A 142,836-nucleotide genomic window follows, 5' to 3' on the forward strand; every position below is an offset into this window, starting at 1 on the left:
GCAGGGTGGATGAAAAAATAAGATCCGTTCATAGGCCGAAGTCTGTTCTTTAGTTGCTAATAAGCACTAAAACTGAGCCTTGCCTCTTCCCTCAGTTTTCCTTATCCTTCGCCACTCATAGGCAGTCACACCCCTAAAAGGGCGAGCCATTAAGGGAAAATGGAAGGGAGCAGCGTCCTAGGTATCCTCACACCAGTTGGTCAGTCTGAAAGAGTTGATATTGACTTCTTGGTCCCCAGATCCCCTTTCCTGGTATTGCCTTCCAGATCACGTGCCCCTGCAGCTGATTTTCTCCAGGTTAGTAAAATATACTCTATCCCCCCTCCTGGCATTAAAGACAAATGAGTCTAAATGTAAAAAAGAATGTTTTAGGGTTAGAAATCTGAAGGCCAAGGTTAATGTTTAGTTCTGTCACAACTTGCGAAATTATAATGGCCAGCATGTATTAGGTGCTTGCTAAGTGTCATGCACCATTCTATGTGCTTACCTACTTAATCACACAGACTAATGAAACTAATAATGTTATCATTATCTTCCTTTTTTAGAGATGAGAAACTAAACAGCTAGTAAATGGCAGAGCTGGAATTTGAATCCAGACAATCGGACTTCAGTGACCATGCTCTTAAACAATCCCAGACAGATCTGGCCTGCCCCTCAGTAAAAGTATGTGACCAACAGCCAAGTGATTGGGCAACACTTCTCCCCACCCTTATTCCCAGGGGTGAAGGGCTGTACATGAGGGCTACCTAGAGGCGCAGAGAGAACCCCACAAGGAGAGAGCAGCAGCAGCAGCATTCATTCCTTGGGCCAGGTGCTGCCAAGAGTGCACATCTCTGTGATGAGCCAGACACAGGGCCCCTACATGCCAGCATGTCAACCAACCAATCAGAAAAGCCTGAGAGATGCCTTAACATTGCATTGTTGTTAATGGGAGAGAATGCAAAGACAGCAAATGCCCTCAAATGTGGATAAGATTGAGGTGTTGATGCTGGACATCAATATGCATAATGAGATTAGTGCCCTTATAAGAAGAGACATGAGAGAACGTGTTTCCCCTTTCTCTGTTTTCTCCACGTGAAGCTACAGGTAGATGGCCATCTGCAAACCAAGGAGCGGGCCATCACAGGACACTGATCTGCTTGGGCCTTGATTTCAGACTTCCCAGCCTCCTGAACTGTGAGAAATATCTCTCTCTCCAGTGACCTACCAAAGATATGTAGGTAGGATTCAGTTTGTGGTCTAACACAACCAAACGATCTATTAGAAGTTGTCAGGCTGCTATAACAAATACTATAAGACTGCATGTCTTAAATAATAAATATTTATCTCTCACAGTTTAGGGGGCTGCGAAGTCCAAGATCAAGGTACCAGCAGGTTGGTGTCTGGTGAGAGTAGAGAGAGAGGAAGCAAGTTCTCTCATGTCTCTTCTCCCATCATGACAGCTCCGCCCTCATGGACTAATTACCTTCCAAAAGCCCTATCTCCAAACCATCACATTGGGGATTAGGGCTCAACAGATTAATCTGGGGGGGACACAGACATTCAGTTTATAGCAGGTGCCATTCTATAAGGCTTCATCAGCACCAAAAAAAAAAAAAAAATACAGAGAGAGAGAGAGAGAGAGAGAGAGAGAGAGAGAGAGAGAGAGAGAGAAAGGAGAGAGAGAGAGATAGAAAGAAGGGAGGGGGGAGAAGGGGAGAGAGAGAGAGAGAGAGAGAGAGGAACTGTGAAGGCCTGGACTCAGCTCACAAAGCATTTAATTCCCACACTATTCCCAAAAGGCTTATTTCATGTCACTGTGTCACTAGGACAGACAGCTTATCTGTTTTGTTCACCACTGTACGCCCAATGTTTCATTGCCTGGGCCACAGAAGTACTTAGCTAGAAGTGTTGAATTCAATTACTCAGACTATCCCATTCCTCCAACTAGTCAAGGTCTGTCTTCATCTTCTTTCTGAAACTCCCAGTGCATTCAAACCTCACACAAAGTCTCAAGATTCTGACTAGACTAAGCTACTTCTGTTGACTCACAGCAGAAATGCTATAATTTATAAGTTATTACCAATATTTTTATAATTGAAAGGAAGTCAACGTTCCAATGTAAGGATAATATTGGGTGGGTCAAGCTTAACTTAAAGATTTTCTAAACTATCAGAGAGAAAACCAAAAATACTATATCTCTACTTTTGTTTAACTCAGGCACAACCTCTACAATTGAAATACAGATTTATTTTCTTTTTGGTCCAATGAAAGAATCTCTTTAGATATTAAAACAGCTGTTTTCATCAATCCCTCTACTCTCAAATCTCTATCTTAAATCTGTGAACTAAAGTCCATAGGCCCTTTTCTCCTAGGAATGATGAAGCTATGGAATCAAAATTATAACTCCAGTCAAGCCCCAAGACCAGGCTCCAAGTTGAAGTGTTAAGGTCTAATGTTGATATTTTGCTTTTTAGATTAATCAAGTCATAATTTGAAACAGCTGTTCATTGGCAAATCCGTTTTCTTACGTTTCCCTGATCTTCAGATAACAGTCTCAACAGTTAAAAGATTAAGATATAGGTCAGTGAACTAAGCCATGTTTTTAGGTCTCAATATTTGTTATTGAGTTAGCCAACAAAATCTTCGTACCAAAATTTCAGTGTGTGTTGGACAGAAGAGAAATTTGGGGAGAAAAAAGACAAATGAACCATTGCCCCACAAGGACTGTTCCTTCTTTGGGCTCACCCATCTGTGCTGTAAATATCTGAGTAAGGTAAGACACACGGCACTCTCTCTAACCCCACAGACAAGTTCCAGCCAATGGTGCAGCGTGTGCTTTGGCTTCTCAATCTATTTCCAGTAGGAAGCTCCCTCCCACACCCAAGAAAAGGCATCTGAGTGTGTTGTTTTTCTACCAAGTTTAGCTCATGAAGTTAAGTAACCTAGTCCTGCAATTTTCTAGTTTAAGGGCTTTAAGATTTGACCCTGGCTCCGGAGGGCAATTTAGGACTTATTCTTTCTGCAGTGGACAAACTGCTCCCAGAATTCCAAGAAGGGGCTCTGAAAGCAACTTTTTGATAGTTGGGTACTTAATGTTATTCAAATGGCGGGAAAGCAGCAATGGCTGCTACCCAGGAGTGCTCTGCCAGCAAGTTCAATCCAAAATACTTTATAGATGACAACAATGACACAACACATAAAAGAGTGAGAGATTTCCAAAATACACTTCAGAGAGAATAGCGCTTTCTGGTAATGTGCATGCTATTAAAAAGTAAAAGAAAGGTGAAAAAAATGAAGAGAACTGAAGGCACATTAAATATCTTACTTGATGAAGAAATGAAGAGAGATAAGGCACTGGCACTGAGAAAGGTTTGGAGTTTGCTTTTTTTTTTTTTTTTTTTTTAATGTAAGGGGAATACACACTGTGTCAGTGATCCTTAAACTAGATGATTCTGATTATATATATATTTGCATACTGAGTTAGAACCTCTGAGTATGTGTACTGCAGAAAAGGCACCCAGATGGTTCTCATGTATACCCCTGGTTAAGAAAATTTGTACTGTATACATATTTCTTATTCTTTACTTTTTCCTAATACCATAATTTTTCCCAATGCCTTTAGTTTTGTAATGTTCTGACTATAAAAACAATTCTTTGAAAATATGGAAAAGCTACACATTAAAGGATTAAAATCACCTCTAATCTCATTAGTGTTTTTATTATTTTAGTTTTTATATGTCCATGCATACTTTTTAAATTGAATTTATCGGGGTTATATTGGTTAAGAAAGCCATACAGGTTTCAAGTGTACATTTCTATAACACATCATCTGCATACTGCACCATGCACTCACCACCCGAAGTCAAGTCTCTTTCTGTTGGCAGTGAAAATGTCACCAGTTGTTGCTGGCATTGGAGCTGGGTTCATCAACCTCAGTACTTGAGTTCTGACTAAGAAAGAATTCAAAGTCAAGAGGAGGGTCTCTTGTTAGAGAGCATATATATGGTCATGTTTTTGTATCCATTCAGCTACCCTCTGTCTTTATATTGGAGCATTTAAGCCATTTACATTTAAAGCCATTATTGATAGGTACTTATGTATCGCCAGTTCACTTTTTATACCTATGTTCCTCTCTTTCTCTATTTTTCCTTTTCTTTCTTCTTCTTAAAGTAGACTCTTTAACATTTTTTGCAATACTGGCTTGGTAGTCATTAACTCCTTTGGCATTTTGCTGGTTTATTTTTTCCTGGGAAGCTCTTTATTTCTCCTTTAATTTTAAATACTAGCCTTGCTAGGAAGAGTAGTCTTGATTGTAGGTCTCTACTTTTCATCACTTTGAATATTTCATGGCAATCCCTTCTGGTCTTAAGTGTTTCTGTTGAGAAATAAGCTTACAGCCTAATGTGAGCTCCCTTGTGGGTAACCATTTTAATTTTGATGTGTCTTGGTTTGTGCAAAAAGGTAGAAATGCCTTAAGAAATGAAGAACTTTTGAATAGAGAAACATATTGGGCTCCTTGTCTTTAGACAATGGACATTTTAAATAGTATCTAAAAGAGAAATTCAGGTCTATGACAGATTTGAACAAGCTGACTTTTATGTGAACCTAAAATACAAACCATACAATATGTTAGCTAAATCTCTTGGACAGAATTGAAAGCGGAGCAAATGTAATCAATTTATGGTATTATTAAAACCTAAGGGGAAATGAAATGTCCGTTTTGCTAACGCTGGGTGTGTCTGTGTTTCTCACACCTCAGTGTTATTGTGGACACTCCAGCATCTGGCTGCAAAATCCTGATGGTCTGCTAAACCTGGCTTTATCCAGGCTTGTGTGGCACACTCATTGGAGGCACTTGGGTTTAAGAGATCTCTCTCCCTCGCATGACAGAGAGTTTTAAAGGCTGTTCTCCCCTCACCAACCACGCTCCCTGTCTAAATTCTTTAAGCCTTTGGACTCTGTCCTGTAAAAATTCAAAAGCACAAGTGCGCAAGGAGTCCCACGGCAGCTCCATTTGTTACAGCATTCCGCTGGAAGCAAGCCGAGTGTCAGTCAGCAGGAGAGTGGTTGAATAAATTATGGGGCATCCATAACCTGGAGGGTTACGCTTCCTTAAAAAGAACGAGTTTTATACATTCCACTCACTGCTCTGCTTAAAACCCTACAGGGTTTCCAGTTGTATTCATGTAAAACCCAAACTCCTTCCCCTGGTCTAAAATGCCCTCCACCAGCTGGCTATGCCTGCCATTCTGACCCCAGGGTTTGCACTCCCCCTCCTCTGTTCAGATTCAACACGATGGCCTTCTCCATCAGCTTCTCCTTGGCTGCTCCCAGCTCATTACCACCGCACGTCCTTTGCACTTGCTGTTCTCTCTGCCGTGAATAATCTTTCCAGGACCAGTCTTCTTCAGCCTTAGTTATACATCAAATCCATCTGCACCCCAGGCTGCATCCCAAATCAACCAATTCCGAATCTCCAGCGGTTTCTAAGCATCAGGCTGTTTTTGTCTGGGTTGCCGGCTTGTTTTTAAGCTTCTTAGGTGATTTTCTGTGCAGCCCAGCTTGAGAACCAGGATGGTTTCCCATGGTGGCTCCTCTCCAACATTTACGTTATAATTAAATGTCACCTCCTCAGAAAAAGTATGATTACATGATTTTAAAAACTAAATATTTTGTTTAGTTGAACGAGATAAAAAAAGAAAAATATCTATATATATAAAAGCCTAATATGCAAAGTGTCCCCTCGGGAGTTCGACCAACTTGGAGATCGATAGCTCGCTATGACATGTGCTGACCACCAAGGGGCAGCGCAGAACGAGGGAAGGTCCGGCCAGCAGCCGCTAGGGACCCTCCCCATGCACAAATTTCATGCACTGGGCCTCTAGTAAGTAAAGATGAGCACAGAATGAAATTGTAAATGTAAAGATGGTTAGTATGTGACAGCATACATTGAAAAGACAGCATAGCAATGTCAAGGGGGACAAAATTTAAATTTCAGTTTGCTCACCTGCTAACTGTGATGTTGTTCCAGTTACCTAATATCTCTGAGCCTCTATGAAAAGTGGATAGTCGTACTTGCCTTAGAGAGATTTTTAAGGAATAATGAGACCACCAATGGCACGAAATGAACACTAGGTAAATAGTATTAGTTATTCTTAATTAACAAATGGCTGGTTAAAGCAGTAAGTGCTTTGTAAATTCAAAGAAAATAGAAATGTCAAGTGTCTGGGGATCAGAGAGAGTTTCTCCAGCAAGTAGAGAGAATAATGAGGGTTGCGTGTGGCATCCCAGGATATAGGAACAGGAAGGACAAGTGTTCGAGGTGACCTTTTTCAGAGTGTGTTTGGGGAAGAGGGAGTTAAACAGGAAAAAAGAGCTTGTCCAGACAGACAGTGCAGCAGTGGTATGTCAGGATGGGTGAGCCTTCTGTTTTCTGTCATACAGCATCTTTTTGGCACTGCATTTCCCTGAATTAAATTGCATAGAAGAATAAGTCTCTGATTGGAAGCAGATTCATCAGGCAAAGAGGTGAGGGGGGACGGGGTGGGGGGGAGGCCTAGGAGATGGGCCTTGGAAAGCCATTCTCCTCAACAGGAACGTGTGTGGTCTCTTGGAGGCTGACTCTGAGCCATGAGTTGGCCAACCTCAAAGAAGAAAGCTTGTAAGGTTTCCTGGGGACAGACCACAAACCAGTTCCTAGTGGCAGTACTTGGGGCTCCCACTGGGAAAACCTTGTGGAGAGGCCAGCTCTCTCTGTGTGACTCAAGGTCCTGGGAAGACCCAATTCGGCAACTGAGAAACTTCCAGTGAAGGGACTACTAATAAAGGACTGGCTGTGGAACCAACAGGGATGAGCGTGGGGAGGGAGAGAGCTGTAGGAATCCTGAGAGCAGCTGATTGACAGAGAGTGGCCTTCTGCAGAGGAACACAGCCAACAGCCAACCTCTGACCCAGTAGGGTGTGGGCTGGGGAATAAATTCCACCATTTTTCTCTTCGTGTCTGCCGTCTCCTGCAGGTGACTTCCCATTGGCCAAGTCCAAGCCAGAAGCCAGATGGCAAGGGTGTTATTTATATGCAGTTCATACAGGTCAGCATCTGGGGGTGCAGAGCAGAGTGAAGAAGTGTAGAGTGCATCTGGAATATCCAGCACAGCAAACAATCTTACACCGAAGGGGCTGATTACCAGCCTGCATCCCCCTTAAGAGATCCCCCTTTGTGGGTTCCCTCCATGCCTCCCTCTCTGCCCCCCAACTCCACCCTTGCACATGTCATTGGACCTTCTGATATCTCTAAAAAAATTGAAAATTGGACCTTCTAGTGTCTCTAAAAAAAGAGTCCAGCCCTAGGCTCAGTTGATTGGAGTTTTGTCCAGTACACCAAAATGTTGCAGAGTCAATTTCCAGTCAGGGCACATACCTACGTGGTGGATTCGATCCCTGGTTGGGGCATATAGGAAGGCAACCAATTGGTGTTTCTCTCTCACATTTATGTTTCTCTCTCTCTCTAAAATCAATAAAGACATATCCTCGAGCAAGGATTAAAATTATATATGTACACACACACACACACACACTGCTCACACCATATACTTAAATTCCATTGGGATTAAAGATTATGATTTAACTTCTTATAACTAAAAGTACTAAATGAAAACCTCACTGGATATTTATATAACCTTGGAGTAAAGGGAGGACTTCTCAAAGTATGACCTTAAATGCAAAACCACAGGAAGAGGACTGATTGCACTACATGAAAAATGGAAACTTCCATTTGACAAGAACCACCATGAACAAATTTGAAAAGTTGCCAAAAAAATAACCAAAACAAATTTAAAACAAGAAAACAAGAAAATATATTGTTAGCAAATTTAAGTAAAAGAAGTACTGTCTAAATATATAAAGTTCTCATACAAATAGATAAGAATTGACCCAAATTTGGAGTGGGGGATATTAGGAAGAAAACTAAAGAAATAAGGAAAAAGCTATGAAAGTAAAAATAGATGCGTAGGCAAAGGACATGAACAGGATTGATTAACGAGGAAAAACAACTTGATAATAGCATATGGAAAAATGTTTACTCAATCTTAGAAACGCAAATTTAAACAAAAAACTCTCCAACTAAACTCACAAAGATTATCCTTTAAAAAAATAGTTTACTGATTTTTAGAGATTGGGGAAAAGAGAAACATTGATGTGAGAGGGCAACATCAAAGGGCTACCTCTTCCATGCCCCCTACTGGGGATCAGGGATCCAGCCCTCAACCCAGCATGTGCCCTTGACCAGGAATCAAACCAGCAATCTCCTCCTCATGCACGGGACGATGCCCAACCGAGTTACACTGGCCGGGGCCACAGAGATTAATTTTAACTAGAGGCCCGATGTACGAATTCATGCACTAGTAGGGTCTCTAGTCTTGGCCAGTGATCAGGGCTGGTTGGGGCCTGCCGGATGGAGGGAGAAACAGGGTGTCGGGGGGAGAGGAGGAACCGCAGGAGGTTGGCTGGCCTGGGGGACGGGGCACGGGAGGTTGGCCACTGGCCCCCAAGGAGGAAGCTGGCCCTCAGCCCGCATGGGAAAGGGGCTGCATCCATTGCCACCCCCCACCCCCAGTTCCCCATCACTCCAGGGCTTGAAGGCCCCAGTGGGGTTGGGAGAGGAGGGAAAGGGGCTGTGTCCACCGCCACCCACCCCCAGTTCCCCATCCCAGTCTGGGGCCTGAAGGCTCCAGTGGGGTTGGGAGAGGAGGCAACAGTTACCAGGCCGGGCGCGGAAGAAACGGATGCTGGATGCCAACACTGTGTCGGCACCCTGCCACCCACCGTTCCCCCCCTTCCCCCCTCCTCCTTCACTCTCACAGTGACTGGTCGACTGGTTGTTCTGGTCGTTCGGTCGTAACAGTCGCTTAGGCTTTTATACATATAGACTAGAGGCCCGGTGCATGACATTTGTGCACTGGAGGGGGGGGTCCCCTCAGCCTGGCCTGCGTCCTCTCGCAGTCGGTCCTTAGTGCTGCCGCAGAGGCAGAAGAGGCTCCTGCAACCGCCGCTGCGCTCACCAGCCATGAGCCCGCTGGCGAGCCCGGCTTCTGGCTGAGTGGTGCTCCCCCTATGGGGGCATCTCCTGTGTTGAGTGTCTGCCCCTTGGTGGTCAGTGTGCCTCATGGCAACCGGTCGTTTCGCTGTTCGGTTGATTTGCATATTAGCTTTTTATTATATAAGATGAGAGCATTCAATGCAGACAGGGGTGTAGAGAAAAAGGCCCTCAAGAATTCTTTAGAAGAGCATAAATTTTTACAAAACTTTGAAAAGCAAATTGGCAGTTTGGTATTGAGAAACTAAAATTAATCCACTTTAACCAATTATGAAAATTCTGGGAACTTTCACTTCCCAGAATCTATCCAAACACTTTCCTGCTAACTGCATCCAAACATCTTACCATATTGCATATACTTTTCCAAGTTTAATCTCCCAGATATTTGCCACTCGATCAATGCAATGCCTGTTCTTCCATATGCCTGTACTTCCATGCTTCTGAGCATGTCCTGTTTATTTTCTTCTTCTTGCAAAGCACTTCACCACCTTCTTGGTTTGACTGGCTTTGCTTACTCTACAAACTCAGCCAGGTTGTCAAAAGGTCTTCTTTGATCACCCTCCAGGCTGAGGGCTGAGTTAGTTCACCTGCATATTTTTTAGTTAATTTACACATTTATTTACATATAGATGTGTCCACCATCTTGATTTCTCTCTTGGTGGTTTTCAACTGGGGGCAATTCTGTCTCCAAGGGACGTTTGGCAATGTGTGGAGACATTTTTGGTTGTCACACCATGGGGGAAACTAGAGATGCTGCTAAGCATCCTATAATTTATAGGTAAGCCCCCATAATAAAGAATTATTCAGCCCCAAATGTCAATAGTGCCAATGTTGAGAAACCTTGCCCCACACCTAGCTTCTGCCTAGCTTGGCACATAAAAAGCATGCCCCCCCCCCCAAAAAAAAACATGAATAAGGGTAAAAATGTTATTTTTAAGCCCAATTTCTTCTTCTATAGGTGTAATAGCTATGCCAGAAGTTTGCAGGGAAGATATGAACAGAGTCTGATACTCCCATCAATATTAGCTCATACTAACAATAAAGTACATAAGTAAAATTACAGACGCAGAATGTCTTGGCGTGGAAATGAATCTTAAAGATTTTGTAGTCAAAACCTTTCATTTTATAGCTAAGGAGCACCAATCTGTAAAGGCTAATGATTTGCCTAGAATCTTTGGTATCACATTTTAGTGTCCAGTTTAGTGGCAAACCACATTTTAAGTGCATGCATAAGAAAGGAATTAGAAACTGACTCTTTTGTAACAAAAATAATTATTTTGGGGGGTTTGGCTTATAAATACAATTTTCATGTGTATTTATAAAATGTTCTTTAAAATAGAATACTAACAGAGCAATGATTCAGTTGAATAATGTTACCAGAAGTTTCTTAGGGATTTATTTTTAAATTACTTTTTGGCATTTATGCAGAAATGGGCAAATGTATTAAAATACAAAGTTAAACAAATACATTTTTCAATTGTAGGAGAGATATAGTCAGAATCCAAAATAACTTAAATAGTTTGTCTTAATACAAAATAAATACCTAAGTCCCTCAAATACTAACAGGCTTCTGGAATCTATGCTGAAAATTACCCTGTAATGAATTATTCAGTTCGTCTTCTCTGCTCAATTGCTAATACATACAATAAAATTTCTTAACAAAATGTAATTCAGAGGCACCATCCAACCTGACATCTCAAATTCTAATATGTTATGGCTTTTAATATGAACACCGGTATAACCAGAATTTAAACAAATTATGGCAAATAAATTAAAACATTTAGATTTTAACATCTATAGACTTTATTAGGTGTTCCTTATACAGTCATCTGGTATGTTTAAAGAGTGAGCAATCATATAAGAGGAAATATGGTCATAACTGATTGAAGTAATAAAATCCTGAAACTAAATAACATCTCATAATTCATTGCACAGCATATATTAGATTTCATTACATCAGTATATAGCTTAGTAGTAAATTCTCCTGATGGCCATAAACCTCTAAGGTGTTGTCATCCTGAAAAATGAAGGGGAGGGAGTTGGTGAGGGTACAGAAAGGATAAATCTTCAACAGTGTGGTGTGGTGTACTTTTAAGTTGTCAAGTTGTAGTGCATCACCACCTAGTGGCAGAATTTAGTACCTTATTCTAATAAAGAGACCTTTCCCCTATATTCTCTAGTTATGTCCCATTCACCCTTTAAGTATATTCATATCTGATACTTTAGTTCCTAAAACTTATGTCACCCAAAAGGGTAAAACCATTTGCACTTCACCCACCAGACTTTCAAGTACTTAGTTAGTATAGTTTTATGTTCACCTAGCTTTTATTATTTTTCAAATGTTTTTATTTATTTTAGAGAAGGGAGAGGGAGAAACATCGATTGGCTGCCTCCTACACCCCCACCCCCCACCCCAAGGGGGATTGAGCACAAAACTCAGGCATGTGCCCTGACCAGGAATCAAACTGGTAACCCTTGCGTTCATGGGACGGTGCTCAACCAACTAAGCCACTCTAGCTGAACTTCACCTGGCTTTTAAATTCTAAATTCTTTGGTTATTTTCAAAGCCATACATAGGTCTATGTTAGCATCATCCTGTTTATGAACATAGGATTATTATGGCTATACTAGTGGCCCAGTGCACGAAATTCGTGCACATTAAAAGTGGATTAATTAGAAGAAATAATTTAATATTGCTATTTGCCCTTTCTTTATAATAGAAGTATCAGAGATGAAAGAAAATTAGTAAAATGTATATGAAAACCTTCCTCCTGTTAGAGTCTGGGGTGCACCACAGGACCCAGAGTCAAGTCCTTGCCCACCCACATGCGCCTCAAAATCGCGTGAGACCCAGACCCGGCCGGCCCCTGCCCCCATTGGGCTAGATCCAGATCTGGCCAGTCCCACCCTTGTCAAGCCCCGCTGGGCAGGGGATGTAGCCTCAGGTCACCTGGCCCAGCACAAGGACAGGGGGCGTGGCCTGAGGCCCCCCAGCCCAGACCAAGGCGGGGGGTGTGCCTTGAGGTCCCCCGTCAAGCCCTGCCAGGTGGGGGACATAGCCTGAGGTCCCCTGTCAAGCCCTGCTGGGTGGCGGGCATGGCCTGAGGTCCCCCATCAAGCCCCAGCAGGCAGGGGGGCGCAGGCTCAGGTCCCCCAGCCTGGCACTGGGAAGGGGGCACAGCCTCAGGCCCCCTGTCAAGCCCCATTGGCAAGGGTGTGCAGCCTCAGGTCCCCCGTCAAGCCCTGCTGGGCAGGGGGTGCGGCCTGAGTTCCCCCGACCCAGCACTGGGGGTGCACCTTGAGGTCCCCCGTCAAGCCCCGCTGGGTGGGGAGCACGGCCTGAGGTCCCCAGTCAAGCCCCGCCAGGCAGGGGGGCGCAGCCTCAGGTCCCCTGGCCCAGTGCTGGGGCGGGGGTGTGGTCTGAGGTCCCCAGGCCAGGTTCTAGGGTGGGGGGCGCAGCCTGAAGTCCCGTCAAGCCCCACCTGGTGGGGGGCACGGCCTGAGGTCCCCCAGCCTGGTGCTGGGGTGGGGGAGCAGCCTGAGGTCCCCTAGCCCAGCACCAGGATGGGAAGCACACCTTGAGGTCCCCCATCAGGCCCTGCTGGGTGGGGGGCATGGCCTGAGGTCCCCCGGCCTGGTGCCAAGGTGGGAGGCATGACCTGAGGTCCCCTGTCAATCCCAGCCAGGCAGAGGGGTGCAGCCTCAGGTTCCCTGGCCCGATGCTGGGGTGGGGGGCGCAGCCTGAGGTCCCCCGTCAAGACCCACTGAGCAGGGGGTGCGGTCTGAGGTCCCCCGGCCTGGTGCCGGGGTGGGGGGCATGGCCTGAAGTCCCCTGTCAAGCCTCACCTGGCAGGGGGGGATGGGCCTGAAGTCCCCTAGCCCAGCACCAGGATGGGAAGTGCACTTTGAGGTCCCCTGGCAAGCCCCACCAGGCGGGGGGCATGGCCTCATGTCCCCTGGCCTGGCTCGAGGGTGGGAGGTGTGGCCTGAGGTCCCCCAGCCTGACACCAGGGCGGGGGGAGAGGCGTGAGGTCCCGTCAAGCCCTGCTGGGTGGGGGATGCTGCCTGAGGTCCCCTGTCAAGCTCTATGGGGGCGGGAGTGGGCATAGCCTCAGGTTCCTGCTGATTGCTCCTTAAGGCTCCTTATGGGAACTTGGCTTCAGCTGTGGGTGCAGCCATCTTTGTGACAGAGTGATGGCAATTAGCATATTCCCTCTTTATTAGACATGATGATTAACTTTAGGCTTCAGCCCTGTTTTCATTCTTATTACTGAATCCTTTAGCAAGTCAGAATAGTGCTTACCATGTGCCAGGAACTGTCCTGAGGACCTGATATATAACGAAATTGGTTGATTTCAAAACAACCCTCTAAAGTAGGTTCTATCATTAGCCCCATTTCAGAGCTGAGGAAACTGAGGCACAGAGAAGTCAAACCCAATAAGTCAATGGATTCAGATCTGGGTAGTCGTACCTAGAACTGGCTATGAGTCACTCTATTATTCCGTCTACAGGATGATGAGCCAAATAGGTTATATGACTATAACACTAATCAAACATGTATGAGATTCAGGTTCACTTGAAAAGGTCTGAGAGAGGAAAGAAACTGGAGCACTAAAATACTGGGCGGTGCTTGGTTGTCTGAGCACTTATCTCAGTTACCTACTTGTAGGTCTGATAGGGAAGCATCCAGACACAAAAGTATTTATTCTTCAACTGACCCTTATGCAAATAGTCCCTAAGATGTCCCTTAACATTGTCATCGACCACTATCTTTATCAGTTTCTATGTGGTTTACAATACTGTTCCAAACATGAAATTCAAGTCACAAATCTCACAAAATATTAAGCATATTCAAGAACTGCTGCCCCAAGCCGATTTGCTCAGTAGTTACAGCATTGGCCGCAGACCAAAGTCTTAGATTTGATTCCAGTCAAGGGCACCTACCTTGGTTGCAGGTTTGATCCCTGACCCGATCTGGGTGCGTGTGGCAAGTGTGGCAATCGATGTGTCTGTCTCCCTCCCTTCTACTTTCTAAAAATCAATGGAAAAAATATCCTCAGGTGAGGATTAACAAAACAAAGAACTGTATTCACCATAACCAAAACCTTTCTATCAAAGGAAGATTTAGGCAACCCAGACCAAACAAAAAAACCTGACATGATACAGAATAGGTGTTTCAGAAAATAATCTGAGTATCACAGAGAAGGGAGGCTCTTAGGACATTTAATCTAATATTTCAGCAAATTTTTAAGACATTATGTTCATGCTGCAGAAGTCAAACATCAATAAATGTCAACATACCTAATTTTGTGGAAAACAAACATAAAATATGTACACACATGCTTTTTTAGTTTTAGGAATTGTACCTGAAACAAAACTTCTGTTTTGCTCTTTGAGGGAAGATCCTACCATACACAGCAGGGGCTTGGAGAGCCCTGTGCAGGCTGCAGGTTCCAGGGTGGGTCCCTTTCCCACTGGCTGGGCTTCTAGGCACGCTTCCACCACAGACACCATTTTAGAATTTAGGGGTGGCAATGACATCATTGAATGGTTTTAATATATATTTCTTAAAGTTACCATAACCTTAAAACTTCAAACTATTATTACTATCTACTTTCTAACAATCGTTAAGTCTCTGGGATATGGGGAGAAAATATAATGTCTTTATATTTTTGTCTGATTTTTGTTTTCTAATACACAGGAACACATATACCTTATACAGACCCATCCTATTTTAAAAGATAGGATGCGAACTCAATTATATTTGGAGAGCAGTGGTTGCAGAGGGCACAACAGTGGTTTCAATTCTGGCACACCAGGGGGTGGATCCTCTCTCCTGCATTCAGTAACTTTTGAAATCTGAGAGCCAGTCTGCTCAAGTGCAATTTGCTTCAGATAAAATGATGGCACTTGTTTCCTGCTCCATTCCATTCCTGCAAGTTAGGCCCTAGAGAGGCTACTAGGTATCTTGCTAATCTACAAATGCAATATCAAGGTGACTATTCTATTTGGAAGAATATTATATCTCTCAGCAAATCAAGAAGTTATTCAACCAGTGAAGGAAATCGATTAAAATGGCTTCGTAGCCCTGGCCACATGGCTCAGTTGGCTGGAGCGTTGCCCCATGTACCAAATAGGCTGTGGGTTCGATTCCTGGTCAGGGCATGTACATAGGTTGCAACTTCAATCCCCAGTTGGGGTGCATGCGGAGGGCAACCAATTGATGTTTCTCACATCGATGTTTCTCTCTCGCTCATATCAATAAACATACCCTCAGTTGAGGAATAAAAATGTAATTTTTAAAAAGTGGTTTCTCTTAGCCTCAGGAGGCCATTAAGCACTAATTGAATAATACCTTGTAAGTTTGAAAAGAATTTAACAGATAAGTAAATTCAGTAGTTATTAAGAATAAAGTTTAGAATTCAAAAACTCCAACAAAAGTTATAATAGACATTTATTTATATACTTGAAACCCAGATGGTTTTAAATTGTGCATTTTAAGTTTAACCAACATAATTAAAATACTGAGGACAGATGCATCCACAGATTGATTCCATGATTATTTCTTTGCCCATTCTTCTCTTTCTTTTCTTTCCCGAATAACCTCTTTCAGATACGGTTCAAGGTAGAATTTATCCTAAAGAACGAATAAGAGAAAAATATCATATGCCACCATCACCATCGCATACTGGTATACTTCAAACACTCAATAGGTCTTAAACAACAAAAGAAAGTCATTGAAAATTTCATTTCCAACTTAAAAAAATATTTTCTAGCAGACAAAGAACTGTCTGCTTTTCTAAAATTTAAAACCCATGAAGATATTGTAATCAATTGCTTTGATAGGTTATGAGAGGAAAGTCTGGCAGAAAAGCAAAAGAAATGAGAGTTTGTAAGCTTTTGCCTAGTTTCAGTGCACTTAGGGGCAAGGGTTTGCTTCAGAGTCCTTCCTGGGAGCTAGAGAGCCACTCAATGGGCTGATCACATGAACAGCATTTTTTCATCTGAGCAGGGAGCAGAATGTAGAGGGAGAACCACAGCCTGGGAAATAAAAGACCTGGATGTTACATATTAGAAACTCGCTTAGTGACTTTGGAACAGTCACTTCACGTTTACGTCTCAATGTTTGTCTCTAAAATGAACTTAACATTTGCTCTATCACCTCACCATACTGTCATAAGGACATTTATTTGTGACAACATTAAGAACCCTAAAGCGTGCCAAAACCGGTTTGGCTCAGTGGATAGAGCGTCGGCCTGCGGACTGAAGGGTCCCGGGTTCGATTCCGGTCAAGGGCATGTACATTGGTTACGGGCACATCCCCAGTGGGAGGTGTGCAGGAGGCAGCTGGTCGATGTTTCTCTCTCATCGATGTTTCTAGCTCTCTATCCCTCTCCCTTCCTCTCTGTAAAATATCAATAAAATATATTTAAAAAAAAAAAAAAAAAAAAAGAACCCTAAAGCACTATGCAAATGAATGTTTCTCTGTCTGTAATACTCAATCCTTAGTGGCCAATATTGCCAGATACACAGAAGCTGTTCTACCTCCTCATATTTCGTCCACTGCTCTTTAGGCAAGATCTGCTGCCTCATGGACAGGTCCAGTGCTCTCTTAATGCGAAACACCCTGTCGTTATACAGGTTCTCAGGGAGCCTTCTGATGGCTTCTTCTACATCTTCATTCACATGTATTGTATCGTCTCGCATTAACCCTATGATAGGAAAATAAGAGAGATTGAATATGTGTCTCAAAAATCAGGAATTTTTAAAAAATGAGTAAAATATCTTTATGACTTATAAACTTAAGACTTGGGTGAAATATCAAGAGTTAGGTATGATCAAGCTCAATGTATTTCATACATAATAATTGGTTATATAGTGGATTATTTCTAAAATGGTACTGCGGAAACAATATACGAGCCTTTTAAAATCTATTGCCACAGAATTCACATTTTATCTAAAACAAATTTTAAAATGTCTACCTTGTTTTTAAACACAAATCAAATTGGAAAAATCTCTACTTTCAAAGTAAACAGAACTTAAATTTTAAATGCTAAGTGGAGGAGTTGGGAGAGGGAGCGTATACTACGGAAAAAGTCCAGCTACTATATTTCAAGAACATAAATTATTTCCACCTCAAACATTTAAGACAAGTCTATCCCTCTCTTCTCAAAATAATAAAAAATGGATGTGATTTAACATAACAATAAAATGTGACCTAATTTTAACATCTTCTAATGTATACAAGCATAATTAGCTACTTTTTTGGACCCATAATGACTTTTGCAAAAATACTCCTCTCAGAAAAAAGAAAAAGAAAAAACAGAAGAAGGAAGTGCAGATACTCACCCAGTTTATTGAATCCTGCCGCATTGTAATACCATTTTCGAATACCCTCCAGCCACCGGCTTGATGCTGCAACTGATATTGTCACACTGTTAGTTGCTACAATTCACTTATTGTACTATACGAAAATGCTGATAGGTAAGCAACCTCTTTCTGATAGTTAACCGGTTAGAGAGTGCAAGCATAGGCAGGTATTTCCTTTTAACAGTGTATACTCTATATACTGTAGATAAAAATTCCTTATTTTATCTATGAGCAAAAGAAACTGCAGGTAAAAAATAGTTGGGCAAGTCATGGAAAAAAAGGTAAACTCAAACACCTAATATACAAAAGATTTACGAGTACAATTATTGCCACTCAAAGGCAAGCGTGCCATTCCTTTATGTCCCCCTGCAACTATCAGAAATAAAGGGGTGGGGTATGGGAAAGAAACTCAGAACTTCTCAATTATTTGTAGTTTCAGAAACAGATTACAGGTAAAAAATTTAAACTTCCCTTTTAAAGGGAGTTGGTGTTGTAAGAAAAGAAGGTGAAATTTCAGGATAGGGTGGCGGTCTCAATGACCCTCATCCTCCAAAATTTGTATTCTACATTACCTTTTTATTACTTGGCTACCCCCTTTAGAACTGTATGTATTTTCTGGAAGGATTCTGCTACCATTACTTAGTCATTTAACATTAAAAAGGACTAGCAAAAGCAGCCCATTTTCCACCCCCCAAGCTTTCCACCAAAGGAATGGATATTTGAAAACGGATGAGAAGAAACAGGTAATGTTAAAACTCCTTGAGGAATAACATGATAGTGCCTGATGTTTACAGGAGAAATGTGGTACAGAAGGGGAGGTAGGGAAAGCTTAAAGTCGCCTTTAAATTTCTGTCTAGGGTTAGCCCCTTGCCCAGCAAACTCCTTTTCCTCCAGCCCCTCCTTGCCCCTCCTCTAGTACATCAGAGTATAAGCCTTTGGAACGAACTCTCCTTGGAAACTAAGCACCATGGATAACGTGGCTTCGAGCCAAACAAGTACCAAAGAGCCAACAATCTACAAACATACTTGTAGAAAATCGGTTACTTGTAAATGCATTAACCAGTGATGGTGAGAATGATTAATATGCATGGACCATTTATTGGGTGCCAAGCACAGACCCACTTGCTTTACTCAGATTCGCACGCCTGTCCCTGAAAAGCACGAACAAGTCTCACAGAAGTCACCCAAGCCGAGACGGAAGCCAGCCAGGTCTCTCTGGCTCCAAACACTGCGGAGGGGCAGAGCGCCTTCAATATTCCTGAAGTTAAATTAAATCATGGATTCTCAAGGGTCTCCCCCACCCCCCAAAAAAGCTCAATGTCGCTTAGGTTGGTGAAGAGCTTCACGATGGCTGAGGGCAGAGAAGGGGACCAATATTTTTTTTAACAGCTACGTCAATTCATACCGTCAGAGGGCAGAGATTGGCAACAAGAACAACAACAAAAAGGTAAAGTTCTATTTGATGTTCCCGTTCTGTTTTAAATATTCCAGTAATTTCAGCTTTCTATTCAATAACAAATGTTTGTCTCGGTGCCTACCATAAATACAGATTTCTTCAAATCCACAGACCACGCTGACGTCCCCCGATAAGGTAAACTCGAAGCTTCCCTGTCACCTTTGCTCAGCTCCCTCTAATTCCCAGTTTGGGACGCGCGAGGGGTGGAATGCTGCCGCCAATCCCATTTTCTCCGGCCGCTTTGCCTCGGTTATCAGGGTAAAGGGCAAACTAACACCCGCTCGGGAGCATGCATCGCGCTCATGCACCTGACGGCACTTGGCTCACAGCAGGCACTCAGTTCCTTTTGGCTGAAAGTCACCCAGTTATGTCCTTGTGCCCTTGAACTCTTCTAAGGCCAAGCGGCAGGAATACCCAGCGCAGGCAGATGGGACGCCAGGGGTGCCGGAGCCACCGCGGGCACCTTCACCAACAGCCGGTCCGCACCCCAAGCCCCTAGGCAAGCCTGGCTGGGGTCGCCAGGGGGCAGGAGGAAGGCGGCCTTCACGCTGGACCGGGGCCGCCCCTTCCCTTCTGCCGCGGAACCGGCCACGGAGAGAGAGCAGAGGAAGAGCAGCAAGCTGCTGCGAGAATAAAAGGTTCCGCGCAGCGATGCCCAGCAGTTAGGACACCAATTACCTACCGGTAGGCCGGCTCGCCATTTTGACCCGAGACTGAAGCGTTGCCTACTGGGTAAGTCCAAGAGGCGCGCGGGGTCCAGTGCGCAGGCGCCTCAACTCGGGTCGCGAGGCTCGGGAGGACGCCCGCGCAGGCGCAGTTCCGGCGGCGACGTACGGTAGCTGTCGTGCGGAGGAGTCCTTAGCAACGGAGTAAGCCGGCTGTATTACGCGCCAGGTTCCAAGAAGCGTTCCGCGTGACGTGATGGGGAAAACCCCAGGGAAGGAATGAGGGCACCAAGGCCGTATCTTGGGTTCTGTTAGTGACGAGCTGTGAGACTTTGGGCGATATTAATCGCGCCCTTGTGGCCAGCAACGCGCTAAGCATGGTCTGGACATATTCCCGTTCAATTCTCTCATTTAATTCTAATTCTTAAGTACTGGGATTATCCCTGTTGGAGAGAGGAGAAAGCATGCTCAGAAGGGTTGGATAAATTGTCCAAGGACGCACAGCTGGGAAGACTCCAGATACAACTTCGGGACGCTTTCATTCCGGGGCCGTATGCCACACTTGTAACCCAGAAGACACTAACCCTCTCTGGCCTTCAGGTTCTCCAGCTGAAGATCTGCACCAAACCATTTTAGTACAAGCTTAAAGGTTGGTTCAGGGGAGGGGCGTGAATTTAATTTCAAATCTAAGCTGTATGGTAGAATTTGCATGCAACTAAGGTAAAAGCAAGTACACTCTTAAGGCTCAGCTCCAACATATTCAGTCTAGGGCATAAACATCTAGGGACAGAAGAAAATCATGTGAGTTAGTATGACAGATGCTTATTCAGTGATGGTGAACTACCATTACTACTTTTTTTTTTGTTTTTTTAAAGCAAGCTCTGGCCAATGTTATTAAAGAAAGGTTTCCCATGATTTCCTTTGCACCAGTCTGTTCTGGCATGCTTCCAATGATATCAGAATCACCTGGGTCAATGATAGCCGGTGTGCATGCCCTGCAGCATTTCCCACACGCTGCGCCCAATTCAGTATTATTGCCTCTGTAGGGATGGACCCCCGTCTTGGCCCACATGGCATAGTACTCTGTGTCAGAGTTCCTCAAGGCTGGGCCGTTGTTGGCTAGGATGACCAGCTTCGCTTTGCCTTGTCTGATCATCTTCAGTGTCTCCTTGTACCCCAGCACGTACTTTCCACTTTCCATAACGAGTTGGAGCCTAGAGTTGATCGACTCAGACTTTTTCATCTGCTTTGCAGCCACCATCTTCTTGCCTCAAGTGTGGGACGTCCCCCCACCAAATGCAGCTGCCGAGATGGCTGGGGAGTGAGAAAGCTCTTTTTAAAAAAAAAAAATTTTTTTTTGCCGAAACCGGTTTGGCTCAGTGGATAGAATATCAGCCTGTGGACTGAAAGGTCCCAGGTTCGATTCCGGTCAAGGGCATGTACCTTGGTTGCAGGCACATCCCCAGTAGGGGGTGTGCAGGAGGCAGCTGATCGATGTTTCTCTCTCATTGATGTTTCTAACTATCTCTCTCCCTTCCTCTCTGTAAAAAATCAATTAAAAAAAATAAATAAAAACACTTAAAAAATTTTTTTTATTGATTTCAGAGAGGAAGGGAGAGGGAGAGACAGGCAGAAACATCAATAATGAGAGAGAATCATTGACTGGCTGCCTCCCGCACGCCCCCCCTGGGGATCGAGCCCACAACCCCGGCATGTGCCCCTGACTGGAATTGAACCCAGGACCCTTCAGTCCACAGGCCCATCCTCTATCCACTGAGCCATACAGGCCAGGACCCATTACTAATTCTCAGCTAAGGCTGCCATAAAATATTACAGACTGAGTAATTAAAAACATTTTTCTCACAGTTCTGGAAGATGGAGACCTGTCAAGGTGTCAGTATGTCAGTTTCAGGTGAGAGCTCTTTCCTGTGGCTTGTAGTGGGCTGTCTTCTCACTGAGGCCTCACAGGGCAGGGAGAGAGCCACCTCTGGTGTTTCTTCTTTGTAAGGGGGCACTAATCCCCTCATGACCTCCAAATGCCATCACATTGGGGGTTAGAGTTTCAACGTGTGAATTGTGAGGGGGACACAATTCAGTTCACAGCAACTACCCACCAACACCTACTTTTGTTTTCTTTGGTCTTGAGAGCTAGGACAGTAGAATCCATCTCTTACGTTCAAAAGGTTAGATCGAACCATCTTAGGCCATTCCAGTTCTAAAATTCTGTTGCCTTCTCTCTTTTTCCTTGTGCCACTACAGTTTCTCATGTCCCTTCTATGCATAACTAAACACATTTACCTATCAGTAAATGGTCAGAAAGATGTAAAGACATGCAGTACATTTGTACAAGTACTCAGCAAACTCCTGTTCCTTCCTCCTTACCCCGTAAGCTTCAGTGGTAAGAGAAGGAAGATCTTGTGAGGGGATCAGATACCCAGGACTGTCACAAAATCCAGCTCCTGCGGGCATGGAATCTCGAGTGCCTGGATGTTTGCTGGTATTCATTAGTTTTTTTTTGTTGTTGTTGTTAATCCTCACCCGAGGACATCATTCCATTGATTTTTAGAGAGTGGAAGGGAGGGGGTAAAGATAGAGAAACATCAATGTGTGAGAGTCGAGAGAGTCACTCAATTGGTTGCTGGGGCCAGAGATTGAGCCTGCAACCAAGGTATGTGCCCTTGACCAGAATCAAACCCAGGACGCTGCAGTCCAAGGGCAGAAGCTGGTGGTTTTAAATCACTTGAAGTTTTGGGACTATTCAGGACATCACCAGTAACAGGAAGGCCGCTATATTGGCCCTGACCAATTACAAATTAAATTTCTCCGGAGGTCTCAGGACATCTAACACACCACAAAATACTGGTGTCCAACAAATACTGGTGTAAAACACTATTATTTCTCCCAATTCTGAACTGAGCCAGTAGTTTTGCTCCATGTATCAGCGGAGGCTGGAATATTCAGATAGCTTCTGCACTCACATGTCTGGCATGCAGTTGGCATCGCTGGAACGGCTGAGAGTTGGCCAGGAATCACTTTACACCAAGAGGATAAGACCCAATCTGCAAGTGCTTATCAATCCTCTTCAGAAGCTTGATAATGTCCGGGGGACCAAATCGCATTGGCTCATTTCCATCCTGGAGGAAACTATGTGAGTGCAAATGCCAGGTGTGATTCCCTAGGGGTCCCCAGGGTGAACATTCTATTCAGTCTTGAGAGCGTAAGGCAGATAACTGAAGTCATGATGCCTCGTTTTCCAAAGACTCAGACTCACAGGTTAAATCATTTGCCCAGGATTACACATCTCAATGATAAATGTAAAAAAAGTCTCAATTTGTTATAAATCTTTCTATACAGGCAGTAAGTCAAAAGTTTGTCCTGACCTTTTACTGTCTCATTGACATCTACTTTCCTTCAAACTGCTTTCCTCCCAGTTCTTCTTCCTTTCCTGATTATCAGCCACCTGTGGGCAATACTGAGTATCTGCTTGGGAAGACAACACTGTAAATCAGGGGTCCTCAAACTTTTTAAATAGGGGGCCAGTTCCCTGTCCCTCAGACCGTTGGAGGGCCGGACTATAATTTAAAAAAAAATAATATGAACAAATTCCTATGCGCACTGCGGGCCCGGGACGAGTCAGCTGCTAAGCATGACAGGCAGCGGCACCCGGCAGGCCGGATAAATGTCCTCGGCGGGCCACACGTGGCCCGCGGGCCGTAGTTTGAGGACGCCTGCAAATAGTCCAAAATTGCATGTGTTTTGTAGCATTAGGTGAGTAGTAGATAGTAAATAAATACAGTATGTTCCAGAAACTCATTTAACATTTCAAGGAAAATATAGATGTCTTGTGATAAAACCACTTTAAAATCCCTGTGACTGCCCAGCCAGCGTGGCTCAGTGGCTGAGCGTCGACCTATGAACCAGGAGTTCACGGTTTGATTCCAGGTCAGGGCACATGCCTGAGTTGGGGGTTCATTCCCCAGTAGGGAGTGTGCAGGAGGCAGGTGATCAATGATTCTCTCTCATCATTGATGTTTCTCTCTCTCCCTCTCCTCTCTAAAATAAAAAAGATTAAAAAAATAAAAGCCCTGTGACTTTAAGAGGAAAATCCTCCGCTTCTCATCTTCACCAAAAAATGACAACGCCAGCCTATATACAGTAAAACCGGCTGTTTCTCTAAGCTTGCTCTATTGTGAGTTTTCTCCTTCCCCAGAAGGAAGGAAATGGTTGAGTCAAAGAATTAAGTCACTAGGAACTTTTAAGAAAGATCAGAAGTGTACCCAAATTTACAACATCAAGAAATTGTTTCCAATATCACCTGAGGTTCAAGGCATTTATTTTGAAGTATATTAATTTATTAATACATATTCGTACTTCACATGATTACATTTTAACATTCATCAAAAACTAAAGAGTTTTTAAGAACTTTTCAAAGTCCTGTACTGAGGCTTTGGCAATCTCTTCACAAAATATTTCATCAGGCACTGATACCAATTTGTCCAAAGAGATGTAGTTAGCTTTTGCTGGATCATACTGTGCTCTTCCTAAATAGGCCAGAAATAAATGTCTTTCTTTGACTTTAAACAACCTTGCATTAAATACCTACAAAAGAAAAGAGTTTTAAAAAATTATGCACTGAAAGATGAACTATTAAAATGTTTATATGGCTAAAAATTTTAATAGGCTAACAAATGTCAAGTATTGACCACATGCTCAGTAAATCTGATAAATGTCCAAGGTTTATAGCTTCCACTAAGAAATTATGATTAAAAAGGGACTCAAAACTTACCAACAGAACAATTATAAAAAAATTAAGGGCTACATTGTGGTCAAAGAACACTGACTAATCAATCCAGAGACAAGAAAATTTCATTCTGTTAATGATTCATTAACACGTAAAGCGTCCAGACTGTCTTCCGGATGGATAGTGTCAGTCACTGGTGACTTAACACGTTAAATTATCTGAGAACTACTGATTCCCTCCTCCCTGATGTGGACTCCAGCTCTGCCTCAGAGAAGCGCAGAGGGAGTGGGGAGACAGAGTTTTATGGAATCCTGAATATAACATCTTTCCTTAACGAGAGATTTCCTCATGTCATTATCCTTTACCGTCCACCATTCTGCTCTGAAATGACAAATTAACCATACCTATTAAGTTATAATTGTTTTCCATGTTAATTAATCATAAAATTGCTGTGCCAACAGTAACTGTTATTTGCTTGAGACAATTAGTTTCACCAGAATTTTAAACGCACCTGTCAGAAACTTAGTCTGTATCAGTTTCCTCACAGCCTATTGTCAATGTATTGTTCCATTGATAAGTTTTGTTTTGTTTTCCCAGCGCTACCACCCAGACCACTAGGAGTCTAAGAGTCCCAATACAGTAGCAACAGTTCTACAACTGGGGTTTCAAGAATCTGAGTTTGGGGTGATTCAAATCTATGTGTGTATGTTGTTGTTTTTTAAAAATATATTTTTATTGATTTCAGAGAGGAAGTGAGAGGGAGAGAGAAAAACAAACATCAATGATGAGAGAGAATCACTGACTGGCTGCCTCCTGCATGCCCCACACTGGGGATGGAGCCCGAAACCTGGGTATGTGCCCTTGACCGGAATTGAACCCAGGGCCCTTCAGTCCCCAGGCTTATGCTCTATCCACTGAGCCAAATCAGCTAGGGCTCAAAGTGCTTTTGGAGCCTTTGCTCCAAAGTGTTTCTTGATAAAAAGATGGGCAAAAGAAATAGGACTTTCACACAACTCTCAGAACCAGACCGCATCTGGTCCAGCTCCTTCGCAAACAGCAAGGCATTTCCACGAGCGAGCAGCCTTATGCTGGAGAGCGGCGGCAGAGGGAGGGCAGGGACGGCTCTCAGAGCTGAGCGCCTTACCTGTGGGAACCTGACAAGGATGTGGTGGGGGATGCTCATCACGTTGTGCACAAAATCAAAGGTCTCTGTAAGTTTCCTTTTGTTCACAGTTAACATCTTCGGGATTCTGGTGACCATATGTTGAATTTCGTTATGTTTAAAACCTAGTTCAAGACGATAAACCTAAAAGAAAGTAGAGTTGCTATAAATCATGAATAGAAGGTTATCTTGGTACTATGCCAGAGGACACATTGATTCTTTTAATATTTAAAATAAGGACTGTAAAGTCTGGAGACAGCTATGCCACTGCCCTCACGGGATCGGGATCGTAGCAGTAACCTGAATTCCAAGCCCCTCTCCTGAGAATGAGCTGCTCACAGCATGGGAGGTCCAGAAGGAGCTCTCAGAATGATGGTGGCTTGGGAGACCCGGCCAGGTTGTCGTTTTGGGCCCTACCATACAGCAGTAAGATTTTCAAAGTGCTTTTTGAGCCTCTGCTCCCAAGTGTTATCTGAAACACTACATGTCCAAATTCCAGAGATGAAAAAACTACACACCCAAACGTGGGTTCGGTCTTCTGTGTGCAGCCTGAGCGCCCCCACCAGTCCCCGGCTTGTATCACTCCCCACGCTCTCCCCACTAGACTGGAAGCTCCATGAGAGCAGGCCTCCCTCCAGCACAGTGTGGGGGCAGGTGCCCAACAACTTTTACAACTGAAGAGAAAACACTGTGAGCACCTCAGAAAACACTGTGAGGCCTGAGGTAGCAATTTCAAATATTACTACAGCTCTGTACACTAACTAGTCAGCTGCCCTTGGCTCTATGCTATTCGCTGGGAGAAAAACGGTGAAGACTGTCTGGTATGTTCTGTGATAGAACCAGAGCCGGCAATTGGCACAGGTGTAAGGAGAGCATTGTGCTGGCCACTGCTCTTCACAGAAGCTTTCTGGATCCAGTCTCCAAAACTCATCTCCCACCTGCGCGACACAGACAAAGGCTCTGTACTGGCAACAGAAGCAGTTTCCAGGGACCACCCACATACCTAGGATTACAGGCATCCGTGTCTGCAAGGTGACTTACTCATGTAACACCGGGTGAACATGTGAACATATTATCACCTAAAACAAATAGCTTGCTAGATATTTATCATTTTCTATTTTCATCTTTTTAGGAGGAACTTCATTTATAATATAGTTTTCTTTAAGATGACAACAGCAAAATCTATCCTCTTCAGAGGACTTAAACACTTCGAGAAAGAAGCTGATTTCTCAAAAGCTTAAAGTCATCCTACCTTCATGTTCTCTTTCACGGGCTCCAGACTTCCAGTTAGTAGCCTTGGGAGACGAACTACCAGATCTCTAGTCTGCGGTTATAAAACAGTCTATCATTACTATATGTGCAACTAGTTCCCATTACTATATGGGAAACCAAAGCATTTCAAGAAAACACAAAACTAAAAATTCTAAAATGACCCTCAGAAAAGGGCTAGGAACCCCATAAATACATAAATGTAAAACTGTTTGAGGAAAAAAACATACTAAAAACAAAAGGAAACAATTGGATGGAATATTATAAAATAATACAGCTACATGTTTAAGCTAGCAGGCTTCTTCATTCATAGCTGTTAGAAACATGAGATTTAACAATTACTAAATGTAGCTGACTTGGAAATACAAAATTTCTCCCCATTTCTTTACCTTCTTCACACTAAGTTCAAGTTCTTTCTGAAAAAATCCCAGTCTGTTATCCAGTCTTTCCACTGAAAAATTCAGCAAAAATGGCGCCTTCCAGACCATCTGTGTGATGTCTGACTTACTGAAACTTTTTGACTGTAGATAAGCCACTCTAAAGAAACACAAATACACATACGTGATAAACATTTACTAGTGCATGCTACTTTCCAAAATAACTACTGTTTTTAAAAAGACCTCCATACCCCCAAAATAAAATAATAAAAAATCCCATCTATAACAATAAACGCATAATATGCTAATTAGACTGGACAGCCAAACGACCTTTAGGACAAAAGCCGGGGCTGTGAGGGCCAAGGCAAGCCGCTGCAGCTGTGAGGGCCAAGCTTCTTGCATAAATTTTGTGCATCGGGCCTCTAGTTCTATAGTAATGGCCCAAATATGGTTAAATCAAGCATCCATCCAACTATAGAATGGTCCCCATTTACAGTTAAAAGCAGAAAATAATAACCTTTTCAGTTAATCTGACTTAGGTACTTGATAGAAAAAAAAGAAAAAAAGAAATGGATTCTGTTTAAGAATTTTTTTTTGGTCTAAGAAAAGAAAATACACAAATTAAGAAAATAGATTCAGAATTCTTTTTACAAAGAAAGACTCTTAAGTATGAGAGGGATTTTATTTTAGTATCTCAGAGAAACAAAGGAATTTTAGTGCATTTACTAAGTATGTATTTTCATAACTAATTTTTACTGTAGTCTTTCAATATGTATTTTGTTAATAATGAAGACATGGCCTGCTAAATTTCTGGAAACCAAAATAAGGTAGTGAAATATAGAAAGTCTGACTATAAAATAACAGTATTGATTTTTAAAAATCTATAAACAGAGTAAAAGTCAGTTTTATTACTAGTAAATGTCTAAAATATATCAGGACATTATCTTGTTTAATTCTTACCAAGAAAACAAAAACAAAAACCTCACACAAACCTTGTGAACCAGATAAAATTTCCATATTACATTTGAAAACACATAGATCCAGAGAAATTATGTAACTTATAAAACTACCAGCTACTTAATGGCAAATTGAGATTTCAACTAAGTTCTATGCCTCCCTTTAACGCTTATGATATTTCTATACCATGTGTCAGACATTATATTTTACTAGAGGCCCGATGCATGAAATTTGTGCAAGGGTAGGCCTTCCTTCCCCTGGCTGCTGGCTTTGCAGCCCCGGCTTAGCGGCACAGCTTCACGGCCCCGCCCCCGCCCACACCTGCCTTGGCCTGGCACTGCCCGTGTCCGCTGCCACACACCCCCTGTTCCCCAGTTCCGCGGAGCCCGCCAATTGATCGCCCCGCAGGGGGTGGCCTGGGCCTCCCTCTTTGGGGTGACTGCGGAGCCCCCCCCCCGCCCCCCCGATTGATCACCCCGCTGGCCAGTGGCCTGGGCCTCCATCTGTGGGGCGATCGTGGGGTGATGGTGGGGCCCCTGGAACAATTGCATCACACCTGCCTTGGCTGGCCTGGTGCCAGTGTGTGTCATAGCGTGGTCATCTGGACGGTTCTGCTATTCGGCCGTTTGGTCAATTTGCATATTATGCTTTTATTATTATAGATATTCAAATGACTGTTACTTCGGAAAACATTTACATGTTAAAAATAGACATATGAAAAATGCTCCAAACATTTGATGTTCAAAACATCATTTCAAAAACAACAAGACATTATTTTTATCTATAAAATGAACTGAAATCATGAAGTTTGGTAACACCATTTTAGTGAGGATAATAGGGCAACTGGCACTCTGTACAATGTTGGTGGGGAGTATAAATTGGACAACTACCACCTATATGAGGGACAATTTGTCAATGCCTATTAAAACGACAAACCCACACATCCTTTGACCTATAATCACCCCCACCCATTTCTAGAGATCTTTCCTACAGATACACACCAATATGTGTGGAATGATGTCTATACAAGGAGAGTCACTGCAGCCTCATTGAAACAGTAGATCACGAACAACCACCATATTTACAAATAAGGGACTACAAAGACTCAAAGTATGAACTACACGAGGGATAAAAAAAGAATAGGAAGCACCAATATCAAACTATCTACAACATATAGCTAACGTAAGAAAGTGGGGTGCAGAATCTATAAATAATAAAAGCATACTATGCAAATCAGCCGAACGCTGAACCGTCAGACCCAGATGACCTTCTGGACAAAGTGGGGCTGCGAGGGCTGAGGCAGCCGGGGCTGGCTGGGAGGGCTGAGGCAGCCGGGTCTGGCTGGGAGGGCTGAGGCAGCCGGGGCTGCAAAGGCCTACGCTTGCACGAATTTCATGCATCAGGCCTCTAGTAGTATGTATAAATGTTACCAGTTGTATGTATGTGTGCTCATGTGTATGTGTGTACAAAGAAATGCATATATGCTTGTGTACAGTAGAACATTCTTAGCAGGTTGAACAAAAAACTTGATAACAGTAGCTGTCTCCATGGATAGCTTTTAGAAGGAGGATGAGGGACAGTAGTAAGTAGGCAGAAAGGAGGATTACTTTTTTTTTTTACCGTTCAAGGTTTATTTGAGCTTTAGTTGGTATGACACTTGGATAGTTGGCTGCATTATTCATATGTAGACTTTTCTTTATACATTATATGGCAATGTATACTAATCCGATAGATATAGTACACAAAATAAGATCCTTTAGAATAGTTATGCACAAGACATTTAATATTCGATTTATACACTGGATCCCAGGATGTGGTTGATCAGGGAAAAAGATGTTAGATGAGGCATGTTAGGTAAAGGAACCACAGTTATATAACACAGTGAACACACATCTAGTTTGAAAGGCAATTGTAGTGTGTGCACCACTGGAAGTGGTGCTTTGAGGAAGTGGGACTGTTTCACACTAACCAGTTTAGGACTACAAAAGACAAGTACCACCCGCATCAGGATACAGATGTTGGGTTTTATGAGCCATTCCTATTTCTATATTTAGAAACCAATGTTTTTAGTCAGAGATCAGATAAAAAGGACAATAGGTACAATCTCCAACTAAAATCCTGCTGGGTAAGGTGGTATGACATTAAAAGACTTTAAGACTTTCTTCATTAAAAAGAAAACAATATGAAATCAGTGCTGTTATAGAAATTCTAGAAAGTAAGAATGCTGTACATAAACCAAAGCTAGAAGCTAACCTCAGTTAAATAAAGCTTCTTTTTCATTGTACATCCTTTCGAGTACATGTGGATAAATTACCTATTAAAATACTCAAATTAATTTTAAAAATGCTCCACAGTTTAATTTGTCAGCCAGGTTTAGGAACCATTCGACTACCATCTGTATGAGAATACTCCTTAGTTGTTAGGAGCATGTGTAACAAACTCCTTTTACACTTAAGTTTCCCTCATCGAATTAAAAGTAAAGAGACAGTACAGCCAGGTGTAGTAGCCAGGGCTCTGGAATTAGACTAACTGGGTTTGAATCCCAGGCCTGCCACTAGCTACGTAATCTTGAGCACATTATTTAACCTCTCTGTGCCTCCCCTATAAAATGGGGCCTTTATAATAGTACTACAGTAGGAAGTACTGTAATGGCTCCCAATGACCCCCACCTCCTGGTACGCTCAAGATTCCTCGGAATTAATCTTGAGCAAGAAGGGCAAGTAGGTTTTTGAATGGGAAGACAATAGTGTTCCAGACGCCGGGAGGAGATGTGGACATGTCAGACTGAGTTTCCCAGAGTCATTCTTCCCCTCCCCTGTACTGCAATGAAGTCCATGAAGGGAGAGAGCGTGACCGTCTTACATGACTGAAGTCTAGCCCAGTGCTTTGCTTTATAATAAGGGCTCAAATTGTTCAATGTAAGGAAATGTGCTGTTCTGTTTTTTTCCTGGTGCAGAAAAAAGGCCATCAAACTATGAAGATTAAGGAACTCCAAAGCTCTCTGAAATGTGGTGAGGCCCAACATCAGAGTGAGAAGAGTCTGGGGGCGAAGACTGGAGGCAGACCAGCTAGGAGATGGCTGCAGTAATCGTGGTGCAAAATGATGAAGACTTGAGGTAAAGCATTCGAAGTGAAGATTAAGAGAAACGCAGTGGCTGACTTGAGAGATATAAAAAGGTAAAATCGACAGAGCAAGGTGACTTACTGGATGTGGATGCTAAAAGAGGGGCCCAAGTTAACACCAGCATTTCTGAGTGGGGCCACAGGTAACAGCGCTCCATTCAGCAAACCTGGGAGTACAGGGAGTGACTGAGGTGAGAGGTGGGGGTGCTGATGAATTCAAAGTGTGAATCACGACCGGGGCTGTTTTGTTATCTATGGTGTTCCCAATGCCTAACAGAATCCTTATCTCATAGATCAATACTATCTCACTGTATTCACATCACAGATTCAATAAATTCTTTGAATGTTGAATGAAGCACAAAGGTGTTTATAGAAGTTGTATTGAAAGACACACAAAAAAAGGTACTAAAATAGCTAACTTATGAGAACGATTAAGCAAATTATACAATAATTTGCAGAGAGAATGTCAAATGTTTACCTTCAAAAACTAGCTAGTAAAGAACACAAACGTTCAGACTTTCTTAACTTTAAATGCACTCTCAGATAATCCTGACATTTGTTAATGGATTTAAAAGAAAACTTAACCCAGTTTCCAAAGAGAAACAGTTAAGTGCTGACTCAGCAAAAAGTTTTTATGTTTGATGTTTTTGTTTTCATATAAAAATAAGAATGGGCTGTTGAATTAAAAAAAACAACACCTGTTTTAGATTCTTAATTTTGATAAAGTCCAAACAAAACAATAATATTCATGTTCATTCTCTCGGTTGCTTCTTGTGCAGCTAAGACTTAAAAAAACAATACATATATTTCCTTCAGAATTACTTCATGGGTTATGTGGGAATCATTCTAAAAATCCTACCTGGTTTTAAGATTTTCAAGGTCTTCCGAGAAAATAGCATAATTTTTCGTCAGGAACGCTCCCAGTTGGCTATCCTCTATACCCAGATCTTTAAGGAACAGGAGTACTTGGTTAATGTCTTTTTCGAAATCCAGTCTCAGAAGGAGATTGGCTGCTTCTGGGTGTTTCTCTATCTTGGACAAGTCCACTCCTGTAATAAATACAAACATTGTTTGAAGAGAACTGCTTAACTCAGTCATTAAACTTCAGAACAGACGTTTAAGAAATTAGTGATGGAGATCAACAACCTATCCAAAGGAGAACTGAGAAAGGCCAATGGAAACTTCAAAGTATTTTCAACTAAACTGGTTGCAGAAATAAAAATAAATAAAAATGAAAACAATATTTATTTCAAAGTCATATATAGAGGAAAACAGTGTATAAGGGGCTAAATTACCACTCAAAACAAAGTCATTAAGTCAGATTAGTATCATCACCATTCTCTATGGTCTCCTGAGTATAGTTTGAAGGATGCTTATGAGCCCCTAATGAGCTCCACAGTAATCACCTAACTGGAACTTCTGTAGGGCAACAAACCATATGAATAAAATTAAGTTTCTTTGAAGTTTTATAAAAAATCATTTTCTTAGTAACAAGCATTATTTTAAAATATGCTTATGATCCCCTCCATAGGAGAATACAAAGGACCCTATGTCTTACTCATCATTGTAACTCCCAGGTCTTTAGCACAGAGACAAGCATCTTGAAGGAGCTCAAGAAACGTCTGTCCGAGAGCAGGTGAACACCACAGCCTTCAAGTACCCGACAGAGCAGAAAGGATACAACCTCTAACCCTCACCTACTCCTCGGTGATCTAAGTAAACCACACAAGGAGAAAAGAGTAAAAAGGGGAAATATCAAGTTGTTATTTCAAATCATTCTTTGGGTATGGATATAATTAGGTGTCAGCATTAATCAGGCAGAGAATCAAAGTAACCTGTAATTCAAAATTCTCATTAAAATCGAGCACTTTAGTCTCTCATTTTTTTCCTTTTACGTGATTTAAAAAAATAAACAAATAGGAAAGGCCTATTCCTTACTTTAGAATAAACATTTAAGGATAATGTAAGACCCTAATTTTAGATTCAAATGTCATATTCATTAACATATTTCATCAGGTTAAAAATAACTCAAACTGATTTATAGATGCAACTTTGCAGTCTAAAATATAAAAGCAATGAAATAAAAACATTCTCTAATGGTGTCTACAAGTAGAAAAAATATAATTTGGTATTTTTAGATCCATATATAATTCTAAACTCAAATTTCTGGGTAAACAGGTATTGACATAAGATGCTTGAAAGCAGAAAAAGTCTAGAGACACACACAGAATGAAGACCAGAAACAGATCCAGGATGAACTAAAAATCTGGCCTACAGTAACAGTGGCATTCAAATCAAAAGGGGAAAACTATTCAGTAGAATACAATGGGACCACTTGGAAAAAATTAAGAATTCCTTCTATATCTGATTCAAAAATTAATTTCATATAGATATAAGCCTAAAGTATACCAACTTTAAAACTACTAGAAGAAAACAGAATTTAAAAAATAATATTAAATTTGACTACGTAAAAGTACAAAACCTATGTATAACTTTCTGTATGGTAATATTTGCATAGAAAAAGGTATGGCAAGTCACTCCATAAATTGATAATGAGGGTTACCTTTGGAAAAGTGGAACTGACAATGTAGAGAGGGTAAGAGTTCTTTCTTTTGTAATATTTGCACTTTTAACAACTCGATATAATTTTTTTGCAATTTAAAATATTAAGTTAAAAAATGAAATTTTTGAATGGACAGATAAATAAATTAGAAACCAGTTTCAAAAATCTGGGCAAAATGGGGGAAGGGATGCTTTAAAAATAACATAAAGGGTTCAGACTTCAAATTTAACTAAATATTACAGCTTACATGTGCTAAAGTGCCTTGCTCAGCATGAGCTGTCACATCCTGACTGTGCTGAAACAAAAATCCTGAAAAGCTGCTTTTTCACAGCAAAAGGAGAGCTGAATCTCATCAGGAGGGCACACTGCTGTCAGCACAAATCATGGGCTTACAATTTCATTAACTTGAAAAAATAGTCATGAATGCCTACTATGGACCAGGCCCTTCTGGTAGGTTCTGGGGATATATAAAATGAATAATAATGATTCTAACTTCTAGGTGACCACAGTCTAAGTTGGCTTTATCCCATCATTTCAGTCACTACAAACATTACTGTTGTGTTCGGTTAGTGTAACACATATTTACTGTATCAATCAGGGTCTGGCAGGCAAAGGAAATTGCCCTAGAAAGTTAAAATGAAAACAACTTTAATGGAGGGACTCTATACAGTGGTGTGAGCAGAATTAAGAGAACAAATGAGGGCACGCCTAGAGCTAAAGACACAGGAAGAAAAAGTATGACCCACACTTAGAGGGAGCTGGAAGCAATTAAGAAAGGGTTTCTCAGTAGGAGCTGTTGTCATGGAGGAGACAGTTACATGACCCAGAGCAGGGAGGGAACAGGAAAAAAATACTCCTACCTGCCTCCCTCTCCTCCTGCAGGTGCCTCTCACTGGGCTCAAGCAGCCCAGAAGCAGGCTGGCAAAGGAACCCTCGTGCACAGATGTTAGCCTCCTGGGATGGAGAACAGGCAGAGAAAGGCAGAAAACAGATCTGGGAAGCAAACAGAGAAGTAGATCACCAGGTCCTCAGAAATACTGCCTGACAGTGCAATCATGGTTCCTCTACAGTCCTGTCATTTAGGTTATCTCTTAGATGTGCACCTGAGTATCAGCATACAGATGAAGGAATGCCTGACACACAGTCCACAGCCCTAGGTGTACTGTAAGTTATCTGAAGGTAGGGACCCTGTTATTTTACCCAGAGCACCGATCACAAGCTGGGAAAGCTGTTCTAAGAGGAAGGACACTGGCTCCCCTGCTTGCAGCAGAAGTCATCTTTCTCTCCCCTTTGAACCCACACGTCGCTTTATTTGTGTCCCTTATATGGGACTTATCACTTTCCTCCTTGCCTTCTAGCTATTCGTATGTGTGTATTTAGGTGCTTGTGAATTCGTGAAGCTTCTTGAGAACATGACCATTCCCTATACATTTAGGCACTTGCACAAGGACCCGAGTAAACAATCACTATGTTATTAGTGCTAGGATTGAAGCAAGGAGGGGGTGAGCCCAGAGAAGGGCCACTCTGTTTGGAAGGTCAGAGAAGATATTTCAGAAGTTACTTGAACTTGAATTAAGTTCTCCAGTTGCCCAAGATGACCAACCAAAGGAAGGGTGGCAAGCAGGGAAGCTAAAAAGGTCAGTGGGGGACCAGGAAGAACTTTGAAGCCATGGGAAAGCTTTGAAAGATTTCAAGTAGGTTACTGACAGTTGAATTTATTTGCATTTTAGACAGAGCACTAACCTTAGAGAGATTATCAGGGCAATATTGCTGATGAGAAGACTACCACGTTAGGAAGCTCCCAACTTTTCAGTGAAAAGTGAGGACCTAAACTAGATGAATCTGAGATAATTCCTTACTTACCTGTCCTCTCAATCCTCCAGGAGAAAGAAGGGTCATCATCTGGGAAAATCAAGTAAGAGAAGTGCCAGACCCATAGATGAAGGAAAAAGCAGAAGGCTGCAGTAAGGTGCTAGATTGAAAACAAGAGGACTAAGTAAGAGCTCGCAGATCCCTTGGGTGCCTTCAACTATCCAAAACAAGCACATTCTGTGTCAACAAGCTCAGATACTTCTGGAGCAGTCCTAGAGAGAACCCATCAAATCCAGGGGGACAGTCGGCTCCAGGAGGAAGGTTGGGGTAGTGGGGAAATGGAACAAATACATCATCTGTAGGGTTGACTGTAGGAAAAACTGTCCTGAGAGGCCAGTGGAAGGTGTGGGAAAATGTGGCCTGAGGAACAAAGAAAACTAATAAAAAAACAAGACAATTATTAATCATGAAAAAATGAAAAGTTTTACAGGAAGGAAAATAATCATAATACACTTCCTGGAGAGCAGTAAGGAATATTTATGGTCATTATGTAAGCACTGACTAAAGACTTATCTAAAACTTATTAATATAACTATACTAGAGGCCCAGTGCAAGAATTCGTGCATGGGTGGGATCTGGCTGGCTCGCCCCGATGGGGATCCATCAGGCCAGGCCGGCCAGCCGGTGGGACGGGCCACGGGTAATTGGCCATCTGGCCCAGGCCTGGATCGGGGTGTTGGGGACCAATCTGGGGCCGGGCTGGCCAGGGGTGGGGCTGATTGGGCCCGGATCAGGCTGGCTGGCTGCCGCAGTGCGCGTCATAGCCACTGGTTGTTCTGGTTGTTCTGGTCATTCCACCATTCTGGTCCCTGGGCTTTTATATATATAGATTGGGAGAACTGACGAGAACAGGGGGAACGTGTGTATATATAAGAGATCAACTGATGTCTGAAACGAATGAGCCAAGCAGCAGCACTGTAAATAACTACAAAAACATTTAGGGTTAAATACATACAGAAAGAGCTAAAGAAGTGGACCCTCTGGGAAGGGGATGCCATGTCAGGAAGGATGAAGCGGAAGTACCGTTTTCACTAGAAGCCATTCACAGTTTTGACTTCTGCTCATGTGTATGTACTACTGTGATAGATTATAAATGCTTAATTTAAACCAAGTAAAAAGAAATGAAGAGTATACTCAAGACTTACCTAGAAGCACTAACTTCTGCAGAGTCTCAGAATGATCCACATAGTCTCGAAGTGTGAATGAATCTGGGGGCAAAGGAGGGTCTGCAATAATCCGAACAGCCTCCTGCTCAGAAATTGGCTGCAAAGGAGACAATGGAGGCTCATCGTCCAGATCTGTGAAGCCAGCCATATGGAAAGAGAGAAGCAAGTCAGCTCTCCAATCTGTATACTTCAAACTGTTTCTACAACAACAACTTGCATTCTAGCTATTCTTATGTGTGTATTTAAAAGCTTGGCTTCCCTAGTTGGCTTATTTATAAATCTTGGGATCATTTCAAGATTAAACATCTAAGAAGTACAAATATTTTCTACCGTCTAATAAGAAAGGTTAAGACCATTTAGAGATCAACTACTCTTCCTCCAAGATAAGAAATTTCTTGGTAAATTTCTATTCCGTAAAGATGAGTCCTTCCCCTTTCCTTCACTTTTAATCAACAGTTAAGTGACTCTTTCTAGTACACCCTTGATTCTGAGGTTTTAGTCTTAAACAATTATGGAAGATACCGGAAACTATAACCTACCTAAGAAATAAGAACTGATTTTTTTTCTTTTTTGCCTCTAATCACCACATTTTCTAATTTCTTATAGCCAGTCTCTCCTCCTGGCCTCCCAAATCTCCTCCCGGCATTGTCTTCATATTCTACTTAACCTAATATCTCATTTGCAGTGAAATATTCTTACATAGAAATATTCCTAGAATAGGAGTAGCAGGAGGGAGAAAACTGACTAAAGAGTAACACAAGGGAGCTTTTGGGGGTGATAAAACTGTTGTATTGGTTGAGTGTGGTAGTCATTACATAACTAAATGCATATGTTAAAATTCATAGAACTATATACCCCAAAAGGATACATTTTTATTGATATAAATCATACCCTAATAAACCTAATTATCTGAAAAAAAATTTTGGATCTAAATAAAGTATACGGAAAGCAAATGTTGTATACAGAGCTATAAAGTAATTTTATACATATTACCCTACAAACATTTTATCTTAGTAAAATAGAGGCAAAGTAGAAGTAAACAGAACTGACAATGTTATTTTTCTTGCCTGGTACGAAATGTAACTTGCAATAGGCTAAGACCAAAAACAGGTAGCTTATTCAATCTACTAGTGGGGCAAAGGGACTTTTCTGAAAGTTCAGAATTACCTTCTAAAGACAGCTCAGAATCAAAGTTGGGTATCTTTTGTGACTGCTCATTCACGGAAGGAAGCATAGTGCTTTGGGCAGAATTAATCTCTTGCCCACTTGATTGGGTAAACTGGGAACTATTATTCCATTTGGAGGAAGTCCTGTAAGTCTTCAATCCCCACTGAAGAAAGCAATTGTCAGAAGACACCTGAGGCTGAGCAGAAAGTCTATGCAACAATGTTTGTCCTGGTCTCTGAAAATGATTTCTGAGTTGTGCAGCAGTAATTAAGCTGTTCAGTTTAATTGAGTTGAACCATCTGGGTATCTGTTGGGCCGACAGGGCCATTTTTCTTAAAGTAGCCTGCAAGGATATATGAATAACCATTAAAAAAATAGAAACGTACTTTACTTAAATGTTTAAAACGATATTCAGACAATCAAAAGATAAACTGGAAACTATTTTTTTCAAATTAAAGGGTATTTAATAAATTTAGATGACTAAAATAGTCAGATGTTTCTTAAACACAAGAAAAGTAAAAAACAAGGTAGTCTCATTTCCAAACCAAAAGACAGGAAATTCTAACCTGGAAAAATAAAGATATGCTTTACAATTTAAAAACAACAAAATCACTGGTTAAGAAAACAAAAATCTGTAAACGTTCAAATTATAGCTGAATGTAATAATCTCTGTTCATTTAATAATCTAAAGGAAGTAAGGCGATGCAATTAAGTGTTATTGAAATTTGGCTTATAGGACATTTAAGAAACAGATTGCTGATCAAAACAACACTGAATTATTCAAATGTATTTTATGTATATACAGCTGACCCTTGAACACCATGGGAGTTAAGGGTACCATGCCCCTCCACCTGTAGTCGAAAATCCAGGTATAACTTTGACTTCTCCAAAACGTAACTACTAATAGCCGACTATTGAACAGAAGAAGCCTTACCAATAACATAATGAGTTGATAAACAAACATTTAGTATGCTATATGTATTACATACTGTATTCTTACAATAAAGTAAACTAGACAAATGAAAACATTAAGATATCGTAAGGAAGAAAAAATACACTTACAGTACTGTATTTATCAATACTGTAAGTTTACATGATAAACTGTCAGTACCTACATATCAACACTGTCTCATATGATACAAAACACTGAAGATGTTATATGTATTACTAACACCAGACATGAAAAATAAAAAAATAATGTGAAAAGGAAATCTGCATTTATTAAGAGGTATAACGATTCATGCATTAATAACAAAGAAGCACCAATATAATTGCTTCCTGGTTATCAATATGCCTAGTGTAATTGATATGACTGTTTTGATATAACCTATACACTAATGAAAAATGGTTATAAAATTTTCATGGCATACAATATTAGTCATATTCTTAATGTTGGAAACATTGTTACATTCTTGAAAAAACAACTTACCTATGATAATATGCAGTTTCTACAAGTACTGGAGAGAGAGGGAGGGAGGGAGAGAGAGAGAGACTTTATGGTAAATCTTTGAAAGCAATATTATAAAACAGTAAGAAAACTAACACATTATTGATTTATATTAAATATCACCTATCTTATGGCTATGTAAGGATAAGCTATCCACTTCCCTACAAGTCTCACAAATGATGTTCTACATGATGAATACTTTGTCTTAAATAAATCATTACTATACAGGGGTCCTCAAACTTTTTAAACAGGGGGCCAGTTCACTGTCCCTCAGACCGTTGGAGGGCCGGACTATAGTTTTAAAAAAACCCCATGAACAAATTCCTATGCGCACTGCGGGCTTGGGACGAGTCGGCTGCTAAGTAGGACAGGCAGCGGCACCCAGCGGGCCGGATAAATGTCCTCGGCGGGCTGCATGTGGCCCGCGGGCCGTAGTTTGAGGACGCCTGATCTAGAAGGTTGCTTCTTGCTTCATCCTCAGGGATAAACACTGATGATTACTTCAGATACAGCTGTTACTCAAAAGGGAATTGAACAAAATCAGTTTTGTCAAATTATGTTTGTAGGAAAAAAAAAAGAAAAGCCTTAAAAAAGTCAAAACTCCCAACCATTGTGGCTCGGTGGTTGAGCGTCGACCTATGAACCAGGAGGTCACCGTTCCACTTCCGGTCAGGGCATATGCCCAGGTTGCAGGCTCAATCCCCAGTGTGGGGCATGCAGGAGGCAGCGAATCAATGATTCTCCTTCATCACTGATGTTTCTCTCTCTCCCTTCTTCTCTGAAATCAATAAAAAATATTTTTTTTAAAAGTCAAAACTAGAGAGCAAAATTAAACGTGAGAGATATATAAGCAATAAGCAATGAATACATGTATATTTATGATGGAAAAAGTCACTTTCAAGAAGATTTTAAAAGTGACTTTTAAAAATCTTTTAAGAAAAGGTTGATAAAAGGTTGGAAGGAATATGAAGGAATTTATATTTAGCCAGTTTAATTGAAAAGGTAAATTTGATGCATATATAATTTTACTTTAAATAATTTAGTACATAGAAAACATAGCCCAGAGTCCAGCATATGGAAAATGCTCCACTAATGTTACTAGCCATTATTATTGATCACACAACCAAATATAAATGAATTGAGTACAGTTTTTTGCTTTGGTTTCCCATATACTGGAATGCAGCTTGCTTTATGCTCTGAGTTAGACCAAATACTTCAGAGTCTAAACTTCTACCAAAATTTTACAGTTGACCATTGAACAATTTGGGTGTTAGGTTCACTACCAGGCAGTGGAAAATCTGGGTATAACTTGAGTCCGCCCCCCACATATGCAGCCTCCCAATCGCAAATCGAAAATGCTTAATTTGAAGTCTCCTGAAAGGGGTTTAATAATAGACAAAGCCATACAGTCATTCTGAAATGATTTTTAAAAAGAAATAAGCATTCACTATAGCCTGTGAAATAGATGATTTTTGTTAAAATTTTGTTAGGAAATGAGCCTCCAAACCTGTCACGTTTTCCCTCAAACCTAGACATTCATTCTCTACACAGCAAAGTCCTAAGGCACTAAATTGGAAGCCAGAAGACCTCCCGTAGGCTACCTTGGCAAGACTACGTTTCCAGCACATTGTCTGGCCCAGGACGGGGTTCAATAACCATTCTTTCAATAATAGATTTTTAAAAGGTTACAGGTATAATAAGATGATCCCAAAGTCCCTATTAACTGTAAAATGTTTTGACTTCTAAGTTTATCTAAGAATTTCCTTATATTTCAAAGCAAACTCCTGAAGTCCCACTCACTCTGAAGCTTTTCCTGGATCAAATTAATACCCCCTCCCACAAAAGGCAGATTAGCTTTTGAATTCCACCCATAGTCATTAAGATACCTGTATGTACACAACTCATGTTAACCCTTCTCTTTTTATTTACATCATGTCACTGCTGTGTGTATTTCTTAATAATTGATTAGCTGTTCTTTCAGGAGAGCAGGGTCTCATCTTTGGGTTCACCCTCCTAATGATTATCCCCCCCGTAGCCGCCTGCACTGCTCCAATGTTTGTTGGGTTGAAATAAATCAATTACAAGTATGGTTAACTTATCTGCCTACACAGCGGGTAAGACGTTTGCATCTATAACAATAAAAGTGTAATATGCTAATTAGACCCGGCAGCCAAATGACCTTCTGGACGTCATGAAGCCCCGGTGGCTGGCGGAGGCAGAGGAGGTTAGGGGCTATCAGGCAGAGGGGTTAGGGGTGATCAGGCAGGCAGGCAGAGGGGTTAGGGGTGAACAGGTAGGCAGAGGGGTTAGGGGAGATCAGGCAGGCAGGCAGAGTGGTTAGGGGAGATCAGGTAGACAGGCAGAGGGGTTAGGGGTGAACAGGTAGGCAGGCAGAGTGGTTAGGGGAGATCAGGTAGGCAGGCAGAGTGGTTAGGGGAGATCAGGTAGGCAGAGTGGTTAGGGGAGATCAGGTAGGCAGGCAGAGTGGTTAGGGGCGATCAGGCAGGCAGGCAGAGTGGTTAGGGGCAATCAGGCAGGCAAGCAGAGTGGTTAGGGGTGATCAGGCAGGCAGGCAGAGTGGTTAGGGGCGATGAAGCAGGCAGGCAGAGTGGTTAGGGGCGATCAGGCAGGCAGGCAGAGTGGTTAGGGGAGATGAGGCAGGCAGGCAGAGTGGTTAGAGGTGAACAGGTAGGCAGGCAGAGTGGTTAGGGGCGATCAGGCAGGCTAGCAGCAGTCCCCTATTGTGAGAGCGATGCTCGACTGCTAGTTTAGGCCCGATTCAAACCTGCAGTCAGACATCCCCCAGGGGTCCCAGATTGCAAGAGGGGGTGCAGGTCTGGGCTGAGGGACACCCCCCCCACACACACACACACACTAATTTCTGCACCTGGCCTCAAGTATGTGTATAAAAGCCCTACTTCGTGACAACAGTCTTTGAATAGGACTCTCTCATCAGGAATAGTAAAGAAAAAACGCCTTAAAGAATTCTTTAGTCCATTAAAATATGACATACTTCTGAACTGCGGGCCTTAGTACTTCCCTCGGAATAGGAATTGGCACGGAAATGCTGTTTTTTTTGAGGGTTCAAGGTCTCTACCTCTGTAAGGCTGATAAATGACAGATGAAACGGGGCTGGGAAGCCGGCTTCGTGAGTAAACTGCTCGACGCCCTCCCCAGGCTACTTGAGTGTCCATTTGTTATCCACACGGAGCTTCCGCAGACAGACAGACAGACAGACAGACACACTCAACTTCCCGCCCTCCGCGAAGCGGGCTAATAAGCATGGTTTTGGTCTCACCAGCCACGGGTAAAAACAAAACCATCCTCGATTGGGCCACGAAGACCCCAAAAGGCCCCGAGGTCAGGACCAGGCCGAGTCCGGACCCAAACCCTGGCCGGGGCAGCGCCCTCGCGCCCCACCAGCTTCGCTTTACCTGCGGCGAGGCCTGGCCAGTCCTGCGGTTCGTTTCGCAGAGGCGGTCACGGTGGCCCGGCAAGCGTTCCGGGTCCCAACACCCCAACTCGAGCTCGCCCGGCGCAGGGCGGGCACCCGGCGCTGCCGCGCCCACGTGGGCTGCGAGGGAGTGGGCGAGACCATCCGAGAGGGAGCGCGGGGGAGAGCGGGCGGCTCGCGGGGCAAAGAGCGGGCCGGGGCCCACAGTGTCCCTTCTCCCGCTCGCCACTCCCCTCGGCCTCGTCCCCCGGGAAGGTGAGGACACCGAGCGTGCACGGAGATGCCGGTCCCGCGGCGCTAGCCGGGGCACGGCCGGCGGCGTCCCCCGCCCGCGACCGCGTTGGCGGCGCCAACCCCTCCCTCCGGCGCCCGTCCTTCCTTCGGCTCTCGGCGGGCCCTCGGCGCCAGACCCGGCCGCGCCGTCCGGCCTCCCTCGCGCTGCGGCTCGTCACCTCTGGGGTCCCAGCCTCCCAGGGCCGGGGCCGCCGCCGCCGCGGCAGGACGGGGAGGCGGGCCATGGCGTCCTGCGTGGGGAGCAGGACCCTGAGCAAGGATGATGTGAACTACAAGATGCATTTCCGGATGATCAACGAGCAGCAAGTGGAGGACATCACCATCGACTTCTTCTACCGGCCGCACACCATCACTCTGCTCAGCTTCACCATCGTCAGCCTCATGTACTTCGCCTTCACCAGGTGAGGCGGGCCCGGCCGCGCGGGGGGCGCGCCCTTGGGCGGAGGGAAGGGGCGGGAGGCGGCGGCGGGGCGCGCGGCCCGGTGTGCCGCCGGGAGGGAAAGCGGGCTGGCTGCTCCTCGCGCACTCGCAGACCGCCGCCCACGCAGCTCCGCCACCGGCCGGCTGTCGGGCAGCACACCCCTCCCTTTGCAGCCCCTGCACCGGCGCGCTCCGCGACCCCAGCCCCCACCCCACCCCTGTCTCCCACCTCCCCGGACGGCGCCTCGGGCTACCTCGGAACCCTCGCGGGGTTAGCACGATGCCCGTCTCCTGCCGCACTCAGCATCGCTCCCCACTCACATCACGACACCGGCCCCCTCCTCTCCGGTCCGCGTCTCCACCAGCGCACCGCATGAATCATCTCGATGCACCACTTTCAGGACATAGCACTACACCCCGAAAACACCGCGGCCCACGGCGTCTCCACGCACCAGGACCAGGCCACAGCCGGACCCCTTCCCGCGGAACTGCTCCGGGTTGGGTACTCCCCGCCATGAAAAAAATGCACATGCGAGGTGCACTACACCTCCCGCATGCACTGTACACACACACACAAGCCTTCTCCAGCCCCAAACACGACCATCTATCGATACAACACAGTCTGTCGACACAGATCACTGTGGACCTTCCTCCTCCTAGCACAGCCAGTACCCATCACCGCTTAGTGTCCGTTGCTACACAGACACAATGCACCGTTAATCACCCAACATACTTGCTCAGTTAGATGTTGTCAAGCAGTTGTAACGACCCCGGTGCACAGTCAGTGCTATGGAAGTGTTAAAAGACATAAACCTCACACAGTATAGCACAACTCATCTCCCTGAAAACACACACACACACACGCATACACACTCACTCAGTACTTCCAATAGACACACCTATGCATAGTTGCTACTCAGCCCAATTCTTGACACTTTGGAACATGTGGCTCCTCAGCCCCAGCCCAGGGAACTGATTCATCCCTAGTTCATAAGGACACACAACCCATGGGTCCAACTTACAAAAATTTATATCTTCTGAACGAACCTCTTTAAAAAAAAAGGGGAGGCATACCTACCACACACCATTATGGCTTACAAGACCAACCCAAAGAAATGCGGTTTTGGAGCGAGATGGTTTCAAAACTGTGGGTTCTTTTTTTTAAAAAAAGTATATTTTTATTTGTTTTAGAGAGGAAGGGAGAGGGAGAGAGAGAGCGAACCATCAGTGACGAGAGAGAATCTTTGATCAGCTGCCTCCTGCACGCCCTACACTGGGGTTGTGCCCTGACTGGGAATGGAACCATGACCTCCTGGTTCTTAGGTCCTTACTCAACCACTGAGCCACACTGGCCGGGCAAAAAAAACACGATGTGTTCTTAAGTTACTTAACATTTCTCTAAGCCCCAGGATTCACACCTGTAAAATGGGGATAAAATTCACACCTCATATGGGGTTATCAAGGTTGAATGAATATGTGTGAATGTGCTTAGCAGAGTATCTGGTGTAGGATGCACAGTTAATGTCAGTTACTTCTCTTCCAACATTTTAATCCAACAATCAATGGTCAGCAGAAAATGTGCAGTGATCACAAGCTTTGGGAGAACTGGTATTTTGTGGGCGGGGTAAGAATGCTAACTGTGCCCTGGCTGGTGTGGCTCAGTTGATTGGAGCATTCTCCTGGGCACTGAAAGGTGGTGGGTTTGATTTCTGGTCAGGGCACACACCCAGGTTTCGGGTTCCATATCCGGTTGGGGCATGTACAGAAGGCAACTGATTTCTCTCTCATAGCCACATTTCTCTCTGTCTTCCTCTCTCTGTCTCTCTCTTTCTCTCTCCTCCTCCTCCCTTCCTCTAAGTTCAATTAAAAAAAAAAGGAGAATGCTAACTGTACTACACCATGGGACAGCATTGAACAACAAAGAATTAATTGCCCTCTACATACACCCATGTGTGTATGTGTGTCTGTGTATACGCAACACAGGTGCCAATGGTACCTCCCTTGGGAATCATTGCAGATTTTCAGATTTTCATAAAACTAATATTCTCTTCCCACATTATACTTGTTCCTTACCTCCATAATTCTTTTGACTCTTGGTTTTTATTTTGTTAAGTGTTTATTTGCATGAATCTACCTAAAGCTGTAAAGCATATGTGAGAGTCACTCTTAATGACTGAAGATGCAGCTACTATTACTGTAATATCTTCTGCTAATGCTGTGCTGTGGGTAAGACCAGACCTTCCCACAGTGTCCAATCTCTCTCTCCCTCTCTCTGCCTCTCTAAAGTCATTAAGTGTCCAGGAGCACATGTATAGCTTTGGAGAGAAATCAGTCTTATCCTAATTTTGGTTACCCTTAAATATTTCGTCTTGTTAACTGGTTTTACAACTTAATAGCTTTGTGGCCACTTAATTTTGCTAAGCTTCAGTTTCCTTACCTGTGTGTAAAAAAAAAAAAAAATACCTAATATACTTCAGGATTGTCTGTCATGACAGTTCAATTATTTTTTATTTTATTTTTAAGTAATCTGTGTTTAGCACAGTGCAGATAGTAAGTGCCCAATATTACCTATTGTTATCATTAAATCATTTTATTGTATACTAATACCTTCTAAATTTTTTTTTCGGTTGAGGATATAGTATGCTCTCTAGTTGAGAAAAAAAATTTTTTTTGATTGAGGATATAGTATGCTCCCCAGTTGAGAAAAAGGATAAAGGCATTGAAAATCTGGACATTGCTTTGCTTAGATAATACACCTGCCTGTTTCATATTAACTTCAGTTTAACTTCATCTCATATGTGGGTTGGCAATTATATATTTTTTAAAATAATGAGAAATAAGAATGAGTAGTTTGCTTCAACCTTTTATTGTTAATATTATTCTAGACCCCTTCAGAATAGATCTCCCTTCCTCTTTTCTGATACAGGAAGTCACATTCTTCTGGAATTTCCCTTTTACAGCACATTCTGCCAAAACAGTTGATAAATTGCAACAGTGAACATATAAGAAATAAATATGAATTTTAACAGCTTGTCAAAAGTAAAGAAAAGGCATAATTTGAATCTCAAACTATGGCCTTTTCTAAAAATAATTTTATCTCTTTCACTAATTTCATAAAGAGACAGAAATCACACACTGAAGAACTAACTAATAATAAATTTCTCCTTATGTAAAATCATAAGCACCATTAATACCATTAGTAATGACTATATCTTATTCATGTCTTGTAATGATTCGTAGGCCTTTAAAGTGGGACACTACAGTGATAGCTCTGTCTTCCTCCATAAAAATGGAAAGCACTCGTTTGGAGGTGTCTGAGCTCGCTGAGTGGACACCACGAGCAAAGCTCACCCTCCCCAGTTAATAAATTTATGGACAAGAAGTTACCCTTGACATTAAATGGTGGCAGAAATATCAAGGAATATTGCGGAGATTTGATCCCTTTATGAAACTTGTGAAAGATCGGTGTGTAGAGATGGCAACTAATGGGCAACAGAGGACTGGAATGGTGGTAATACGAGAAAGTAGTATCAGCATGTTAGAAAGCTTGGAACGAGGATGAAGAATGGCTGTGTTCACCAGAGAAATCAGCAGCTTCCCGTCCCCTCTCCACAGCACCTGTTTTACTGCAGTATAAAAATTGAGTCGTGTACATTTTCACATTACGCTTTTGTTAAGTAAACTTTTGTATTGTTCAAAAAAAAAAAGATTGAGCCTTAGCCAGTTTGGCTCAGTGAATAGAGCATCAGCCTGTGGAATGAAGGGTCCCAGGTTCAATTCCGGTCAAGGGCACATGCCCAGGTTGCTGGCTTCATCCCCAGTCGGGGGTGTGCAGGAGGCAGCCAATCAATGATTCTCTCTCATCATTGATGTTTCTGTCTCTCTCTCCCTCTCCCTTCCTCTCTGAAATCAATAAAAATATATTTTTAAAAAAGATGGAAAGTTGTGACTTATTAAGTAAAAATTATTTATTCTGTTCTCTTTTGTGATGATTATCTCTGATACCAGATTCTATTTATACCAGATTTTAGTTGGATGACTGTTCAGTGCAATTCTGTAAAACTTTAAAAATATGTCTTCAAGTTTATTTTTCAAAGACTAGTATTGTAAGAGAATAGGAGATAGAACACGTTTGGGCTGTCATATTGTCAGAGAATACTTTTGGTGTGTCATATTACCAGTGTGTGAACCACAATACCTGGGTCATGTCACATGCTCCAGAGGCACAGCAAGAATTTGGGATTGGGATGGATTAGACACCTCGTGCAGAAGTCTGAGACAAGTTTAGATTTGTCAGGTACTTTTGTTAAATAGCAACTAGGCCAACCCACTGTTAAATCATAGCATTTAAATGTCCTGTCCCTATCGCTGTCATTAAAAATAAAGCCAGATGCTATTGAGTCATTCTCCCCAAGGTTTACGAAAGCTCATTCTGCTACCTTTTAGAGTAAGTATTTCTATAACTTAAATGCTTGGGCATGTGTCTTAAAAGTTTGTTCTGCCCAAGTGGGGCAAGGAGAACCTTTGTCTCAAGCTCAGAGTATAGTGATTACTCTGCTTACAGAGGTTGGTAAACTTGAAAATGTTGAATAGCCTTAGTTTCAAAAACTCCAACTTCAGATTTGAAAACAGAATCTACTAACTCCCTTTCACAGCAGCCCACCTCTCCTCAAGAGGCACCGGCGATAGAACGGTGGAGTCAGCCTCTCCAGCGGCCCCTGTCCATCAGGCGCTGTCACTCACCCGGGAGAGGTTGCCTCCCTGCAGCTTGCTGTGCCCAAGGGACTTCAACTTGTCCAAGCTACGTTTCTCCTTGCCATGGGACTAAGGAGATGGACAAGGGTTAAAGCTGGCTAAGATAATAATTTAGTTTTATGTCTCATTGTCCCTTTTGTTTGTGATTCTCTCAAGAATAAGGACAGTGTCTGTTCGTGTTTGTCTTCTTAGCCCCAGACTAATATCTATCCCACAGCTAGGCATTAGCTACATGAGGGAGTAAGCAGACATAAAGGAAGAGCATTCAGACATTGTGACCGAATAGCTGGCACTTCCTCTCTGCTGGGCTCTAAGTACCGTGCATGTGTTAAGTTATTTTATCCTTACAACAACCCTGTGAGGTGGGACTGTTATTATCCTTGATATACGGGGAGGACACCAGGGCACAGAGAGGTTGGGTAATCTGCCCAAGGTCACACAGGCTGATGAGTGTTGAAGCCAGAATTCTGGCCCAGGCATTCTGGCCGAAAGCCTCCTACAGGGGAGAAAACTTTGAACTTTGGAGCCAGGTCCCATCCGTAAAATGCAGATTGTGATTATCCCCCTTTTAGGCTGATAGGAAGATTAAGAGAGCTATCATGCACAGCCAGCATTCTGAGTGCAGCGGAGACAATGGCGGATGTTCAGAGCTCACTAGTTCTTATCCCCTAATTGGGTTTTCCGGAGTCACCGATGTGGTCTTATGGTCTTTGCAGCTAAGTTGTTTTTCATGCTTAACTATAGAAAAATTTGGTTAATACCCCATTTTGCAAATGAGTCTGACAATTGGAGATAATGTTTATAAACCGCTATTCAGTGTCTGGCACACAGTAGATGCTTGATAAAGAAGAGCTATTATTATTGTCTTCATCATTACCAGTATCAGTAGTGCGATGCTGGTCTGAAGGAGGACGCTGTGTCCCCCCACTCCCTGTGTGTAGCCATTCTTCAGTAAAAGCTGATGTACCTGGAAATTGGATTTGGCTTCCCTCCTAAGCCGGAGGGCCTCACAAGTAACCTAGTCCTCTTCTGGCTGGCATTCTCATCAGGCGGGCATTCTTAGGCTTGCGTTCGTAACTTCTGGACAGATGTTAAGTCCTTAGAGTGCCCATTAGTATAGGACTGCATTTCTCTGCAGGAGGAAGTCTGTCTGACTCGGTAGTTTGGTTTTGTAATCAGATCTATATGAACCTAACAGTCAAGTGTTGTTTGTCCAGCATCGGTGTTAGTGCTGTTTGGCCATATGAAGATCTAAGAGACAGTATTACCTGTGTGATCTCTTTATTTTAGTGCCTTATGTTCAATCCTGTTGTAAGTCTGGAAATTATTAAATAGAGTGCAGAAACTTACTATAAACAGAAGTTGATATCTGCATTAACTTCTGTTTATAAAACAACATCTCAGGACCTGTCTTTAATTAGGTAATTGGGTAATATTGTTTCATTCCATACCTCTTCATGTATTCTGATGTTCTAATTTTTTTTATGCTAACTTGGTTTTCTTCTAAGATATTTTTGACATTTTTTTCTTTTAGTGATATTCAATCTTAATTTAATGTTTGTCTTTTGAAAGTTTTTCACTGCAGTCCTTCCCCATATAAACTCAACTTTTTGTGAACTCAACTTTTTATAATCATTTTTGAATTTATTGCTATATCTCATTATCTCTAAAATATCTCCTTCCACTCTTTTTCTCTCATTTTCTGTCTACTCATCCTGTATATTTTTATTTTTTAAAAAATATATTTTATTGATTTTTTACAGAGAGGAAGGGAGAGGGATAGAGAGTTAGAAACATCGATGAGAGAGAAACATCTATCAGCTGCCTCCTGCACACCTCCCACTGGGGATGTGCCCGCAACCAAGGTACATGCCCTTGACCAGAATCGAACCTGGGACCCTTCAGTCCACAGGCCGACGCTCTATCCACTGAGCCAAACCGGTTAGGGTCATCCTGTATATTTTTAAACTGAATTGCTGAACTTACCTTTCCCAAGCTTCTCAGTAATTACCAATAATTCAGAAAACCTTACTATCTTATATTTCTCTTTTCTCTCTCCTCTTTTGTTTGCTTCTCTTGAGCACCAAATACCAGTATATTACTAATTACTAGACTCCTCTCTCTCTCTCTCTATATATATATATATGTGTGTGTGTGTGTGTGTGTGTGTGTGTGTGTGTGTATATGAGAGAAAGAATCATTGACTGGCTGTCTCCTGCACGCCCCCTACTGGGGATTGAGCCTGGAACCCGGGCATATGCCCTGACCAGCACCAAACCATTCCCTCCTGCTTCATAGGTTGACGCTCAGTCACTGAGCCATGCCAGCCAATTGGGCTTTTCTTTTAATGTAAACTGTCAAAACCTAATTCTTTTTCTCCATCAATATTAAGAAAATTTTCATTTGAGAATGTTTACTTTGTTTTACACAATAAATTTTCTCCCTATCAATACTTAATCCATTAATATCTGCTTGAGGACCTACTATGTGCCAGACTCCGAGGCTACAACAAAGGAATAATTCCCTACCTTTAGGAGGTTACTTTATACAGGGAAGGCAGACAACATATAAACCAACAAATGGAGTCATTTCAGCTACTGGAGTCATAGAGGTGATGAATACAATAATAAACTAGAAATGACCAGGCATGGCACGAAGGAAGCTCGTCTGTTTTCATTATAATTTTTTGTCTTCTGGTGTGATTTTAAAATCTGGTGTTTTATTTTCTCTTTTAACATTTTTTTAGTGGTGCCTTTTTTTTTACTCTACATTCCCCCCTTTTTCATTCATCCCTTAGATAGTTAATTGCTCACTTACAAGGATTGAGTATATAATTCATTGCATTATGCCTTCCTCCTTATAATCTTTTGCTTTCTTTCTGATTCCTGGGAAGTTTCTTTGCCACAGTCTATATCATGAAGGTCATCTTTAGTTATTCTTGAAACCAAAAGGCATTTCTCTAGAATAAACCTTACCTTTTGACATCCTAAGTATTTTTTTTTTTTAAAGAAGAGTGATTCTTAACGGTTTGTCTGAGCAGAATGTGTGTTGGTGTGTAAGGTTGCCAGGTGCCTTTCTTATAAGAACTGGACTTTATTGTGAGACTAGAAGCCCAATGCATGAAGATTCGTGCTAGAATGGGCTTTCCTTTTCCTGGCGGCTGGCACCGCCTTTCCACTCTGGCCCAGCCCCTTTCTGCTCAGGCCCCAGAGCCGCCTCTTTCCGCTCCAGCCCCGCCTTCCCAGGCTGCCCAGAGGCCCTGAGAGACTGGGGGTGGGGTAGAACACCTGCATCATCGCCATGGGGACGATGCAAGCTCCTGCCCGCCCCCTCACTCAGTGCCTGTGTATGCAAATTAACTGACATCTTTGTTGGGTTAATTTGCATATCACTCCTGATTGGCTGGTGCCGTGGCAGAGGTACGGTCAATTTACATGTTTGTCTCTTATTAGGTAAGATTGAATTATTTTAGGAAATGATAATGAGTAGTATGTAGTGTGCATAATGACTTTGCTCAGTAAAAGAAATTTTAGCAATCCCCTGGTTGTTAGAACATGGAACTCTGACTCCTAGGTTTAGATCTGAAAATGAATACTCAGTGTTCTTTTTCTGTTTTCAGGGATGACTCTGTCCCAGAAGACAACATCTGGCGGGGTATCCTCTCTGTTATTTTCTTCTTTCTTATCATCAGTGTATTAGCTTTCCCCAACGGTAAGTGATGTACTACTTATCACGTTTTTCCTATGCATTGTGCCCTTTTGGTATTTTTTAGTTGAAAGCCATCTAGAAGATGAAACTAAAAGGTGGAATAAAAAAATAATCTGGGTTTTGTGTGATGGTTGAGGCACAGGCCCTGGAGGCAGACTGCCCATTCTGCCACTTCCGTAGCTCTGTAGCCACGTTAAGGACTCAGGAAACAGATTACTCACTAAATGAACCTATCAGTTTATTACTCTACAAAATGGAGGTAACAGGTAGGTACTGTTGTAAGTTAATTAATGCATGTTAAGTTCTCTGAAGAGAGAATGACAAATTGCAAGCTCTCAGTGAATGTCAGCTGCTGTTCTTGTTGCTGTTTTTGTTATCAGCCCAGTCGTAAATGCTCAATCATTCAGTTACTCCTTTTTGCTAAGGACAGGTTCAGTGCTATAATGAGTTACTTAATAATTTGTTGTCATAGTGATCTTTTATCACAGTAAACTTTGCTGATTATATGTTTGGATATGAATTTTCATCAGCAGGTAAAAAAGACATTATTACCATGAATTTTACTCCCTATCATGATTATAGAGTGAGGCAAAAACTATGTTTAAAAAACTAGTTTGAGATTCATTCTTTCCTCTGAACTATCCCTTACAAATCACTTTCATTTTTCTTATTCCCCTTCAGCACCTTCTTCCTAGGATATTTTTCTCTGTAACCATTTTTAACCGCTCACTTCCTATTTCTTCTTTTACAGTTATGGTATTTTGAAATTCAGTCTTTCTTATGAGTTATGCTCCATAAGCCCCATTCGTGTTTTAAATGTCTACGTTGTGTTTTGTCTCTATTCTGTTTATCCAATAGAAGGTAACGTGTGATATGAGAAGCCTGTTATGAATGGTTCTGATTGCTGCGTGGAAATGCACCATGGTAATAGGAGTCTAGTACCCATCCCAGTGTGTATGTGCTGGGTGGTGGTGTGCCTCCGCCAACAAGCAGTGCTCCGACACCAGCTGGATGTCCTACAATTCACCTCCATTCTGATACTGTCTACTCAGCGAGTGTCAGGTCCCACAGGGTAAGGGCTCAGACCCCACTTCGGAGGCCAGTTGCAAGTCTAGGTTGTTACCTGTACTCCTTCCTAGAATGGCTGTAAATCAGAGGTTCCCAGAACCTCCTCCTTGGGTTCCACTGATTGCTTGAGAGGCTCACAGGACTCAGGAAGCCAGTTTACTCACTAAATGAACCTGTCAGTTTATTACAAAGGCTCTTCATGAGCAGCCAGGTGAAGATGCATGAAGCATGTGGTCAGAGTACGAGGGGAGGGCCAGGAGCTTCCATGCCTTCTCTAGGAGCACCGCTTTCCTGGCCTCTACACAGAGTCACAGCCCAGAAGCTCTCCAGCCCCATCCTCGCGGGGTTTTCTGGAGGCTCTATCACATAGGCGCGATTGATCAAATCATTGACATTGGTGATCGGAGTCAATCTCCAGCTTCTCTCCCCTGGACTAGGTCTGGGAGTGGGACTGAAAGTTCCAAGCCTCTAATCACCTGGTTGGCTCCACTGGCAACCAGCCCCACCCTCTGGTGCTTTCGGAAAGTCACCTCATTAATAGAACAAGAGACACTTTACTGCCCTCATCACTTTGGAAATTGCAAGGTTTTGAGGAGCTCTGTGTCAAAAACGGGACACAGATCCTGTTCCAAATGTATATTTATTACCAATCACAATATCACCCATGGCAAAGCCTTCAGGCTTTCCAGGAGGGTGGCAGTGGAATTTTGTTCTGTATTTTTGCTTATTTTGTGCAGCACTCTAGGTTTTTTGCTGGCAGCATGATAATCCAGCCATTAAGCCATGACTGAATCCTTTAGGGAATGCACTGTTGTAGATAGCCAAGTCATTGTGGAGGTGAACTCGCCAACCACTCAAGCTTTTAGATTAAATATATTTTTCGTGAGATTCTGCTGTCCTTCCAAGTGCAGACTGCGCTAACAGAATACTATAGGCTAGGGGGCTTCACACAGGATTTATCCTGAAGCACAATTTCTCTCCGGCTGTGAACCTGAAACCGGACACATTATGTGCTTCTGGGACAAGGAGACATAGGTGTTGTTGTTTTTTTAAATATATTTTATTGATATTTTTACAGAGAGGAAAGGAGAGGGATAGAGAGTTAGAAACATCGATGAGAGAGAAACATCGATCAGCTGCCTCCTGCACACCCCCTACTGGGTATGTGCCCGCAACCAAGGTACATGCCCTTGACTGGAATCGAACCCGGGACCCTTGAGTCCGCAGGCCAACGCCCTATCCACTGAGCCAAACCGGTTAGGGCGAGACATAGGTTTTTGTCTTCTTGAAGGAAATATTTCAATCAAGAGACAAAGTATAGAAAAGCAAGAAAGAATTTATTGACAGCAGCAAAAACACACTTAGGGCAGTGAAACAGGAAGGGCATAGAGGAAACCACAAGAGAGCCCAGGCTGGGCTGCTCTGGCTCACTGGGAAGTCAGAGAAAAGGGGGCCTTGGAGGCAGGTTCAGGGGGTTAGCCCTGGACGAGCTGTCTGCTGCCCATTGCTCCCCTGGTTGCAAGTCTCATGGGGTCCCTTAGATGTTAGGGGATAGGTGCCTGTGGGGAAAGAAAAGGGGGAAGGAAATGGCATGGGCATGTTCCTTGAAGGGAGAGTGAGTGCCCTGGGACCGTCGTTTCCAGGGATTTTAAAGGCTGGGCATTTAGGGGAGGTCTTAGGGTAGATCAATAGAATATTCATCAGCTTTATGCTGACAGACCAAAATGAGATTTATTCTCTTAATTTGTCTGTCCTTGGGTGTGGTTGGCAAATGGCACTAGTTGGATTTTTGTATCTGTCTCCCTGAGTAGGAGATTTAAGCTGTTTACCCTCTGGGGAGGAAAAGTGCAAACCATTTACTCTTAAGTATCCTTGGTTTAGGGAAGATAGGATTTACTAGATGGCTGCAAACTGCTGTTGAACTGTCTGTCTCAGTTGCCCTATTCCTTTGTCCTGGAATTTCCCTAGCTTCTTGCTCTTCTATAACACTATAGTGGGACAGGCAGAGGATAGACATTCCTGTTCCAAAGGAGAATAAGAAAGAAGGGAGGGGTGATGGGTGCGAAGCTAGTCCAGCACCTAGGAAGGCCAGTTCTATGAGATCTTAGATCAAGAAGTCTTAAGGTTTAAGAATAATTCTCTTTGCCTCAGTGCTTGCCCTTTGAAACCAAGGTGAAGGCTGCCCCCCTCTCCCTTCCTCTCCATGACCTTGGTTCTCTGAGCCTATGATGGAAATGACGGCCCAGCCTGGATAACCTCTGAATCGCCTTTGGGGTCCTTCTTGCCTTAAAGAATAGCCAGCGTTCCCATCAGGTAACTCTGGTTCAGTCTCTAGGAAGTCCAACAGTCTCCGGAGTTAGGATTTCAACATCAGAATTTGGAGGGACACACACATTAACACCTGCATGTCTTGTGCACATGTTGTAAACATAGTTGGGCCTTTCTATGACAACCAGGGGTTCTGATATGCATAATTATTGGGGCATGATGACCAGACATCCATGATATGGAATGAATTAACCTTGCTGTAGGATTCACTTTCTAGGAAAAGACCCTATGTCCATCAGCTTCTTGGCTATTTGCCAGCTTCTTTTCCATCTCAATTCCAACACACAAAGTCTCAGAATTTTAGGGTTAGATCGTTTGGACATTGTGCAGCCTGGCCTCTTTCAAGGGTGCCATGTTGTAGTGCCAGCTAAGTGGCCCCCCGCAATATAAATCATTTCACACACACTGGAACCACCAGGCTGTGGGTGGTCCCCTGAGCCCGGGAACCTGGCCTTTTCATACAAAGGTAGCTTAAGAATACAGCCCAGTGCAAGAAGATTATAAGGCTCATCTCAGGTGGAATACCAGCACAAAGCCAGCTGCCACCAAAGCCCCAAGGGAAGGTGTGTAGGTGACAATTCAGGTGGTGGTGGTGACTGCCACCCCCCTCAGCCACTCTTACCTTCTGTGTCCTGTGAAGGCCTGCTGCTTACTTGTCATCAGCTGATGCCAGGACCCTCATTGGCCTGTGTCCTCTGTTCCTATTTCTTATCTCGCCTGTCCCCAGTCCTACTTTTTTAAGTCAATCAGCAGAGTACATGCTCAGGAAACCGATCAGTCCAAAAGTGTCAGGTCTGTTCTTCAAGTCTTCCACTTTCTTTGGCTGTGTGTTAATTTGTTGCGTAGTTCATAAGGTTTACTTCTTCACACTTTGAAGGTTTCTTTTTTTTTTTGAATTGCTATTTCTTAAGACTTTTTTTTTTTTTAATATATTTTATTGATATTTTACAGAGAGGAAGGGAGAGGGATAGAGAGCTAGAAACATCGATGAGAGAGAAACATCGATCAGCTGCCTCCTGCACACCTCCCACTGGAGATGTGCCCGCAACCAAGGTACATGCCCTTGACCGGAATCGAACCCGGGACCCTTCAGTCCGCAGGCCGATGCTCTTTCCACTGAGCCAAACCGGTTTTGGCTTCTTAAGACTTTTTGATCTGAGATCTCAGAGCTATTTTGGAAGTCTGCCGACTCAATAGCCATGATGTTACAGCCACCCATCCATGAAGCTTTAGTGGGAGCTGGGTTTGGGGCTTCACTAGCAGATGTTTTTCTTAAGATACCAAAGGCCCTGTAGGTTGGGGGCTAAAATCTATTGGAGGTAACATTTTTTGATTCCTGCTGGTTTTTCCTCTTATTTGCTAATGAAGTCTTCTGATATTCAGAGCCCACTCAACCTGCCCAGTCTCCCATGTGGAGCTGTGCTTTTGTTTTCTTTCTGGAAAGATAAAAGTTAAGTTTGTTTTATGCTTTTCTTATCCTGGATGTGTGGACTTTGTGGTACATATACATACAAAGAGGGGAGATCCCATAGGGCTCACCTAGTTCAGCCTGCTCGGTTCACAGCTGAGAAGGCTGAACCCATAATCGTCATTCACCCAAAGAGGTCAAGAGGTCACGGCTACTTGATGTCAGCCTGGTGATCCGGCCTGGCTCACGTGTTTTCCTGTACTCAGCATTGCTCTGGTCGTTTCTCCTATCAGGTTCTCTGTGAGGTGTTTTCTCTCTGTCTTCTATGTTCCTGTCTCCCTCTGCTTCTCTTCCTCTCCATCCGTCTCTGGCTTTCTTTCCCCAGGAGTGTGGTCTTAGGCAGTGTGCCCTGGGTCCTGCAGAAGGCGGATGTGGCCATACTCCTGTGTTGCCAGCGTCCTCCAAGACCAGCAGAGGCCAGCAGATCGATCCAAACCTGCATACTTTCTCCCTTTCCTACTCTCTTCCTGCCTTTCCTTTCCCCGCCACCTCTGGGCGCATGCTCACACACACCACTCACCTGGAGGTAGAACATCCCCAAACAAGGTCTCAGATAGACCTGGAAAAGCACAATGGCAGTTCGGTAATCTTCATATGCAGGATGGGGTGTTGGGGACATGGGAGAGGAATGGGTACTCAACTAAGGGATGTAATTGACTCTGTTTAAGTCAGGGGTGGCTCTGGGAGGTGCCTTGGAGTTGATGGGGGAGCCAGGCCACTGGGAAGGGTGCTCCTGAGCTGCGTGGCTGTCCTCTCCCAGAGCCAGCCGACTTCAGGCCGCCCAGGAGCCACGTGCCAGAAGGCTGCTTCTCTGAGTGGAATATTTGTGCCTCTTCTTGCTCCAGTCTTGTCATCTTATTTTCCATTCTCCCCACCCTTGGCACATATTCTCAAATTAAGTAATGAAATGAATCGGAGAGACAAAGCCCAACATTTGTCTTCTCCTTGAAAGACACTTTGGGCAGTGCCTGAGTGGATGGCATTCACAGAATGGTTCTGTTTTGGCAACTTCAAATGCATTTATCCTTGACCCAGTAAAGGCTGCCCTGCATGCTTGAGTAGCGGCCTCAATATGATTGCGTCCATATGGCTCATGTGTGTGAGTTATACATGCTATCTGTGTGGTAGAATCGGTCAACTCCTATGGGAAGGGAGCCCTGTGATTTTTGTTGTTGTTGTTGTTCAGAGTCTGAATAACAAAGAAAGCCTTTGACTTTCCCCATAGGGTTTTATAACAGAGTGCTTTGGGCCACAGGTAATAGGAAACCCATTTCAAAATGGCTTAAAGAATAAGAAAAAGGTTTCCTTTCGTACATCGCCAGCAGTTCCCCGATAGAGTGGTTCCAGGGCTGGCTGTTTCCGAGGCTCGGGGACCTCTTCCTGTTCCCACCATCTCCAGCATGTTGGTCCCAGCCTGGGCTTCCTGCCCTGGTGATCTGGAGGGAGCTGCTCGGTGCCAGACACAGGTCCTGACAGTGTCCAGCCGAGAAAACGTCCTCTCTTCCTGTGTCTTTTAAGAGTGAAGAGACCTTTTCTAGAAAGCCTCCAGCACACTCGCCCTCAGTTCTCCTTGCCCAGCGTGGGCGACGTGCCTCTTTCCAAGGAGACCTGAGGACAGGAACTTACAGTGCCCAGAGGAGTAGCTCACAGTCGATCTCATTGACCGAAAGAATAAAAGAAAGGATTACCTCCTTCGGCTTGGGGTTTAGAGGAAGGAACATGGGAGAGGAATGGATACTCAACAAATCCTTTGTCTGTCAACAGGATGAGTGACAGGCGAGGCTCTCCAGTTCCTTCCTTCAGTCCTGTCCACAGACCCGGAGGGACGGACCCGGGGTTGACGGGAAGGAAGGCCTGGTCTCCTGCCGTTTTCTCTCCCGTTCTCTTTTGGTTCCCTTAAATCTGGTTCGTTTGTTTGTTTTAAATGCTACTTCCATCATCTCATTACAGCAACTGACGCTCAAATATAAGCGTAATTTTATAATTGGAGTGTAATCATCTCACTATTTCAGGGGAGTGATTGAGAAGCCTGTTTCAGTCTCCAGTTGGCTTTGAGATTTCTTTCAACAGATAACTGACTGGTGTACTTTCCTGGCTTCTGAGGACTCCCTTGAACTGTTCCTCTTCCACCCCTTCCCACAGCATCCAAGCCTGCTCTGGACCCCAGTGCCTGGCCCACAGTGGCCTCTCAAAGGATAGATGTTGAATTAAGTAATGAATCTGCCAGCAAAACAATTCACAGCATTAGCCCTCTTTTCCCCTTGACTTATGGGCAAGAGAAAGCACTCAGCGCTTCTGTAAGGTATTCTCGTAGACTGAAGCAGTATTTCCTGATTTTCCTGATTTTATCATTCTGTTTGTCCTTCAGGCTCATTTGGCTTCTCTGAGCTCAGCGTGGTGCCACTTACATCCCTGAGATTTCAAGGTGATCCAGAAGGTTCACGGCTTCTAATTTTTCCCCCAAGTTCTTATCTCCTCATTCTCTGCCCACTGCTCACTACTTTTTCTCATTAAAGTGTTCCCCCTCAGGTTTAAAATATGCATAGGAATGCTTTTACTTACTTTTCTTGTTTCTTAGAGACATTTCAACTTGAATAGTAAGCAAATATCTTCCAGTTTTATCAATTATACCTCAATAAAGCTGAAAAAAAATAAGGGAAGAAGCAGACTAAGAGGGCTTGAGGACAAAAGTGTAACTTCTAGCTTTTGTTTAAAGAATTATACCTCCTGAGGGTTTGGTCCCTTAAACTTAGTAGTCGGGATAACTGTTGCTGGCAAGACAAGCAGTGGCCTTCTTTCTCATTTCTAAGGTCGTTTTTTGAAAGGCTCCTCATGATGAAGACATTTTGCTTCTATGTCTTTTGAAATTCATCGTGCTCTGAATATCTGATTACAAGTATGTTCTCGGGACGTAGGGCCTGCTGAAGAAGAGAAAACATGTAGTTTTAAATGAGCCTGGTGAGAAACCAGAATCCAGAGCAAAACAGGCCTCTTTCTTCCCACACTCAGTGCCTTCCCTGTTTCCGCCGCCGCCTGGGCACGGAAAAGAGACCGGAGGGGGCTCCCGGCTCCTCCAGGCACACTTGTGCATAGCTTGTTGGGAGAGGAGGTCTGTGCAGAAGGCCTTGAGGAAGGCTGAGGTGGTACTAATCCTCCTAGACAGACCATGCCGTGGAAAGCATGGCTTTAAGAAGGCGGCTTGCATGGAGTAGCCAAGTGTGGGTGACCTAGTGAGCATAAATGCCAAGGCTTATGGTATAGAAAAATGCCAGCCTCGTTTTTGGTTTTTTAAAAAGTATAATGATATTTGAGTAATAGTACTGTCTGATGATGAAGATGGTTCTCTCAGTGAATAATGTTACCAAAATGCACTTCTAAGAAGGGGGCAGGTATGAAGTTGACTGCTGAGACTCACCTTACATGCGCCAGGGCTTTATCTCACCTGTTGTCAGTAAATGACACAGTTGGTTCCCACCAGCCTGGTTCGGGACAGAGCACCTTGGTACTCTGTCTCTTCTGAAACCCACCTTCCTAAGCCTTTTTCAGATCCAGTGCATTTCAGTTTGCAAAGCTGAAAGGTCATTTTTAAAAGTTGTCTTTTTTGAGAAACATTGTGATGTGATATTATGATGTGTAAGTGGGAGATGTAGAAAAAAGAGGAAACAGATCAAGTAGGGATAAGTCAAGGCTTCAAAACAAACAGCAATAAAATGAAAATTCTCTTTCCAGGTCCTGGAACAGCGTGGGCCTGTCACAGGGAATCACAGAGTAACCGAGGGAAGTACCCTGGGGCTGAAGCAGTTGTGTGTAGGTTAAGGCGAGCTGGAAGGCCCCTTGGCTCCCAGGTTCTCAAGCACCTGTCTGTCCTCTCACTTTGGAACAACTGCTGAGGGTCAGATAAGCTGGGGCTATATCTGTTTTCCAGAGGCTTCTCTTACAGTAATGGCAGGTGGAGGAGGACTTTGGGGCCTTTCTGCTAGTTGATGTGAGGGAGCTCCCATCAGCTGCCTGGCATTTCCCTGTCCTTGCAGCTTTTCTTGACCTTGCTCATCAGTTCCAATTGCAGGACCCACCGGCTTGCTTCTCCCACCTGCTCTCCTGACCCTGGGACAGTCCTGGCTCCGGCCCCCACTCCTCCTCAGTCTCACCTCCTGAGCTGGCCCAGGCCTGACAGAGTTGATGGAGAAGTACTTGTGTGCTCTCAGACCAGAGAGGAGTCCTGTGAGCTGTGTGACCCTGGACAAGTTCTTTGGGGCTCACTGTTCTTATGTAAAATGGGGCTGATGGTACCCACCTGTTAGGAGAACTAAGACAAACGTGGGGGTGTCTCAGCCTTCAGCCTGGTACCCAGTGAGTGCCCAGAAAGTACCGCTGGCTATTATAAATTAACATTATGATTGCTCTTGAGAACAACATGTGGTTTTGAGTCTTGATTGGGCATGGAGTTCTGTTGCATGCCAAGTAGATTAGAGTTGGACCTTGTAAGAGGAAACCATAGAGAAAGCTGGGGTCCCCTGTTATGAGAGGTTAATTCGGTGGCATGGATGAAGTAATATTTCAAGCCAGATAGCCATCGTAATACGGAGGTCATTCATTCATCGTGACAAGTCAAGAGACATCAGCTCAAAATCAGTGAAGAGAAAATTACTTAAAAGATGGCAGTATTAGCTGTCAGTTTTCCAATGGCATGTGAAGAAAGTTAACCACATTATGATGTTATCTAAAAGGGAATTCAGGCTTCTCTGCTTCATTGTGCTTTTCTGAGAGAGGAGCAGATGATTAAAAAGACTGTAGGTATCTCTCATCTCTGAGCTCTCACTACTTGCCATCCAAAACTCGGGCACCAGATTAATTTGGATAAAGCGAAGTCTCGCACAAAGCTAATGTACTTTCTGAATTCTCACCATCTGTACTCAGGAATTGAGAATTGCATAGTAGGGATACTTGTAACAAATTTTCCTAATGTGAACTGATTCATCAAAAGAAAGCAGTTCATATATATTTTAATTGAGCCTGTGTAAGAAGAGAGGGATTTTAGAATGAGTTCCAGAATAAAAATCACAATGTAAATATTTGCCTCGGACAGGATTCCCGGTTGCAAGCAACAGAAGCTGACCGTGCTGGTTTAAAAGCCTGTTAACGCATATTGGCTGGCCTGGGGAGGAATGGTAGAAGGCTGGGAAACGAGTTCCCAGGAAAGCTAGACACTGGCATGGCACGCAGAACTGGTCTAGTGAGGAAACCCCAGCGAGCTTCGGCTGTAGTCTGTCCCACTGTCACTTGTGCAGTGAACTGTAATGGGACCTCATGCCACAGTCAGCAGGGTGAGGAGTGCCACCTCCCTCGCCTCTTCCTGCTCGCTAGCACCAGAGGGAGGAGAGGAGGGCTGTGCATATTCTCCTCTACTACCGCCCGCTCTGAGGCCAAGTCTGGCATGGGTGCGACTGAAGAACCAGCCCTAGTTCTAAAGAATCCTGGGCAGCAAGTTCTGGCATCTCCCCGGGAGACGGGACGCATAACGCTGGAAAGTCTCCCAGTGTAGGAAGGCTGTTCCAAAGGCGCGGGCAGCTCCGGGCAGGTCGGGGGCCCATTAGAACAGTGTTCAACGTTAGCGGGTTGTAACCTTCAGTTGATCATAAATCACTCTAGTGAACCCAGCTTGCTTGCCTTCTTCTGCCTTTTTTTTTTTAAATGAAATAAAATAGAAGAGAAGGTGTTGTGTATCACTTATAGTAAGTTTCATCTTGTGAAACTTTTCATTGAACATGATCTGCATCATGTATGGAAACTGAGTTGCCAGGTAAAAGCTATTGTTACCACAGTTCATGATGTTAAAAGCCTGCACGCTCCAGTGCTCAGAGTTTATTTTCAGTTTCACTACCCATCTCACTTATTTGCAAAGCATAGTATTTGTCTTTTCTCTTTCATTTTCAGAATAAGTCATGCCCCTCCACCCTGACACACACACACACACACACACACACACACACACACACACACACACGCACGCACACACGGTCCAGACCTCTTTCCCCTGGAGCTTCTGCAGAGCAGGGAGCTTTCACTTGTTAAGGTACAATCTGTATGACTTACACTTACAGGTAACCTACTTGCTGTTATCACATTGTTTCCCTGGGAAATGATGACCTGAGTTCTAAAGAAAAAAACAAAACACACACAACTTGAGGAGACTTGGTGCCTGTTATGTGTATGGCAATAGTTCTTACAATGTGGACAAAACATTTCAACCTAGACTTGGACCTCAAAGTACCTATAAAACAAAATTTAAGTGAAGGGCCTTTTACTGTCTTTAGTCTTGTCTCTGAAATGAGTTTGTTCTAACCCTGTTACGTTACCTCCGCAGGTCCGTTTACTCGGCCTCATCCAGCCTTATGGAGAATGGTTTTTGGTGAGTTACCCATTAGATTTTAAAATATATGCTACTTAAAAAGTTTTTTTTTTTTTTTTTTTTTTTTGCATATTATAGCAGTTTTGCTTACTACGCTATAGGAAAAAAAACTGTATAGCTTTTTACGTCTTGGTGTTCCTAATGTAAATTTTTTATTAAAATCTTTGCCACAAAATAAAGTACTGGTGACAATCGACATCCTCGTACATGTGAACCGTTTTAGCTCCACTTGCCCCTTTCTTATGCAGTTGTCTCTACAGTACACAGGACTCGACATAGGGATTGTGGCTTGTTTTTCTTTAACCAGTTAACTACCACACGTCCAAAACGAAAACCATCCCCACCCGCCACAATATTTTGAATTTAATTTAAAAAATCAATTTGCAGTGAATATTATAAAAATAAATATATTACTCACAATTCAGGTGTTCTTGAATATTTTCAGCTGAAAATTCTCACAAAAAATGATTTTAAAGTTGGTCAGGGCTGCCACTTAGGGAAAACATTTTTGTTTTATAGGCGCAGGTGGCGTGTGGGGAAGGTCCGCCGCTTGCATCTACAGACGCTTATGGTGGACAGTGGGTTAAGCATCTTCCTGTTTCTCTTCGCTAGTACAAGCTCAAGTGTATCCTATGAGCACAGTGGTCTCATCGGCATTGAGGGGGACTGAAAAATCCAACAATCTCAGTGTTATGAATGGGAAAGAACTTGGGAAAGGGACAAATCTTTAGACAGAGAGCCCTGATTTGAACTACAGTTTAGTGATAAGCATTTAATATAAATATTGGATGTCTTATTTTTATTTGATTTCTAGTCCAAATAGTCAAATCACCTGAATGGATTTAATACAGATCTTTAGAACTATAGACATTGGCTTTATCTTGCCTAAATAAGACACCAAATAAATTACTTTAACTTCGGAAAATGTAATCTTCTGCATAAGGACCGTAAAGATAGACCTTTCGCTCAAGGTTGCCTGTTTTTCTTTCAATGTTCAGGGATCAGAGGTAAATCCCTTTGAATTTAGTGGTCAGTCCGGACCTTCGTCCAGTGCCCTGTGGGCAGGCGCTGCTCTGCAGCGAGGCTGTGATGGGCAGACAGCCCAGGAGCCGCTCTGCCAGTCGGGAGGGCCCTGCAGAGGGAGGACAACTGCAGCAAACACTCTGTTAGACCAATCATCAGAAAAGTCAGATGTGGCTTAAGTGTTAGGACGTGTAGTAAAACCATGTGAGGCGATAGTGACTGGGTGGCTGCTTTTGCTTGTGCGTGAGGGAGGCTGAAGGCAGGGTGCTTAACCCCAAACCTGCATGCAGAGGAGGATCTGAGCGTGCCAGGGCGGGGGTGGGAGCCAGGCAGAGAATGAGACTCAGTGGTCCGCAGCGAGGAAACGTTCGGCGTGTCCCAGGCCAGGGTGGCTGGAGCTTAGCAGGCCTGGGGAAGTAGTGAGTGGGCAGAGTTAGGCACAGCCAGAAACCTGCAGGATTGTGGGTGTGAAGGGCAGTCGGAGATCATGGGAGGATTTTTTGCAGAGAAGTGAGATGGTTCATTTACATTTTTAAAAAGACAGTCCTGGTTGCATCATACTTTCACCTCATGGACTTAATATTTCTGCTTGAAGTTAAAAGTTATTTTCAGCTAGTTGGCTACACCTGAGCTTTTCCTATTTCAAATGGTCCACTATAGGGAATGAGCAGTTTTATTCCTTACCTGAGATCTTTTTGGGATCTGGGAGCCCTTTGCTAATCCGATGAGAACTATAGATCCTTTCCTCCCTTAACAGACACACAAACACACATGCACTCATGCATGCTTGCTCCACACACACAGTTCTGCATGTTCTTCATGGACCTTGAAGCCCAGCCATGAACTGCAATGTTTTCTTTCTATATTGAAGTAATTATTTTGAGAGAATTATAATAAACAGGTACGGGGTTGGGGGGGGGCGGGCATTTGAGTTGAAAATTTGTGTAAAAATAGCTGGTGCATAAGTGCAAACCCGAGGAGGTCCTCACACCTATGTGCCTAGGCCCTGGGATCACGACCTGGTGGGAATGCTCCTCTACGGCCCCTCACCCCCTTCCCCCCCCCCCACCACAATCCCTGGTGGAAGGCCTGGCGCTGTAGCCGGCCCATTGCATTCCAGCCACGATGCCCTCTCCTGGAGTGGCTCCCTGCAGATTAGCGCTGAGCCAGTTTTGGACGGGGTGCTGTGGTCCAAGGTCATTTGTATCACAGTGTCTTGATGGCCTATATCAACACATAAATTCTAGCAGGTTCAACAGAAACAGAAGTGACAAAGCCCCGGTGGTTGGTTTTCAGAGCTTTCTAAAGTGTATTTGCAGGCTTTTGCCTTCTTGGAGTAGATTAACTTTATTTTTCAATGACGTGGGAAGATTATGAGGAAACCAGTTATGATAGGATGTGACAGTAAGGCAATGCCTGCAAGGGCTAATGTGGGCCACCTCCCGCACTCCAGACCTGTCACTGCTGAACTGGCCCCCCAACTATCTACGCTGGCCTCGTCCACCTGCAACCCCTCTCCACACAGTGGCCAGAGTCAGCTTTGTAAAATGTTACCTAGATCATCTTATTTCCCAACTGAAACCCCGTCAAGTGCTTCTTGTTTCACATACGATAAAATCTGAAACCTTTGCCATGGCCCCCAGCCTGACTGTCACTTCAGGGCCACCACACTCCTTCCCCTTGCTGCTGGCACCCAGCCACGTGCTGGCTTCCAGACACCTCTCTCTCCAGAGACCTACCTGCACCCTTTCTCGGCCTGAAAACTGCGCTCACCCTCCACTCCCACCCCACCCCTCTGTCTGCCAGTCCTTCAAGTCTCGGCTTCAGCATACTTTTCTCAACAAGTGTTGCTGACCCTCTCGGCCTGAACTAGGACTGTGCATGAGGCTCTCACCAAGGAAGCACCAGATTGTGCTGGGGGGTCTCGACACGCTGTGTCTCAGTGTCGGTGTCAGCTTGGCCGTAAGTGACTCGGGAGTAATGTGTGTTGTGCATCCGACACCCGGGTCTGTCCTCAGTGTGACTGTTTCTTTCCCTCAGGACTCAGTGTGCTCTACTTCCTCTTCCTGGTTTTCCTCCTCTTCCTGAACTTTGAGCAGGTGAAATCCATCATGTACTGGCTAGATCCAAATCTCCGCTACGCCACGAGGGAAGCGGACATCATGGTATGTACTGGTCAGTGGTCCGGGTATTGCTGGGCTCCTGGGTGTTGGAGGGAGTTCCATGCACATTCCAATGGCTCCTGTTCCGTGTGTCCTGAGCAGAGAGCTAAACGCAGGTCTCGGGGCGGGTTGGGGAGGGGCGTGGCTCCCCTGAGGGATAGTCAGGGAAGCGAAGTCCTCTCGTAGCCAAGGGGGCGGCAGGGAGCGTGTGAACGTGTTCAGGAGGCCTTGGTGTGTGTCTGCCTCCGTCCCTCGTTAGCTGTGGGACTTGGGGTGGCACACTATTTGGGGAGTTGACCGCGAACTAAAGAAGCGACGTTATCCACGAGGCCTGGCCCGGCGCCTTGCACACACAGGTCCTCAGTGGTGGAGCTGCACCTGCTCTGCTACCTCCAGCCTCCGCCGCGGTCCTTCCCACCTGCTTCCATGAGGGGCCACTTGTCATGATTTAGGCCATCGCGTTCATCAGCTTTACTAAATCACAAAACGTAATTTTATTCTTGGCTGAAGCTGCTCTGTGCTTTGGTGTCAGAGGCTGTTTTATACTGTAATGCATTCGCTCCACACCCCCTCCCTCAGGGCCTAACACTTGGTACAGTTTGAAGAAAGAGCTGGTGATGCTCAGAAAGGGAGGTCAGGCCTTTGGGCCAGAGACAGACCCTGTTTAACGAGCAAGAAACAGTAGGAAGGGACTTAATAAAAGGTCCGAGAAGTCATCCTTCTACTGCAGTTGAGATTGGTCAGACCCTTCGGAATGGTGTTTCCTGACTGTATCTTTTTTTTTTTTTTTTTAATATATTTTATTGATTTTTTACAGAGAGGAAGGGAGAGAGATAGAGAGTTAGAAACATCGATGAGAGAGAAACATCGATGAGAGAGAAACATCGATCAGCTGCCTCTTGCACACCTCCCACTGGGGATGTGCCCGCAACCCAGGCACATGCCCTTGACCGGAATCGAACCTGGGACCCTTGAGTCCGCAGGCCGACGCTCTATCCACTGAGCCAAACCGGTTTTGGCTTGACTGTATCTTTAACGTTTATAAAGGACATGCTAAAGGCAGGAATAAGAATGCCAGAAATGACTTCGGAGTCTCGGGAAGACAGTCTGTGGGGTTCAGACTCTAAGGAAGAGGATGGTGCAGGGTGACTTACAGCTTCTAATGATAATGATTGTGACGGTTGGGGTGAGGGTGATAGCAGGGGCTGATTGAGGTTGTCTACTCTGCCAGGCACTGGGCTGGGCACTTTATATGGAATCTATTCAAGCCTCACGCATGTATGGCAGACAGTCATAGCCCCATCTTTCTGAGGAGAAAATAGAAGCTTAAAATAGATAAGTATTTTGCTCAGAGCACAAATTGGTAAGATCCCTTTGGCTCTAAAACCTGTACTTTCCTTTTGGACTAGTCTTCAGTTATACAGTTATAATAATAATAATAATAATAATAGTAATAATAATAACAAGTGCTTTCATGCTCACTGAAGTCTGTGAAATCTTAGAGATTAGGAGAAAGATGTCTCAGATATATTTCCCCCACAATTTTCTTGGACTTTTAAAAAATATTTTTATTGATTTCAGAGAGGAATGGAGAGGGAGAAAGAGATAGAAGCATCAATGATGAGAGAGAATCATTAATCGGCTGCCTCCTGCACACCTTCTACTGGGGATCGAGCCTGCAACCCAGGCATGTGCCCTTGACTGGAATTGAACCCAGGACCCTTCAGTCTGCAGGCTGATGCTCTATTCACTGAACCAAACTGGTTAGGGCTTTATTTATGTTTTGTTACTGACCTTAACACAGTTGTCCTCTGGTCAGGTGACATAGCATATGTGATACCCCTTCTTTGAGATGTGTAAGCCTTTATAAAATTATTTTGCTTCTCATTTTAACCCAACTTTTGCAGTTCAGAACCAAGCAGTTTAATTCATAAACTAATTAATGCTTATCCATATTTCTTTAAGAATCTAAAAATTAAAACATTTTTGTTGGGCAGTACATATATTAGTTATTAAGGTCACATCAGTTCCTATTTAACATCAGAATCCTGGAAGCCAGTTGATTTCTAGAGTATCATTAATTATTCCCCTTTTTACTTTAAACAGGAGTATGCTGTGAACTGCCATGTTATCACCTGGGAGAGGATTATCAGCCATTTCGATATATTTGCATTTGGACATTTCTGGGGTTGGGCCATGAAGGCCTTACTGATCCGCAGTTATGGTCTCTGCTGGACCATCAGCATCACCTGGGAGCTAACCGAGGTAAGAAGGGGGCAGGCCGTCATCTGGACCCTGCACTGTGGAGATTTTATATGGAGGAAGTAGCTGGTCTGTCAGTTCACAGTCAAGTATCCATTCTCTAGTGTCGGGAACAAAACTACATTGAAAACACCCCCTTAGGAATATTTTACAGCTTTGTGAGAAAAAAATAGCTTCTTGCTAACTTAAACTGTGCCTCTATGTCACAAATCTTAAAGAGAAACAAATGAGCCCTGGCCAGGTAGCTCAGTTGCTTAGAACATCATCCGCATTCGCCAAGGTTGCAGGTTCGATCACTGATCAGGGCACATACAAGAAGCAACCAATGAATGCTTCATAATAAGTGGATAAATAAGTGGAACAAGTCAATGTTTCTCTCTCTCCCTTCCTTTCTCTCTAAAATCTATCAATAAATAAAAAATTTAAAAAACACACAGATGAAATAAAGCTCAAGAATGAAATTGAAATCCCAAGTGAGACAAATAAAAGTTAATGAGATCTGCTTATTAGTAAATAGATAGTTTACCCAGTAATGAGGTTCCAGCTTGAAATAAATAGGATTGTGGTGTTTGGGAATTACTAGGGCCATGGTCGGCAAACTGCGGCTCGCGAGCCACATGCGGCTCTTTGGCCCCTTGAGTGTGGCTCTTCCACAAAATACCACGGCCTGGGCAAGTCTATTTTGAAGAAGTGGCGTTAGAAGAAGTTTAAGTTTAAAAAATTTGGCTCTCAAAAGAAGTTTTAATCGTTGTACTGTTGATATTTGGCTCTGTTGACTAATGAGTTTGCCGACCACTGTACTAGGGCATTGTGATGTTTTGTAGCTGAAGAATGAATTACTGGTACAGCGTTACATCTCAGTAATCAAACATATTGTCTCAGTTAATGAATGAAAAGAGATATATTCTTGAAAAACCATTAGCAAAATGAAATTTGGGGAACTAACTCATTTATTGTTTAGTTATTATATTACTCCTACTCATTCACGAGAAACACATTGTGGCCATTTGCACAGCATGTTTCTCCAAGGCAGTCATTATCCTGATCCCAACCTAGAGGATCAGGGTTCTCCAGGGAAGCTCCCCAGGCAGCGGTGTCCTCCACGCCATCCCCCCGCCGCTTCGTTTCAGCAACTGTGTCATCACCGTCTGCCTAGGAAGAGCTGATGCTCCACCTCGTGGCTGGGAGCCTGGGAATGTGCCTCAGGGTGGTGACCCCCTGGGTCAGAGCGCAGGCCCCCACCGTCACCTGCCGGAGCTGCTTTGTACCTCTTGGCAGCAGACACGTTAAGAAGGCAGGCGCCTCACACACGTGCATTTGTAATGTTTTAGTCTATGGAATGCTTTCATGAGTAGTTTTATTTTGTAGTATTTATTATATTACTCCGGAGTAATTCTCTTCTCTTCTATTACTTTGTAATTATATTACTTTGTAATTATGGGGTTGCCTCCTTTGAGAACCCCAGGCAGTTTCTCTGTAATTTCAGACTTTAAAACGGGCATTCACACGGCAGGGCGTTCTGTCCCGGACTCGGCTGTTCTGCCCTTGTTTTGAACAACATTGTGCAGCAGACTTCTGTTCCACCCTGGACATGACTGTTCCCCTTTCTGAAATGTCTCATCTCCATCTCTGTCTCCTGAGGCCAGTCGTTTCTGGCCGTAATGATCCCACTTCAGTATTCCTTCCTTGCAGAAGCCTGTGCAATTGCCATCTCTCAGGATGGCTCTCTCTTGTCCCCATTGTGCTCCTTTTATGTCACCATGGTAACACTTGCCACAGCCTACCTTATTTTGTGGTTCGATGAACATCTGACTCCTGCCCTTGAGATCAAGCACCTTGATTTCATTTTGTCTTACCACCTGCTTATCATCAGTGTTTCATAAAAGATGGTCATTTTGGGGAATCAGTTGGTGTGAGATTTCCCATTAAGCTATCAGTTCCGTATATCACGTCATCAAGGTCTAGCTTTTTTACTTTATGTTTACAGCTTCCTCCCTGTTTTACCCAAATAAACAGGGAGTGGAGTATTTCTGAAATGCACAGCTTCAGTTACCGAGCTGCTGATCTGAATATTACGCCAGTGCTTCGTTGGCAGGTCTGAGAACTTCCCTCCTTTACCCTCCCGAGTCCTTGTCGTGTTGCCCTTAGCCGGCGCAGTTCGTCAGTAGCATTTTGGAAAGAGGGGCCATCATTTCTTTAAAGGCCTCTCTCAAAAGAGGAGCTGTCTGCATCAGTACTGTTTGCAAACCGTTCGCAATATAAAAAAGAAGAGCCAGAGTACAAACCGTACTTTTTTTTTTTTAATACATCAGGAAAAACTGACATAGCAACAACTTTTCCTAAAACATGTATTATTAAAGGGAAATTTGCCCGGCTGGTGTGGCTCAGTGGTTGAGCATTGACTTATGAACTTAGGAGGTCACAGTTGGATTCCTGGTCAGGGCACATGCCTGGGTTGCGGGCCCGATAATTCATGATTCTCTGTCATCGATATTTCTCTCTCTCCCTCTCCCTTCCTCTCTGAAATCAATTAAAAAAATTTAAAGGAAATTTATCTTTATGTGTGTACTCCATTTTTTTTTTTTAAATTTTACCACCATCGTCTGTTGTGTTCTCAGCTTTTCTTCATGCATCTCCTGCCCAATTTCGCTGAGTGCTGGTGGGACCAGGTGGTCCTGGACATCCTGCTGTGCAACGGCGGCGGCATCTGGCTGGGCATGGTCGTCTGCCGGTTCTTAGAGATGAGGACCTACCACTGGGCAAGCTTCAGGTGAGCCGCGCCCCTCTGGACAGTGTCACAGCTTTCGCAGCGAACCGGAACTGCTGTCGTAGGAGCAGCCTGTGGTACGGTCTTTGACGACAAGAAGTAAATTACACATTAGTAATTGAAACTCACAAATGATTAGAAACCTAATTTCAGGCATTCATTCAGAAAGTACTAAGTCACTTACGATTTTCTCAAAACTGTCTCCTTTTTACCTGTGTACCTCAGCCTGCATTCAGACTGCCATCGCTGGATTAATTAGTCCCCTCTCTCCCAGGTAACCCCTCAAAGCCTCCTCACACCATTGCTGGACTGATTTTTTAAAGAATGTCCCATTCACCGTGTCATTCCCCTGTGACAGCTTCTCGTGATCTTTAGTGGACTTCCATGGACTTAGCAGGGTACCTTTCTCCACACCCTCCAGGGTACCAAGCGCCCTGAGCCCATGTATGTACTCCTGCCTGCCTGGGTGTGCCGTGTATATATAGCCTCCCGCCTGCCTGGGTCTGACCTGTGTTCCCAGGGGCCTTCACTTTCCTGACCTGGCTCACTCGTTACGTCTTCAGGTAGTTGTCTCTGACTGTCGAGTTTCAGTGGCGCGTTCCTCCTCTGCCTCCGTGGGGGACAGAGCACACCCCGTCATTCTTTATCCTGCTTCTCTGAACTCGCTCCTCAGTGTGACTGGCAGGAGCCATGCCATTGATACGGAGGGAAGCACGCGGTAGTGATCATGAAAACAGTCGTTTTCAGTGTGTTTGAAACTTTATTTATTTATATAACAAAACAGGAGCATTTTCCAACATTTAAATTTTTAAAAAATATAATTTCATAAGGGAGTCTTCATATCCCAACATATGGGTAAACCATAAAGTATTTAAACAATTTCCTTTTATGAGCATTTAGTTATTTCAAACTTTTCACTTTTATAAAAAAGTGGACATTTTTGAATATGTCTTTGTGCGCATGTCTGATTTTTTTAATATAAATTCTTACAAGTAGAATATACCAATTTATGTTCTCACCTGTATACACCAATGAATATGTGTTCATTTCACTATTGCTTTGAATTTTATTTTTAAGCTTTGTCAATTTTATTATACATAAAATTGTGTGATATTAAATTTCTAGTGTACTCTATTGGATTTTTCTCTTTTATTAGCGATTTTTCTGGATTAAGGATTTTAACGTTTTTCATAAATGTGACTTTATTTTCCATTTTTGTCAAACTCTTTTAATTTTTTTTGTGGTAATTTTGTCATTTAAACTTTAAAAGCTTTAAATCTTTTTGTTTAGGTTAATATTAACCCGTATTTTCTTCTAATTCTTCAATGGTTTAGTCTTTTTATTGTAAGAAATTTTAGAATTCCTTCTTTAGCCAATGACTAGAAAGGATGCTTGTTAATATATTTAAGGCAGTACATATATAATGTAACAGACCTTTGCTGTGCTGGATAACTGCTCCAAGCAAGCTCTATAAGCAGTTGAGGTTTCTGTCAATCCGAGGGGTAGACACTACATTCTTCTCATTTTAGGGATGATGATACAGAGACTCAGGTTTAGCAGTTCGCTGAAGGACATATAACCAGCGAACTGTGGAGTCTGAATTTGTGTCACTGTCTGGCTCCTTAAACCCTGACATAATGCTTCCCTACTTTCATATATTTATGCTTCAAATTCGACTTGACAATCGTTTTGTCGGGTCAACAAACTAATCAACAGAAAATCCCATTGGTGCTTTTTTAAAAGTTCTATGAAATGTAGAAATGACTATAGATTCACTTAAGTTGAATTAACAACTTCTTTACTATATGAAGTATTCCAAATCCTAATTATGCCGAATTTCTCTATTTATTCCCAACTATCCCTACATCTTTTGAAGAAGTTTCGCCATTTTTAAAAAACACAGGTTCTTCATAGTTCTTGTTTACTTTGGATAGTTTCTATCTTGCTGTTTCTTTTTGCCGCGAATGTGCTTGCTGCAAGGTTTTCTCACTACGTGCTTGTTGGTGGGTAGGTGAGTGAATGAGGAGCAAACCTGGTTTCCCTCCACTTCCCCCGCCCCCTCCCAAGGAATAAAGGCCTGACTTGTTTGCACTTGTGCCTTCAGCACTTAGCACGGTCTGAGACGTAAAGATCCTGATGGAAGTTAGCACTGCTCACTGCTGCGTGCCCGGGGTTTCGGCTCTCCTGCGCTAGCGAGGCAGGGCTGGTGTGCACACCCGCTCCCAGGCTTGCAGAGTGAGCCTGCGTCCTCCAGCCGCTCTCTCTGAGCCTGCATGTTCTCATCTGTAATATGTGACTGATTCTGTCATGGGCATATGACATTTATAATCAAGTCAATTCTGGGATCAAAAATAAGGTTGCCCTCGCTGGTTTGGCTCAGTGGATAGAGTGTTGGCCTGCAGACTGAAAGGTCCCAGGTTCGATTCCGGTCAAGGGCATGTACCTTGGTTATGGGCACATCCCCATTAGGAGGTATGCAGGAGGCAGCTGATCGATGTTTCTCTCTCATCGATGTTTCTAACTCTCTATCCCTCTTCCTTCCTCTCTGTAAAAAAGCAATAAAATATATATATATTTTTAAAAAATACGGTTAAAAATCACGGCTCACTTACCTGAGGGAGAAACAGGGCGAAGTGAAGATGTGGGAGACCGCGAGAATATGGAGCATGTTCTCTTACTAAAACTCCCTGACCTGGGAGGCAAACCGTGGTGAGAATCGGATTCTTGCTGGCACCCTCCTCCTCCCCGCCTGGGTCCAGAAGGAGGTCTCCAGTGCCTCTCAGCTTCTTTCGTCAGCCACTCACCAAGCACGGCCTCTCCTGGCTCCGCGGGGCCTGGGCTCTGCGCTGTGCCCAGCATCCCTGGACTCCCCGGGCGTCACCTGTGCGGAGAGGCCCTTGTTGCAGAGCCGGTTCACAGAGAAAGGACCCTTCTGTGTGGGGCGTTGGTTGTAAACAGTCAACGCAGAGGGCTTTTTGGTTTGTTTTTTTCTTGTTTTGGGGTTTTTGTTCTTCCCCTTTCTTATCTCTTCGGATTCTCACTGGAGCTGTTCTCTTCTTACAGGGACATCCACACCACCACTGGGAAAATCAAAAGAGCCGTGCTGCAGTTCACTCCTGCCAGCTGGACCTACGTTCGATGGTTCGACCCCAAGTCTTCATTTCAGAGAGTGGCTGGGATATACCTTTTCATGATCATCTGGCAGGTATTCTTCTTTTTAGGTGCCCAGAACTAGGGAAAAAATAAAACTACCCAAGAATTGAGAGGTGATGCTAATTGACATTGCTTACCAGCTAGATGTTTCATCATGAAGGCATTTTAAAATATGAGTCTTTGAATGACAAATAAGGAACAAATTAAAATTTCCCTAAAGGAGCTCATAGTAAGTATCCATCACCCAATGAGTTAGGCATTAGATTGCTTTTTAGAAAGATCATTTTCAGGACCAACGGAACAAATGCAAGTTGTTGTTTTTTTATGTTTCAAATTCAATGTGTGATTTTTAAAATTGTGTCAAGGCTGTTGCCACTTTGGGTAATTTATTTTATTTTATTTGTTTAAATACGGTTTCATTGATTTTAGGGAGAGAGAGATATATAGAAACATCAATGATGAGAGAGAATCATTGATCGGCTGCCTCTTTGTATGCCCCCTACTGGGGATCAAACCCGAAACTGAGGCATGTGACCTGACCAGGAATTGAACCGTGACCATCCCAGCAGATCACACACATGACCCAAGTGACAGCTGTGTGAACCAGGAAGCACGACAAGTAGCTGGTGCCCCCATGTGCTTCTCCTAGCACCCCAGTACCTCCCTCTTGCCCCCCGCTGGCTGATGCCCATGTTGTACTGGCTATTACAAGTCTCCGTAGCGACCCTTGGAAGACCCCATGTGTTCTCTGAAAATACTTGGAACATACCAGTTATTTTTAGTTGTGGAATTCCCATAAGGGAATATAGGATTATGACTTAGAATGAAGTATCAGGTTGACTGGTGCCTCCTTCTTTTTCAGCTGACTGAGTTGAACACCTTCTTCTTGAAACATATCTTTGTGTTCCAAGCCGGTCACCCACTGAGTTGGTGTAGGATTCTCTTTATTGGTGGCATCACGGCGCCCACAGTGAGGTAATGCTGTATAAGTCTCACTGTCACTTGAGCATGTTAACCTGCTTTGTATTCTCCTGTTTAGCATAAGGGAAGTCACATAAACTAGCAGATTTTCCATGAAACTATCATTGTAAAGAATTATATGTTCATAATATGAAGAAAATGTTTTGCTCAGACCTCAGTAACAGAAGTGAATAATCAAAACCACAACATTATTTTCAAACCCCTTATAATCTCCAGGGCTTATTAAAAAAAAAAATGAGTAGCAGTGATGTTGAGGTTTCCTTTTTAATGAGATTATTAAAAAATACAACGTTTTTATGGTATAGATGATGTTATTTTTTTATTTACAGTTTTATTTATAATTCAATATTATATATTTTTTAATGTATTTTTATTGATTTCAGAGAGGAAGGGAGAGGGAGAGAGAGACAGAAACATCAATGATGAGAGAGAATCATTGATCAGCTGCCTCCTGCACGCCCTACACTGGGGATTGAGCTCACAACCTGGGCATGTGCCCTGTCCGGGACTCGAACCATGACCTCCTGGCTCATAGGTCGACACTCAACCACTGAGATGCATTAGCTGGGCAAAGACCTGAATTCTTTATCACTAGAATTCTTCAGCGGGGTCTTTGGGGTGAAGAGATGATAGTTCGTGGATGAGCTTTAGGTATAAGTGAATCCCCTGAAGTTTAATGCAAAATTATGTGTTTTATATGCCTTTATAGATGGCTTTCATAAAATCCTCAAAGTTTGTTATCTCAAAAACGATGATGAACTCCTGGTTCAGGTGCAGCTTCTGAAGGGATGTGTTGAGCACTAGATTATAGCTAGTCCACATCGAAATGTGCTATAATGTAAAATACCCCGGAGTCTGGAAACTTAGTACAAAAACAATATAGAGCACTTCTTTATAATGTTTTCAATATATTGGGTTAAATAACATAGATTATGAAAGTGAATTTCTTCTTTCATTTTTGCATTTCTTATGTGGCTATTGGAAAATTTTAAATTACATTTGTGGCTTGTATTGTATTTATGTTGAGTAGGTGCTGCTCTAAGTCTTTCAACTCTATATCATTGCCCACCCACTTTTCTTTTTTAATCTTGTCAGTAACATTCAAAATCCTTGGCATTTAGTGACTTCGAGGTGCCATTCTGGTTTCTGAGAGCCAGAAAATACCTATGGTTTTTGCCTGGTTACCAGCAGCCAGAGGAGTGAGCCAGAGGAGACAGTTCATGGCAGCGCAGGTGACTCTCAGAATCGCCTCCATAGAGGGGGGCTGAGGCACCCACAGGGGCTGCTTTGGCTCCAGGCTGTGGGAGCCTGTCCCTGGACAAGACCATCTTTGCCAATAATCTGGCTGTTTAAACCAGGCTCCCTCCTTGCAACCCAGCCCGAGCTCCTAACTCGGGCAAACTTTTTGACTCGAGGGCCACAATGGGTTCTTAAACTGGACCGGAGGGCTGGAACAAAAGCATGGATGGAGTGTTTGTGTGAACTAATATAAATTCAAAGTAAAGGAGCGGAGGGGAGAGCAAGAGAACAGGATAGAACAGCCGGATCCGGCCCGCGGGCCGTAGTTTGCCCACGGCTGAGGCCTAACCTCTCACAGGAACCTTTCAGAAGTCACCAGCTTCCTAGTTCCTTGAGTGGAACTAGACCAGGCAGCTGGAGTGTATGGAAGAGGGCAGGACATCTGTATACTCATCTGTCAGAGTAACTTAATTCCATGTTGCCTGGCTGGGCTTACAGAAGCACAGTGAATTCCCCCTTTGTCCTTTCAGACAGTACTACGCTTACCTCACCGACACACAGTGCAAGCGCGTGGGGACTCAGTGCTGGGTGTTTGGGTAAGTACCTGCCACTATGGAGGTTTAAAAAACACGTACGCCTCTAAATCGCTTTTGCTATTTCTTGACCCTGTGTTGAATGCCTCTCAATGCAATTTTCCTAGGAAGGCTTGCTGATGTTTTTAGATGGCTTTCATTTGTGGAGGTTTTTTTTAACCTTAGTTCTTTTTATTCTCAGAAGATAAAGTATAAAATACAGTGAATTAGATAATTACTTTATAATCCCTTTAAATTAAGGTAGATTAAAAGCTTCAAATTTGACTTTTCCAAATGTTTAGTAGATATTTTTGCTTGTTTGGTTTTATTTTTTTACATTTATTTTTCAATTATAGTTGACATTCAGTATTATTTTATATCAGTTTCAGCTGTATAGCATAGTGGTTAGACATTTATATACTTTACGAAGTGATCCCCCTTGATAAGTCTAGTCCCCACCTAGCACCATAGTTATCACAGTATTATTAACTATATTCCCTAGGCTGTACTTGATATCCTCGTGACTGTTTTGTAGCTGTCAATCTGTGCTTCTCAATCCCTTCACCTTTTTCACCCAGTCCCCACCCTTCCCCTCTGGGAACCATCAGTTTGTTCTTTGTGCCTGTGAGTCTGTTTTGTTTATTTATTTTGTTCTTTAGCTTCCACGTATAAGTGAAATTGTATGGTATTTGTCTTTCGCTGTCTGACTTATTTCACTTAGCAAAATTAATACCTTCTAGGTCCATCCATATTGTTACAAATGTTAAGATTTCATTCTTTTTTATGGCCAAGTGACATTTCTTTTTTTTTTTTTTAATTTAATAAATCTTTATTGTTCAGATTATTACAATTGTTCCTCTTTTTTCCCCCATAGCTCCCCTCCACCCGGTTCCCACCCCACCCTCTGCCCTTAAGGCCCCCCCACCACTGTCCTCATCCATAGGTGTATGATTTTTGTCCAGTCTCTTCCCGCACACCCCACACCCCTTTCCCCCTGAGAATTGTCAGTCCATTCCCTTTCTATGTCCCTGATTCTATTATATTCACCAGTTTATTCTGTTCATCAGATTTTTTTATTCACTTGATTTTTAGATTCACTTGTTGATAGATATGTATTTGTTGTTCATAATTTTCATCTTTACCTTTTTCTTCTTCTTCCTCTTCTTAAAGAATACCTTTCAGCATTTCATATAATACTGGTTTGGTGGTGATGAACTCCTTTAGCTTTTTCTTATCTGTGAAGTTCTTTATCTGCCCTTCAATTCTGAATGATAGCTTTGCTGGGTAGAGTAATCTTGGTTGTAGGTTCTTGGTATTCATCACTTTGAATATTTCTTGCCACTCCCGTCTGGCCTACATAGTTTCTGTTGAGAAATCAGCTGACAGTCATATGGGTGCTCCCTTGTAGGTAACTAACTGTTTTTCTCTTGCTGCTTTTAATATTCTCTCTTTGTCTTTTGCTCTTGGCATTTTAATTATGATATGTCTTGGTGTGGTCCTCTTTGGATTCCTTTTGTTTGGGGTTCTCTGTGCTTCCTGGACTTGTAAGTCTATTTCTTTCACCAGGTGGGGGAAGTTTTGTGTCATTATTTCTTCCAATAGGTTTTCAGTATCTTGCTCTCTCTCTTCTTCTGGCACCCCCATAATTCGGATGTTGGTACTCTTGAAGTTGTCCCAGAGGCTCCTTACACTGTCTTCATATTTTTGGATTCTTTTTTCTTTTTGCTTTTCCAGTTGAGTGTTTTTTGCTTCTTTGTATTTCAAATCTTTGACTTCATTCTTGCGATCCTCTAGTCTGCTGTTAGATCTCTGTATAATATTTTTTATTTCAGTCAGTGTATGCTTAATTTCTAGTTGGTCCTTTTTCATATCCTCAAGGGTCTCGCTAAATTTATCGGCCTTTTCTAGAAAACTCTTGAAGAACCTTATAAGTGGTTTTGAACTCTATATCCAGTCATTTGCTTTTCTCCATTTCTTTCATTTGTGATCTGTTTCTTTGTCTCTGCATTTTGGTTGCTTCCCTGAGTTGATAGAGTGGCTTTGTGTGCTAGGTGTCCTATAGGGCCTAGTGGCTCAGCCTCCCCCGTTACCTGAGGTGGACACTCTTGGTGCACCCCTTTGTGGGCTGTGTGCACAGCCTTGTTGTAGTTAAGTCTTGATTGTTGTTGTTATCACTGGGAGGAATTGACCTCCAGGCCAATTGGCTGTGATGATCAGCTGTGTCTACGCCGGGAGAACTTCTGTGCTGGAGACACCCTTATGGGAGAAGACTTGCAAAAGCCGCTGTGCTCAGCTTGAATGGGGTGGAGTCTCAGGGCGGAGCAGACAGCATTGGTTTCCCGTCACCCTGCCCTAATAGGCCCCTGTGTCTCAGTGACCTGTGGTAATTGCTGCAAGCACCTCTGAGAGAAAGCCGCCCTTGAGTTTCGCCCGCTGTCAGACAGTCCAGTTTCTCCCCGAATGAGTCTGGGTCCCCAGAGTCTCGCCCAGAACTGGAGTTCAGTGCAGTAGGGAGCTTTTGTCTCCCTCCCGCTTGAGAAAGCTAGCTGCGCACTCAGTTGCCAGTCCTCTCCACGCACGCGTCTCTGTACCTCTGCCTCCTGCAGCTCCTCTGAGTCTCAGTGTGCTTTTCTCTTTCCTTCTAGTTGTAGAATTTCAACTCAGACAGCCTTCCTGTGGTTCTGGATGATGTCCGTTCTGTCTTTTAGTTGTAGTTTTGAAATTGTTGTGTGAGGCAGCAGTTTAGGTGTTTACCTATGCCGCCATCTTGTTTTCTCTCGGCCAAGTGATATTTCATTGTGTGCATGTATCACATCATCTTTATCTACTTGTCTGTTGATAGATACTTGGGTTGCTTCCATACCTTGGCTATTGTAAATAATGCTGCAATGAACGTAGAGGTGCACATATGTTTTCAAATTAGTGTTCTGGGTTTCTTCTGATATATAACCAGAAATAGAATTACTGGGTCATGTGGCAGTTCCATTTTTAATTTTTTGAGGAACCTCCATACTCCTTTCCATGGCGGATGCACCAATTTGCAATCCAGCAAACAGTGCATGAGGGTTCCCTTTTCTCCGCATCCTCGCCAGCACTTGTTGTTTGTTGATTTATTGGCGATAGCATATGGTTTCCTTTATTAACATTACCTTTTCTGATTTAAGATTAGAATAGTTAACTGGCAAGTTATAGAAAGAGGGTATAGAAACTGCTTTTAAAGAAATATTAGGAAATCAAAGGTATCTCCCACCTAGAACTCAGATACCTTACTTGATTAAGTAAACTAGATACAAAATGGATGTTTTCAATATCATCTAAATCTGATCATAAGTTTGGGACATCATTTTGTGATGGCCTTACGTATACTTTTTGTTACTTCACATCAAAAAGACCCTACAAAGCCCTAGCTGGTTTGGCTCAGTGGATAGAGCGTCAGCCTGCAGACTTGGGGGTGGGGGGTTTTCCAGGTTCGATTCCCATCAAGGGCACATACCCAGGTTGCAGGCTTGATCCCCAGTAGGGGGGCATGCAGGAGGCAGCCAATCAATGATTCTCTCTCATCATTGATGTTTATATATCTCTCTCTCCCTTTTCCTTCCTCTCTGAAATCAATAAAAAAAAATATATATATATATTTTAAAAAAGACCCTGCAAAACAGCTGCTTGATATATGCCAAGGTATAAGTTCATTATCCCCTAGAGAACTAACACTTAGCCACATGGTCACAATTTATTGTCTTGTTAAGGATACAAATGCTGCATCTGAATTTACTATTATTTTAGCGATGAAAGAAACCACAGGTTATCTAATTTATAGTACCCTTCCCCATGTGAAATGTGAGACCATCTTCAATATGCCAGGTCAGTGGTTCTTAAACATTATGAACAATTCAAGTACCATTTAGCATTTGAAGTTCTAGAGACATCCAGCAAATCTGTACATGATATTCAGTCCCTTAGGTCACTGAAATTCAAAATGCTAACTTCTTAATTGAGTGTGAAAGCATATATTTGATGAAAACCTATAGTAGGGAAAAATTACTACTTTCCACAGATCCTGGTGACTGAGTTTCACAGCCTCCTCCCACCCTCCCTTCGCCTTCCCTCCAGTCCACTCTGTTTCAGGCCCTCGGTGCTCACACTCTTAGGGCAGCTTCCCTCTCCCAGCACCCTCCCTCATCCCATCCTGCTGGGATGGTGCCCCTTCATCCTGCCTCCCTGCCCCCTTACTCAGAGGCACCTCCACAACAGCCCCACACTCCTGGCAGTAGTGGGTTATTTTTTAGTTATTTTTTTTTAGCAGCTGAATCCCTTTCCTCAAATGACATCCTACCCCAACCCCTAATGTACATCAAAACAAGTAGCGGAACTATGCTGGGTATCCCCACTTGGCCCTCTTCTCACCCCCCTCCCTGCCCGGTTCTTGGGAGGTCAGAGTTCCAGGAGTACAGTGCAAGTGTTCTTTGTGGTAAGGCCCCACCCACCCGGCTACCACTTCCTCCAAAAAGGCGCTTGTGCTCACCCTAATCAGAACGGACTCACTGTGAACGCTTCCTGGCTTTGTGTGATGGTGTAAAAGCTGGGTCACCTTATCCATGCCTCACTTCCACTGTGGGAGGGGAGAGTCACCTCCTGGCTGGCCGAGAGGCTCACCCCTGCCTGGAACCCCGATAGAGCCTCCTGGGCCGCTGTGGGCAGTGCTGTGCGGTGCAGGAGGCGGAGGCAGCCTCAGGGTCACCCCCGCCCCCGCCCCGAGCTTACACACTCTGAGCCCCGGCCTTCCAGTCTCTGCAGTCACCTGCTTGCTTTCTTGTTCTGTGCACCGAGGAGCTCTTTACCCGGCTCTGCACCACCGGCCTCGTCCCCATCCCATCTCTGAAGAGCAGGCTCCAAAGACGGGGCTGAGTGTGAGCGCTGACCAGCCTCAGCCCCGAGTTTATGTGCTTCCCTCCTTGTCAATTCGAGATAGAAATGGCACCGAAGGGAGCCCTGGTGTAATTCCATCAAACCTCAAACCACAGTAGGTCAGTTTGGTAAAGGTCAGAGAGCTTTCATTTTTCATTGAGTTCAGAGAGGCCTCCCCCAAACACAGGTGAGCCAGAGGGTGCGCTGTCCCAGCTGACAGGCCCAGTACAGGCTCCACCCGGCCCAGGCCCCAAAGTAGCAGCCACTTGAGTCTTGTACAAAAGTAACGTTAACCTTCCAAAAGGATGTTCTTTATTGGCGTCCCCCCGGGGCAGTGCTGGTGATGGGAGAGGCATGTGATTGTTGGGGTAGCGCCTCTCACATCTCCACAGCTCCGCCCGCCCTCTCCCTCTCCCACTCCTGCCCCCTCGGCAGCGCTCAGCTCAGTCACCAGGTGGGTCATATTAAAATGTAAACTGAATCATGTTAAGTCCTAGGGAGGCCCTGCAGACCCATGTTACGCTAAGACTCAAAGCTGCCCCTTCCCCTCACTCTAGGCCACCCCACTGCCCCCCTTCCCACCCAGTCTTTGCTCAGCGGTCACCCCACTGAGAAGGCCACATGCATGGATGGTGCTTAGCCAAGAGTCCTTAGCGTAGGAGCAAAGCACTTCCTAAAGCTGGTGACTGAGAAGTTCAGGCCATTATGAAGTCAGCTGTGAGGTCCTGACCTGCATCTTAAAGCGAAATAGAAAAACGTTAGCGTAAGGGGACGGAGTACTTTGTGAAACGTTTGTTTCAGTGTGTGTGTGTGTGTGTGTGCTGGGTCACAATAAAAAGTGTGTTTCTGCCCTGGGTCTCAGATCACAGAAGTGTGAGAAACACAGATCTGGTCTGCTGGTCGAGGTGCTTTTGAAGGTGACTCAGGAGTAAATATCCAGAAACCCTCACAATAAACTCTGGGCCTTCTGTCTGACCTAAGGGCAGACGGCACACTCCTTTCTGGGCCTAACCCCTTCCCTTGTGTCCAAGTCCCGCTAAAGGTTAACTGTTCTTTGTATGTTCACTCACGGGCACCCTTCCCCCCTGCAGCCTGGAAGTAACCAACGCTTCGCTGTCCTCTAGTGTCAGCTCACGCTCAAAACCTCGGGGCCACGGGACACTCAGACCTACCCTAAAAGCCTCCTGGCACCTCAGCTAACACGGTGCTTTGTTGGGGTTGGGGTAGTCTCCACAGACACAGGCCAGCCGCTCCCAAACCTTGTTTGGTGAGGGTGAGGGGAAAAGCCCCAAACTCTAAAGATACATTCAGGAGATTGCCTGTTTCGCTGAGTGTCTCTGGTTGCAGGCTCCCGGCTGTGTAGAGCCACCCGCACATTTGATGATTGCAGTGACCTCCGTGTCTGCCGGTGGTAGGGGGACCCAGGGCCTCCGGGCCCTTTCCCTTTGCGGGTGTCATGCACAGGCTGAGATCCCCCCTCGAGGGGAGCACTAACCCAGACGTGTCTGAAACCAGTATGTGTTGAGCAGTCTTTGGGATCGCAGGCAGCTGTGTCACCCTCACCTCATCCTTTCTTACCTTGAGCTCTGAACCTTAATACATGTTTGATTTTTATATTTGTAAGTGGAGATTAGAACATAAGAGTGGCTTTTTTCTTTGATGCTTTAATTAAAAGAATAAAACATGAAGTGTTTTTTTAAACATTTTTGTATTTAGCAAAATTGCTTACAGATCAAGAGAGGATAAAAAAGTTTATATTGTCAGCAAATGTAGGGGATATTGAATCTAGAAATTCTTAGAAGGCTGGAGGGACTGTGATTGCTGCCTTCAAGTTATCGGAAGACTCACTTGCCGGCTCAGACTCAGCCTGTGCACCGTGGAGGGCAGAGTTAGGACCCATGGGTGGAAGTAGGCAGATATCAGCCTGAGACAAGGGAAGGCTTCCCAGCATCCAGAGGCTGAGTGGCAGAGTGGGCCTCCTGCAAAAGTAGGGGGTTCCCTGTCCTTTGAGGTTCCAACAGGTGGTGGCTCTCCACCCTGGGGTACCAGGCCCCGAGCTGGATGATACCAGGTGCCTTCAGCTATGGAAATGGACGAGCTGAGATTTTAGTCTTAGAGCAGTGGTTCTCAACCTTCCTAATGCCGCGACCCTTTAATACAGTTCCTCATGTTGTGGTGACCCCCAACCATAAAATTATTTTCGTTGCTACTTCATAACTGTAATTTTGCTACTGTTATGAATCGTAATGTAGATATCTGTGTTTTCCGATGGTCTTAGGCCAGTGGTTGGCAAACTGTGGCTCGTGAGCGACATGCGGCTCTTTGGCCCCTTGAGTGTGGCTCTTCCACAAAATACCACGGCCTGGGCGAGTCTATTTTGAAGAAGTGGCGTTAGAAGAAGTTTAAGTTTAAAAAATTTGGCTCTCCAAAGAAATTTCAATCGTTGTACTGTTGATATTTGGCTCTGTTGACTAATGAGTTTGCCGACCACTGTCTTAGGCGACCCACAGGCTGAGAACCACTGCTGTAGAGCCTAAGACCATCGGAAAACACAGATATTTACATTACGATTCATTAACAGTAGCAAAATTACAGTTATGAAGTAGCAACAAAAATAATTTTATGGTTGGGGGTCACCACAACATGAGGAACTGTATTAAAGGGTCGCGGCATTAGAAAGGTTGAGAACCACTGTCTTAGAGCGAAGGAAGAAGTAAAATGTATTTTATTGTGTCTGGGGAGGGGCAGAGTGATGAATAGGCAGAGTGCAAAGGATGCTTAGGGCCAGGAAACTATGCTGCATGATTCTGTAGTGGTGGATATGTCATTGCACATTTGTCCAGACCCCTAGAAGGTACAGTATCAGGAGTGAGCCCTAATGGCAGCTGTGGACTTGAGATAATATTGACGTGTCATTGTGGGTTCATCGGTTGTAACCCGTGTACCACTTTGGGGCAGGATGTTAACAGTGGGGTGGGGGCTGTGCGTCTGGGGCGGGGGGGGGGGGGGCAGGTGGTGTAAGAGAAATCTCTACCTTCTCCTCAATTTTCCTGTGAACCCGAAACTACTCTAAAAAATAAAGTCTTTACAAAAAGAAAAGTGGAGTAATAGTAAAATAAACCTTTTATTAAATATATATGTGTATGTGTATATATAATTATGTAGTATATATAATACACATACACACACACACACACACTTGACCAACATGGGGATCAGGGGCATCAACCCCTGAAGTTGACAATTTGCATATCACTCTTAACTCCCCCCAAACGTAACTACTAGTCGCCTGCTGTTGAACAGAAGGCTTTCCGATGACATAAACAGTTAACACATATCTGTATGTTATATGTATTGTATATGCATTCTTACACTAAAGTAAGCTAGAGAAAAGGAAGTGTTACTAAGAAAACCATAAGGAAAATACATTTACAGTATTTATTGAAAAAAGTCCACATATAAGTGGACGCACACAGTTCACACCCGTATTGTTCAGGGGTCAGCTGTATTTCATGTTGGAAGGAAGTGCAGTGGGGTAGAATGGTGTCATTTTGCGGGGGACCTGCTACCACTGTTTGGGGCGGAAATCTTATGACCAAATCCTGTGCACTTTTTAATGGAATAATGCATTTTTCTGGAAGGTATGTGCTCTGACAATGTGAATTGGTATTTAACCTCTTGTTCTCTGTTTAACTAGGGTCATCGCTTTCCTGGAAGCTATTGTTTGCATAAAATTTGGACAAGACCTCTTCTCTAAGACACAGATACTCTATGTTGTGCTTTGGCTTCTTTGCGTGGTAAGTCATTCCTTTTCTTACCCAAAGGGTTAGCTGAACTCCCCATGGTGTCTCTTTGGGGGGAAAAACACACCTCTCTTGTGCACCAAGGTTTCTTAGAAATTCATAGACAGGATATTCTATTTATTTGTAATAACCTAGGGATGGTCACCAGTCTGAAGTTCAAGAATAAACACACAGAACCACATGGCAGGCAGAATGGGTCCCCCTCGCAGGTCCTGGTCAGAAGCCCTCTGCAGGCACCTCATACATGCATTCATTTTACTTATAACGGGTATTCATCTACACACGCTGAGCATCCCAGGCCTGCCACGAGCGACAAGGGCAATTACAGGGCCCATAGCATACACATCCTGTGCAACCGTTTATGTGCCGAATGTAGTTCACAGGCCATGGGAGATGGTTTGAAGGTAATCTGACTGTGCAGTTTCTGCCCCACTGGCCGGCTCTCTAGGTACCCGGGTGAGCTCCCTCTCTGACAGGCAGCACGCTGGGCCTGCAGCTCCATTGTCCTCGGACTCTTCCCTCACCTCTAATGGGAAGTGAGAGCTTACCTCGCTTACACATTGCGACTGTCCTCCTTAACTTAGGGGTTTTTTATTTTGGAGAAAAGTCTTATTTTACGTTTAAGCTTAGGATTCTATATTCACTTGGTCTAGAAGATTAATTTGCTCTCCTTTATAATCATTGAAAATTTCTAATATGTTTGGAACTAGATAGAGTAGATGACCCCTCATGTACCCATTATTTATTCAGTTCCAACAATTACCAACTCACAGCCAGCTTTGTTTCCTTCTATTTCCTACTCATTATGTCCACCCCACATTATTTTGAAGCAGATCCACCTGTAATATTTCGGGATGTATCTCTAAAAGAAGAAAAAAATGCCTTTTTTTGTTTAATGCAACCACCATATCATTATCACATTTGAAAAAGCATTAACAATAATTCCTTAACATTACCAAATATCTAATCAAAGTTCGGATTACTAACATGTTCTTAAATTTTGTATTAGGAAAATGTATTTGAATCAGTACCCACCTTTTACAATTGTTGGCATGCCTCTTAAGTCTCTTTTAATTTATAATTCCCTTCTATCTCTAGCTCTCTCACCTTTGCAGTTTACTTGTTGAAGAAACCAGTTCTTTTGTCCTGTAGGTTTTCCCACGGTCTGGATTTTCCTGATTTCATCCTGTATGTAATTGAACAGATTTCTTTGTCCTCTATATTTTCTGTAAATTGGTAGCTGAATCTAGAGGCTTAATCAGATTCAGGTCTTTTTTTTTTTTTCAAGACTAAACTTTGTATTTTTAAGTGTTTTTTGTTGCCTTTCACAAAAAGGTTTCTATTTTTAGGGTTACTTGTGAGAAATCCTAACTGTGCCAGGGTACCTGGAGCTGGTTTTGTCCTGTTTTAGCTTGAACAACCAAAGGAAACAATGGTTTCCTTTGTACTGAAACTCCAGAGTTCGCACTCTGTCTCTCTGAGCCTCGATGCAGGGATTGGTGAGGAGAGCGTGCAGATGTACGTGGAGATTGTAACAAGTGCTGTGTTACAAGTGCTGTGACCTCAGGTGTGTGAACTGTAGTGTGACTGACTGCCCTCACCTGGTGCCAGAGGGGACACAGAGAAGTGGAGGCAGGGGGACTCCTGGGACGTGGGCAGGTGTCCAGCCACCCCCTCGACCCCAAGTGCATCAGTGGCCTCTGACCATGCACAGGAAGCCCGCTCTGGTCACCCCACCTTCAGGGACCCCATCAGTCGCTCCTTAAGTTGTAGAGACTTGCTCTCTGTTTTACTTATTTGACACTTCACATAGGCCTCCTTACGTTGGTGATTTGGGATTTGCATTGGTGTCTGTGACTGTGACCGTATTAAGGACATGAAGCACTTCTGGTCCTCCCATCGATCTCTCCCCCACTTAGCGGGGTCCCTGCGTGTTCGTTATTCCTTCACACATTTCCTGAGTGCTCGTCAACGCTGCACCTGGTGCGGGACGCCCACAGATCGATGATGGGATGAGACATTAGTGCTTACCCTGTGCAGACACTGTTCTAAGCCCTTCTCATGAATTGCACACTTCTTTACGCGTTGAGGGGAGGTACTCTGTTAGCCTTCTTTTATTGATGAATGAATAAAGGCTCAGGGAGGTTCATCACTTGCCCCAGTCACACAGTGGGTAAGTGGCGAGGGTGCCCCTCCAAGGGTCTCCACACCTGGACGGGAATGATATGTACAAAGGAATGATGTTAATGTGTGCTAAGTATCACGAAGGACTTGTACTCAGAGCTGAAGGAGCACTGGAGAGAGCACATACAAGGTGGGGCGTTGGCCAGGGCTCCCAGGAGATAACGAATGAGCAGGACTGTGAGGGGTTCCCGTGAACAGCTCTCCCATCCCTCAGGTGCCCCCGCTCCTCTCCTCTGTCACTCTCTAGTCCGCAGGTCACTAGGTTCTAGTCATTCAACCATGTGGCCCAGCTCCACCCTCCTCTTCCCACTGCCCGTGTAGCCGTCTACACACCCATGTTCTCTCCATCCTGCCCTTCAGATCCATCCTCTACACTGCCACCGCCAAGCGGTCTTCCAGAATTCCAATCCCAACCCCCTTTCCCTGCTCGGAATCTTTCCCTATTGTTGGGGGCTTGAGAGGCCAATCATACAATATTGTCCTCCCCCCAGAATGATGAAGAGAGAGTGGGAGGAGGATCTGCAGATCAGAGGAGCATCATTAATTGGCTGCCTCCTGCACGTCCCCAACTGGGGATCAAGCCCACAAACCCGGGCTGCCTGTGCCCTGACGGGAATTGAACTGTGACCTCCTGGTTCATAGGTCAATGCTACACCACTGAACCCACCAGCTGGGCTCATGGCCTTTTTTTAAAAGATCAAGATTGATCTCAAACTCAGGAGTGAGGTGAACATGACTCAGTGAAGGAATGTTAAGTTATGTACACCAGGCCTCCCACATGACTCCGAGGAGCGAAGCCCTCCTTATTCCCCTTGCTGGGTAAGAACATACCGGGACTTTAGTGACTAAACTAGTGAGAGAAGATCGCCTGCTGGCTCAGAGTCCCGCGGGGGGGAGAGGGGGGTCAGTGTCAGTGAGCTGGGACCTGCCTTGTCCTGACCTGGAGGCCAGCCCAGTGTGACACCCTCATTGCCGCCACAGCCTTGGCTCTCGTCCCACATATTTTCCTTCTCTCTCTTATTTTATTTCCTTTCTTTAAACAAAATCTGTACAGTTGCTGTTTTAAATTTAGGCCTTGACATTTTAAGTGGGTACATGCCTAGATTTCCACAGGTGTGATTGCAAGCCCCAAATTACAGGCTTTTGTCTCTTGGGACAAGTGTGAAACCAGGGGAAGCGGCACGTTGGGCAGCCACAGTGGGCTCTGTGTGGTGACCGTGCTGATAAGCTCCCCTCCTGTCTGCTCAGCCTGCCCCCTGCAGCGCTGTGGGCTGCTGAGCTGCCCTCCCAGGGGTGGGGGTCCGGCTGGGGACTGAAGCAGACGAGCCTCTCACACCTGCCCTCTGGTGGACAAAATTCGAAATCACAGCGCAGCCCTCACTTCCCATTGGCCTAGAGCAGTGGTCGGCAAACTCAATAGTCAACAGAGCCAAATATCAACAGTACAGCGATTGAAATTTCTTTTGAGAGCCAAATGTTTTAAACTTAAACTTCTAACACCACTTCTTCAAAATAGACTTGCCCAGGCTGTGGTATTTTGTGGAAGAGCCACACTCAAGGGGCCAAAGAGCTGCATGTGGCTCGCGAGCCGCAGTTTGCCGACCACGGGCCTAGAGCAGTGGTTGGCAAACTCATTAGTCAACAGAGCCAAATATCAACAGTATAACGAGTGAAATTTCTTTTGAGAGCCGAAAACCGACTTCTGCGCATGGGCCACGAAGTTTCAATCGCACTGTACGTGCGCCCGCACGTGGTATTTTGTGGAAGAGCCACACTCAAGAGGCCAAAGAGCCGCATGTGGCTCGCGAGCCGCAGTTTGCCGACCACGGGCCTAGAGTGACCTTTCTCTGGGCCGCCTCCCCACCCCCACTGCATAGCCACCGACTGGTCTGGGGAGGAGGGACCCATCCTCCCAAAGGCCCCCCTGTGAAGTGTAGGACGACCTGTTTTGCTCCTTGGAAAGGACCTAGCACATACATAGGCCAGTACGCTGCAAATCCTCTGGTCTCTCCCACTCTCTCCAAACCTTGAAGGTGGTCCATTCAGTGGGTGGTGTATGTTAGAAATCTGAGCATGTGCTAGAATATGGTAAAGATGAGAAGAAGTTTTTCTTTTATAATTGTAATACATTCATTCATTGCCTAGTTTTTTGATAGGGGAATGTGAGCCTTTTTTCTTTACGTCTCAAATCCATAGGCGGGTGCCAGCTTGCATGTGGCTTTAATGTAAATGGACTGATGTCCTGTGTGTTTCATGTTCTCTCCATCAGGCTGCTCTTCCCACTTCCCTGATCTGGGGGGAGGGCGGCCAGTTGGAGCCCCCGGGCTCTTCTTTATTCACAGACACTTAGTAAAGATTGGTAACTTAAAGGAGCTGGGCCAGCTAAACTGCCAGCTGCCGTGCAGAGATTTCCCAGCCCTGCCTCCCGCACTGTGGCTCCTCCCTCCCGACCGGGCAGGGCGGATGCTGGGTGCTGTGGCTATTGGCTGTTCCTATGGTGCTTTCCGTTCTGGGGCTGGATGAGTGGAGGGCTGAGTGGGTAGAGATGCGAAGATGAATGGGCATGAAGCCCTATTTTTTTTTTTTTTAAATATATTTTATTGATTTTCACAGAGAGGAAGGGAGAGGGATAGAGAGCCAGAAACATCGATGAGAGAGAAACATCGATCAGCTGCCTCCTGCACACCTCCTACTGGGGATGTGCCCGCAACCAAGGTACATGCCCTTGACCGGAATCGAACCTGGGACCTTTCAGTCCGCAGGCCGACGCTCTATCCACTGAGCCAAACCGGTTTCGGCTCATGAAGCCCTATTTATCCCGACAGCCATCCCTGCGCCTTGGATGGGGGTATCCATAGGCCTGTGTTCTGGCTCCAGTTCCGCCGCACACTAGCTGTGTGTCCTCCTCAGGACCATGTGCATTCCTCTTCGGTGAAAGAAGGGGCCTTGAAATTAACGATCTGTGTGGTGACCCTTGTAGATCTAAGGTTATGATTCTTAGAAACAACGGAAAGCATTCCCCAAGAAGAGAAGGCTCCCCCACGATGCCACACCTGTTCCCACGTTGGGCCGAGGTGCTAGGTCCCCAGCGGGAAGGCGGGGTCAGGCAGGAGGCCGCTGGTGAGAGCGGTGTGTGAAGCAAGGCCTTCCGTCTGGAGAAGCAGTGGGAGTGGGCAGTCGTTAGGTGCAGGCTGACCCACCTGCCATATTGGGGCGGGGGAGGAAGCTTGCAGGTGCTGAAGGGTCTGCCCGGGCTCACCTGTCCTCACTCTACAGGCACACGACCCCTCTCTCCTCTCTCCGCCACCACTCAGGCTAGGCGGCCAGGAGCTTCCCCGACTTTCTGTTTTGTGTCCAGTTTTAGTCTCTGAGTTCCTGTAGAAGCTGCTCCCCCCTTCAGTTAGAGTGTAATGGAGGGTGTGGTGCAGGGTGCGTGGGGATGCTGGGGAAGTAGGGTGTCAGTTTCCCTGCCTCTGGGCCCCATGGACCACTCCCTTCTCACCTCACTGAGAAGTGTACAGGGCATTTTTACTTCCTCTTGACTTGCCTGTCTACTCAAGCAGCAAAATCAAAAGCCACCAGAACCAGGGTCAGCGTGGGCCACCGAGGCTAATCAGCACCAGAAAGGCTGTGCAAGGCCGGACAGGAGCGTTCTGCGTGTTCCGCCCCCAACACGGGGCTGTTTGTCCCGAATGCCCTCCAGACTGGGACCCAGACAACGAAACTGCCCTTTGTGCAGAAGTCCTCTTCCCTGGGACGGCGACAAACGGATCCTTACAATCCCCGGGGGCGGGTGAGGGGGGCGGCGGGGACAAGGTGGCCTGTGGCAAACCCTGTGTCCTCTTGAGCAGAACCGCAGTCGCTCAGAAGCGCCTCCCGCTTATCCCGCGTCCAAACATGGTTTGCGTTCTGCTAGTAGAGCCACCAGTCGGAGCTGCTCCCATAACCGCTTGGCAAAAGCCTCCGAGATGCTCCAAGCTCCTCTCCGGGTTCATCTCTGCCCCATCCCAGGGGAGGTGGCCAGAGCGCGTCTAGCCGCCGTGTGTGAATTCCCGTTGACACCCAGAATTCTGGGGCGTGGAATTTGTGCAGCAACGTTGATCAAATGTGCTGTTTTCCCTTGCAGGCGTTCACCACCTTCCTGTGTCTGTACGGCATGGTGTGGTATGCGGAGCACTGTGGTCACCGAGGAAAGGTACGGCGGGAGGCAGAGGCCCGCGTTAACGTGGTCAGGGCAGCTGAGCGGAGCCAGAGCAGGTTCCTCGAAGAACATGCTGCGGCCTCAGCCTGTAGAAACTGAACCAGCTGAAAAAAAAGAAGTGAAACTGAACCAGCCCAGCATTCACTCCCTATCGGTGGCTGTCTATGCTTATAACTGCCTTGTCCACATGTCAGTATATTTACCCTCCTTTTGTAAGAGGTTTAGGACTTAATTGTTTGTTTAAAGCAGTGGTTCTCAACCTTCCTAATGCCGCGACCCTTTAATACAGTTCCTCATGTTGTGGTGACCCCCCAACCATAAAATTGTTTTCGTTGCTACTTCATAACTGTAATTTTGCTACTGTTATGAATCGTAATGTAAATATCTGTGTTTTCCGATGGTCTTAGGCTCTACAGCAGCGGTTTTCAACCCGTGGGTCGCGACCCACAGGTTGAGAACTGCTAGCAGGGTCGCCTAAGACCATCGGAAAACACAGTTATGAAGTAGCAAGGAAAATAATTTTATGGTTGGGGGTCACCACAACATGAGGAGCCGAATTAAAGGGTCACGGCATTGGGAAGGTTGAGAACCGCTGGTTTAAAGCATTATGGGAGAGCCTGGATCACTTTTGGGAAGGCTGCCTCTTACTTCCAGCCCTTCCACTTTGTCCCGGCCTCTTCCTGAGCCCCAGCCTCGGATTCTCCTTGCAAAACGCCTGCCTGCCCACCTCGAGTAGATAGGAGGATTAACGAGAGAGTGGATGTGTGTGGGCTTAAAGCGCTAGAGCAGTCTTGTCAATAATTTTTTTTAAAGTAACATCTTTCGCTCTTTATTCATACCTTGAGTCTAATGAACAAAAGGTACTTTCTAGAATCGTATTCTGCATCACCTGGGAGATGACCTTGGCTTCATAGCTGAGAAAGAGAAGCTTGAGGAGGTCCTGGCCTGGGGTGGTGGTGACCTGAGCCGCTAGGGGCAGCGCAGAGCCTGTCACTTGCTTGCCCGCCACGCCCTCCCAGGCAGGCTCCAGGTTCCTCACTAAGCTAGCCGCCCGCCTCTCTCCCCAGACCTACTCCGAGTGTGAAGACTACAGCCCAGATATCTCCTGGCCTCACGGGAAAGGCACAAAAGGTATCTCTTTTTTGCTCACTGTTTAAACTTCACTGGGTCCTGCCCTTCCCAAGGCCCAAATAAGGGGTCAGTATTTTGCTTCTGCTTGTTGATAAACGTGTGCCCTGAAGGGTCTCAAGCTTACTTATCAGTGCCTCCCGTTCCTTCTAAGGAACATGCCACGTGCTCGCAGGATCTGCCCAGGAAACTTACTTAAGAGGAGGCGCCGCTAGTTCTGCCTCTTCTGAGGCAGGCAGACGTCACCGGCCCGCACATCTCCAGCTTCCCGCCAGGAGTGTTCTCCCTCCAGGCTTTATCCTGAGTGAGAGGCTTAGGAAGGACCGTGTGCCGGGAGGAAAGCCTTTTTTCCAAAGGGGTAGATGGGTGTGCCGGGAGGAAAGCCTTTTTTCCGAAGGCGTAGATGGGTGGGCCCCATTTATCCCAGAGGCAGGCCAGCGGGAGAGGGTTTCAGTGGTGAAGTCAGGGATCTCCCGCTGGCCTCTCTCCAAGGAGCATTTGGGGAAGATTTGGGGCCACTAGTTATTTTAAAGAATTAGGGACGTGAAATAATGGCACCGAGACGCTCCACTGGGCAGCAGTTCCTATGAGCCCACTGGGAGGCCTGACGAAGGAGAGAACTAAGCCAGAGGCCAAGTTTCAGCTCCGAGAATGAACCGCCCAGAGAAGCAGTGGGCCGGGAGAGGAGGCGCAGTGCCCTGGTTGCCGTCCCAAGTTCTTTGGGGACAAGCCTCTCCAAGCTCTCCCTCGGGACGACACTGGCATACACTCCACTGCGCTGCCTCCCCCCCCCCCGCCCCCCACCCTGAGATGGTTTTTGCCAAATCAAGGAGGTGATCAGCAACCTGTTTTGGAGTGCTGATAGAGGCAGCAGAGGGGTTCCCCAGGGCTCCCCGATTCATAGCCCGCCACTTAGAGATCAGTCCTTGGCACTTGTAGCACTTCTCCATCGAAAAGGCTAAGAGAAGTAAGCAGTGCTGGAGATATATGTCAATAAAAAACAGAAAGAATAGTAAAAAAAAAAAAAAAAAAAAATCTTCAGAGTGGTAGAAGTCTCGTGGACTAAGCCACATGCCCCTTACCATGGAGGCCAGCACCCTGAGAACTTTCTTAGTGGCTGTCTCAGGTGGAGACCCCCCTGGGGCGGGGGCTGAGCCCTGGGGCAGACAACCTTCTGGCTTGGCTGTGAGGCCAGGAGTTGGCCATGTACATAGCCCAAGAGCAGAGCCACCCAATGCCAGAGAGTTTGCTGACCTCCCAAGCCTACACATCTCTCCCTGGAGTGCCCCTGCCCCTCCCCAACTCCCAGGCCCTCCCTCCGCCTTGGGGTGTCGGCTGATGGATTGCTCAGCACTCAGCTGGTTAGAGGTCTTTCTCTGAACTCCCCACCACACAGCCTGACCAGCGATGATGTGCTGTCCTTGTAGACGGCACCTCTTGAGGGCACGTGGCATCTTCGCTGCGTGGCTCCAGCACTGCTTGTCGTGAGCAGATCTGCAAAGTGGCCTCCAGGTCAAATGATCGAGGGCATGTGACCTATTTAATTTTGTAAAGTCAAGAAGCCTGTCCAGTTTAGGGGTTTAGAGATGGGTGTGCAGCGTGTCTAGGTATGGGAACCTGGATCGTGCCCTCTGGCTGCGAGGGTGGACTTGACACCCACGCGGTTTCCGTTTTCATTGCCCTCCTTTGTGCTTTGATCTCATTTGTACGCTCACTTCTGGTTCCCATCCCCATTCACCCTGCTCATCATGCAGTGTAGGAATTCTCGGGGACGCCACCCCACTCCCCCCAGGCTGTGTGTTCTGCCTTCCCAGGCACCGATGTGCTGGCTCAGCTCTGGGGTTTCCCTGCCTTGCCTTCATTTATTAATGAGGCCACTAGGTGGCGCCCAAGGATCAGTGGAAGAGCCTGCACTTCACCCACAGGCCTAGGGCGGCCGGGCAGCTACCAACCTGAGTGAGCCCACGGTGACAGTGACCTGTCCCGGTTCCTTTGGCCAGGTTCTGAAGACAGGCATCCAGGCAACAACGAAAGCCATTCTTCCAGAAGGAGAAATCGACATTCCAAGTCAAAAGTCACCAACGGAGTTGGAAAGAAATGAAAGACCTGGTTAATCCGAGATGTTCCGGAGAGTGCCTAGAACTGAGAGGGAAGCGGAATCATTGCGCCTCCCCGCGAGGAGGTCACAGACAGTGCAGATGGGAAGAGGAGAGGGGACTCTGGGGGGGTGTCATTATCTGAGGGTGTCAGTTTTTCCACAGGCACGGCCACCGCAGGCAGACGCTGCCTGGGGCCCTTTGCCAAGGCGGGGTCTCTTTAAGGTCAGCACTTGGCATGCGGTCACCAGTAGCAAGCAGGACATGTGTTGGAAGGAAAAGGTCGCGGTTCTCACCGCTGCCAAGAGCAGCGTGCGCTCGCGGGTCCTGTGGGCACGGATACTCTCCCCTCGCAGGGCGGTAGCCGAGAGCTGATGCGCGGCCCCAGGTGTCAGGAATCTGCCTTTCCATCCCATTGGTTTACACTCAGGCCGCTTGTCTGTGTTCCATTTTGTTGTTTATTTTTAAGTCAGGATGCTTAACCACCTTCAGAAGCCACTGCTGAAGCTGAACTGGGGAGGGCCCCCCTCTTCTGGACAAAGGAAAAGGAGGGCTTTGGCATTACTGTGCAGCCAACCCCACCCCCCTTTTACGGCCTGAAACCACCCAGCAGGTGTGAACCAATCTGAGGAAAGGGTAGCCGCCTACGCAGGAGCCTGGGCTTCCGGTCAGAACCAGTTTTGTCCCAGCCGGACCCTCCCTGTGCACACTCACCCACAGTGCACTCAGCGGACCTGCTGGGGGGGCCGCGCACGCCCCTCCCACAGCCAGGTGCCTTTGCATTTTGTTTCCTTCCGTGGCGTGTTGCTGACATTGTCTTTTGCTCCCATGTGAGGTGCTGGTGAGTATTCCCTTCTCCACGCCATGCTCCAGAATGTTCGCCCCCACAGCTCCTCACCTCTGACGGCTCCTGTTTCAAGTAAAACAATCCACATTAAAGCCTGTCGAAGACCTGTCTGCCAGGTGTCACTTCTCTGCCTCATGCTGGTCTTTCCCACTGCTTATCAGCAATCTGTTTTTCCAGGGACTTCAGGAGAATATGACTGTAAGTGCTTGGTACAGATGTATAGAAATCGCTGAAAGCAGTCCTTTTGTTCCCTTATTTCACAGAGCACAAAGGTTTTGATGTCTTTTCTCCCTTTAAGGAAATCTTTAACCAGGGGAGTGTCATGTTTTTCTTTTTCTGCAGAAGAATTCCAGGGTGAAGGGGTTCAGTGAGTCGTGCACGCCGGGTCACAGCCGTGTCTGGGCCTCTGGCGGCCACTTGGTTGAGGGTCAGTGGGGAAGGGCCACCGCTCAGGCTGCCGTGTGCGGTGCGAGCAGCGGCCCTGGAAGCACTGAGGCGAGGCAGTGAGCTGCTTGTCTCAGAAATGCGCCGACCGGCCCGGCTGGTGTGGCTCAGTGGTGGAGCATTGGCCCATAAACCAAGAGGATTTCTGGTCGGGTTCCTCAGGGCACATGCCCAGGTTGTGGGCTCCATCCCCAGTAGGGGGTGTGCAGGAGGCAGCCAATTCGTGTTAATCAATGTTTCAGTCTCCCTCTCCCCTCCTCTTTCTCTAAAAATCAATTAAAAAACATTAAAAGAGAAGACATGCGCACAGGGACGTTTGGAACCCAGCAGCAGGCCTTTGGGAAACGGGCGGAGGAAACACTGTGTCCGGTGAGTGGAAGTGAATTTGTTCCCTGCACATTGCTGCCCCGCACTGAGTGCTTCTGCGTCTGCTACACGTCTGCCTCCACCCTCCTTCCCTCCGGGCCACGTCCAGAGTGTCTGCAGGTCTGTTTCCTGGGGGGTCGGGCCTAGCACCTTCACGCTCCTCCGCCTGGTTATTAGCTGGTGAACAGCTCAGTCCCACCTGAGCAGCACGCTCCCTTCTGGGCCAGCCGAGAGGCGCCTGTTCGCACCCGGTGCGGGGGGTGGGGGATTGGCAGGGGGGTTGACTCTGACTTTCCTGTGGGCTATGCAAAAAGCGAGTACACACGAGACCATTTTCCTACCCGGCTGTGTACGAAACGGCCAGGAAAGTCCTCAGATACTTTCCATGCCCTTTCTTGGAATTTCAGCTTTCCCCCTTTCAGTAAGCACTCCTGACTCCAGTGGTTTCAAGACCAGTGCTTTCCCTGACTGGCCAGCCCCACAGCGCGGTTCCTCCTAGAAACCATACTGTGGGTTTGGCCTACTTTCCCCACCCGTTTCTATGGAAATGGACCTCACGTTGATGGAAATGAAATGCATGTTTCAGAGACCTCATTTAATATGGGACATTATTTGATTGCAAATTAGCACACGCTCATCATTTACAAACTGTCCTCCTAAAAGCCCACTGTTTTAGAGTGCAGGAAGAATGTTTTATGTGTTTCTCTCCTTACGTAGCATTGCCCTGAGCGTTAGACACTTTTCCCTTTTTGTCATTGTGGGTCTCCCCGTGGCCTCTCCCGGCTTCGCTGTCTTTCCCATTTGTAAAAGCCCTGCCAACCTGCTCCCGCTGTGAAGCCGGGACGTTTCACTGACCCGTTAAACATTTTGATGATAAAAGATCCTGTAAATGCCAGTCTTATTTTCGCTAGGACTTGTGCGTACAGTACTCGCCCAGGAGAAATAAAATAAAATTCTCTGCCAGATGCGTCAGGTTCGCACCCGTGGGTCTCCGTCCGAAGCTGCTTCGAGGCTCTTCTAAGTGATGCCGCTTGTGAAGACTCCGCGTCTGGGACGGACCCCGTTGTTTTGTGTATTATAGTGCACGCGGGCAGGCCCTCACCGGGGGAGGCTGGACACAGAAAAGAAGGCCAGACACGAGGTGGAAAAGAAAAAACACTGAAAGCCGGACTGAAGTGAGCACTTCAAACACGGGTGTCACTGGCGTGCCCTTTGGGCTCTGCTGGGGGAGCTCCTGGCTGACACCGTTCGGCGGGGGCTTCCTGGGTAGCCGTGTGATTGCTAAGAAAAGTAGGAATCCCGCAGGCAGCCTGTTGCAGTCCGGAATAGATCTCCCATTTATATGATTAAAATCAAGGAGAGCCAAGACCTCTGAGTTCATCGGGTTTTCATTGCAAACCCACCGCTCCTTCAGGTGTGTGCACTGGAAGAATTAGGTGTGGGATTTTGTTCTCACGGGGTCAGTTACGGCTAAGGCCGCTCTGCGCAGTCTGCTTGCCCATAATTAGATGTTTCCAGCACTTCCCCGTGTCACGTTTTATTCTAAACCTGATGCCACAGCAACCACAGGTGACCTACGACCATTGCAGATGAAGTAAAAAAAAATTTAATTGAACTTTGATGCAGTACATACTTATGGCTTTTTTATTTTGCTGTCTTTGTGGATTTAAAGGAATTATGAGTGTCTACAAAAGGAGGGCTGTGAGTTTTTAGTTTGTGGGGATGCTAAGAGGGACAAGGCCCCTTGCCTCCTGCTTCCTAAAGACTGCCTGTAACCCACTTCAGGGACTCACCGTGACTGAGTCTGCCTGGACTTCTCTCTGTGCCTCAGCCGGGCCGTTTTGAAGCTGCCTGTCCCGAGATGTTTGCTGTCATAATCTAACACTCAAGGGTGTGCAACAGGTCCAAGGAGCCCAAGGCTCAGGGCTGAGCTTAGTTTATACATCTTAATACTCGGGTTGAAAACTTGCCTGGTAGAGGGGGAGTGACAGGCACACTTCCTGCCCGCAGTGCTGGCGCAAGGGACCCGCAAGCCCCCAGCATGATCTCTTGGAGCAGGGAGACCGGCGTTGACAAATCCATCCCCTTCCTATAAACGCAATGAGGACAGGGGCATCATTCAGAAAATAGGGTTTGCCCTCGAGGTTTGCTGCCACAGCTGATGTAACCGCCCACCCAGCCTCAGCCCTGCTGGGCTCAGACTGGAAGCTCTGTGGCCGGGTGGTGTGAATTGTTTGCCTTCTTTATGGGAATGCTCCGAAAACATCCCGCCCCCAGGCCTGTCACTTGCAGGCACCATCATGCCCGGCGGTGGCAGGAAGAGTTCCTCAGCTGCCTGGCCTCCTGCCCCTCCACACAGTGTCCCCGGGGCCTCAGATACCAGTCTTCCTAGCTACATAGGATGCTGAGTAAAGGGAACTGTGGCTTTATAAACCACAGGACATGAGGTTTGTTTGCCATTAAACAGAAAATAGAAACATTTGAGCCTGAAGAACCAAAATGGTGCGTTTTCATGTCTGAAGCATGCACACAATAGCCGTAATGACAGTGTGGGGTCACAGCCGGGTGCACGTCAGTCCACACGGCCAACCCTGGATTGCAGGCCTGCGCCTACTCGCCCGACAGCTGTTTCCGCCCGTTCTCGGCAATCCAACCGCCTGCACCGTGGACTGGACTGGCGAGGTGCTGATTTCACAGTGCAACCTGGGAAAGGCTTAAGAAAGCCCCACTTTATTTCTAACATTTTTATTGATTTGAGAGAGGGAGAGAGAAACATCAAGGATGAGAGAATCATTGATCGGCTGCTTCCTGCACGCCCCCTATTGGGGATCAAGCCCACAACCTGGGTATATGCCCTTGACCGGAATCAAACCCAGAACCCTTCGGTCCGTGGGCCGACGCTCTATCCACTGAGCCATACCAGCTAGGGCAAGAAAGCTCTACTTTAAAAATGTTTAGGATCCCCACCTTTTCTGAGTGGATGAAATCCAGACCAGAAGCGGGCGGGGAGGGGTTCACCAGGGTCACTGAAAGCGAATCTTCCAGATAAAAGCATGCACAGCACCGGAACCTTTGAGAGACTGGAGCGGCTCTTGGGACCCTCCCTCCCCGGAATCTTCCCAGTGGCCACATTAGCACTGGCTTTCCTGGAGAGCGAGGGTGGAGCAGCATTTCATTTCTAGGGGAGAGGGCGCCCCTCACACAGCTCCTCCCACCGTGTGTCCAGCACTCAATGTGTATTCTTTTTTCCTCTCTCTCTTTTTTTTTTTTTTTAAATACATTTTTGATATTTTTATTGATTTCAGAGGGGAAGGGAGAGGGAGAGAGAAACACCAATGATGAGAAACAGTGATGCCTGCCTCCTGCAGGCTCCACGCTGAGGATCAAGCTGGCAATCTGGGCATGTGCCCTGATGGGGAACCACTGAGCTACACCGGCCAGCCCAATGTGTGTTCTGGAATCCTGTGAGTTTGCTGTGTTCTCCCATTTCCCAAGGTCTGGAGGCTTCGAGGTTAAGCAGGTGAACAAGAGCACGCAGCCACCAGGGGGCGTCGGGGAGCCCGAGCCTAAGGTTCCCCCCAGGCTCCTGGACTCCTGTGCACCCATCTCACCTCCTGGAGGATGGAGTCTCCCCTCGCGCCCCACCGCGCTCCCACCAGCCTCGGCCTCAGCAAAGCAACGGTGACTCACGCCCCTGTCTCCCTGCCTTCGGAAGGGGCCAGAGTGACTCAGGCCCCGGTGCTGGCTGCGTGAGGGATGGCCACACCGAGCCAGATGTTGGCCCGGGTGTGATTCTGCTGGCTGCTCGGGGCGAGGGGTGCCTGTCAGCCTGTGGTGCCTCGCTCCCGGGAAGCAGGGTCCTCTGTCCCCATTCGGTTCTTTGCCTCCTGCCTGGAGCGCTCCCTCGCCCTCAGGAATCTGATTTACGATCTGGTGAGGCCATAAACCTCTGCTCCTCACTTCTGAAAAATAGCGAAGTATGGGAAAGAATGTAAATCATAAATACCGAGTTCCTACGGTCAGCAATAATGTAATGGCCCGGTTGTTGGCTTTTAACTATGGTGTGCATATGGCTTTCATTTCTAAGGGGCGGGGCTCTCCCACCACCGTATTTCTAGGGAGAGCAGATAACGGTGCTGCAACGGAGATGCTGCTTTTCCAAAACGAAAATGAGCATTTTCCTGATGACTCGCTGCCAACTCGTTTGAAATGCCACTGGTCACCGGGAGGGATGGGACAGTAGGTGACTGTGACATCTGTACCCTCCTCGGCCTGCCCATGTGGTCTCGCTCCCCTGCAAGCCAGCCGCTGGGGTCCTCACTCGGCAAGACCCTCCCTAAAATGTTAACTTCCTAGGAGGAGGTTTTCCCGTCTATTTTTGAAATTCCCTTCCTGTCCCTTTTCCCAGTCAAGGTTCTGCTCGCTCACTGGGCTTCTCACTGCTGCCGGAAGCAGCAAGGACGGCCGCAAAGTCTCCTGAAGGCCAGCCTGCCGTGTGGGTTTGCGTTTGTGCTCCAGCGGTGGGCCAGCCCAGGCTTAGGTTTCACAAGCTGAGGCAGGAAGGGGCCGCTGGTCGCCCGTGAATTCCGGCCGCCTTCTCCGACCACGGAATCCAATGCCCGGGGTCGCTGTGCTGCTGCTCAGCATCTCCGCCCTTTCTGCCCAGCCTCGCCCAGTGCAAAATGATGGGGGAAAGCTGAAAAAACACCCCGCGTCTCCGAGTTCCCCAGCTGCTGTTCCAACAGCCCGAGCGCCGCCAGAGCATCTATTAAAGTCCACGGTGTTTTTCTTTGTGTGGTCAGCAAGTATGCTGACCGTGGAGCAGTGTGTGCGAATATGATGCTTAAAATCACACACGTGTCCACCCACAGACATATATACTCTCCCCAGCACCTAGTCACTCCTGCACTCAACCTCGTGTCTTCCTGCTGTTTTCTTTGGAAGCCAGACCGCACCGAGGGCGTGGAGGAGAGGCGCAGAGACCGCCGGGGGGAGGTGGAGCCTCAGCTGCAGGTCCATTCTTCAGTGTGTGTCTTTGCCAAAAGGTTCTGTGTGTGCGCATCTGAATAATGTCAATAGCAAAGATAAGCCCGGAAGAGATGGCCACAGGACAGGTACACCTCAGAGCGATGGTTCGTTTTATGTGTCCACTTGACCCGGCTCAAGGATGCCCCGTCAGCTAGTACAGCATCACGTCTGGGGGTTTCTGGGAGGGTGTCTCGGGAAGAGATTGGCATTTGAATCGGTAGGCTAGAGCAGGTGGCCCTCACCCATGCCATGTGGTGGGCATCTCCCAATCCATGGACAGCCTGAATAGAACCAAAGGATGGAGGCAGGATGGTTTTGTTCTCCGCCTGTCGAGCTGAGGCATCCACCTTCTCCTGCCCTCAGACGTGGTAGCTCTCGGTTCCCAGGCTTCCAAACTCAGCCTAGGGCTTCCCACCACTGCCCGCCTCCCCCAGTGCTCAGGCCTTTGGACTTCAACTGAATTCACCATCAGCCACCCCAGCATGAAGACAGCAGACTGTGGGCCTTCCCCGCCTCTGTAACTGTGAGCTAATTCCTATCACAAATCCATATATATCAGAATTGTGTGTGTGAAGACATATGGACAGTTGACCTGTGTGTATGTGTATATAGTTGGCCCTTGAACAGCATGAGTTTGAACTGCACAGGTCCACTTACACAGGATTTAAAAAAAATAAATACTGTAGCCCTAGCCGGTTTGGCTCAGTGGATAGAGCGTAGGCCTGCAGACCAAAGGGTCCGGGGTTCGATTCCAGTGAAGGGCATGTACCTTGGTTGCAGACTGCTCCCCAGCCCGGGCCCTGCTCAGGGCTCGTGCAGGAGGCAACCAATTGATGGGTTCTCTCATATCGATGTTTCCGGTTTTCACTCTCCCAAAAAAAAAAAAAATCAATGGAAAAATATCCTCAGGTGAGGATTAACAACAAAAATAAAGGAATAAATAAAATAAATACAGTAAATGTAATTTCCTTATGATTTTTCTAGTATTTTTCTCTATTCTTTGTTGTAAGAATACAAAATATAATACATAGAACATACAAAGTATGTGTTAACTGGCTCTGCTCTCAGTAAGGCTTTTGGTCAACAGTAGGCTATTGGGTGTCAAGCTTTGGGGGAGTTGTCCATGGGTTTTCCACTGTGCAGGGGGTCAGCACAACCCTCCCCCCTGCATTTTGTTTGCATGTGTATCCTACTGGTTCTATTTCCCTGCAGGATCCTGAATAATACAGCCAGCCTTGGACTGGACTGAGGTTTGTAAGTTTAACTTACAAAGGGAAATGAGAAAACCAGAGTTCTTGAGTAGCGACGGCTCTGAAATGTGCTTGCTGGCAGGTGCACGAACTTGCGTCGTCGCTGGTTTCCCAGATACCATTGCGGGGAGCAGCAGAGTTGCCTTTTAAGTTTAGGACAGTGGCGTCAACACAGTCTCCTCCGCTGCTTCTCCCGCCGTGCATGCACTCAACCCCAGTGGGTGCACCAAAGCTGCCCTGAGGTCAGAGGCAAAGGTGCATTTCATACCGGGACTCGCCGCCGCCGCCTTTCCCACTTGTCCTATTCCAACCCTTGATTTAAAATAAAATTATATATATATATATAATGATTGCAGAGAGGAAGGGAGCAGGAGAGAGAGAGATAGAAACATCAATGATGAGAGAGAATCATTGATCGGCTGCCTCCTGCACACCCCCTACTGGGGATCGAGCCCACAACCTGGGCATGTGCCCTTGACCAGAATGGAACCCGGGACCCTTCAGTCTGCAGGCCAACGCTCCATCCACTGAGCCAAACAGGCTAGGGCCCAACCCTCGATTTAAAAAACATTATTAGTTAGTTGTGTTTAAGAAATCCTTTAATATCCAGCTGCTCAGACCAGAAGAAGGAGAAAATCGTATTTAGGTAAACTAACACGTAGATTAATTATGTGCCCAGCACCATGCTTTAGGCAAATTATCCAATTTATTCCTCAAAAGATGTTCACTGGTGTTTCATATTACAGATGGGGAACTGAGAAGTTTGACAAGTTAAAGACTCAGGTAATCTAATTCCAGACTGCTATTTTTTTTAAAATTTTATCTTTATTGATGAAAGTATTACAGATGTCCCCTTTGTTTTTTTGGTGTTGTTTTTTTTTTTTCCTCATTGACCCCTCCATCCCACACCCATCCCTCCCAAGCTTTCACCACACTATTGTCTGTATCCATGGGCTATGCATGTATGCATATAAATTCCCTGGTTAATCTCTCCCCCCCAGACCCCCCACCCTCCACCCCCGCCTTCCCTCTGAAATGTGTCCATCTGTTCCAGGTTCTATGTCTCTGGATCTATTTTGTGCAATTTCATCTCCATCCCTCTGCCTGAGAGTCAATAGACCTCCATCAATAGTGGAAATTGATTGCGCCCCTTTGGAGTGTGAGTCAGAAAATTATTTCCAAGTTTCTGAGAGCATCCATTCCTTGACGGTGAGGTCTGAGCCCACTTCTTGATTCCCAGTGCGAGGGCTGGGGCAGGGCAGAGGTCCCCCTCCCCTCCCCCCAGCGCCTGCTTTGGTACTGCCAGAGCCCCGAGAATGCTCCCGTTTTCTGCCTTGGGTGCCGGTTCATGGGTGTAACTCAAAACTCCAGGTTTTGTGGAGCCCTCCATTTGGGGTTCATCATTCTAGAGGTTCTTTCTAAGAAAAAGAATATAAAAATGCTTCTCTCTCAAATCTGATCAAAGTAAATGCCATGTGACCCCAATGCTAGGCAGCTGTGGGCTTAGAAGAAGCCAAGGCTCGTGAGGGGGGACTCAAAGCATCAATTTCACGGACCGCACGGTAAATCTGCCTCTACCTTCACCTGGGGTTCAGATAAGCCACATCTCAAATTCTCCCAATTAATTGCTCAGCCCCTGAGATGCCAGGGCCAGCAGGATGCCCCTTGAGCCTCATTCCACCCCGTCCACGTTCTCTAAGGACTTAGGGGTCTGTCCTACACTGGAGCCCCATCAGCCCCTGGGCACCACGGTTCCGGCGCTCGCCCTCAGGGCAGTGAACAGCCGGCCACTCTGCCCTGGCACGCTGGTCAGCTCCCAGCCCGCAGCAGTAGTGGCCCGCGTGGGTGGCCAGGTGGCACCATGCCTGAGAGTCACTCCCACAGCACAGCACTGTGCCCGAAAGGGGACGTCTGTTCGACATTCACGCCTCCAACAGCCCCCTCCACACCCAGCTCTTGCCCCAGGTGGAGCCCCCCTCACCTCTGGCACCCCCTCCCCTCCTCTGGGGCCTCTGTAGCCATCGCTGCCAGGGCCACGCTCACTCCTCAGGGAAGAGTCCCAGAAACAGCATCAAACAAAATAACAAAGGGGAAAGAGTGGTGTTCTCAAGCCCCTGCCCCCTGCCCCCCGCCCTTTGGCCTCTGTGACTCTGTCACTCCTGCCTGTCCCCAGCGGGCGCTCGGCCCAGGTCCCAGAGGAGAAGAACCCAGGAGCTCTGCTCGGCAGGCCGGTCTCCAGTCCTGGGGGTCTCTCCCCAGAAGGATCTGCCGGGTCTGCTTCATCGGATGTGACAGCTTCCAGAGGAGTTCCAGCTCCCGTGTAAGCTGCTTCCTTCCTGACGAGACGCAGCCCCTCTGGTTCTCAGATGGCAGCAGCAGCCTTCACGGGGGCTCTTGCTGGGGCCACGCGGCTGGGCCGCCTGTCTTGGGAAGATGTTCTTCCTTCTCTGTATGCAGGCCCGGCGGCTCTTTATGAGAAAGGAGCCCCAGAAAGCACTTCCACTGGTGGTTTCCCCAAACTGAAATAATTGCCTGTCATCCTGCTCCCTGGATCCTGCCGGGACCAGCTTTGCTTGGGGAACTGTGTTTGCTTTGAACGCAAATGTTCTTCCCTCTCGCATCTGCTCGCCACAGGCTTTCCAAACAGGCAATGGCAGACCATCGAGGAACATATTTTATCCCCTGAACAAAGCAGTTATGTGTTTTTTGAAAAGGCGTTTCCTCAAGAAAGCCACCCCCCTGTGCAGCCTCCGCCTTTTCCAGGCAAGTGCCGATGTGAATCCGACCTCTCTGGGGGGGTTAACTGGGCCAAAGGTTAGTCACTGGCTGCACAGTCCTTCTGCGAGATCACAGCCCATAGTCAGACTACCAGTCCCTTCTGCTGGGCTGTGTTTAAAGAGGCTGAGGGCGTGACACAGACGAGCACATTTTCACCTCCTCTCTGATCCAAAGAGAGTTGCCCCCAGATGCTGTTTCTGCAGTCCAGCTTCTGACTCGCAAGCTATTCAAGCAGGAAGTTGTGGCCTGGATTGCAAAGAGCCTGCATGGCATAACCTTCACCTTGTAACACACATACATGTAGACATTTGGAGGAGGGGGCTCAGGGTCAGCCTATGGTTGAACCCCTACAGTTCATAGGTCAAGACACCAAGATTCCCCTCACACCCATTAGGCTGGCTATTGTTCAAACAAAGCAAAGCAAAACAAAATAACAATTGTTGGCCTGCGAGGATGTGGTAAAACTGGACCCCTGGTGAGAATGTAAAATGGTGCAACTGCTGTGGAAAAGAGTATGGTGATTCTTCAAAAAAATTAAAAATAGAATTACCCTATGATCCAGGAATTCCACTTCTGGGTAGATACCCAGAAGAAGTGAAAGCAGGGTCTCAAAGAGATTTGTATATTCACAGCAACGTTATCTGCAATAGCTAAAATGTAGAAACAACATGTGTCCATTGACAGATGGGTGGATAAATAAAATGTGGTGTATACATACAACAGAATATTATCCAGCCTTAAAAAGGAACGAAATTCTGCAAGATGACACAGCATGATGCACCTTGAAGATATTTTTTTAAAATATATTTTTATTGATTTTTTACAGAGAGGAAGGAGAGGTATAGAAATTTAGAAACATCCATGAGAGAGAAACATCGATCAGCTGCCTCCTGCACACCCCCTACTGGGGATGTGCCTGCATCAAAGGTACATGCCCTTGACTGGAATCGAACCTTGACCCTTTAGTCTGCAGGCAGATGCTCTATCCACTGAGCCAAACCAGTTAGGGCTTGAAGATATTATGCTAAGTCCATGATCAGCAAACTGCGGCTCGCAAGCCACATGAGGCTCTTTGGCCCCTTGAGTGTGGCTCTTCCACAAAATACCATGGCCTGGGCGAGTCTATTTTGAAGAAGTGGCGTTAGAAGAAGTTTAAGTTTAAAAAATTTGGCTCTCAAAAGAAATTTCAATCATTGTACTGTTGATATTTGGCTCTGTTGACTAATGAGTTTGCCGACCACTGTGCTAAGTGAAATAAGTCTGTAGGAATCTACTTACACGAGGAACTTAGTAAAAATCACAGAGCTGGAAAGCAGAATGGGAATTGGCAGAAGCTGGTGGAGGAGAGAGAAACGGGGAGTTGTAGTTTAGTGGATATGTAGCTTCCGTTTTACAAGATGAAAAAAGTTACTGGAGATAGAGGGTGTGCATCATTATGAATATATACAAATGTATTGAAAACTACACTTAAAAGTGGTCAAGATGGTAATTTTTATGTTCTAGAAAAAATATGGGGAAAATAAAGACAATGAGGCCCAGAGTGGTGAAGTAACTTGGCCAGGGTGACACAGCTGGCTGCACCAGCGCCAGGGTTTGGGCTGCCTTCAGATCCCTGCTCCGACATTCCTGCCCTGGCAAACCGCATCCTCCCACAAGTTATGGGAGCAAATGAACTTGCTTCCATAACTTGTGGGAGGGAATTTGTCCCTTCTAATGAACTTCCTTTTTAAAAATATATATTTAATTTTTTTCAGAGAGGAAGGGAAAGGGAGAGAGATAGAAACATCAATGACGAGAGAGAATCATTGATCGACTGCCTCCTGCAAGCCCCACACTGGGGATCGAGCCCACAACCCAGGCATATGCCCTGACCAGGAATTGAATCATGACCTCCTGGTTCAACCATTGAGCCATGCCAGCGGGGCCTTTTTCCTTCCCCATCACTGTGGGGAGTGGGCCTAAGCTGTCAGTCGGACATCTCCCGAGGGCTCCTGGACTGCGAGAGGGGACCCCCCCCCCACCCTGAGTACACAAATTTCATGCACTTGGCCTCTAGTTAGCCATAAAAAGGAATGAAGTACTGATATATGCTACAATATGGGTAAACCTGAAAAACATTATGTTAAATGAAAGAAACCAGTCACAAAGGATTATTTATTTATAATTTTATTCATATGAAGGCCCAGAATAGGAAACTCTATAGAGACAGAAAGTAGATTAGTGGTTGCCTAGGGCTACGAGGAGAGGGTGATGGGAGGAGAGGTGATAGCTAAATGGGGGTGGGTATCTTTTTGAGAGGATGGAAATGTTCTGAAATTGACTGTGAGGATGGTTGCACATGTCTGTGAATGTACTAAAGGCCATTGGATAATAGCTGCTATTGGTGTTTGGAAAGCGCTAAGGACAACTTTTAGAAAGGGGGTGGGGTGAGATTTCCAAGGTCACATATAGAATAAGAAGGGAAAGCAAAAGAATGGTGCCCACTGTTTGAAAAAGAATTCAATCTGATTACATCTTTCCCTGATGTAGAACCTTCTGTGGTTTCTCTTTCCTCTTTACTGTGGCTCAAAAATCAAGCTCTGCTCCCCTGTGTACCCTTTCCTCTTCCTCCCTGTATTCCCCTAGTGAACTCATCTGCATACTTTCATTCTCAATTGGAACATCACTTCTGTAAGAAGTCTTTCATCCCACACCCAGTCTAGCTTATCACACACATAGCACCATCCATTCCCTTTTGTAACTTGGTTCCTGTTCAATGTCTATTTTCCCTGTCAGTTTATTAATTCCAAGGCTGTTTTTGGCTTTTCCACTCTGAGATATCCAACACCTAGTACAGTAGGTACTCAGCAAATATTTGTTGGATGAATGAATTCTTTAATGAACAGATGATACAGAAAACAGGACGAGTCAATACACACATAAAAAAGGAATAAAAGAAGGGAGAGATAGGGTTAGCCAGGAAAGACATGTATGAAGTGACTGGCCGTCCAGCTAAGTCTAGAAGGAAATGAATATGAAAATTAGCAAAGAAAATTCAGAAGGCAATGGGAGGCAGTGGGAGAAGCATGGAAGTCTGAGGCAAGGTCAGTTAGGACTCTGTCTTGACCATGGAGCTGAGTTATTTAGATTGCTTTTATATCTTCTCCATCAACAGAGTGATATTCTACCTGGAAAAAAGGCCAAAAATGCATTGGTTGCAAGGAATTGAATCCCAAGATAACATCTAACTGTGTTAAAAATGTTGTTTGTAGGCAAATCTATATATATGTATATAAAAGCCTAAGCAACTGTCCGACTGTTCGACTGTCTGACCGGTAGCTATGACACGCAATGACCACCAGAGGGCAGACACTCAACACAGGAGCTGCTGAGCTGCTGTGACTTGGCAGCTGCAGTTCTTGGGTGATGCACCTGGAATCATAGAGGAAGGAGCCCAGTTCCAGGGTGCATACCTGAAAATTACCCTCTCACAACCCAGACCCCTTGGGGGATGTTGGAGTGCCGGTTTCAGCCCAATCCCCGCAGGCCAGGTCAAGGGACCCCACAGGTGCACGAATCCATGCACTGGGCCTCTAGTATCATATAACTATGGTGCTGAATTTCGGAGACATTGTAGGTTAAACTCTGAGAAACAAGAAAGCATTATCAGGAGACAGGAGGAAAGAGGTTGATTTGGAAAGCGTCAGACCAACAAGCTTGTTATTAATCCACAGTAAAATTCTAGAGCAGGTTATTCAAGGTGGTCTGTGACCATCCTTACAGAAGAAAACATTAATTACTGGATATTAGTCAAGATTCACTAAGAACAAGCCATACAAGACTAATGTATCATTTTCTTCCATAAGATTACTAGGTTGGGAGATCAAGTGCATGCTATAAATGAATAAATCTCAGAGTATAAATCCCACCTAAGTTTAAAAATGATTTTTAAAATTTTCAAGAAACCCAGTATGCTATCATAGCTCCTCTTGGAGAGTCACAGTGCACATGAACACATTAAAGGTTCTGAGAATTTTTGCACCAAAGAAACCTATTTAAAATGATCACACTGAGCAAATCAGTGTTCCATAGAACACATTTGGAGAAAGGATGGTTTGGGCAAATTTCTGCAAGATGTATTGCAAAGTCTTTTGTTGCATAAATTGTTAAGGGGATGAAGAAATATGGGATTAAAAAATAGCTCTTTGGAATTACAGATGACTAGACAACTGTACATACAAAGCCTTCATTGATTAGCAGCCATTCTATGGAGGGTCTCTAATGGAATGTCTAGAATGTCTTGAGGCTCTGCCCTTGGTCATGGAATGTTCTACATTCTTACAGGAACTTGTATCACAACATTGAAGACCTATTTTTAAAATGTTTAGATAACCTCAAGTGTGAGAAGCAGCTAATCTGATACATAACACATAGCCATACTGTCTCAAAACCCATAGACTCATCCAACTGAATTCCACTGTGGCTTGTTAGAATCAACAGTATAAGTAAAGGATAGATGAACTGTGACTTGAAACTAGCTCATGTGAAAAAGACCTGAGGTCATAGCTACACCAAGATCAGCCCAGGCCAGATGTGTGATGGGATGCTATGCTTCTAAAGTCAGTGAAGCCCTCCTGGCAGGTAAGACAGCTTGCAAGGCAAGCAAGTCAATCAAGATAGACTGGCTACACTGAATGGTATTCTGGTCTTCTGTTGCACTTTTAGAGAAACATTGACAAATGGGAGCACATTCAGAGAATGACTAACATCAGGAGAGTTTTAGAGAACATGTGCTCTGAGGGAAAAAGTCTGAAAAAAAAACCCAGAGAGATATTTAGATGACCTGTAAAAGAGAAGATAATGAGAATATTGATAAGTGACTTCTGGAGGCAGTGTAGTATAGTAGAAAAGAGATGAGTTTGTGCTTACATCTCTGCTCTCGTACTTCTAGGATATGTGACCTTGGACAAGTTTTTTAATATCTCTTAGCTTCAGAGCCATTTAAACAATAAGTTATCATCCTTACTTAGTGGGAATATGGTGATGGTCCTGGAGCAGGACCATCTTCTCTTCCCTTTCTCCATCTGAAGAAGTGCAACCATAGCAACAAGAAAGTTGATCTGTTTGATGTAGATCCTGGGGGGAACCTGGGACCAATGGGAGAATTCCTCGATGGGAGGTAGATTTGGCTGATTAAAAGGGGAACCTTGTGGTAATCAAAAGCTGGAAGTTAAAGGAACTGGCTCAGCTGCCTTTACATTGACAATAGCACCACCACAGATTCTATAGATGAGAGCTCTGCTTTGGGTGGGAGATGGGATTAGATTACCCTCAGATCTCCTCCAACTCTGAGATTTCATGATTCAAAGACTTAGCTAGACTGTTTATTTTTCTCTTTCATATATAGTCAACTCATATATATTCAACTCCCATTCATATATATTGGAGAGATACTTAAGTGAGCTTATTTAAAATTATTCTTAGCCATTCCTTATGAGTTCTTTCTCTCCTGCTTTGGGGACCCATTACAGCCTCATTCAGGGATTTGTTGATGAACTAGTAAGAGATGTCTATGTGATCTAGTAATCAGACACTCACACTTTGGAGTCATATAGTCATGTGTTCAAATCTTGGCTCTCCTACAGAAATACGTTTTCCCTGAGTGACAGGCACACTTGGCAACTAATCCCAGGATGAGTGAAGATACAGAGGTCTGCCAATCACCATTACTGTGAGAACAAAGAAACAAAGGCACCAGCAAACATCCCCCAGCTCAGCCTATCCCCAGCACTGCAGCCATACTGTAGGCAGTGTCTGGCTGCAGGGTACAGCACTGGGATTTCATGAATTTGGAACCCCATTACCCACCACATTTCCCCATGAGGTTGGTGGCCTGAGACCAAGGCAATCTGATCGTAGAGGATCTGCCCACCTTCCCGTGGAACATAGGCCATTTCCCACCACCTTGCAGAGGTCTGAAAAGCCAGAGCAGTCCAAGAGAACTACAAAAACTGCTTCAGCATCAACTACTAGAAAAAAAAAGAGAAAGACTTCTTCATATTAATCTACTAGAGGCCTAGTGCATGAAATTCATGCACAGCCCGGCCTGTGCCCTCTCAGTCTGGGAGCCCTCGGGGGATGTCCGACTGACGGCTTAGGCCCGCTCCCCATGGACAGTCGGACATCCTTAGCGCTGCCATGGAGGCGGGAGAGGCTCCCACCACCACTGCTGCACTCACAGCCATGAGCCTGGCTTCTGGCTGAGCAGCACTCCCCTGTGAGAGTGCACTGACCACCAGGGGGCAGCTCCTGTGTTGAGCATCTGCCCCCTGGTGGTCAGTGCACATCATAGCAACCAGTCGTTTCAGCGTTCGGTCAATTTGCATATTAGCCTTTTATTATATAGGGCTAGAGAAGTGCCACTCATACAGAGCTCCTTAGAGAAGGAATCCATCAAGAACCATGAATAACCAAGTAGTGAGGCAGCTCAGAAAGAGAATTTAAAATCTCCAGAAAATAAACATCAAGACAAGGAAATATAAGATTCAAATGACAGAGAATTCAAGAGTGCAGTTATGAAAGAACTCAATGTACGCAAGATTCATCCATGTTGTAGAATGTGATAGGATTTCCTCCCTTTTTCAGGATGAGTAATATTCCACTGAGTATGGAACATATACATAAAATTTTGCTTGTCCACTCATCCCTTGATGGACATACTTGGGTTGCTTCTACCTCTTGGCTATTGTGAACAATGATGCTATTGAACATAGGTGTACAAATATGGAAATGATTTTAAAGGGATACAGAAGTTATGAGTTTGTAAATATGTGGGGAGGTTTGGGGAAATAAATGTGTAGAGACATGTAGAAGCAACTCAAAAGCAATTGATGCCCAACAATGACGTTTTTGAAAGGGTAAGTGAACAGCTGGTGGAAGAAGTTGTTAGTCATGGATTGTTGAGGTGTAAGGAACAGAACCCACTCAAACTAGCTCAAATGAAGAGAAGAGCTTATTATAAGAACACAGAGGTGGGTGTCTCTTGGTACCCAAGGTGAGGTCTCAGGAAAGACTAGAAACAGAAAATGGAGTTAAAAAACAAAGTTCCTCTCTTCGTTCCCGTAGAACCCACATTCATTTTGTCAACAGCAGACACTGCTGTTCTGGCTTTGTGAATATAACTGTAAAGAAGGCAGACTATAATCTGGGAAAGAGGAGTAATAAACAAGGATTTTCAAATCCTTTAAATTGTATGAAGAGAAAGTGAATACTGTGAGAAAGAATGTAGTGGAGGTGGGGTTGGGATTGGGCCCGATTTTGCTCTGATGAGCATTGATTGCTTCTCTGAAGAGGCCACATTGAAGCTGCACTGAGCTGATAGCCACATGAAATTCGAGGTGGAAAGGACAGTGTGTTAAGGATGTGAGAGAGCTCATGAGCCTGGAGGGAGGTGAGTGAGGGACTGGAGCAGATGGACAGTGGAACAGCAGGCACCAGAATGCACAGAGCCTTGTTATCTTGGAATGGATTTTTTTCTCTAGCACAAGGGGAATCCATTCACAGATTTTAAACCAGGGAGTGACATGATCTGATTTACATTTCTAAAAGATCCTCTGGTAGTGAGGTGGAGAATGGGTTGGAGAAGGGGAAGAATGGGGGAGTGAGTTGTTTTTTACTGATTTTAGAAAGAGAGAAACATCAATTTGTTGGTCCACTTATTTAGGCATTCATTGGTCGCTTCTTGTATGTGCTCTGACAGGGGATAGAACCTGCAACCTTGGCATATCAGGATGATGCCCTAACCAACTGAGCTTCCTGGCCAGAGCTGGGAATGAGATTCTTGGAGACAGCGGCTTAAGCCAAGGTGGAGACTGGGAAGGTGAAGGGAAGTCAAGACGTACTTGGGGTACATGAACGTTCAGCAGCATTATTTATGATAGCAAAAAGGTAAACATGATCCAATGCCTATCAACTGATGAATGGTAAACAAATGTGGTGTCTCCATACAGTGGAATATTAGCCATAAAAAGGAATGAAGTATCATATATGCTACAATATGGGTAAACCCGAGAAAACATTACGTTAAATGAAAAAAACAGTCACAAAGGATTACATATTTATAATTTTATTCATATGAAGGCCCAGAATAGGAAAATCTGTAGAGACAGAAAGTAGGTTAGTGGTTGCCTAGGGCTATGGGGGAGGGTGATGGGAGGAGAGGTGATAGCTACTAGTAAATGGGGGGGTGGGGAGTATCTTGTTGAGAGGATGGAAATGTTCTGAAATTGACTGTGAGGATGGTTGCACATGTCTGTGAATGTACTAAAAGCCATTGGATTGTGCACTTTAAATGGGTGAATTATATGGGATGTAGACTGTATCTCAATAAAGTTGTTAAAATCAGTGACTCCTCCTTGGGAGGCAGAATGACAGGACCCGCTCTGGTTTGGAGCAGGAGGGCACAGCCTCTCATCTCTGTTTTCTCTGTGTCGCTGCTTGATTCCCTTTCCTCTTTGTGGCCAGGCTTTCTCTGCGCACAAGGAGAGAAGGGCTTACCCTACATGCCATCGGGCCCCAGTGCCCCAGTGCCTGGACAATAGAAATCTCGGTAACCCAATCTCAAATCCTCAGGATGGAGCTTGTTTGCTCAGTATGGGTCAGTGCCGGGGATCAGGGCCGCCTGGGCCTTCAGCCAGGCCCAGCCCTTAGCAGGGCTGTGTGGGATGAGCAGTTCCCATCCTCAGAGGTCATAGGGGTCTATTTTCAGACTTTTTTCAGACAGAACCAACATATAGGGAGCACCTTCCATGTGCCACATCCACTGCCGACTGCTTTCACATCCCTAATGCCATGTACCCCTTCTCTACGCTGTATGAAAGCTTGTGCTGACTAAAGAAAACACTGCAGTTGGGTTCCCTGGTGTTGTATGCATATGGTCACATCAAGGCCACCGCCGGTAAAGTCATCTACCCCCGGGTAGGAAAAGGCCTTCTTAATGGGATGACCAGCCACTGAGCCTGGTTACCAGAAGGCCGTGTTTTCAGTTCACCAAGGCGCAGGGCTCCTGGATCTTCCTGGTTAGTGATATGCTTTAGCCAACAGAGAGATGTTTCTGAAAAACACTTAAAAACCAGTCTGGTGAGAAGTGAGTCTGTCACCAAATGATTTGGTTCTTAAACATTGGTAATCTGTGAATTCCCTAATCAAAAATTCTCCCCCGCCTTACAATCTGACATTAATTCTTTAGAAAGAATGATTGCTAATGCTTCAGGCTGAAGGTGGGGGTCGAGACCCAAGGAAAATCCATATTTTTTAGGTTAATCAGTGTTTGTGTTGTAGGCAGAACCCAAATCCAAACCATATTTCCCAAAAAGATTTTTCCCTCTTCATCCTCAAATCCATGTGCATTAGATGAGAAACCCAATCCGTATGTTTCTTACTCATTTACACTTAACTCATCAAAGCATTTCCTCTGAAGAACTATTTGATGTCCAAGGAGACTTTGAGACGGTTTCTCTTTAACAAACCTTTGTTCTTAGACATAAAGGAGCTGTTGAAATTGTATATGCAAAGAATAAATGAACTTGAACCTCAGAAAGGTTAAACTTTGTTTAAGTAGGTTCTATACTTGGAAGAAACAACTTTAGGAACGAGCTGTTTTTCTTTAAAAAAAATTTTTTTTTAGGAGGGCCTCCAATGGACTTGGATTTTCATGCCAAAACAATTTTCTCTCCGCTCTTGGTAGGCACCACTGGCTGATAAAGTCCATCTCTGTAAGGCGTTCTGAGGAGGTGGGCTTCAACTTTCCAGTTGGAAGAGGCGCACCTAATTTTGATCTCTCTCTCTGATAATCTGTGGCAAAATCTGCCTGGGCGGGGGGGCGGGGGGTGATGCATCCTCTGCGAGTCCAGCGTGTGCATTGAGGAGAACAAAGCTCCTTAGGAAAGAGGCGTCCTGCAACCATAGGGCCCCCTCCCTGGGGCCCTTCCACCAGGACCATGCCCAAGCCAGCTCAGAAAGTGAGTTCACAACCCCCTGTATCCCCCAACCCCACATCTCTCCCCTCATCTGCTAACTTTCACCTTGATTCTTCATTCATGTCTCATTTATCTGCACCCCCTTTGCATAGCAGTGTCATGGGGCTGGGAGGGGCGGGAAGCAGAAGATGCAGCCCCTGCCTCTGACAGGTTCACCATTTCACGGGGAAAGAAAGCTTCCCACCTGAGAAGCGCATCCGCTGTGGGCTCGGTGGTGGTTCCAGAACCTCCAAAAAGGGAACGATGGTCAAGGATGGACAGAGCAGGAAAAGTTCCCAGAGCCAGTGGGCCCTGGGGACGGAACGGCAGTCTGAGTACTGATACTGCCCAGAGGAAGACGCAAGGTACCCTGGGCTGGCTCAGCTGGACATGTCTGCGCTGGAAAGCGGTCAGTGCTGGACTGGTGGGCTAGCCTTAGGTTGAGGTGCTGAAGGCCGTGGATGGGCCCACCCTGTGGTCCTCACAATACAATATTGCTGCTTCTCAGTGGGGTCTCTGCTGTCTCTGAGGCAGAGCATTGAAAAATAGAGAATGGATGCTTTGGGTTGTCCCAGTGACTGGAGGACGCCACGGGTCTTCAGCAGGCACCCAGGGTATATGGCAGCCGTGGGCAAACTACGGCCCGCGGGCCGGATCTGGCTGTTTTATCCGGTTCTCTTGCTCTCCCCTCCGCTCCTTTACTTTGAATTTATATTAGTTCACACAAACACTCCATCCATGCTTTTGTTCCGGCCCTCCGGTCCAGTTTAAGAACCCATTGTGGCCCTCGAGTCAAAAAGTCTGCCCACCCCTGGTATATGGGAATACCAGATGTCCTGCAACACACAGGACAGTTCTGAACAATGAACAGTGACTCTGGGGTCCTCTGGATTTCTAACTATCCCCCTGGATATTCATCTAAGTGAACAATCTGTACGTCTCTGAACCTAGAATCTAACTCGTTTCCATATACACATACATGGTTTTTCTCCATTTAATTAATACTCAGTTTCACAGGAATGTAACCATATAAATAAAAAGTTGTACAATTTTTGTTTTGTTGGAACTTGACTGAGTTGTTTCATTTCAGAAAATCACATCTCTGAAGGCATTCCTGGAATTTGAGTTATTACTCTGCATTAATAGCTGGCCCATTAATGGTGAATCTGCAAATGTATTCAAGCATCTGATTATTTTGTCTTCAAGCACTCGTGTCTAGTCCTAAGTTGAAATACATTTTAAATATAGATTCCTTTCCTTTATCTTTTTATTACAGTTAGGCCATTATGTTGATTTTTAACCATTATGCATATAGATGAGTTATCTCTAACGTTTATTTCAGGAGAGGGGGGAGGGTGTTGCAAATTAATTGTTCTAAGGAAGGATGGGAGCTGATGTGGTTGAGAGCCACCGATTCCGTACTAGCACCATCCAGTAGAAATGCATTCAAGCTACAAAGAAAATGTTAAGTTTTCGAGTAGCCATCTTAAAAAAATAAAAGGGACAGAATATTAGGCAGCCTTAAAAAGGAAGGAAATCCTGCTACATGCTACCACATGGGTGAACCTGGAGGACTTCATGCTAAGTAAAACAAGTCAGTTACAAAAAGACCAATACTGGCCCTAACCGGTTTGGCTCAGTGGATAGAGCGTCGGCCTGTGGACTGAAAGGTCCCAGGTTTGATTCCGGTCAAGGGCATCTACCTTGGTTGCAGGCACATCCCCAGTAGGGGGTGTGCAGGAGGCAGCTGATCGATGTTTCTCTTATCTATGTTTCTAACTCTCTATCCCTCTCCCTTCCTGTCTGTAAAAAGTCAATAAAATATATTTTTTAAAAAGAGTTCCTTAAAAAAGAAAAAAAAAAAAGACCAATACTGGATGATTTCACTTAATATGAGGCATCTAAAGCAGTCATATTCTTAGAAGCATAAGGTAGGACGGTGGTTGCCAAGCGCTGCCTGAGGAGGAAGAGGGAGTAGTTACTTACTTCCCGGGGGTAGAGTTTCCGACTTGCAAGACGAAAATGTGCTGGAGGTCTGTGTCACACGTGTGACTATCCTGCACGTACTGAGAGCACCCTTAAATGCTGAAGATGATACATTCTGTGTTATGCGCTTTTGACCAAAATAAAGGATTAAAAGGAGCAGGTAAAATGAATTTTAATAACGTATCTATTTAACCCAGTATATCCCAAGTGCCCTCATTAGGATTCGGCACTCTCAACATATAATCGATATAAAAGCTATCAATAGGAGACTAGTGTTTTCCTTGCAAAAGTTTCTGGCGTCCGTGTGTATTTGACACGGACGGCACCTATCAGCCCACACGAGCCACATGTCTGGTGCTCAACAGGCACATGTGACTGGTGGTGACCACGCTGGACAGCAAAGGATGAGGGAACCGCTAACACTTGCGGAGCAGCCTTCCAGAGCCAGGCCCCCTGTGAACCCCTCACACGTGGGGAGTCATCGCAGCCTCCCGAGGGTCCGTGAGGCAGGCACGAGTACTGCCCAGTGTACACGTGAGGGCCCGAAGCTCAGAGAGCTTGAGCGGCCTGCCTGAGGTCGTGCACCCTTGTGTGCCCGGTTGGAAAGCTGAACCCAGGCATCTGGCTCCCCAGCCTCACCTTAGCCAATGTGCTATGGGCGCCGTTGTCGGACTTGGCCCGAGGACTCCTTTTCTGGCCGGGGAGTCGGCACAGCCCTGGGGCCCTACAGCAGCAGGAGCCTGGCTGGCCCTCAGGGAGCCGGGTGGGCCTGTCTCTCCCCCCACCCATTCCCCAGGAGCCTGGGAGAGGCGTGGCCCCTCTTCCCTGCATCTCCATTAGGAGAGGCAGTGGGTCTGGGCAATTCAACACGAAACAGCTGGGGCAGAAGGACGGTCCCAGCTTACCACGGGGATCTTGCTGGTGAGCTGTCTGCGTTCAGGTACCTTTTCCTCCTGGGTTCTCCTTCATCAAGACGGATTTCATTTTCTGGGACTCCCTCAAGATTTTACCGACAACTTCCTCGTTAATTATCAGATTACGCCCCATCACAGAATGATTATATTTGCTCCCCGCTAAACACCGCCCCTCCTTGATGCAACGTCTCATTTCAACTCGCTTCATTTCAACGCCTCCGTAGAGGCTGCTGAGGGGCTGACTCCTGGCCCAGCTGGTCCCGCGGCCCTTCCTTCTGCTCTGTGTTAAAGACCAAGCTAACTCCAGCCGCACAGGAAGGGGAGGGCCCGACCTTCGGATCAGAGGCCTGGCTGGAGCCTTCAACCTCCCACGTGAGGCTGAGCCCCCACGAAGTGAGACTCCACTTGCTGCTTCCAGAAGCCTGAATATTCAGCCACTGGAGCGAATCGGCCTCCTGGTTTCCACGGGGCAGCTTAAGAGTCAGGTAATTATACCCAGATTCTCCTTACAGGGGCCCCTTAAATATCCAGAAAGGGCGCAGGCTGGGCTGAGAGACCCCCCGCACCCCCCCCACACACACACCCGCCCCCAATGCACGAATGTTGTGCACCAGGCCTCTAGTTATTTCATTAAGGGGATGATTTCAGGCTGTGACCCACAAGGCTGGCTGGGGAAGTGCCTCCCTCCCCGAAGCCCTCCACTGCGGGGAGACCCGGTGCTTTGAAAGGACCCTCATCCCTGCTTTGGGGAAGCATCACATGCCAAGCAGTTCCTCTCCCTGGCACCGTCCTCTCTGGGGTGTCAGATGGGTCACTTCACTGGAGTGCTGAGAATCAGGTCAGTCTGTTCCTCTCATTAACCTGATCTCATTCTGTTGGCATCAGGCAGTGGCCCGAGGCCCTGCTGCCTCCTGAAGGCTGCCCACTCCCGCGGGGCTGCTGGGAGCAGGAAGAGCTGGCTGAGCTCACATCCGAGCCAGGCTGGGTTCTAAGTGCTCTCGCCGCCCGTCTCCAAAAAGTTTCACGGAGGGATTATTACCGTTTCCTCCCCATTTTACAGATTAGGGAACCGAGTCTCTGGGGTTAGGCACATTGCCCAAGGCCTCACAGCTAATGTAACTGGGGAAGTGGGGATTTGAACCTACATCTCTCTGACTCCAGAGCCTAGGGGCTTAACTGATGTACCATACTGCTAAGGGTTAGCTGGCCGGGAGCGGGGGGGGGGGGGGGGATTATTAGGACTAGTTTTTATGGCTAGAACTTTGGTAGATTATCTAAGGACACCCATTTTCATCAATGTTGATGGTGCCTTATGCTCGTGGCATACAGTAATTATAATGTCCCTTTCCCCTCCAAGCCATATTCATTAGACCAGGGATGGGATCATTATCCCAGCCAGACCAACAGAAGGACTTCAATAGGAATTTTCAAGTTGGAATTTTCAAAAGGAGTAAACAAAGATAGACTCTGGCAATCCCCTGCTGGTCTCAGGCTCAGCCCTGACTCCCTCATCCTAACCTGTGCCTCACATCCCTTTCCATCCCGCTCTCAGCTCTCCCCCTCGCCAAGCGGTCATCTCATTTCTGTCATTGCGTCACCCTGGCTGGTCAGAACTGGTATTGTCTTCCTGGTGGGACTTGGGCTTCCTTCCATGGGATTCATTCTCCCTGCTGCTCAGCTGAATCGCGCCACCTTGACTCACTCCCTCCCTGGGGTGGTGGGGAAGGATGGCTAGCACTGTTAAAACCAAAGCAAGGAACCATGCTGCGGCAAATGGGCTCCAGCCAATCTGGCGGCTTGGAATCGTTACATTCTTCGTGCAGGGTAGCTACCGCCTTCCACAGCTAAGGGGAGGGAGGGAGGGACTATCGGTCTCATCTACCACAACCGCCCAGGTGAGGGGCGTGTCCTGTGCATTGAAAGTGAGGCCCAGACCCCATTCTGCTGCACATACCAACGCGTGCGAATAAGCAGGCGCTGTAAATAAGGCACGATCTCTTTTTTCTGTCCGATGACGTCTTTGCTCTGTCTGACACACACTTGGCATCATGGGACAGACGATATTCTAGTGGCAGCATTCATCGGAGCCCCTAGTCAGAATCAGGCCACAGCCTCCTCGGCTCGGGGCGGCACAGAGGTCAGGTGGGGTCTCAGGCGTGGTGGGCTACTATAAAGGGTGTAAGCTTCTGAGCCTCCAGAATTCTTACGCTCTGTTTATGTCAGCAGGGAGGGCTTGTATTGTATTTCTGGCTCTCCACATATCTTTTGCACCATTGATTTTAAAAATGAGAAATCATTTCTAAACCCATTATTGCAATGAACAAGCCCTCTAGTGCCAAAGAAAGAAAAAGATTGCTGAAGCTTGCCGAAACCGGTTTGGCTCCGTGGATAGAGCGTCGGCCTGCGGACTAAAAGGTCCCAGGTTCGATTCCGGTCAAGGGCATGTACCTTGGTTGCGGGCACATCCCCAGTAGGAGGTGTGCAGGAGGCAGCTGATCGATGTTTCTCTCTCATCGATGTTTCTGGCTCTCTATCCCACTCCCTTCCTCTCTGTAAAAATCAATAAAATATATTAAAAAAAAAAAAAAAGATTGCTGAAGCTCTACCCAGAATATATATACGGTCACACACATCTATGGTCAATTAATATTGGACAAGGAAGTTAAAAATACCCAATGGGGGAAAAGATAGTCTCTTTAATAAATGGTGTTAGGCCCTGGCTGGTTTGGCTCAGTGGGTAGAGCATCAGCCTGCAGACTGAGAGGTCCCGGGTTCAATTCCAGTTGGGGGCACATGCCTGGTGTTAGGAAAACTGGATACCCACATACAGAAGAATAAAATTAGACCCCTATCTTACACCGCTCACAAAAATTAACTTAAAATGGATTAGAGACTGTCATGTAAGACCCCACCTGTAAAACTACTAGAAGAAAACATAGGGAAAATCTCCTTGACATTGGTCTTGGAAGAGATATTTTAGATATAACACCAACGGTGCAAGCAAAACGAAACAAGTGGGACTATATTAAACTAAAAAGCTCCCCCCTTTTTTCTGTACAACAAAAGAAACAATCAGCAAAATACAAAGCAACCAAGGAAATGGGAGAAGATATTTGCAAACTACCTATCTGATAAAGTGTTAATATCTAAAATATATAAGGAACTCATATCACTCAATAGAAAAACAAACAGTCCAATTAAAAACGGACAAAGGACTTGAATAGACATTTTTCCAGGGAAGACATACAAATGGCCAACAGATACACAAAAAGATGCCCAACATCACTAAACATCAGGGGAATGCAAATCAAACCATGATGAGCTAGCACCTCAGAGTTGTGAGAATGGCTATTATAAAAAAGGCAAAAGACAAATGTTGGCGAGAAAGTAGGGAAAAGAAAAATTTCCTTATACACTATGGATGGGAATGCAAACTGGTGCAGCAAGTATATGGCAAACAGTGTGTAAGTTCCTCATAAAATTAAAAATATAACTACCATATGATCTAGCAATCTCCCTTCTGGGTACATTCAAATAAAATGAAATCACCATTTCAGAGAGATATTTGTGCTTCCATGTTCATTGCAGTATTAGTCACAATAGTCAAGACACGGACAAAAATGTCCATCATCAATGGATGAATAGATAAAAAAAATATGATGTATATAACCCAGATAATAAAAGGCTAATATGCAAATCGACTGAACTGTGGAATGACCAATCGCTATGACACGCACTGACCACCAGGGGGCAGATGCTCAATGTAGAAGCTGCCCCCTGGTGGGCAGTGTGCTCCCACAGAGGGAGCGCCGCTCAGCCAGAAGCTGGGCTCATGGCTGGTGAGCACAGTAGTGGTGGCGACAGCCTCTCCTGCCTCCGCGGCTGTGCTAATGATGTCCAACTGCCAGCTTCAGCCCACTTCCCGCGAGGAGCAGGCCTAAGCCATCAGTCGGACATCCCCTGAGGGCTCCCGGAATGCGAGAGGGCGCAGGCCAGGCTCAGGGGACCCCCTCCCCCGAGTGATAATTTTGTGCACCAGGCCTCTAGTTTAACCATAACAAGGAAAGCCTAACTTTGCGTCAGCATTGATGTACCTTGAGGGCATTATGTTAAGTGTAATAAACTAGACAGAGAAAGACAAATACTGTATGCTCTCATTTACATGAGGAATCTAAGAAAGTGGAACTCATAGAAACAGAGCATAGAATAGTGGTTGCCAGGGGCTGGAGGTGGGTGGGTGCGGGAAATGGGAAGTTGTTGGTCAAAGGGTACAAACCCCCAGTATAAGATGAGGTTCTGAGGGTCTACTATGCAGCATGGTGACTGCAACAGTACTGTATTAAAAACCTGAAAGTTGTTGAAAGAGTAGACTCTAAATTTTATCAGCACACACAAAATAGTAATGATGTGAAGGGATGAGGTGTTAACTAACTTTATTGGGGTAATCATTTTGCAACATATATGTATCAAGCTATCACACTGTGCACCTTAAACTCACATATCCTATCTAATAAAGACGGAATATGCAAATTAGACTGTAACTCCACGACAAAATGGCAGCGCCCACAGCCAATAAGGAGGGAATATGCAAATTGACGTGACAAGGTGAGAGGTGGAAGGTGGCTCCAGGCCGGAACGAAGGCGGAAAGGTGGCTCCGGGCCGGAGAGAAGGCCGTGCCAGCAGCCAGGGGAAGGAAGGCCTATTCTTGCACGAATCTTCATGCATCGGGCCTCTAGTAAGTCAATAATAGTAATAAAGCTGAAAAAAAAAAAGATTTTTGAAGTTCTCATTAGAAGCTTAGAAAACACTCTGGAATGTGTATTCCTGATCAGAGTACTTCAGATGTTAACAAATTGCTCCTAGGATGTAAAACTAACTGTCTAGGCTAGAATATTTAAAAATAAGTTGCATGCAATATAAGTCACACCATGTACTTGCCTCAGAGCCTTTGCAAAAGCTGTTCTCTGCCTGCATCTTCAGCTCCTTCTCACCTATTTGCTTGGGGGAACTCCTTTTCAATCTTCAGGACTTAGAATAGCTGTCACCACCTCCAGGAAGCCTTCCCTGACTCTCCCACATCCACATCAAGGCCCTCTGATGCTTTATGTACTTGCTCACTTCTCATCATTGAGAGTCAACTGGTCTGTCTCCTTCACGTGACTGTAATTCCTAGTCCCTTTCTGCCTAGGACCAAGCAGAATACCTGGCCATCAGCAGGTGCTCAATTTGTTTGTAAAATGGAATGTAACTGAAAAAAGGAACCAATTTTGCTTTCCTTCCTCCCTGCCTCCCACCCATGTGTTGGGAAAGGGATCACCAATGATGATTTCTTGGCCAAAGGCAGGTAACTGATGAGAAGGGGATGCATGAGGCACAGTCCTGGAAAGATCATGAGTTTGAAGTAACCAAACACAGAAGTGTGTTTAGTCGGTGTTCACTTTAAATGCCCCAAGCCTTCAACTGAGTTAGCTCTCAGGGGGAGCTCTGGAGCTGGAGTCTGTGCTGGCTGACCTCTGCTATTTGTCTGGAAGAGAAGAAAGCAACCAGAAGCCGTATTGAGCCGATGCTCCCAGGAGTCACAGTTCCTGGTGGAGTGAAGGTCGGCGAGGTGCGGTCAGCAGACAGAACTCCCACCAGGAGGCTGCCGGCCTCGCTTGATCCACCACCGTCCAAATACACGGACTTGGGCCTGACATTTGCCAAAGGAGAGCTAAACAATTGGAGGTAAAATGACGCTCCGCCTATTCAATGCCACATCGGAGGCGCTACGAGGGGTTTTTAATGTTAGAAAACAGACTCTCAGGAAGAGGGGGGGGGTGTCATTTATGCGAAGCTACTCTTCTTTGCCACTCTGAACCAGGCCTATCGCTTATGGCCCCTTTTGTCTCATTTGAATACGTTGTGTAGAAGGAGCGAGCGTGATGTGGGGGCATTTACGCATCAAGTATATGCTTTCGCGTTATGTGGAAGGAAACCCTGTGAGCCGCCGATTCCTGGTCCCAGACCTGCCAAGAAAGAAGCTGGAGGCTGGGGAGGGGCAGGGCTCCTGTTTCTCTCTGCACCGTCATCCAAGCCCCGACGTCACACGGTCGCAGAATCCGCATTCTGGGCAGGAAAATGCTATGCCACCGAGTTGACCACAGCAATGCTGGGAAGGGCTGGGCTGTATCCAGGTAGAGCTGAGCAGGTCCACATGGCCTGGGGCTTCTTATTCTTCCTTGTGTGTCCTCTGAAGAGCTCTTGGATGAAGGTCATGCTGTGAAGCAAGTCCTAGAACCTGGAGGGTTTGTTATCTTTGCTCTGATAAGTAGTAAGAATGGCCAGAGATTTAAAGAAAAAGAAAAAAGAAAAAAAAGCTCCCAGCCTTCATTCAGGGTACCTGGAGGGCCAGATGTGTTCGAGAACTTTTCAGACTCCCTGCCATCGCATGGCTATGTCTGCTGTTTGTCCCCAGTGAGGCCTCAGCGATGGTGAAGAGCGCCTGTCAATTCAGGTCACGTCAGGTTCTGCCGTTGAAGGAATGATGAACGCCTTTTGGTTGAGGTGGGGGGGGGGGGGGCGCTGTCTGAGCCGGAAATGTTGAATAAGAGATCATGGGCCGAGAGTGTGACATTTTCCAGAGAGGCTCTTGCCCAGCTCAGCTTTCTCGAGGAGAGAGACACAGAATTCCACCGCCCCATTTCAGGAGCCACAGAAGCCCTGGGCTCGGCGTCCTGGCACCCTGCCCGTGAACCTGCAGCGACTCCCTCCCACCTGCATTTCCTTCCCAGAAATGGTCAGACCGGCTGTGTGTTTTCTGTTTTTTTCAGTTTTTCTGCATTGTGCTTAAGGCAGCGTTGGCTCCCTCGCTCCTGCTAAGACCGCCACAATGGTGAAACAAGACAAAGTCATGGCCAGGGGCTCAGACTGCGGCAGAAGGAGCTTGATTTAAATCCTACCTCGGGCACTCTTCAGCTGTGCGCTGGGTTCTGGGATGCTGCTTCGCCTCTCAGAACCTCCCCTCGTTCCGCTATAAACCCTCTGAGCAGGGTTGTCCTAAGAATGAAACAAGATTATAAAATTTCGGACATGTATGGGATGCTTGCTCTGTACCAAGCATGCGCTAAGAGTTCCCTAGGAAGGGTTACTTTATAAAAGAGACCATCCTTTTTGGGACAGATGAAGAAACCGAGGCGTTGAAAGCTTAAGGAGCTGGAGCCAGATTGCTAGCAAAGGGAAAAGCTGGCATTCAACACTACACACCGTTCGGCCTGACTCCTGGTACTCTTACATGAGCTACTAGACCCGTGGTCGGCAAACTGCGGCTCGCGAGCCACATGCGGCTCTTTGGCCCCTTGAGTGTGGCTCTTCCACAAAATACCACGGCCTGGGCGAGTCTATTTTGAAGAAGTGGTGTTAGAAGAAGTTTAAGCTTAAAAAATTAGGCTCTCAAAAGAAATTTCAATCATTGTACTGTTGACATTTGGCTCTGTGGACTAATGAGTTTGCCGACCACTGTACTAGACTATCATGGCACGTTAGATGGCAGGTGACAGGTTTTGCGGGGTTTTAGAAACAGAGTGAGCTTTCTATGCACGGTTACTGTGATACCACAGCAATGATAATAATGACGATGATACAGGAGAACTGAACTTTAGTTTTTAATTTTTAAGATTTTTCCATTACAGTTGACATATAATATGGTATTAGTTTCAAGCGTACAGCATGGCACACTATTAAAAAAAACCTCTTCCTCATGATCTGAGCCTAGAGAACACTTCCATTTTACACGTGAACGCCACGCAGTCTTTCTGCAGAGTTCTGAGCGGCTGTACCCCCCAGGGAGGCAGCGGCTGTGTGAATGGAGGGAGGGCTACCCTTCGCTCAGAATCTTACCCAGAGGTGCTCACCGTTTCAGACACTCACCGGAGTGGCAGCAGCACCCCGGCGGGAAGGTCATGGTAACGTGGGGAAGGACATGTTGGTCACGGAGACCGCACACCTGTCTGAAAGTGCATGGAGGTCCCACGTTCCCATGATCTCCCCTGGAGGAACCCACATCTGCCTCCCATGTCTGCTTTCATGTAGACATGGCCAGGCCTAAGTCTTTCCATAATGAATATCATAAGACTTTCTTATTTATTGCTTTTCTTTTATTCCCCTTTAAGAACAGGGCATTGCATTTGTGGCAAAAAAAAAAAAAAAAAAAAAAAAGTGTGAGAATAATTCATTACATTGGCCAAAGGGCTTGATGGCCGAAGGGCTTCCTGGCTGGCCCCTTGCTCTCCCAGGCGGGAGACCCTGCTGTGAGGCCTCTCTGCGATGGGCGCCTGTGATTTCTGCTCTCCTGAGCAGGCCGAACTCTGTGGCTGAGTCATTCTTCCTACCCCTGTGCTTCTGCTGCCTCTGCTGAGAACGTGTTCAAATGTGGGGAGGATTTGAAATCCTTTATTTTTGGGAGAAAAATAAAAAAAAATCTCCCATCATGCCTTGCAACTGTACTTCTAGGCACTGAGTGGAAATTCCTTTCTAAATAGTTAAAATTCACTTTGCCATCCAAGAACTGCTGAAGGCGATGAAGCCTCCAGTTTAAATTTGTCAACTCTGTTCTAGCAGCAAGAAAGGCTATTTAAACTCTCTCTCTCTCTCTCTCTCACACACACACACACACACACACACACACACACACACACATACCTGTTGCTGTTGCTGCCAGCCCATCCTTAGGATTTCTTGGCCTATAAAGACCACAATACCCCGCACACTGCCCATGACAGGGTCCTAGCTGGGGAGTTAGCTCTGTGACATGCGTTTCCATATATGGCAGTGTGACTAGGAGCTGAGAGAAAATGTGGCTGACGCTGTTGGCTACAAATCTTGAGTAATTCCCTGGGAAGGGGGGCAAGGGTAACCGAACCTGCGAGGGCCACAGGAAATGCCTGTCTACCCTGGGACGGAACATAGTCGTGGGAACGTGCAGGGGCTCCCCAGCACCAGCGCCGCGTGGAAAGAAGCTTTTAAAATGAGCTCTCTCCCCTTTCTACCTTTTCCATGCCCGAGAGCTTCCTGGGGGTTCTCTGAAGCAGCCCGGGGCACTTCAGGCCAGGCATTTCCAATAGCCTTCCCCACAGGCTCGGGCTCCCTGCTCACTGCCCAATCCCTCAACCTCCACGTGTTGTTTGGAAGCCATCGGTTTCTCTCCAGGCGTCTCGGTTTTCAGAAACCAGCCCAGCATGCTTCACTTGTGAACGACGGGAAGAAAGCAACTTTACTGCCCAAGTAAAAAGTGGTGTTAAAACTTTTATTGGCTTTTAATTTTACATCAAGTTAGGCTCTGTCTGCCAGATGTAGGGAAATGCAATCGCATTGAAGTAGTTTAATCCCCAGCATTCGGCTGGTTTTCTGGTCTAAAAATATCTCAGCCGGCTGAAATGTTGGGCTGATTTAACAAGATAGAAATGAGAAACGGTGAATGCAGGATCCCTCGCTCGGCTTCAGGGGTTCAGCGGCACCAGGGCAGGGAGGGGGTATGCACTGGCAAGTCTCCGGGCTGTGGCTGGGCTTCCATCTGTCCCCACCCAGGACAGGGCCTGTGGAGGGGGCTGCGGACGGGCCTGGATTACATCCCAGCCCTGCCCCTCCCATAGGTGTGTGTTCTGGGGCCAGTTCTTATCTGAAATGTGAGGAACATGGGAAATCTTGCCCCAGAGATGGGTGAGGATGAAGTGAGATGACAAGTGGGAAGCATTTATCCCAGGGCCTGGTCCTTCGTAAGCCCTGACTGAACAACAGCCTGGAGGGCCAATTATCCGTGGGCTCCGCTCAGCTTCCAGTATTTCTGATACAAACCGTTACTGTAAGGGTCATTCCATGGAAAAAACATCAACACCAACATGTGTTTCTTCAGAATCACTTCCTATGCACAATCTGAAGAACTCTGAAGCCACTCACGAGGTCTTAGTATTGGACTACGTATATTTTTATATAGCAGTCCATATCCTGTACCAGCCAAGTCTCAGGATCTCTCTCCCTGCTGATGCTCATTCATATGTCTTCCTCCTCCTCCTCCTCCTCCTCCTCCTCCTCCTCCTCCTCCTCTTCTCCTCCTTCTTCTTCTTCCTCTTTTCCTTCTTCTTCTTCCTCTTTTCCTTCTTCTTCTTCTTCTTCTTCTTCTTCTTCTTCTTCTTCTTCTTCTTCTTCTTCTTCTTCTTCTTCTTCTCCTTCTTCCCCTTCTTCCCCTTCTTCCCCTTCTTCCCCTTCTTCCCCTTCTTCCCCTTCCCCTTCTTCCCCTTCTTCCCCTTCTCCTCCTCCTCCTCCTCCTCCTCCTCCTCCTCCTCCTCCTCCTCCTCCTTCTTCTTCTTCTTCTTCTTCTTCTTCTTCTTCTTCTTCTTCTTCTTCTTCTTCTTCTTCTTCCTCTCTCTCTCTCTCTCTCTCTCTCTCTCTCTCTCTCTCTCTCTCTCTCTCTCTCTCTGTCTCACCAGAGACATTAAGTTTTCAGACTCATGCCACCACTGCTGCATTTTCTTTTCATAGTGCCAGCTTGGGCTCAAATCCTTTATTACTTGTCACCCACTCTCTCTGTGTCCCCATTTCCCCATCTGTAAAGTGACTTTGAGCAAGAAAAAGCCTGTTTCCTGGCGGTGTGAGTAGGAGGTGCGGTGAGCGCGGTAGGAGAGCAAGAGCTTAGCCCTGGAGGCACCGGCTTCCAGGCGCAGCTCAGCCAGCCTCTAGTTGTGTGGACTTAGTTACTGCATGCCTCTGGTCTTCATTTTCCACTTGTAACTCTGAGTGGCAGACCGTGTTCCTTATCCCTTATCCATTGCCCATTGTTCTTTACCAATAAAACTCTGACTTTGTTTGGAGCCGTAAGGTCCCAGATAAAAACCTTCATCTTCCCACTGTCCCATTTGAGTAGAAATCACTGAGTACAACAGATAGGAAGCTTCTTAAAGGCCAGCCTGGGCTAGCAGGAGCTTCCTTTGCCATGCCTCCTCTTCCCTCATGCCGGAAGGGACAGCAAGCCATCCCATAACGATGGGGTGAGCAAGGCCTGTACTCTACAGGGCTCAATAGAAGGATGGAAAACCTGGTCTCGGATGGCCTCACAGGATCCCCAGTAAACCCCTGAACTGCCCACCTCCGGACTTGCAATAAGTTTCCTGACAACTAGGTCCCTGTTAAGCCTCTGTTCGTTAGCTTGTCTGTAATTTGTAGCCAAACACTTCCCGAATAAACACTGGGACATGAGACTTGCTTCCTGGGGCCCTTGTGAGAGCAGAAAGAGGGTAGGTTTGTAAAGCATTTAGCACAATTGCCAGCAATAGCAGGCTCCCAATAAGGTTTATTTCCTCCCCCCTTTCCATCCTCACATTGTGAGTTCTTTTTGCTGCAGGTAAATATCAGGGGTGTCCTGTGAGTTGCCCAACTAAATGTGATCCCACCGTCTGATGTGACTTCCCAAAGCAAATACATTTCCAGGCCAACTTCTTAGAGCAAAATCCCAGGAGAAAGGGAGCTAATAGCCAGGCATTTTCTGCCCTAAGACAGTCAAGCTTTGTGATAAAGTCCACCCCTCACATTTCAGGACTGGCTTCCCTACCTAGAGAAAGGTCTGAAAACCATTGCCCTGCGGTCTATCTTTGCATGTTTAGCGTAAAAAAGTGAAGATTGAAGGGACACATTCTTCAAATATTACTTGGGCCTCTGGGAGACTTATCCAACTACTAGAGGCCTGGTGCACGGATTCATGCACCAGTGGGGTCCCTCGGCCTGGCCTGTGGGGATCGGGCAGAAACCAGTTCTCCGATATCCCCTGAGAGGTCCCGATGGCAAGAGGGTGCAAGCCAGGCCGAGGGACCCCACTGGTGCACCATTGGGGATTGGGGCAGGGAGGGGCCATGGGGGGCCTCCAGGGCGTGTCCAGCCCGTCTCGCCCAGTCCCTATTGGCCGGACCCCAGCAGCAAGCTAACCTACCAGTCTTCCCCCTGGTGGTCAGTGTGTGTCATAGTGACTGGTCTAATATGCTAACACTTAGCATATTAGGCTTTTATTATATAGGATTAGCTGTGTGGACTCAGGGCTTCTAAGACTCTTTCCAGTTCTAGTTGCGATACATTGTGGGACCTGGGCTTTGAAAGGATGACTATGAAAACTTCTCAGTAAATTGGTTAATTAATTAAAGGCCTAGGTATTTAGCCCAGATGCTTCTATGAGAGAATATAGCCTGAGTCCCCGATACCCAACTCATGGGTGAGAACACACCCTTATGTGAAATGAGGACATCTGAAATCCAGCTTTACCTTTCTCTCCCTGATGAGCCCTTTTCTGGGAATATCCAGGGAAAACCACCTTGAAGGGGCGAGGCCTGTAACTGACCGCAGCCCGATTTCAAAGGCAGTGGCTAGCAACTAAAACTGCGAAGACCCGAAGGGCTGTCGTCTGCAAGAATCCTTTTTCTGAGCAGCTTGTTTTATTTCAACTGAGTTGGCGTCCCACAGTTTAGGCATCTCCTCCAAGAAGTCTTATTCAATAGGCCAGAGGCATAGGAAATGGAGCCTGGGCGCTCAGCAATGGCACGTTGACTGCATTTGAAGTTATTAAATCTTAAACGCGTGGAAAGGAAAATGCTATAATGCTACCAGTGGAGAAGGAAAGCACACACAAAATCTACTGATGTGACGACAGCATGTTGGGAAATGAAGCAAAAGGGAATTGCTCATTACTTGCATCTGGGATTGATGTTACAGTGAAGAGTATTTGGCTACTGCAGTGGGTTTTGTGTACACCTCATCCGTAGCCACCTAAGCACTCCCCTGGGCTAAAATGTAATCAAATGCATGGTTTCTAGTTAGTAGATTTGTGGCATCAGTGATAAAAACAACACAAACAATCCACCTCTCTCTCTCTCTCTCTCTCTCTCTCTCTCTCTCTCACACACACACACACACACACACACACACACACACACACACACACACACCTGTGGCCTGGTGGATATGAGCATAGCCTCTACAACCACTCTGCCTGGCTTTGGGGCCTGGCTATGCCACTTACCGGCTTGATGACCTTGGCCAAGCTATTAAGCCTCGGTTTCCTCCTTTCCCAAAAAGAGCATTCCTAGAAATGATGGGGTCTGCCTCGTGCCCACGACAGGGGGTGAAACAAGTTATGTGTTATGAATTGTGTATCTAGTACTGGCGTAGAGTACATCCAATGTCAGTGTTTAGTTCAATCATGACTTTCCCATTCCCCATCCTCTCCCCACTCATCTGGCCTCAGCCCAGTTCCAGGAAAACTGCCCAACAGCCAGGGGCCTTCAGGCTGCCCCACCCGCTTCTCCCTGGGCAGAGAGAAAAGTGGGTGGGCCAGGCTACCAGCCACCTCCACCTCGTCAGCTCAGGTTTGCGACAATGGCCACCTGTGCCAGAGGGGAAGGTCCGAGGCCTCCCTGGGTTTCATCACCCAGTGTTTCTGCATCGTACTCAGGATCACCGAGGAGGAGGGGGCACAAGGCAGCTCCTGACCAGAGACTGCCCCTCTGGTTCAGAAGCTAACATCTGGGAGAGGCTGTCCTGCCACAGAAGCACAGCACACCCTCTCCGCTGGGGCAGAGCAAGTGGCCTCTGCCTTCCTGTTTCAGCTCTCCTATCGTAAACGTGTCCTTTTTGCAGTATATTTGGCGCCACTATTTTTTTTTTTTTTTTTGCATTTTTGTGCACTTGGTTGCTAATTTTGCTGTTTAAAGGGATGCTCAACAGATGAGTGGATAAAAAACAACTGTGATATATCTACACAATGGAATATTACATCTCTATAAAAAAAAGAACTCTTACCATTTGCAACAGCATCGATGAACCTGGAGAGTATTATGCTAAGCCCGTGGTCGGCAAACCGCGGCTCGCGAGCCACATGCGGCTCTTTGGCCCCTTGAGTGTGGCTCTTCCACAAAATACCATGGCCTGGGCAAGTCTATTTTGAAGAAGTGGCGTTAGAAGAAGCTTAAGTTTAAAAAAGTTGGCTCTCAGAAGAAATTTCAATCGTTGTCCTGTTGATATTTGGCTCTGTTGACTGAGTTTGTCGACCACTGTGCTAAGCAAAAATAAGCCAGTCAGAGAAAGATAAGTATCACAAGATCTCACTCATATGTGGAATCGAATGAACCAAATAAACTGATGAACAAAAATAGACCCAGAGACATAGAAGCATGAACAGACTGTTGAACCTCAGAGGGAAGGCAGGGGAGGGTGGGTGGGTAGAGATCAACCAGTGAACTTGTATGCATATATGCACAACCCATGGACACAGACAATGGGATGGTGAGAGCCTAGGGGGGGATGGGAGCAGGCTGGAAGAGGTTAATGGGGGCGGGGGGGACGGGGGACCTATGTAAAACTTTCAACGATAAAGATTTTTAAAGAATAAAAGGATGCTCAAGTGTCATGCCGAAGTGCTTGCTGTCTAGGGTTCCTCAGTGCATGGGGGTCTGTGACGTGCCTTAGGAAGAACAGGTGAGTGTTTAGATGAGCTTCATTCAGGCTCGAGTTCTTGTGCTGTTGGCTGTGAGTTCACTGTTGAGGAATCAACAACGTGTACTCAATAAGATGTCCTTAAGCACAGACACACACGAAGTACCGTAACGTACTGCTCAGTTGACGGAAATGTGGTGACCTGAAGCTGGCAGGAACCTACCCCTGCATTTCCCCTAGGAGCCATCGTTCAGTATTTGTTAATTCACTGTTTATGGTGCTTTTACAGAAAGAACATAACTACTATGAATACTGAGAATCTGTATTGGCATTTTTTACAAGGAGAAGAGGCCGGAGTCTCTTTACAGGATTCCTCTGACCATCACAAACAAATGTGTGTTTTTTTTTCAGTCGACAAATGAGGTGGAAGGAGTGGCCGGTCCCAGCTCCCTGAGCTCATGCTCCTTCCCTGGGCACACAGTTCAAAACATTCCGCTCAACTGTCCGAGACCCTTTCCCAGGTAAGCGAAAGGAGCGTTCAGGTGTCTTATCACGTCCCAGCCTCTGGTTTTACTGTGGGAAGTCTACACTTCACAAAAAGTAAAAGCCCGTTGTGTTCAACACGGACCTTATTAGCAATATCATTAATAAGCAATTGTTTTTTTAAAACAACTTATTATGAGAAAAAAAAAACTTCTTACCTAACTTTCAGAACTACGATACTCTAAATTCAGATTCTTTATTAAAGATTAAAATACAAATTAAGTATTAAAATGTAAATTGTTCTGAAGCTCTATAGACCTCATTATAAGATTAATATTGGGCAGAATAATTCTTTACTGCTCGGTAAATGCAAATAGGAAGGCACAGAAATTTGCTCCATGTAACATGAATCTTGGGTCATTAACTTTGCACGCATTTTTCCAAAAAGACATAAAAAATTAGGAAAATGACCTTAAAAGCAAACAGCAAAAATAAAAATTATAAACACAGCTATTGCAATAATTCAACCAAATAGTTAAGATAAATAGTGTGTTAATTTCCTACAGCTGCTGTGACAAATTAGCACAGCCTGGTGGCTTTAAAACACAGGAATTATTTTCTCCCAGTTCTGGAGGCCAGCGTCCAAAATCAGCCTCACCTCACTTCCAGTACAGCAGAGCTGGGTGCCACTCTGCGTCTTTCCTCATCCTCTTTACCTGTGAACCCAAAGGTTTATGGCTCTACCTTTGGAATTCAGAAACTTTCCAAGATTGGGTCTTGGATTCGGTGAAAACTTCCAAAATGGTTTCTGGTCTTTCTTTATCTGCAGAACATTTTTTTAAAAAATCCTTACCTGAGAATATTCTTCCCATTGCTTTTCAGAGAGAGTGATAGGGAAGGGGATAGGGAGGGAGGGAAGGAGGGAGAGAGAGAGAAAGAGAGAGACAGACATTGATGTGATGAAATTACTGAGTGAATAAATGCATGTGAGCTCAAAAAGCTAACTGGTAGGAGGCTAAGCCCACAAAAGGTATAATACAGGATGGACCAAATGCTGAGAGCAGGTGGGAGGGATGGTCACGGCAGGTGAGGTCAGCCATCACCTGGCCGCGTGGTACACTCATCTGGAGGACCCCCAAAATCCCACAGCCTGGGCTGTCAAGTGGAGTCTTTGGGAGAGACCCTGGCGTTGGTGCTTTAAAAGGTTCCTCATCGGATTCCCATGTTCAGCCAGAGGTGAGAACCCCTGGGACCGGGCGATCAGGCAGGGATTCATAAAGGAAGTGGTTTGTGAACATCCTTTAAAAAGAAAGGGTTGTGGAAATGAGCAGGAATTGGAGATGTGCTAACACCTTTTCTTCCCAACCCAAGGTTCAGCCTGTCTATCCTACCTGCTCTAGACAGATGTTGGCAATGGGCAAGGGGATATCGGGGAAGTTAAGGGGCTTTCTCTCCTCTGGGCCATAGGAGAGCCTGGGGGCTAGTATCTGGGGGACTCAGGGGAGGCTCTGAACGCATAGCCTGAGGACTGCCCACCCCGGGAGAATGTCTGTCTCCACGGGCACAGCCCATCTCAAGGGCTGAAAAGGGAGGGGGAGGCATTTCATTCTTGATGTGGGAGGCCATGGAAAGGTGGGATGGTTAAAGGCTTCCTTCCTGTGTGCCTTCACAGGGTCTGACCACTGCCGTTTGGTCCCCTTCAGCCCTGGGGTCTCGGAGACAATAGAGCCTCCACTACTCATGCGAGTGATTGCGTAGGAGGTTCTTTGCAGCTAAACCTAAGCCCCAAGAAGTGAACAAAGAAAAAGAATACATCAGCCCTGGCAGCTGTGGCTCAGTGCAGTGGTCGGCAAACTGTGGCTCACGAGCCACATGCAGCTCTTTGGCCCCTTTAGTGTGGCTCTTCCACAAAATACCATGGCCTGGGCGAGTCTATTTTGAAGAAGTGGTGTTAGAAGAAGTTTAAGTTTAAAAAATTTGGCTCTCAAAAGAAATTTCAATCGTTGTACTGTTGATATTTGGCTCTGTTGACTAATGAGTTTGCCGACCACTGGCTCAGTGGATGAGCATCTGCCTGCGGACCGAAGGGTCCCAGGTTCGATTCCGGACAAGGGCGTGTACCTTGGTTGCGGGCACATCCCCAGTGGGAGGTGTGCAGAAGGCAGCTGATTGATGTTTCTCTCTCATCGATGTTTCTAACTCTCTATCCCTCTCCCTTCCTCTCTGTAAAAAATCAATAAAATATATTTAAAAACATAAAATCAATATTAAAAAAAGAATACATCAGAGAAGGGCAACAGCTTGAGAGAGAGAGAAAACAACAAGGAATCAGAATATAAGAAATAAAGATGCTTAAAAAAGTAATACTGCTGGGGAAGATAGTCTACAATCCATACAAAAGAAATAACGGAGAAGCTGGGGAGAGTTAAGAAAAGCCTTGAAAAGACAGCCTGGATTATTTTGTTTAGCAGAATGCTCTCCAGGGCTCTCCATGCTGTCCCAAAGGATGAGAGTTCCTTCCTTTTTGTAGTTGTGTAGTATTCTACTGTGTAAATGCATCACATCCTCTTTTTCCAAATATATCCTATAGACTAAAACCCTAATATGCAAATCAACTGAACGGCGGAACGACCAGTCGCTATGACGTGCGCTGACCACCGGGGGAAGAAGCTCAATGCAGGAGCTGCCCCCTAGTAGTTAGTGCGCTCCCACAGGGTGAGCGTGCTCAGCCAGAAGCAGGGCTCATGGCTGGCGAGCACAGTGGCGGTGGTGGGACCCTCTCCTGCCTCTGCAGCAGCACTAAGGACCCCTCGGGGGATGTCCAACTGCTGGCTTAGGGCCTAAGCCGGCAGGCAGACATCCCCCGAGGGGTCCCAGACTGCGAGAGGGCGCAGGCTGGGCTGAGGGACCCCCATCCCTGTGTACAAATGTCATGCACCAGGCCTCTGGTATATATATATATATATATATATATATATATATATATATATTCTTTTAATCTTTATTGTTGGAATTATCCTTTTCCCCCATTAACCTCTTACAGCCTGCTTCCATCCTCACCACCTCATTGTCTCTAAAAATCAATGGGAAAAATACCCTCTGGTGAGGATTAAAAAAAAAAAAAAGGGGGCAGCCTTGAATTTAAACAAACAAATATGACTCTCAAATGAAAACAAAGTGCGTTGGGTGAGGAGGAGGATAGTCAGTGCTGAGATTCAGTCCTGGAGGAGGAAGTGGAAGAAACAGTAACACCACAGAGCCAATACCAAGAGATGGCCACTGCAAGGGAGACAGCAATGCCAGAAGGAGGGTGGATGGGGCGGGGGCGGGGGCGGGGGAGGGGGAGCAGCAACACCCAACAGCAATGGGGTGGGGGCGGGGGGGAGCAGCAACACCCAACAGCAATGCAGGAAAACTTTCTGCAGGTGAAGAAAGGCCAGTATCGGTCTCGGACGTGTTCACCGAGTTTTACACCAAAGCATGTCTTGGTAAATTTCTGAATTCCGAAGGGAAAGCATTACACCTTTCAGGTTCACAGGTAAAAAGAAGGAAAAGGAAGCAAAGTGGACATCAACTTTGCAGTATTGGGGGTTCGGTGAGCAACACTTAATGGTCTTTTGAGGAAGCAAACGACTGCAACGTAAGATTCCTAGCTAGCCAAGACACCCTTCCTCTGTCAGTGAGGAAGGAAGACCTTTGGGTATGCAAGAATTCAGAGTATGTGTTATTCCCAGAACCCACCTGGGGAAACTACTAGAGAAAGGATTCTCATTAAACAACAAGTGAATCAGAACAGAGAACTCAAGGTCAGGGGAGAAGAAGATGACAGGAAAGGGACGTGAGCTGTGATGCTCTGTAATGCACATGTAGAAGACCTGAGTCCATCCTGGTAGGCTGCCTGAGAATGTGTACTAGACATTCTAGATAGGGATTCGTGAAATAGGCAAGGAATACTCCAAGGAAATTGTAATAATGGTACTCTTGAAGTTCTTCTGCATCTCAGCTAAGCAAAACCATGATGGCTCCTTGGGAGAGGGACAGGGAGAGGGAGAGGGAGAGGGAGAGGGAGAGGGAGAGGGAGAGAGGAAGAAAAGCCTCCTAAACGAGGATCAGTGAACATGAGCACTGAGTGAACTAGAGAACAGAAACATCGTAGACACTATAAACAAACCCCAGGCTAGTTCTTAAAAAATTCAACAAAACTAATAATCCCCTCTCCAGTCTGATTAAAGAACAGAGAGAACAAAAAATAGATTGGGAATGAAAAAAAGAGTCGTCGTCACCGATAGAGGAGAGATTAAGATAATGATAATAATTTATTATATGCTAACTCTATAACAATACGTTGGAGTATCTAAAGGAAATTACCAAAATTAATCTAAGAAGTAAAATCCTGAAGAACTAATTATAGTGGCAGAGAAGGAAAAGATTAAGATCTAGCACTAAAAAGGGAAACGCGGCAGATGGTTCCACGGCTCAGTTTTCTAATCTTCAAAGAATAGATCATATCAATGCTAATTAATTTATTCTAGGCCCTGGAAAAAATGGAAAGTTTTCAATTTATTTTATAAAGCAAGCATAATTTTAGTATTTAACTCTGAGAAAGATAGTACAAAAATAGAAAACTATTGGCCAATCTTACAGCTATAGATGCAAAAATCCTAAATAAAATAGTAACAAATGTAGTCTAGAAATATGAAACAGTGGCTAAGAAGAATTTGTTCTAGAATTATTAAACACAGCATCAAGAAATCTAACATAATACTTTTGTTGAAAAATTAAAGGTGAAAAATCAGATCATCCTATTAATAGTTCCAGAAAAGCCATTTCACAGAATTCAGCAGCTACCCCTATTAAATCTTTAAGGAAAATAAGAACAAAATAATAGTTGTTGGATATAATTAAGTCTCTTTATCAAAAACCAATAGCTAGTATCATTCTAATCAGCAAAATATGGAAAGCATTCTTATTAAAATCAAGAACCAGACAGGAATGCCCACTATTTTCATTTTAATTCGGCATTTTCTTAAAGACTTAGAGATTTAAACAAATACAATACGTTTAGAAAATAAAGTGATTAGTACACACATTTGAAAACAGAACTGAAGTATTGGAATCTTTCTTTTTGCTCATGGTTCTCTCTCTTCTTTTTCAGATTTATGCCTGCTGTTAACATTACTATTTAACAGTGCCTTGGAGGTTTTTTTAGGAAACACAGTAAGAACATAAAATTGACTAACTGACATAAATATTTTCTTCCACTAATAACATGATTGTATTCTAAAACCCCCAAACTCTATTTTTTTTCTTAAAAACAACAACAACACAAACAAACAAACAAACAAACACAACCACTCAGGTTAGTGAAGAATTTGGTCACGTGGCAAGATTTATAAAAATGCATACAAAAATGAATCACTTCTCCATACTACAGCATTAATGGATCCAATTCAAAATCCACATCAACACATCTTGAACCGCCCTTTCTCCGTGTTTATTACTCTGGAGTGATGAAACTGTTTATGAATGAGATAAAGGTGGTGGTTATAACAACATCGTGAATGTAACCAATGCCTCTGAATGGTTCACTTTAAAAGTGGTTAATTTTATGTTATGTAAATTGCATCTTGACAAATTATTTAGGAAAACAAATCCCTTTCTCTCCCAGCCTAAAACTGCTGTTATATCTTAGTCTCAACTCTACCTAAACAGGGGTCCTCAAACTTTTTAAACAGGGGGCCAGTTCACTGTCCCTCAGACCATTGGAGGGCCGGACTATAGTTTAAAAAAAAAAACTATGAACAAATTCCTATGCGCACTGCGGGCCCGGGACGAGTCGGCTGCTAAGCAGGACAGGCAGCGGCACCCGGCGGGCCAGATACATGTCCTCGGTGGGCCGCATGTGGCCCGCGGGCCGTAGTTTGAGGACGCCTGAAAATGTTCCTCCAAGCCCAACCCAGGAGCCTGGTCGGTTTATCTCCCTTCTCTCTTTCTTTCCATTTCTGTGTCTTTGTACCCAGGCTCTTTATCCCGACTCTCAAAACCCCAGGAGACAGGCTGGCAAACATGGGATTCTCTAGGTGGCTGAGGAAAGAGGGAAGCTGAGGGGAGAAGACACATTGTCCTTTACCAGGTGGGGGCCTGGGCCAGGCGAAGGCTGATATTACTCATTGGTCAGATTTGCACCGCTCACCTGTGAGCTAAGGTAATTTGGGGACCTGCCACCTTCAGCAGCCTGTCTTCCCTCACACGCTGCCCCCACTTGTCACGACAGCTGCTCTCATCTCCACCCTCCCACCCCCGCTAAGTCAAGGCCCTGCGGCTGGGAACCCCCAATCTGAGTTCCTTCTGGCTGGGGCCAGGTGCCTCCAGCCCTCTGGGGTGAAGAAGGGGAGTGGGTGGAAGAGATGGGAAGCTCCGTGCTTGGCAGCACACAGTCTTGCCGAACGGGCGGTTTTGTTTATTTTGCTCCATTTGATTTACAAAATTGTACCTTTTCCTGAAACAGCCCTGGGGCTCAAACACAACAAGTACGGGCACAGTGAGATGGCATTTAATTACAAGACGGAAATATAAGCAGTAGACATCGAGGTGGAACAACAGAGATGGCCACAAAATAAACATCCGAGCAGCCGCTGCCATTTGGCTGCTCAGCAACTGAGAGGACAAGGGGGCAGTAGTGTCCCTGGCTCAGTCCCCCCAACGCCCACAGCCCCCTTTCACCTGGGGCAGGGCAGGGAGGCAGGAGGGGACCAGCCGGCAGGTCTGGGCTCCAGCCCCAGCCCCAGCTCTCCTCCTCTGCCCTTTAAAGAGGGTGCATTTCCCTGGGCTGGTTCCAGAGGTTAACTGTTTTAGGGACTCAATCGACTAGTATTACTAGTATCAGAGAAAACTTCTGGAAGTCATTTTGGCACAGTAGAAAGGACTTGGTATTGCTCCTTCTTCTTCTGGTCTAATTAACTTGGGCCAAATCCTGGCTCTGTGGCCAGCTTTGATGAATGGGTGCAAATCGCATAAATCCTTGAGGCTTCGGTTCGCTCATCTCTGGGACAAGATTATTGGTCAGATGATTTAAACAGCTGACCAGGGGGTCTCAACTTGCTGGGCACATAGCATGCAATGGCTTTTTAAAACACGGAGCTATAATTAACATGTGACATGGTACTAGGAAATGACTTTATTTTTTAGGAAACTGCTCCCACCTCTCTCACATCCTCATTTCTCACTAGGTGGCAGCTCTTTCGAAGGGCAGATCAGCCCAATTTATTCATGTTTCAGTTACCTTTTATTACTAAACAGTTCCTTTTGGTCTTTAAGATTCTGCTTTGTTTATTTCAAAGTGGTATCCATTTCAAATACGTTTTTCTCCCCTCCTAGGATTGCCAGATTAAATACAGAATGCCCAGTCTGATTAGAATTTGAGACAAGTCATTTTTTATAAGTATACTTTGATTTTTATTTGCTAAACCTGGCAACTCTGCACCTTCTCCCAAGCACAGGCTACTGCTTTGGCTTTAGAGAAGTGGTTTTCAGCCCATTAAAAAAATGTAATGCCTGCGTTCTACTCCCGCCCGTTCAGTCAGAATATCTGGCCTATGAAGCATATTTTTAAAGTTCCCAAGTGATTCTCATGTGCAGTCAGGGCTGAGTCTCATGCTAGGGTTTTGGCGGGTGGGTCTGGCTTCCTCTTGGGCTACCAGCACTCCCAGCCTGCACTGCTTTGGTGCTGGGGGAGCAGAAAGGGCAAGCAGGTCTCCTCTTAGCCAGCCTGCTGGTTGTAAGCTAGTCATCCTCACCGTGGATCACCACAGCTCCTCTATGTGACACCGGCCCGCCATTTGTTCCCAGGGTATGGCAGGCGTCCAAATATACTAGTAAGCACTTCAACTATGAAGTGCATTGGTTGGCTCTTTGGGGCGCCCTGCGAGGGTTTTCCTTCTCCCTGGTCCCTTATGGGGAGACGAGACTTCAGGGGGCCCTCTTCCATTCAGGGCTCTGCCAGAAGTAACCAACACAACAGCCTCTTGCTGCGGGAGGGCCCCTCTTCCCTAGCCTAGGGGGTGTCTTCCAAAGGGAGGATACTGGCAAAATAGCTCAAACCACGCCCCCTTCCGCAGGGCCCGGTTGGCCGCAGGGCTGGTCTGTGTGACCCTGCAGGGATCCAGCTGGCCCCCGGTGCAGCAGTTCTCGGAAGTGTTAGAAGGGGGGCCGTCTTCTATCCGATGTTCTCAGGTGAGGGCGCAGCTCCCAGTTCCAGCCCTCCCTCTGCGCCCACCCCCACGCTACACTCACAGTAACTGTTTGCTGAGATTTTCTATGCGCCTGACACCGTGCTCAGCTCCTGCACACATGATCTCCTTCTGTTATCAGAGAATTGCACGGGTGGAATTTCCCCGTTGCTAGCGGGAGTGGGGTTCTCACGATCTCTTGAGAAAAAGAATTGTCTTAAGACTCGCGTGGGAGAAAGAGTTATTTTTATTTTCGTGAAGTTCTATCCCTTGGTTTCCAAAG

At 45.6% G+C, this 142,836-nt stretch overlaps 4 protein-coding genes and 1 long non-coding RNA gene across 11 annotated transcripts; 2 read left to right on the forward strand and 3 right to left on the reverse strand.

Moving 5' to 3' along the window:
* Positions 1 to 14,280: 14,280 nt before the first annotated feature.
* On the reverse strand, positions 14,281 to 20,184 carry UQCRB (ubiquinol-cytochrome c reductase binding protein). 2 transcript variants are annotated; one of them, XM_080647058.1, is made up of 4 exons: positions 19,582 to 20,184; positions 17,423 to 17,494; positions 16,619 to 16,785; positions 14,281 to 15,710 (listed from the first exon to the last, which is right to left on the reverse strand). In XM_080647058.1, exons 1-4 carry the CDS (start codon positions 19,598 to 19,600, stop codon positions 15,633 to 15,635), a joined length of 336 nt encoding a protein of 111 aa, XP_080503184.1. In that variant the 5' UTR covers positions 19,601 to 20,184; the 3' UTR covers positions 14,281 to 15,632. The 2 variants fall into 2 exon arrangements, with proteins under 2 accessions (XP_080503184.1, XP_080503183.1); XM_080647057.1 differs by having other exon boundaries at positions 15,511 to 16,283; positions 16,530 to 16,785; positions 19,582 to 19,712.
* LOC308236908 lies at positions 19,010 to 31,981 on the forward strand. The gene is made up of 3 exons (XR_013959351.1): positions 19,010 to 19,631; positions 19,994 to 20,213; positions 31,027 to 31,981. It is a non-coding gene; the product is annotated as an uncharacterized lncRNA (long non-coding RNA).
* On the reverse strand, positions 20,391 to 20,847 carry LOC308236600 (large ribosomal subunit protein eL30-like; the record flags this gene model as incomplete). Its single annotated transcript, XM_080646469.1, has 1 exon — positions 20,391 to 20,847. The coding sequence occupies exon 1, from the start codon at positions 20,823 to 20,825 to the stop codon at positions 20,391 to 20,393; it is 435 nt and encodes a 144-aa protein (XP_080502595.1). The 5' UTR covers positions 20,826 to 20,847.
* MTERF3 (mitochondrial transcription termination factor 3) lies at positions 23,870 to 43,961 on the reverse strand. Of its 5 annotated transcripts, none has more exons than XM_080647056.1 (11): positions 42,843 to 42,982; positions 39,391 to 39,418; positions 37,962 to 38,304; positions 36,774 to 36,926; positions 35,620 to 35,658; positions 34,617 to 34,749; positions 32,053 to 32,242; positions 27,126 to 27,273; positions 26,720 to 26,791; positions 25,450 to 25,611; positions 23,870 to 24,163 (listed from the first exon to the last, which is right to left on the reverse strand). In XM_080647056.1, exons 5-11 carry the CDS (start codon positions 35,656 to 35,658, stop codon positions 23,969 to 23,971), a joined length of 939 nt encoding a protein of 312 aa, XP_080503182.1. In that variant the 5' UTR covers positions 36,774 to 36,926; positions 37,962 to 38,304; positions 39,391 to 39,418; positions 42,843 to 42,982; the 3' UTR covers positions 23,870 to 23,968. The 5 variants fall into 5 exon arrangements, with proteins under 5 accessions (XP_080503182.1, XP_080503181.1, XP_080503178.1 ...); XM_080647055.1 differs by having other exon boundaries at positions 35,620 to 35,728; XM_080647052.1 differs by lacking the exon at positions 34,617 to 34,749.
* On the forward strand, positions 42,992 to 96,743 carry PTDSS1 (phosphatidylserine synthase 1). Of its 2 annotated transcripts, XM_080647051.1 has the most exons (15): positions 43,247 to 43,557; positions 51,951 to 52,042; positions 59,272 to 59,328; positions 60,633 to 60,710; positions 63,268 to 63,312; positions 66,376 to 66,500; positions 68,604 to 68,762; positions 71,378 to 71,529; positions 74,590 to 74,731; positions 75,542 to 75,654; positions 77,430 to 77,495; positions 86,074 to 86,173; positions 92,490 to 92,558; positions 93,632 to 93,695; positions 95,693 to 96,743. In XM_080647051.1, the coding sequence occupies exons 1-15, from the start codon at positions 43,379 to 43,381 to the stop codon at positions 95,791 to 95,793; spliced, it is 1,542 nt and encodes a 513-aa protein (XP_080503177.1). In that variant the 5' UTR covers positions 43,247 to 43,378; the 3' UTR covers positions 95,794 to 96,743. The 2 variants fall into 2 exon arrangements, with proteins under 2 accessions (XP_080503176.1, XP_080503177.1); XM_080647050.1 differs by lacking the exons at positions 59,272 to 59,328; positions 60,633 to 60,710 and having other exon boundaries at positions 42,992 to 43,557.
* The last annotated feature ends 46,093 nt before the right edge of the window (positions 96,744 to 142,836 follow it).

This window comes from Plecotus auritus (assembly GCF_963455305.1).
Source record: "Plecotus auritus genome assembly, chromosome: 11".
NCBI classification, from domain to species: domain Eukaryota; kingdom Metazoa; phylum Chordata; class Mammalia; order Chiroptera; family Vespertilionidae; genus Plecotus; species Plecotus auritus.

What these genes read in the sequence shown, in the direction of transcription:
- MTERF3 (XM_080647052.1), bottom strand. Translation starts at nt 38,289, where the DNA reads ATGGCCCTGTCGGCCCAACAGATACCCAGATGGTTCAACTCAATTAAA. An exon ending in TTCTGAGCTGTCTTTAGAAG is followed by an intron (nt 36,927 to 37,961) that starts GTAATTCTGAAC and finishes CTGGCTTCACAG; the next exon opens with ATCTGGACGATGAGCCTCCA. An exon ending in CTTGAAAATCTTAAAACCAG is followed by an intron (nt 27,274 to 32,052) that starts GTAGGATTTTTA and finishes GTGTTTCTTTAG; the next exon opens with AGTGGCTTATCTACAGTCAA.
- PTDSS1 (XM_080647051.1), top strand. Translation starts at nt 43,379, where the DNA reads ATGGCGTCCTGCGTGGGGAGCAGGACCCTGAGCAAGGATGATGTGAAC. An exon ending in TGTATTAGCTTTCCCCAACG is followed by an intron (nt 52,043 to 59,271) that starts GTAAGTGATGTA and finishes TTTGTCCTTCAG; the next exon opens with GCTCATTTGGCTTCTCTGAG. An exon ending in TACATCCCTGAGATTTCAAG is followed by an intron (nt 59,329 to 60,632) that starts GTGATCCAGAAG and finishes TTCTCTTTCCAG; the next exon opens with GTCCTGGAACAGCGTGGGCC.
- UQCRB (XM_080647057.1), bottom strand. An exon ending in GGCAGGATTCAATAAACTGG is followed by an intron (nt 16,786 to 17,422) that starts GTGAGTATCTGC and finishes TTCCTATCATAG; the next exon opens with GGTTAATGCGAGACGATACA. An exon ending in CATTTGCATAGTGCTTTAGG is followed by an intron (nt 16,284 to 16,529) that starts GTTCTTTTTTTT and finishes GGCACGCTTTAG; the next exon opens with GGTTCTTAATGTTGTCACAA.